The sequence below is a fragment of the Lutra lutra genome, unplaced genomic scaffold, assembly GCF_902655055.1.
Source record: "Lutra lutra unplaced genomic scaffold, mLutLut1.2, whole genome shotgun sequence".
Taxonomy (NCBI): Eukaryota; Metazoa; Chordata; class Mammalia; order Carnivora; family Mustelidae; genus Lutra; species Lutra lutra.
In genome coordinates, this window is record NW_025923843.1 from 279549 (window position 1) to 421815 (window position 142267).

General features: G+C 46.7%; 1 pseudogene; it reads right to left on the reverse strand.

The window, feature by feature from the left end:
* Positions 1-47621: 47621 nt before the first annotated feature.
* LOC125092689 (plexin-A4-like) lies at positions 47622-110588 on the reverse strand (annotated as a pseudogene).
* Between the last annotated feature and the right edge of the window lie 31679 nt (positions 110589-142267).

The window sequence follows — 142267 nt, forward strand, 5'->3', positions numbered from 1 at the left end:
GGTTGGGGGGATAGGGTGAGGGATGGAGTCATTAATCAGAAATAAGATGAGGGACAAGGGTTGGGGTAAGAGAAGAGGGGACAGAACTATGAATTCTGCTTTGGGTCTCTGGAGTCATGAATTCTGGGAAGAGGAGTCCAGTTGGCAGTTGAAACTGGGTTTAAAGTTTGGGAGAGACTTTTACTTATTCATGACACAAATATTACTGAGTGTATGTTATGTGTCCAGTAACCTTGTAGTGTCTGGAGATACAGCAGTGACTGTGATAGACAAGATCTCTACTTTCATGAAGCGCTCATTCCTGAGGAGGGAAAACAAATAACAAACTAGTGGACAGATGCAAAATAAAACAGGATAACATGACAGAGAATAGCTGGGGGACTCCATTAGATAGGGTTCAGGGCAGGCATTTCGTAAGAAGCTAGGATTCAAACCAAGATCTGAATAATGAAGAAGGGCCAGCCACGTGAAGAACTCAGGGAAAAGCAGTCTGGGCAGAGGAATCTGTATTGTGCAAAGGCTTTGAGGTGAGAACACATATGGCATGTCCAAGGAAGAGAAAGAAGGCCAGGGCGCTTGCAATGTAGCAGGTGAAGGAAGGGAAGGTAGGAGATGAAATTGGAGAAGTGATCAGGGGTTGGATCACACCATAGAATATGTCAGTTAGATGAGGCTCCTCTGAATGGTAACAAAGAACCCTCAAATCTCAATAGCATCTAGTAAAGATGTTATTTATCACTCATACTACATGTCTATAACGGATGGGCTGCAAATCTTCACTCCAGACTCCGGTAGATGGGACAGCTCCTACCTGGGACATTTCTTGTCTTTTCACAGAGGGAAGAGAGAAGGAATAGGATCACGTGATCCTTACAGCTTCTGCATGGAAGTGGATGTGCCCCTTCCACTAGCCAAAGCAAGTTATGTGGCCGAAAGTGATGCCATCAGGGGTGGGAATGCACAGTCCTTCCATGGAGAGGAGCAGCAGGAGTTGAGATCAGCAGTGCAACCTTCCACTGTAGACTATGGTGAGAAGATTCGATTATAGTATAGAAAACCATTAGGATTTTTATTTTATTTTAAAGCAGAGGATATTATTATTGGTTGCCAAAGTAGGGTAAAAATAGGTCAAGAGTGAAAATAGGAGATATGAGAAGCCGGGCAATCTGGGAAAGTCCATGTCAGATATGAGCACATGACAAGGGAGTTCTTTAGGGTAGATCCTTAAAAATACTACCAGGACCAGGCCCTCTGCAGGAGGCATATTGTGGGGGTGACTTGGCCTTGTTGGCTTTCCATATGTATCAGGCACTCGAGGATGGTCTTTGGACAGGGGACCCTGGAAAAGCCGTATTCTGCCCAAGATCACAGCATTCCTCCCTAGGAGTCTCCTAGAGAAAGATGCAGGTGATGAAACTTGTAAAGGGAAAATAACACCTAAATGCTAGTGAGGGTGGGCCCTGAGCCACAATAATGTGAGTTTTGTAAATTAGGCCGGAGGAAACAGAAGCAGCCATAGCTTTTGCTTTCTCCTCCTCTTCCTCACACTGAATACCATAGGAAAAGACAATCCCTAGTCAGGAATCTTCTTTCTTTTCCACTTGGAAAGGAGAGAGAAGAGGGTAGGATGGGTGGTGTGCTCAAGAACAGTGAGCCCTCAGGGCAGTATGCCACTTCTGCCACCAAGCTGAAGAGAAAAGAGAAAGAAAAAATAAGATGCCTAAAAGCTCCCGGTGCTGTGCAGACCAGGAGCAGACCCCCAGCCCACCTGTAGGGTGGAGCGCTGTAGCTGAGTCTGGGTCAGTCTTCCTCTTCTGCAGTGTGGGCTGAGGAGGGGATGAAAAGGAGAGCTTCCCTTCCCTCAAATGCTGTCTCCTGAGACCTAATGCCTCCAGACCAGGAGGGAGAATGGAGAAAGCCACACAGAGGAAGACAACTTTGACTTTTTAATTTCTCCTGCCAAAGCTCCCCCTGCTGGTGGCTCCATGGCGGTTCCTCATTGCACGCTTGAAATATACCAAGGGGTCCAGGAAGTGAGGGGGGACCCATGGCTGAAATAGCCAGGACGACTGATTTTGCCACCTGGGGTTTTCTCTGAACATCAAATCTTGGCCTCTCTTTTTATAAGAGAACGTCACAGTTCTTCAACTAAAATGATAAATGTCTCATGGGCAGGGCCCATAACTTAGACTTCTTTGGATCCCTTCCTTCCTCACAAAGTCCAGCACAGGCCAGTGAAAAACAAGTTAAGTACTTCTGTGAAGGAACGAATGAGTGACCAAGTGATTTCCCAGAAGGCTTAACCAGAAGCAACACCTGTGTTCCAGTTCTCCCACTGCCATGGTGTCCTGTGATGAACTACGAAGTTCCGTATGAGAATGCAGATGGAGAGAAGGAAATTTATTATGCTGTCAGAGAGGGAAAGCAACAGTGTAGGCCTTCTGATTCTCTTCCTGCTGGCTGGGCCCTGTGACCAACAGTTCTCCGTTTCCTCTAGGGCTCAAGGGACCACAATAGGCTCAGGCCATTACCCATGGAGCTGGCCAGGGAGAACCTACCTGTCAAATTGGCCAGAATGTAGCAAGGTAAACTCCTGATGAGTCCTTCTGTGACACCCTGGGGCTTTGGTGACAGAGTTAATTAATCAAGACACCAGCGTCAAAATTAAAGTGAGGAGGAAAGTCAATTAGTGATTGAATAGCTATGAGGAGACATATTTTAATGAGGTTCCCTCTAATTTGGGCTGTTCCTCACCCCTCCTCATTAGGTAGTGGTCACACTTCCTTTTTCTGAGCACTGTGAGGGTCAGGAAGAGGGAGGGACGAAGGGTGGCTCTCTAATTTACTCAGGGGTGGATTGGGAGAGACTTCTCTGTTGTCTGCAATATGCCAGGGCCCCATAAAGCTATTCATCACCTCTCTGAATTCTTTACAGCTGGATGTTCATTTCGATTTGTAATCACCTCCTCAGCAATCCTTCAGCAGGCTTGGCCAGGCTCCTGAGAGGAGATCTGAGCCAGAGGGGGAGACACAAGCCGGCCAGGAAGGCTGGATCTGGGCTCTCCAGGGATGCATCTGCCACCATTCCACCCTCCACAGCCTCCCTTAACTCCATTTGCTTCTGCAGGGAGACAGGGAAATTAGAATGTTTCTCGGGCTTTCCAAGCCCTTGTCACAGTTAATAAAGGTCTGGCATGAAACAGAGCTAGGATGGCTTATCAGGCTCTGGTGCTGGGGACTCGGGGAGGGAACGTAGGTGTAGCTATTGCTCTAGCCACCTAGGTGACACCAAGGAGTCCAGAAACCAAGAGAGGCCAGACTGAGGGTCCCTGCTTCCTGCTCTTACTTCCCGTGGGTGGTGCAGGGAGGTGTGTGGACAGTGTGACTCATGGGTGCAAGGTCAAGGGACAGGAAGTGAGCATGGATGGCTGGAAAACCACTGACGGGGAAGCTTCTGGCTGCATTTCCCCCTTGACTTGGAACAGGATTGTGTCCAGAGCTTCAGGGGGGCTTGAGCCTGAAATTGGATCTAAGTTTACCATTTCTTTTTTGTCACAAAACAATACAGATTCACTGTAGGAAAAGCAGACAGAGAAAAAGCAGTTTGACCTTATCTCGACTACCCAGAGGACTAACCACTTCTAGTCTTTTCAATGCTTTCCAATAAATAGATTTAATGTTTTATGTTAATCAGCATAGAGTTTAGCTCTATATCATGATTCCTTCTGGTAGGTGCAAGCATTTGGGTCCGTTGGGAGGCCCATCCCATTCGTTAATTTGTTATATTCACAAATGAAGTCTCTTCCATTTATTTTTCTAGAAGCTAAAAACTGTTGGGCAAAACTGAGGTCCTTTTATATACAGGAGAAATCATGAAAATGTAACTCATTGGGTTTCCCGTGCAATAAAAAAAGCAATTTAAACAAAGAAAATGATGGAATGATGTAAATGATAAGAGAATCACTGCAGAAAAAAACCCTTATTCCCGGATAAGAAAATGTATATTGTGAAGATAGGAAGGAAAAAAAAGGAAAGCTAAAAAAAATGAAAACATTTTAAAGGAAAGAAAATATCAAGATACAGTAACCAAGCTGCAAAGAAAAAAATATTTCCACAACGCCAACATAAGAATGACTTATCATTACAGTTTCTCTCTTTCCAGTACTTTTCTCATGTGTGTGTTTTTTGAAGGACATGAAGGCTTACAGCATAAAGCATGTCTTCAGCTTATTATATAGTCATGATAGTTTAATTTTAAAATAAAGATTATCTATTTATTTTAGGGAGAGAGAGGGTGAGCAGGGGGTGGGGTGCAGAGGGAGAGGGAGAGAGAAATTTAAGCAGACTCCACACTGAACATGGAGCCCAGTGCAGGGCTTGGGCTCGATTGCACCATCCTGAGATCGCGATCTGAGCAGAAATTAAAAGTCGGATGTTTAACTGACTGCGCCACCCAGGCAGGCCAATGATGATATAATTTCCATGGCTAAAATATATATTTATTGCACATTGTTAAATTATTATCCAGTGTTGGATTTCAAAGTGCTTCTGATTACCCTATTACAAAATACTATGCATTACATTATTGGTGTATGTTACTTTTGTTGAATTAGGTTCTTAAAAGTATATTTGCCTAAGTGAAATTGTTGAGTTAAAAGGTTTGGACTTTCAGTAATTCTTGATTAATATTGCCCAATGCTTCCCAAACCATTGTCCAGTTTATAGGAGTATTGGTTTCACTATGCCCTCAGCAGCCTAAGATAGTATTAATTTTTTTTTTATTGAGGTGTAAGTGGTATGACATGAAAGGCCCATATTGTAAGAAATCCAGTTTGATGAGGTTTGATAATTACATATACCTTTTAAACCCTTCCCCCATTATAGAATATTTTCATTACTCAAGAAATTCTTTTGCCTGTTCTGGACTTCATAAAAATGAAAACGTAACAATGAATTATATATGCTCTAAACTCTTAATTCATTGTTATAATTTTGTTTTAAACAGAATTAGGGGTCTTTTAAGGAATTAATAACATGCCCATTTGGTTCTTTTCTTATGGTTTCCATCTCTCTCCAAATTTCCCATTCGTTCATACATACCTTACTCTGTTTATTCTGCTGTCACTGTCTAGATAATTCTAACATCTGCGCCATCTCTGGGCTCGTATCTTTTGGTCTCTTACTTCTTATTTATGTTGGATGGTTGTGTGTAAAGATCACTAGAGATCTGATATAAAGAATATTTACCCATAGGAAAGGTATATGTCCCTTCTCCGAGACTGCTAATGTGAAGGATGGAGACCATCAAAGCTCTGTCTGAGCAGGGTATGGATACATTTAATCTTCAGATCCCTTCAGTTCATCACGGGTCAGGTGTTTTGAGAATGCTGTCAAGACTCTCTCCATTAGGGGCTTGGGCCCTGAGCCCAGTGAGACTCAAGAGATCTTTTTATGTTTCGCAGCTCTGTTGCCAGCTCTCTAGACCATGGGTGGTTTTCTGTCTTTCTGCTTGGTAGCCAGCTGCCAGCTTGAGTTTTAGGTCCTTCCCCCCAGGATCTGCAACTGAAGAGACCCCTCCTCATCTTCTGCCCCGTTCTGTGTCTTAGGAAGGCCACTGTGCTGTACTGGGTCCTTTGAAGGGGTTTCCCAGCTCTCTGTCTTACTCCAGTCTTTAGTGGGTCTTGTCTTGGGAAACAGCTGCCTGGCCTCAAGGGAATCCTCTGGGTTCGATCTTGCCTTTTGCCTTGGGTCTGTTACCTGTGTGCTTGAGGAAGACCTGTGTGAAAGTTTTGGCATGTGGGTGGGTGTGCACTTGCTCTGTGACTGGGGTTCTCAGAGTTCTGATCTGTCACAGGAGCTCACACAGACCTATTAGGTGTTGTTACGTGTTGGGCCAAAATTTCTTTACCTGGGTTTATGGCAGATCCCTCTTCTTCCTGACACTTCATAGATAAAGCAGCCAGGGATCTCTTCTATGTTAGGAAGACCTTGTCATTTCTGTAGTTTAGTTTATTTAGGTTTCTTTCCATCCTGAGCACTCTGATGGTTTTGAAAACTGTGATTTTGTGGCTTCCTCAGCTAGTTCTCCTGGCTAAGGTAGGTTATCAGTCACTTGTCCCTTTCTACATCCTCCCAGAAACAGAAGTCCCAGGGGTATTATTTTTCAATTTATGCTAACTTAACAGAGGGAAATGGTAACTTAGAGTTTTAATTTATATTTTTTATTCTTCTGGGAACTGAACGTTTCAAATCCTTGTTTCCTAGTTACATAACTTCCTTTGTGAGTGTCTTTTGCCCTATCTTTTAGAGTCTTAATTTGTTTCTGACCCATATATAAGAGGTCTTAAATACTAAATATAGTGCCTCTTTGTTACAATATTTTTGTTTGCCATTTGATTTAATAATTACTTTTTTGACAGTCAAACTTAGAGATCTTACTCTTTTTTTTCTTTTTATTCTTTATGTTGTTCTGAGCCTATAAAGTTCTCTTTCCTTTAGAGGTTTGGAAAATATTCAGTTCTATTTTTTCTGAGATTTTGATGTTTTAAAAACTCCATGTTTAACTCTTCCACTCAATTGGAATTTGTTTTAGTGCATAATATAAAGTGAGATTTGAAAATTACTGTTCTCCAAATTGCTAGTTAATTGTCCCAACACCATTTATTGGGTAATCCTTGCTTTCCCTCATTGAGCTGTAATGAATCTTATATCTTTGTACATAATGGGTCCATTTCAGTGCCATCTGTTCTGTTACACTGATCTTTCAGTCTGGTCCTGGGCAGATACAGATGAATTTTTGAAACTGCAAAGCTAAGGAACTAACAGTGTTCTTGATAGGTCCTCACTGGGGGGCAAGAGTCATTTGTCTCTGAAAGCATTTGATGACGTTCTGCAACTTTTGTTTATTAATTATTTGATCACTTAATTATTAAGTCCTCAAGAATTAAGGCTCTTAGAGGGTTGTATCGTCTTTGACAAGGTCAAATCCTACCTGATCCCATTCTCTTGGAAAACAGCAGTGGCAAGTAAATCCCCACTCCTTTGTGTTCCTGTAAATGCTGACTGCAAAGAACCAGACTATCCAGTATGAAGCTGGATAAGACTCTAGGGCAAGCCCCTGTTTACCTAGGACTTTATGGACATGGACCCACCAGATTCCCATTCTTTGTCTCCTAATGATTAGCTCCTCTCTTTGTTCCTGAGGAATGTGGACAAAATACTCACTTGTCATGGCCTAACTTTAGTTAGGCTTTTTCTCCACCCTACCCTCCACACCCCTGAACCTTGAATTTTGACCCATGCTCAGTCTGAGCCAGCAGTGGACTTTGGAGTCTCTCCTTTGCAGCCCTCTTGCCAATAGGCTGACCACAATGAAAACAGCCCCTCATCAATCATCTGATCACACCCCTTGCTCATTGTCTCCACTTCCCGCACCCCCCCAAACCCCTCTCCAGTTCTTTACTCTTCCTTATAAAAGTTCTGCTTGACTTCAGGCAGGAGCACTCTTGCCATTACTGTAGTCTCCCCTCCCCGCTTGCAATAATCCCTTCCACTTAACTATTATTTACTACTTGCGAAAGTAATGTCATCCATTCACCACTGTATCTCCAGTGTCTACACAATTCCGTAATAGAGTAGGTTTTATAATGTTTCAGTTAATGGCTCAAGCTTTGTTTTTTTTTTAATGACAAGAAAATCATTGAAGAAAAAATCAAACAGTTCAGAATGATATAAAATAAAGTATAAATCCTGTTCCCCTCAAGTTCTAACCTTTGGAATTTGCCCACTATGTATATTTCTTTGTGTCTTTCAAGACTTTTCTATCTTTATGTGAAAAAAATATATATGTACCTCACAGATGAGACTATTCTTAATTAATATTCTCCATTGTTCGTAGTCATTCAGCAGTCAGTATACCAATGTATCTTGGGCATCATTTTCATGTCAGTGTACGTTAGAGCTACCTCGTTCTATGGAACAGCGGTCGTAGTCCATTGGTGGCACATTCTGGAAGTACCATTCCTATTTGTTTATATTGGTCCAGGTTTTTGGTATTACAAACAGTAATTGTTTGTAAATTCCCTACTTGTTTTTATGTGCCTACAAGTATATATACCAGGATAACTTCCTACGGTGGAAATATTCCAGGATTAAGATGTTGGTAGATTATGAGACCATCCTCAGCTTTACAATTCCCACAAAAATGAATGAGGAACAATTTTAAAATGTGGTATATTGGGGGGGGGGGCGGGCTATGCCTATAATATAGATGAACAATGAATCTAGCTGCTAATACAGTTTACATTTCTTTGTGTGAGATTGAACAACTTTCCACATGGTTATTGGCCTTTTTAAAATTGGGTTGTTCTTTTACTTATGATTTTAAAGAGTTCTTTTATGTCAAATAAATTATATCATATATGCTGCAGATAATTTACCTGTTGTCTTTGACATTGTAAATTTTTTTTTTTTTGCCATAGACAATGTTCTATTTGTATATAGTCAAAAGTGTTCATCTTTTCTTGTATCGCTTCTGTGTACTTTCAAGTTGATGTACAGGCTTATCAGAGTTGACTTAAAGCCCACATTTATGAAGATTTAAGGAAGTTGTTTTCCAATTTTAATTATTTAAGGGGCGCCTGGGTGGCTCAGTGGGTTAAAGCCTCTGCCTTCGGCTCAGGTCATGATTCCAGGACCTGGGATCGATCCCTGCATTGGGCTCTCTGCTCTGCAGGGAGCCTGCTTCCCCCTCTTTCTCTGCCTGCCTCTGCCTACTTTGATCTGCAAATAAATGAATAAAATCTTAAAAAAATAAATTACTCAAAACAATATTTGCACATACAAAGGTATCTCATTGTTGACTATTTCCTGTGGGTCAGTTCCTAAAAATATTATTTTGGAGCCCAAATGTGTGAACATTCTAAACACATAGTAAGTGTTGCCAAATCAAGGCCACCAGTTTTCACCCCCTTTTGGGTCCACTGGTCTATCCTCTGGTCCACTGGTCTATCCTCTCAGATAGAACTCCAGCATCTAACTTTTTTTGCCCAAAAAAGTTAGATGCTGGAAATGAGAAGGGATGAAGATCAGAAGATGGAGCCAGGAGAGAGCATTTTAAAAGAAAATACGAGGGACTACACCAGGTACAAATTCCTGCTAGCATTGTTAAACCTGAGCTTCTACTCCTTCAGGCCACGGTTTGCTGGAGGGGTTTATTTGCCGGTCTGTACCTTTGAGGGGAGAACGAGGACTAATTAGAACCTTGACTTGTGGGGTTTGTACACAATCATAGTGACTTTTATTCTTGTTTTTAAAGATTTTATTCATTATTTGACAGAAGAGAGCACAAGCAGGGGGAGTAGCAACAGAGGGAGAGGAAGAAGCAGCCTTCCTACTGAGCAGGGAGCCCGATAATGGGGCTAAATCCTAGGGTCCTAGGATCAGGACTTGAGCCGTAGGCAGACGCTTAACCGACTGAGCCATCCAGGCATCCCTCGTGGTGTGACTTTTGTATCAGCAAGCAAGGAGAGACCCTTTTCTCTGCAGTTTTCCTGCTACATGTGAGCTCATGGTCAATAGTAGTTTACATATCTCCTCTATGATTTCCTGTGGCCTTTAAAGCTAGATTGGATCAAGGGGCAAATTCTATCTGTTGTGGATAATGAATTTGGAATAAATGGATTTCTCACTTTTAAATCTAAATAAAAGGAGAATTCACAAATCGTAACTATTTTCGCTAGTTCCACCAAAGGTAAATTGCACACTGCCTTGCACACTTCTAGAAAAGCATGAAGCCAGAACTTCTCTATTTTCAGACCAAAACTGGTTGAAGGCACTTTAGTTAAAATGACAGGGGGGCTGATTTGTCTGATGGTTTCTTTTTTATGGACTCAAAAGGATATTATATAAGCTCACACCTAGAAATGTGGTTGAAGGATCGATGTCCTACATGAATTTCAGGGTTCACACTTCTCTTATGCTTCTGCCATCATCCACACGGGACCGTAAGCTTCGTGAGAGCAGGCTTGCTTTGTGTTGAGGACAGGCAATGCCCAGAGAGGTGCCGAGGGAGAGCTTTGTGACATCACCAAGTGTAGCCACACGTGATTTTCCTCTGGAATCCTTACTGCTGCCAGTTACTCAAGGCAGGGAGTTCTGATCTGATGCAGAATTTTCTCCCCCAGATAAGAACCGACAAGTTTTCTGGAACTTTCTGCAGGGTGATATAGCTGAGGACATGGGCCTCGTGTACAAACCATTTGCTGTTTGTACAAAACCAGAGTCGGTGACTCCCCTGCCTCAGTTCCTGTGTGCCTTTGGCAGGAGTACCTTGAACAACTTATCATACCTTTTTTTTTCTTAATTTCCCTGAAGTTCCTGGCAGGTTTTCAGTCCCATGCCCTCCCTCCAGCCCTCCTTTAGGGTTTTGCAACAGACAGGTGCCAATTTTGCTTTTGGAGCTTGTGTTAGGTGGGAAAGGCTTCTTGCCAAGGGAGAAGGACGGGAGGTTGACCGAGACTAAGACTGGGGAGAAGGATGTATTAATGATGAAACAGGGTTGTCGGTCTGCCGGAAAGTGAAAGTACCCCTGTCAGGCACAGACACGCACAGACCATTAGGCGACCCCAGGTGGGGCTGGATGCGATTTTACCAGAAATGGGCCTCGGTGAGTGCCAGTTTCTGTGCCCATCCTGGCCTCCTCACTGTGCTCTGTGTCCTCATTGCTGACAGAGCTGCTAGCTGAAGAATTGGCCACCCTTCTGGGCAGTGAGGCACAGTCTGGGCTGTGGGGTTCAGGACTTCTCCCTTCTGGTCTCTGTTCTCAGAGTTGCTCCAGACTTCCTATGTGATATAGCTGAGCCCCTGAGCAGGGCTGGCCTCAGTTTCCCAGAGATGAGCAGGTGGGAAGATGGTGATTCACGGTGAATCAGCGTTTGAGAGGGGTCAGAGACAGCAGATTAAAAATAAGCACCGGGGCGGGGGGGGGGGGGGGGGGGGATCCAGAAAGCACAAAATTAGAGCTGGCGCATGAGGGGAAAAGATTAAACGGAGAAAGAAAAATCGCTGGCAGCTTTGGATTTACCCAGCCAGAGTTTCTCTGGTGGGCAAGGAAAGCTTAAATATCCAAATTAATTCTAGTTAAAGGCAGAGCTCAGAGAGCTTCAAACAGGTGACACAGCTGGCACCAATTTCACTGGGAGATAAACTACAAATGCTAAAAATCAGCCGCGTGTGACGAGAGAGACTGAAAACAGCCAACCCTGGGCTCAAGGTGGAGGCTAGTATGTTCCAGTCATTTGTTCAGTACTTGGTGCTTGGTGCTGGGCTTCCAGTGTGTGTCTGAAAACACGATCACTGCCTTAGAGTGGCTCATGGTCTAAGGTGAGAGGTGCCGAAGAAAGCATTGAAGGACCACAGGATAAGTAATGCATGACACTATGTGAAGGGGATAAAGAAGGAAGCCGGGAGAGTAAAGAGGGAGGGGGGAATAAAAAAGACTTTCTGCAGAATCGGACACCCTCATTGGAGCTCCAGGGACCAGCAGGGGATTATCATGCTGATGAGGAGGTGGGGAAGGGACCTACAGGCAGGTGGGACAGCAGGTTGTGGTGTCATGAATGCCAAGAGGGAGCCGGACCTCCCCATGCAGTCCTGTCAGGCTGCCACATGGGGTGCCTTCTGCGATGTGCCAGAGGTGAGGTCATGGTCAGAATCTGATTAGGCTTTGGAAGATTGCTCCGGCAGCATTGCAGGGTTAGATTCGGGGTGAGAAGAGAGGAAGAGGGGTGATCTGCACAGTGACAGCAGTCATCTAGGGAAAGGGATGGTGGCTTGAACTAAAGTTCTGGCCATGAGGACAGAGAAAAAGCAATGGATTTGGAATATAGCAAGGTGTGGAATTTGTATCTTGGTGATTGGGTGACTATTTCAGTGTGTCTTGTCAAGAGTCTTACTTGGTAGCTAGGTGTGGTGCCATCCTAGGGTATGGAAAGGAGAGGGGACAGGGAGGGCTTTGGATGCACAGAGGGGACAAGTCAGGACCACAGGGGCTTGGGCCACCTGTAGGACATCCAGAGATCAAGCAGTTTGGAGTCTTACCCCTTTCCCTCTGCTGTGAATTCCCACTTCCTAAAGTGGGCATCCTCTGGGTCCTGCCCAAAACTTCCATCTGGGGCTCTCCCCACCACCATTCCCAGCAGTAGTCCCCCAGCTAGTGTGTGTAGAGGATGGCTGGTGGTGGCTTTTGAGGATATCCAGTTTCATGGTGTGAGGGGGTCTCCATCCTGTTGTCTTGGCTTTGAGAGCTGATTTTGAGTGTTAATCCTTGGGGATGAATGGGACAATGACTTTCAAACTATGTTCCTTTGAGCCCTGGGTTTCTGGCTGGAGCTGCTCCCAGGCGGGTCAGGCTTTCCGGTCCTCACCCTTCTCTTGTCACCCAGCCCCCTTCTCTCCTCGTGCAACCCACCCAGGTGTTGTGAGCATTTCAACCTGTACCTTCTGGGTCACAGTCGCCTCCCATAAGCCAAGCAGGCCATTGCACAGAGGCTCACTCTTTTCATAACCCTGAAGACTTCTGTAGAACCAAAGGTCTGTTGTTTCTCTCCTTCTCTTCACAGAACTTTTGCTTAAACTGAGTCCCTACTATGGGAACTGTGTCCATTCTACCATCCTGATGGTTACCAGTGGCATGAATATCATTGGCCTTTGGACAGTAGCCATAAAAAGAATTGCAGTGGTGACAAATGGTAAGAAAGAGAAGTATGTTAGATTCAAGGCAAATGGGCTCTACCCAAGTTTGAAAGGAGAGGACAGGTCTGAGGTCTCTTGGATGAGGAGTTAACCACACGCAGATGGGAAGAACGGGTGTTGCAGGTGGAGTGGGAGTGAGACAGGGACATGCTAGGGATGGCGGACGTGGGCAGATGAGCTGGGGGGAACTGTGTTAGTTCCAGAGAAAGATGCTTGTTTGGATTAGAGTAATGGCAGGGGACAGATTTCAGAGGATTTCAGGAAGTAAATAGAAAGCACTGAGGGCTGGATGGGTGATAAGGAGTGAGGACAGGCCTGTGAAATGCACTGTCCTTGGTTTCTTTTTTTTTTTTTTAAAGATTTTATTTATTTATTTGACAGAGAGATCACAAGCAGGCAGAGAGGCAGGCAGAGAGAGAGGAGGAAGCAGGCTCCCTGCTGAGCAGAGAGCCCGATTCGGGGCTCGATCCCAGGACTCTGAGATCATGACCTGAGCCGAAGGCAGCGGCTTAACCCACTGAGCCACCCAGGCGCCCCTTGTCCTTGGTTTCTGCCAGATGGAAGAGACAGAGGGTGGTGGCATTCACTGAGATGCAGAGCTGTAAGGAAGCACATGCAAGAAAAAGGAGGACAGGTTCATCCCCTTGGAGTTTGAGGTGACTTCCAGACATCTCAGAGGAGATTTCAAAGAGACAGATGAATACACAGGTCCAGAGCTCTGAGATGTTGAAAAAGGGCTGTCTGTTGGAGCACCTGGGTAGCTCAGCCGGTTAAGCATCTCACTCTTGATTTTGGCTCCGGTCATGATCGCAGGGTTGTGAGATCGAGCTCTGCTTTGGGCTCTGCGCTGGGCGTGGAGCCTGCTTAAGATTCTCTCTCTTCCTTTCCTCCCGCCCTTCCTCCCCCACTCACTCTCTCTTTCTGTCTCTCTAAAACTAAAAATAATAATAAAAAAATAAAAATGGCTGTTTGCTACCCATCCACTGACAGTGGGCTGCATACTGGGCCTTTTGCATTCTCCCATCTGGACAGTTAGCATCATTCAGTCACTCAGTGAACATTCGTTAGACACTGCTCTGGTAGGCACGGGTGATACAGCGGTGAACAAACAGATGCTATTCCTCCTCTCAAGGAACTAAGCCATGGGTTTGCACAAAGTGTGGATGTGATCGGATTCCCTCCAAACTGTCTACTGCCTTATGATATTGGGGTTATAAAGGTTGGTTGGGTGTGTGCTCTATTCCCCCTATCTGGATTGTGGTTAACTGTTTAGAACAGATTACTTGTGTTTTCACACTTCATAGCTACCTTTAGATAAGAGTTTCAAAGCTGTCTACCCTTACTGCTTTGACAGTGGTCTACTTGGTATATTTGTCTCTAGACGTTGAGTCTGAAGCTCTGCATTCTTGGAGATAGGGAGCCAGACCTGATATCTTCCTCAAATATTAGAGCTGATCTCCTGGGCTCTGAATGAAGGATTTCGGACACTGTGAGATTTAACCTTTTCCAATATGCATAGCCAGAAGAAAGTAATCATGAATGTTGATTTGCTCATCCTGTTTGCTGATTTGTCTCCTTTTCTGAACTTTAAATATCTTGAGGCAGGGACTGTATTATTCAACTTTGTTTTCTCTGGTACAGTCCATGGCACATAATAGGCAATTAATGAATGTACACACTAGATGAATAAACCAGTGGGGAGCATCTTTTGATGATTGTCTTGTTCTTTTAGTTAATTCTTACTTTACTTGAACTTGTATGTTTTTTCTCATCTCCTCAAGCACAATTCAAGTTGCTGTGGCTAAGAACCGTGGTTGCTCGGTGTTGCTGGACTTACGGCAGATGCCCACCACTTCTCTGTGAGTTGATTGCTTAGAATGAGAACGAGTTTGCCCCTCTAATCACTGTCCTTCACCTGTAATGCTCTTAATCGGCGAGTTTTCTCAATTCCGCCTCGTTTGTGGGAGCAAAATCCAACAGGTGCTGAGCCTTACCTACCATATCGGGGCACCATATTCAGGTTGTGAATGGTGGGATGGAAGTTGGCAAACTTAGATGGACTCCTCAGCTTCACCAAGTAAGCACTTTCTCTCTGTCTGTTCCTGATGTCTTAAGAGTCAGGGACTGTTCTTATTTTACAATAGAAGAGAACTGAAGGCTGAGGAGGTTAGGCAACTTGCCCAAAGTTAGGGTTTGAATCCAGATGGTCCTGCTTCTGAAACAGGCACTCTAAGTCAAAGATTGTACAATTTCTGTAAATGTCAGAATCATCTGGAAGCCTGGGGATGTTCCTGGACTCCACTGCAGGCTGCATTATTGTTTAGAGGGTGGGCTGGGGCCCAAGAATGCATGTTTTAACAAGTAAGCACCCTAGAGGATTCTGGTAGTGGTGCATTGTGCCATCATGGACATGGGACATAGTCACTCAGAGGCTTAGACTGTGGCTCTGACATACCCATCACTGCCCTTTGGGGGACAAGGGATATGGCACTTCCCTGCTCTGTGTTTCCAGAAACCCATAAGCCTGGAACAAAGCTGTGCTGAGGGTGTGTCCAATAGAAGCTTTGACATGAGTTCCTCCTATAAATTGGGAGGCAGTTAAGCACCAACAAGCAGGAGCTCCAGCCACTCTGCATCCACTCAGTCAATGAGATTGTCTTTTTCTCTCAAAGGCACCACCTTGGAAGTAAAACTAATAAGAGCTAAAGAGGGGCAGGTAAAGAGAGCACACATCCAGCCCCTGGCAGGGTGGTGTGGAAGCTCAAATTCACGAGGGATCATTTGTGATGCTGGTGGTAGAGTGAAGCCCTTCTTGGAGCCCAGAGTAGAGGGAAGGAGGGGAGGCAACCAGACCTAGTAGAGATCCGGGATTCTGCCCAGGGGGAGGGCACCCAAAGGGAGAGTCCTCTTGGAGGAAGAAAGCTCGGATGCTCATCACAGCTGGGACATATCCCGGCTCCTCCACCTGCTGACCACATCACCTTAGGCCAGCTGCTTAGCTTCTCTGGCCTCGGTCTCCTGATCTGTACAGGGAGAATACTAATACCTACATGGTGGTATGACATACAGCTTAGACATACCAAGGACATCTTGCCTGGCACACTGACCTTCAACAGAATGTGCTCATTAGCATGGGTCTGAGGTTTTCAAGGGCATGGCAGGGGAAGAAGTTGGTATTCAGCTTTCCCCAACCCTGCACTAAAAACCCTCCAGGGGAGACCCTGGCAAGAGTCCTGGCTCCAAGGCGGACTCACCAGCTAGTCATAAATATTTATGGATGGTCAGACAACCTCCTCAAATGTCTTCCCTACCCTTTGGTCCTGCTCCCTTCTTTTAACAGTTGGCATCTCTGGTCTTTGGCAGGGAGGGGCTCCACATTTAGAAGGATGAGGTGGACGGATAGGGGGAACGTGGAAGAACTTGGACGTGAGGTGCAGGGCTGAAAATGCTTCAGAGCCTGAAATTGAGTAACTATTGAGATTTGCTTCAGAGCCTTTGATTTGCTGTTGGCATATTTATGCCAGGGGACATATCCATATCCAGGAGACCCTGGACTGTGAAAGGGTGTGTGGGCTGGGCTACCTGCCAAGGAGGCCCTGGCTTGGTTCCTTCTGGAGCTTGCTAAAGCTTTTGCTGCCCTAGGTGGTAGCCTTGAAGTCAGGGGACATTCAGAGGCCTCAAGCAGCCCTCGGAAAATTCTGTCGAAAGTGATAGCAACCTGTATTTAGAAAAGTACAGTGAGCAGTGCATTATTTTATCCCTGCAGGAGTCCTATGAGTCAGGTGGTGGTGCTGGGGTGGCGTCCTGTAATGACCCAGCTCCGGGAACTCTGGGGACAGGACTGTAGAACCCAGAGTCCTGGCTTTTACTCACTGGGGGAATGGGGCAAGTTCTTAGCCTTTCTACACTGGTTTCCTCACCTGAAGACTAGGAAGAGACGTATTTATCTCATATGGTTATTTTGAGATTTTTTTTTCCAGGTAAAGCATATAGCCAACATCTGGCATACAGTACACACGTTCGGTAGATATTAGGTATTGTTATGTCCATTCCGTGGATGGAGACAGAGGGAGCCGTGGGCTGGAAGTTGCATAAGGAGGGGTGGAGGAGTTGGGACTCAAGCTCAAGTAAGTGGGACCACAGTGCTTTCGTTTTTAGTCACTAGGTATTCTGCTTGAGCTGAAAGATTTTTCTCTGGAGGTCTTACTCAGCTGGAGTGATGGGCAGGGGTTTGTGTCCCAATCGGCCTGCCTTCTTCAAAAGGCGAGAACCTACAGGCTGGAAGGGAAGTGGCGAGGGGCACTGGGGCAGCCAGGCCTCACAACAGGAGGGGCTGCTGCTGAGGACGAGTGTTTTCAGGGCTGGTGCACTGCCTTGCTTTGGGCTATCTGGGTAGCCACCCAGAAGGGCCTTGTCTCCAGTGTATTGCCTTAATTTTGACTTGCCCTGTAGCCATAATTTCAGTGCCAGAAAGGACTGGATTTGCTGCACTACCTTAATGGCTGCCTGGGCTCAGGGGGAGCAGGCTACACTGGGAGGAAGACTTGCCCTGTAGGCCAGACTGCCTGTCTGTTTCCTCTCTCTTCTCTCTTTCTCCACTCTTGCGGTCTCTCAGCACTGCTATAAGACAGCAGGTAGGCAGGGGCCTGGAAGCTTCGAGGTTGTATGCTTGGAGCAGGGGCCTATATCTAGACCTATGCTTCTCAAACTCTCTGGGATGAAGGAACAGGGTTTTTCTTTGACAGTTTCTTGCAGAATGACATTTTTATAAAATCTCTATTTTTCTTTAAAAATGTATTCCTTAGAATACATTTCTGGGAAAATGAAATAAAAAGATATGAAAGTACGAGTCCCCCTTTTTCTACTAGAATAAACCTATTAAATTACTCTATTGCTATAAAAGTCTCAAAACACAGGCTTGGTTTCTGTCCTTACCTCACTGCAGAGCCACAGTAAAGAATTTGCAGCTTGACCCTAAGTCAAGTGACCCTAAGTCAAGTGGCCCTAAGTGACCTGGAGTGGAGGCATGGACTTCTCCTGGGGGCCTCCGGTGCCCCCACCTGCAGGGGCTGGTCTATCTTGCAGCCAGCGGTGGGCGTGGCTCTTCCAATGGCTGTCATTGTCAAGTTCTGGTGCCCAGCACCATACACAGGGTACGTGGGAGAGCAGCCTCCCGTCCCTGCTGAGGGCTGTCCCCACTGCCGGAGGAGTTTCCACATGGTGCTTCCACAGTACCACGTGCTGATGAGGCCCCAGGCTTGAGGCTGAGTGACTCTGCGGAGCTTCTGTAAATAATTGCCTCCGGTTTAGGCGCTGGGAGCAGGACTCAGAGTCAGCTTCTTATCTTCCTCTCTGATTGGCACACTGGAAGGTTATTTGGGGGAGGGGAGTGGAGGAAAGCCATGGGCCCACTCCACACAAGCCTGCCTGTCATGGACCTGAGAAGCATGATAACATATCAGATCTTCTCTCCCCTTAACCTTGTCAGCCCGCATTCCAGCTCAGGCAGTGCCAGCAGTTGACAAGAGGAAGGGAGGATGACGGGAAATCCCTCTCCTGGCAACAGAAAATCTGCTATGGGGTTCCCGAGGGAGGGGAGCTTGCTTGAGAATCGTATTTGCCAACACCTTGAATCCAACATGCCCAAAGAGGGTCCCCACCCATTCACCGGTCCCGCCCTCGCCCTGAGCTGCATCCGCTTGTCATCCCCGTGTTACCTCATCACGGTGTTTACAGCACTGCAGCCTGATTCCTGAAAAAAATCTCCCTGGAGCAGAGACAGGAACCCTTGTGGCGATGGTGAGTGTGTGTGTGTGTGTGTGTGTGTGTGTGTGTGTGTGTTTGGGTCCAGGGAGGTCTCCAGGCACCTGGTGCTCTGCCTGCAGCCTCTTTTCTGTGTTCCTGTCTGAGGAGTTTCTTCCCACTTTCTGCATATTTATAGCCTAACTGGTGATCGACAGGTCCTAACTCAGTTGGGCAAACACAGCTTCTGACCCGGGCCTGGGGTACGACGGGTAGGGCTGCTCAGGTCCCGCCGTTACCATTTGGCATTCCAAGATGCCTTAAGCTCTCAGAAACAGGAGATACAGCTCCCACCCAGAAGAGGGAGTTTCCCACGAGTCAAGGGTGGGATGCGGTAGTGTCTGCTGTGCTTTCCAGCCAATGCTGGAAGGGAGGTGGGGCCAGTGGGAAAGAGCGATGGGTTTCTCCCACGGTGGGAATGGCTGCCACTAGCCTCCAGCCACTCTGCTCTCAGTGCCTTTTTGCTTTTGCTCTTGTAACGCCAAATGGCATCACCTAACGCTTTTCCCCTGAAATAAAAAAAAAATGGTAAGGATCAGGCAGGTGGGCGTCAAAGGTCTCGAGTAGGGACGGTACAGAAGGGGACACTTTGGCCTTTGAACATACTGAAAGCTGGAAAATTTAGGGCTGGAGCTGTAACATTCCAATTAAGGAATGTTAATTCCAATTCATATCAGTTAGGAGCTCCTGGTTTGTAGCTGCCAGCTCGATCTGCAAGTCACGTTTGCTCCCAAGATGGTAGAACAGAGTAGCTAAGAACAGGGCTTTGCAGTCAGACAATACTGGGCCTCAAACCTCTCTCTGTGTTAAAATACCTCTTTTCCAGGGGGCTTTCCAGTCTTTCTGGGATGACTCTGTTCACTCCTCAGCAAGGATCCTGTGGGCTTGGCAAGTCAGCAGGTACTCCTGTCATTTTTGTTTTGTAGACAGGGGAGGAAAGCTAGTTCTTACCCTAACCAGTTGTTTGGGTGCAGCCTCTCAGGGGTTAACCAGCTCAGAAAGCCATCCCAGGGTGTGCAAATACCCAGGAGAGAGCTGAAGAGTAATTGCTTATAGCTGGAAAACCACTGTGGCTCCACGAATACCTTCTGAACAAAACCGGAGGAGCTCCGTGAGGGTAGCAGTGCAGCAGTGATGCTGCGGGTGATGGCCCCCTTGGCGATGAGCAGGACTCTCCACCTACCCACAGCTTGCAGCCGGAAGAAGCAAAATCCCGGATGCCACTTCTGCATGCCATCCGTAGCCACTGACCTCCATTTTCTGTGGTTTTGGAAAAGCACTGCTTACTTGGGGGGTTGGGGGTAGATTTGGGGGAGGAGTGAAAGCCAGCTGACTTGATCTCAGGCCTCAGACTCACCTTCTGCCTCCTTTGCTCAGAGGAAAGGATGTGCTCACCACTCCTTTCTTTCCCTTTGTCCTTTCTTCCTCCCCCTCCTTGCTCTGGCCTGACCTGGAAGGGACATGGCCAGGATATAGCTAGTCCTGCCCTGGGCCTGTGCACCGGGCCCAAGTTAGCTATGGGGGAATTCTGGGGTCTTTGCTTTGCCCTGGGGGATCCAATAGCCAAGGACAACACATGAAAACTTTACGCAGTGGTAAAATGGTGGCCCCTGGGCAGGTTGAATGAAAAACAGCAGCAAAGATGACAAGATCCAGGGGGAGGTTGGTGGGGAGGGTGTGCAGACTGAAGGAGGATACCCCACCTCCCCTCTGCTTCCCACCCCTTCCCCTCCTCCCACCTGTTTCCTGTGAGGGTCCTGGGGGTGGGACCTACACACTCAGTGAGGCCCCATGGGTCCCGCAGGCTGGGGAACTTGCCATCCTCTGGGTTAGGAGGTTTCTTTGGATGTTCCCTCCCCAAAATGGTATAGGGCATGGACATTTTGTTAGGAGTTTTGTAGTCATCATTCTCTGTGGTTTCCTAGAATGTCTTTAAGGCGTAAAATCAATTATTGTCCGTCTTTGCCATAAAAAATAAATAGCAAGCAGAGTCACATTACTGCTGATGCCCTCTTTCTACCCCCCTTTTGAGGAAAAGTTGGCAAATATAAGAAAGCCTAAATGAGAAAACAAAAATCTCTTGTCATCCCATCACTGAGAAATAACTATGGTTAGTGTTTTGAGGTAAATTATTTCACTATTTTCCTTCTGGAAAAATGTATTTTTAGCAAAACTAGATATCATACTGTAAATAACCTACTTCCTACACTTAACAATACCCATAAACATTTCCCAGCATCATTGGATAGTTTTCTACATCTTTTTTATGGGTGCAGTGAATTTCATCATATGGTTATAGTGTAATTTATTTAATAATAGCAAATATTTATAAAGTGCTTCCTATGGGCTATGCTTTGAACGCATCATCTAATTTATTCTTTACTAGAGCTCTCTGAGGTAAATCCTATTACTATCCACCTTTTATAAATAAGAAAGTAAATTTTTAGACAACATTTCCCAAGGTTGCACAGGGAGTGAGCAGAAGAGCTGGAGCTTGAACCCCCCTGCATTCTTTCTGGCTCCCAAGTCCGGGAGCTTCTGTGTCACACGGCCACCTTGGCCAAGTGCCCATTGCTGGCTCTTAGGTTGTTTCTAGCTTTTAAATTTTACTCACAAAGCTGTGAGGAACATCTTTCTAGCTATATGTTTTATACATGCCATTATTATTTGCAAGGGCTGATTTCTAGAAATGAAGCAGAGAGGTCAAAGCAAATACACATTTTCCTGGAGTTGGAGCATTTGTTTGGGGCAGAGGCAGACGGCACAGGGATGGATCCTATCCTTGCTCTACAGCTAGGCCACCCCCAACCCCTCTTTCTAACCGCTGGGAAGCCTACCTCATGTTGGATTCCTGGCACCACTCTTAAGAGCGACCATTTCCCAGCACCCTTATAAACCCAGAGATTTCACATTTTAAAACCATTGCCACACAGTTAGTGGGGAAAATGGTATGATTTTTGTTTCATTAGTCTTTAGTTGTTCATAAAACCAAATAAACATTTAGAGTTTGTTAATAGGCCATCTGAATTTCATCTTTGTTGACTTTCTTGTCCATATCCTTTGGGGTGGGGCATGGTTTTGCCATCCAGGAACCCATGGCATTTGAGTGTTCTTGCTCCCATTTCTTTACTGGGATGGATGGATGGATGGATGGGTGGATGGATGGATGGATGGATGATGGATGGATAAATGGATAAACTGCATTTCCTGGAATTTCCCCCTAAGAGTTCCTTATTCCTTAATGCAGGAACTGATAGTAACTTTCCCCTCTGCTTTATTGACCTGGCAGCTCTTCCATTAACTGAATCCTGTTTTTATTTACTCTGCAATGTCGTCCTTGCTAGGGTTGGTCTGAACTACAGCTCTGGCTTAGAAGTTATTCTTAGAAAGTAGACACAGGAGCTATCTTCCTGCTTCTGTGCTCCTAGGAATAACAGTACTAGCTACCATTTATTAAGTACCCGCCAAGTGCACATTGTTTTTGTTCTTACCATAGTCATGCATGGCATATGACCTTGTCCTCATTTTACAGATGAGCAGAGGGCTCAGGGAGGTTAGGTTACTTGAACCAGGTCACACAGCTAGTAAGTGGCAGGAGAAGAATGCCCTCAGTCTCATGCTGTCCATCAAGGGAAATTATGAAGGGGTTTAGGCATTCTCCTGTTTTCTCTCTTCATCACTGACAACCTTTATTTATTTCATGACTATCAAAAATTTAGACAATTGAAACTTAGGAAATTGTTATGGCAGATTTCATATCGAACTATTGGAATAATGATTTCTAATATGTCTTCCAGTTGCTTGCACCGATGATTGAAATGTACATCCTTCGAGTACCAAAAGAAGCTCCTATTGGACTCAGGATCCACCTCCAGCCAGCCCTCCATTGCTGAGCCAGCCCTCTAGGTTTGTACACACCCCTCTTGCCCTAGTGCAGGCATCTTCAGTGGTATCTTGATGTTCCCTCCCCCTCGTTCCTTGGATGTTTATTGACTGAAGGGTAGAGTCCAGAGCCTTGGGGTCGCTGGGGCAGAAGTCTTCCTAAGAAGCAGGAGAAAGTAGGAATGGGGGAGCTGTGGACTAGGTGCCACCCACCTGCAGTGTCTGCTGGGATGGGCTATGCCTGCCTGCCCGTTCTCCAGACAGGCCTTAGACAGAGGGATGGAACAGCACTCCCCTCTGTGAAGCCTTCCCAGCCCTCCCTTGGCAATGGTCACTGCCTTCTGTTGATGGTGCGTGGACCTCTGCTGGGGCCCTGCGCATCCTCTCCCAGAGTCATGTTCCTGTATTTCTCCCCAGGTGACTGGGGAGTGCTCGAGCATGGGAATGGGGCTCTTAACCTTGGGACACAGAGTGGATACTCAGGAAGTGTTTAAATGCCAGCTAATGCCCTGAGGCGAGGAAAGCTTCTGATATACATGTATTGCTTGGGTTGGGCAGGCTATTCAAAATGACTTCATGAGACTCCTGGTGAGCTCCCACAGCCCAAGGTGGCTTTGACTTTTCTTTCCAACGGGAAGGCAATAAAGTCTGTTCTCTGGGCAGAACTGGGTCTGCCCACCCCTGCCATGACCACTAGTCCCCCTCCCTCTTCCGCCTCCCTGGCCCAGAGCTTCCCGTTCCCCTGCTGCGGTGGTTTGGAAGGTAAGGATGTATGGTAAGGACTCACTTCTGCATCTGTTCTTCCCAAGAGGCCACAGGCTGCTTCCTCAACACTCAGAAAAGGTTGGGCTTGAAGAAGCCTGGGCAGAAACCCCCTGTGGTTGTTGGGATTGTGTGTGTGTGTGTGCCCAAGGTGGGGAGACAGCGTGGAACTGTTGGATGCGCTCCTCTCACTGGAAGGCTCGTGGCTAAGTGAGGGGGCCAGAATGCAAGCAGCACCTCTGGATTTTCAATCTTGAGAAGTCACTTTCTTTCCTGTCTTAACTGCTGAAATCCACTGTATCTGAGAAGTGGGACTGACAGGGCTAGTTGGTGGCAGGTGAGGCATGACTCTCCAGAGAAGAGAGCCAAGGAGGAAAAGAGAGAAGAGATGAGTCTTTAGAATTATTTACCATGAGCAAAAATAGGGATCCTCAGAAGGATCGCTTAGGGCAGGATCAAAGGTAATTAGAACGATCCTGAACAACTTGACAGCTCTTCAGCAAGGGTTGGGGGCATGGGAGTGGAGATTTCACAGCAGGGAGGAGTCAGAACTGCACTAAAGTGAAGCCATAGGAAGAACTTGGTAACTCAGGGTTGGGCAAGCCCTGCAGACCTCTGGACCACTCTGGGTCTTTGTGGTGTCAAAGTTACAAGGTGGAACCTCTGGTGACCTTTGCAACTATTTGAGGACAGTTTTTGACTTCCAGATAACTTAGAGTGTGCATCTTGCTTCTAAAGAGTGAAGGCCAGGCTTGCTAGCCTTCCTGTAATAGGTAGGACAGTCCTGAACCATCCAAGTTTTCCCAGCCCTGCAGGCCACAGTCCCATTGAGAACACTGGATCATATCTCAGATGCTTCCAGGTCTGATCATCTGATCATCTGATTCTGTCCTGGGTTAGGGTTAGTCGGTTTGTTTTCTTCAAAGATAAAATGAGGGGGGGGAAATTGATCATCCTTTTCTTTTTTTTTTTTTAAGATTTTATTTATTTTTTTGGTAGAGACACAGTGAGAGAGGGAACACGAGCAGGGGGAGTGGGAAAGGGAGAAGCAGGCTTCCCACAGAGTAGGGAGCCCAATGTGGGGCTCAATCCCAGAACTCTGGGATCATGACTTGAGCAGAAGGCAGACCCTTAATGACTGAGCCACCCAGGTACCCCAAAATCGATCATCTTGATAGATGTAGGAAAAAGATTTGATAAAACTCAGCACTCATTTGTGACTAAAACATGATCTCTTAGCAAGATGAAGAGTAGTCTCTTCATCTAATAATTGTATCTATTACTCATAGCAAATACCATAATTAATCACAAAAGTTTAGAAACACTCTGATTTAAAGAAAGAAGAAAGCAAGAATGTCCACTAACAATCATTGCAAGTGTGAACATTGTGTTAAGGTTGTGTTTAACAAAAGCAATTAAACACAAAAATCAAATGAGAGGATAAGAACTGAAACGTTAGAGATGTAGTTGTTATTTACACGTTATTTGATTGTTTCTACAAAATCCCAAATGACAGATGGAGAAATTATCAGTAGTTTTTTAAAGTCAGGTTTGCTGGGTAAAAGATCAGCATATCCAGGCTTATTACATTCTGCACATCAGTATTGACCAAATTACAAAGTTAAATTTGAAAAAGCTGCAATTCAGAATGGCAAGAAAACCTAGAAAGTACATGTGAATAATTATAATAAAATAAGTATTAAAAAATTTAAGTACTGTAGGAAGAATTGAATAAGCTGAGATAGAACATGTTGATGGATGGGAAGTCTTTATTATAAAGATATCAGTTCTCCCAAAGTTAGGCTGTAAATTCAATGCACATAAAATAAAAATTTCAACATGATTTATCTTCATAGTTGACATGTTGATTCTAAAGTTCATATGAATAAATGTACAAAAACAGTCAAAGTAATTCTGAACAAGAGGGGATTTGAGTCACTAAAAAAAGGGATATATTATAAAGACATGATGATTAAGTCAGTGTAGTATTGGTATAGGAACAGACAAGTGTATTAATAGGACATAAGAGACCAAACACAGATCCAACCATATATAGGTCCTTGATATTTGATAAAGGAAACATTCATTACAGAATGATGACAGAAGGACGTCTGGTTCTTCTGGGGTGGCTGAACTCAAATATTTGGATGTTCTAGACCAAAGAGTCATGGGCTCTAAGTAACAACTTTGGTGTTTCTCTTAGAACAGTTCTGTGGTATACTGAAGTATTTCTCCAGATAGGGACATCCTTGGCAATATTGTTCTAGCCTACTTTTCTGGTCTTGCAAAAATTCAAATAAGTCATTTAATCTTCAGTTAAGCCATTTTTGTTTACACCAACCAAAGTGAATTCTGTTGTATGCAACCTAGGAAAATTTGAAATAGATATACAGTTCCATGTCTAGGTATATATTCCAAAGAAAAATTCTGCAAGATGTGTACAAGCAGTCATACACCAGGATCCATAGAATTTTTTATCATAATGCTAGAAGACTGGAAACAAGTATGTCCAGTAGGGATGGATGAAGGGATAAATAAACTGTGCTATGGTCATATGATGAAATATTATTTAGGAGGCAAAATGAATTAACTAGATCTGTGTATGTCAACGTAGATAGGTATCAGATGCATAATGTTGAGTGGAAAATACAAGTTGCAGAATGCTGTGTTCAATGATACCATTTACATAAAACCAGTTACATAAAATGATACCATTTACGTGAAACTTACACATATTATGTATAAATATATTTACTTATATTTATATTTAAAAATCTAAAAACAAGACTGAACATATATACACTAAATTGAAGATAGCGATTGCACCTGGGGGGCAGGGAATAGGAAATGAATTGTGATTGAGAAGAGAAGCAGCTTCCATTGTTTTCCTCTAAAATTGTTACATTTATCTTCTTTTGGAAAATATAGCATAAATTACCTGTGGGTGTTGAGTGGGTACATATTATTCTATACTATTCTGTACTGTTCTGTATTTCATAAACCAAAGAAAGAAGAGAAAGAGGAGAAGGAAGAAAAGAAGAAAGGAAGGAAGGAAGAGAGAAATCAAAGGAAAGCAAGATAGCAAGAAAGAAGAGAGGGAGGGAAGAAATACTATACTATATGTCTCTTCCATATGAATAATCACAGGGAACATTTCAGTGACATCACATACACACACAGAGTTTTTAAAAACTGTTAATTATTTAAAAAATTATTATCTGTCAGAATGGCTAAAATTAACAACTCAGGAAACAATAGATGTTGGTGAGGATGCGGAGAAAGGGGAACACTCTTACACTCTTGGTGGGAATACAAGCTGGTGTAGCCACTCTGGAAGACAGTGTGGAGATTCCTCAAAAAGTTAAAAATAGAGCTACCCTATGATTCAGCAATTTCACTACCATGTATTTACCCAAAGGATACAAAAATTTTGATTTGAAGGGACATGTTTACCCCAATATTTATAGCAGCACTATCAACAATAGCCGAACAGTGGAGAGAGCCCAGATGTCCATTGACTGAAAACTAGATAAAGATGTGGTGCACACACACACACGCACACACACACAGGAAAATTACTCAGCTATAAAAAAGAACAAAATCTTGCCATTTGCAGCAACATGGATGGAGCTGGAGTGTATGACGCTAAGTGAAATTAAGTCAAAGAAAGACAAATACCATATGATCTCACTCATATGTGGAATTTAGAAAACAAAACAGATGAACATATAGGAGGGGGAAAAAAGAGAAGGATTAGGAAACAAACTGTAAGAGACTCTTAAAGACAGAGAACACACTGAGGGTTGCTGGAGGGGACGTGGGCAGGGGATGGACTAGCTCCATGATGGGTATTAAGGAGGGCACCTGTGATGAGCACTGGGTGTGGAAAGTAAGTGATAAAACACTAAATTCTACACCTGGAACTAATCTTACACTGCATGTTAACTAAGTGGAATTTAAATACAAACCCAGAACTACAAAATACATAAAAAATTATCTTCATTAGGACACAAGATGGGATCGGGAGGGAGACAAACCATAAGAGACTCTTAATCTCACAAAACAAACTGAGGGTTGCCAGGGGGAGGAGAATAGGGAGAAGGTGGTTGGGTTATGGACATTGGGGAGGGTATGTGCTATGGTGAATGCTGTGAAGTGTGTAAACCTGGCGAGTCACAGACCTGTACCTCTGGGGCTAATAATACATTATATGTTTATAAAAAAATTAAAAAATTATTTTAAAAAATCTTCATTAGGTAGTGAGAACCATGTTTTACTTGTTGGGAAATGCAGCTAAATTTTGGGCTCAACAGTGATAATTAACTCATCTGAGGTGCTTAATAGTCTCCATGTACCTGATCTTTTGAGTGCCTTTTTTTCCTAATCTTATTTCATATACTATTTCATTTTGAAAACAATCTAAAATGAACTTGGGAAATAATCAGGGTGCAAACCCTTCACTTTACTCACCACGCCTACCATTTCTGAGTTGAACAGCATTATAGAAGGGTGTCATTGGTATAATGTTCAAGTTTGGGTCCTTGCATGCACTTTTATATAACTGCTCTTTAAATGTCTTTGTTGTGTGCCTTGGAGCCCACCAGGCACTGGGAGAGGGTGGGGATGTGGTGGGAGGTGGGTGGAGGGCTTTCCCTCCACTCTCTGGCACTATGAGCATTTTCTGGGTGACACTGAATGGGCCTGTTTTGTTTATAGTGAGATTTATTTTTTTATTTTTTAAAAATATTTTATTTATTTATTTGACAGACAGAGATTACAAGTAGGCAGAGAGGCAGGCAAAGAGAGAGGGGAGAAGCAGACTCCCCGCTGAGCAGAGAACCTGAGGCAGGGCTTGATCCCAGGACCCTGAGATCATGACCCGAGCCAAAGGCAGAGGCTTAACCCACTGAGCCACCCAGGCACCCCTATAATGAGATGTTAACAGTTATGGCTTGTCACATGGAGCTCAGAACCAGGTGTTGGGTATTAGCAGAAACTGCCCCTGGGCCTGATTTCATTGTCTATTGCTCTGTGACGTTGGTCAACAAACACAATAAAGTCCATGGAAAGAGGATGAGCTTTGAGGTCACATGTACTTGTGACTTGTACTTGGAATCTGGGTAACACTGTTACTGCCTCGCTGACAGTGGGCAAGTGATTTTCTTGGAGACCTACTTTCTTCCTTTACAACTAGAGATAATATTCTTACAAAAACAAAGAGAACTTAAATGAGTTCATTTGTCCTATGCATGGTTATTGGTAATGTTGGAGGCCAGGTAAATATTAGTTCTTATTTTTGCTCCTCAGCTTACTGTATCTACCAGATAACGGTGGCTCTAAGGATAAGATACCATAAGGACAAGCAAAAAAATGTTTTAAAGGAAGAAAACTACTTTACAAAAGTGAAGCATTATTATATAATGAATAGTTTCTATTCCCAAGGTAAAACTTGTTAGCAGTTCTTGTATATCTGTCTTACGGATGCTGCTGCCTTCATTGACTTTGAATGATTGAGCAGAGGTATGACCCAACTATGACGATCTATCTGTCACCCACTTCCGGAATTCTGAACTTGCCCACCCATGGTTAGGCCCAAACTCTGGAAGATGTGTACTGCCTTCTGACCTCTCTATCCTGGCCCCATTGCCATGCCCACTGGGTCGTAGAGCTCAGGCTAGCCACAGTTTCCCTTCATTTACATTTTACCTCTTGGGCCTTGCATTCTTTTCTGTCTTTACTCTGAAGACCATTTGCTGCTGGTGTGACCACCAGGCTAATGATTTGCCGAATCAGATGGTGGCGGGGGGGAGCAATCAGGTGGTTGGGGGGGAGCAAGAATAGGATCCATGCACATTTGCCAGAATCTCAGCAAGATAATAAGAGCATTCCCACCGGGGGATACTGAAATTAAGTACATAAGAAATTCCAATGTTCCCTTTTGCCTTGTTACTGAAGATGGAGAGAAAACATGTTTTTATAGCTCTAGTAAGATTGTCCCCTGAAAAAGGCCATACAGTCTCCCTGCCGGAAAGGCGATTCTCTCCTATACAGACCATCTTCAGGTCTACCTGGTAGCATCGTATTCTGAGGAATGGTTTCTGAGTTGGTGCTGTACCTTTGCCCAAAAAATCCAAATTCTCTCTGACACGCACCCCCTCCCATCACCACTAGCATAACCACCACCAACAACAAGCTCCAACTGGGACTTAAAATCTGATTGGTCTCCTGGGCAATAGGCTTAATGACATGGCTGCCCGGGGACACTCTGCAGGTGATATTTATGTAGATTAAGAGAGAAATGTATTAGGGGGGGAAATGGGAAGATTTGGAGATGGGAAAGGCTTTAGGGTATCTGTTCTGCAGCCTCTATCAGTTTTTTGGCTGGGCCTTAGAGGTCCAAACAAAGCTAAAGGAACTTTGTGTCAGGTTTAAGCTAAATTGTGCTGAGGGCAAGATCTCAGTGGTTGAACACATAAGGGTTTATTTCTCACTAAGTCAGTGTTGGCGGCATGTCTCCAAGGCTGCTCCCCTCTAGAAACAACTTGGGAATACAGGTCACTTGCCTCTGCTGTGCTCTGGTACATGTGGCGTCCCTGGGGAAGGAACAAAGGGCATGGAGAACTCACAGCCCCTAGTTGGTGATTTGACCCAGAAGCTGCACACACATTTCCCCCTAGAGGGTGTTATGCTAAGCGAAATAAGTCCATCAGAGAAAGACAGTTATCATGATTTCACTTACATTTGGAATTTAAGAAACAAAACACAGGATCATAGGGGAAGAAGGGAGGGAAAAAGAAAACAAGACGAAATCAGAGAGGGAGACAAATCATAAGAGACTCTTAATCATAGGAAACAAACTAAGGGGTGCTGGAGGGGAGGGAGAGAGAGGATAACTGGAGGATGGGCATTAAGGAGGGAAAGCAATGTAAATGAGCATTGGTTTACATAAGACGGATGAATCACTGATCTCTATTTCTGAAACTAATTATATTCTATATGTTAATTAATTGAATTTAAAGAAAAAAAGTAAAAAAAAATGGCAGAACTGGTCACCTGCTTTCAACTTCATTGACAGAGAGGCTTGGAATTGCAGCCCTGTAAAATGAAAGGGGCATGTTCTCTGCAACGAGATATTTAGGGCACAAATGTGCCACAGTAGGACTCCGTGACAAGGGGAGTCGTGTGGAAGAGAGAGCCATTCTTGCTTTGCTGTGAGGAAATAATCTCTCTGGAGGGCTGAAGGGAGTGCAGCCCTTGTTTGGCACCTTCAGGGTTTCAAAGCAGCAGTATTGTGGGGAAGCAGCTCTTGGCCAGGAAAGCAACATCTTCCAGAATATGCCAGCAAGAATAGCTGTTACAAGAGACTACCACTGAGTGGTTTGGGGTGCATGAGAGGAGGAGCATCAACAAGGAGAGAACCTTGTAGAAGAACATGAGACCCATGTATAGACATGTGGAGAGTCCCCCAAATATTGGCTCCTGAATTTGTAGCCCAGGGCTATGAGACAGTAGACTTGGTTATCAGTGCTTATACTGTCCCAAAGGAATCCATAGGCTGGTGGAGCTTGGGGACATTTGGTTTACACTCCAGCTGCCTGTCAGATATGGACATGTATCATCTATATGGATGTATGTCAGCAGTGAGGAAACATTTCCCATCTGCATCGAGTCAAAACATTTTAGATTCATACCCTATTATGAACTTCTAAATACAGTAACTCAGGTGTCCTTGAAGTATGACCCTGGGACCAAAAGCATCAGTGTCACCTGGAAATGTGACTGAAATGCAACTTCTGGCCTCCACTCCAGGCCTGATAAGTCAAAGGTACTGGGAGGAAGGCCCAGCCGGGGGTTTAATAAGCCCCCCAACCCCATTGTGATTCTGTAGCAAGGTCAAGTTTGAGAATCACGCATCAACTCATTGAGTCTTGGCAACAATCCCTAGGAGTGTTCTTTTTCCTTTATTATGGTCTAGGAAATGGAGACTCCAAAGAGAATGTAAAGCTTTACAGTCTTGAATTAAGACTTAAACTCAGTCTCAAAGTCCTGTACTCAAATATGGGGTTACAGTTTTTTTCCTGGCAGAAATTTAAGTCCCAGCATTTTAGGTCCTAATTCTGGGCTAAAAGGGATGTAGAGAAAATGTCTTCTAAATTTCTCATTTTACAGATGAAGAAAACGAAGCCCAGAGAGATTAGAACAGATACTTAATGGCAGAGCCAGTAACTGGCACAGTTTCCTGAAGCCTGGGCAATGAACTTTCCACTAGGGTGCATGAAGAAACCATAATTTAATTTTGTCTGAGGCCATGTTTCTGCTTAACTGATCTGATTAAGTATCTGAATTGGGATAGGCCACCTGCAGTTTTCTGCATGTCTTCCCCCACTCCCCTCCCCTACTCTGGCTTGGAAGAAGTCTGTGAGGCAGCCATGGCTCTAGGTGGAGGGAGCCCTATGGTCTGGTGATAGGGAATCACCCAAGATGAGTTTCCAGTGTTGCACAGAGCCCACTAGGAATCAGTCTCTGAGTAACGAGGGACCCACTGGGGCTCTGGGAGCACTTGGACTCTTCCCTACTTGCAAATTCTCCTTGGGGTCATGAATTCCAGTTTCTAAGCCCAAAGAGGGTCTAAATCCTAGCTCTCTTCTTCTTGGGTTGTGGGGGTTATTACTTTGCTCCCTAGATAGTAAATACTTAGTGAGAACTTGAGCCTAAGGTTCAAGTCTGGAAAACGAAGATTTGAGGTGAAGATTGAGATTGTCGGCCACCTGAGTCTGTCCCATCCTTTCTCCGTGCCTCCACCACACTTCATTGGAGGGAGGAAGAAGGCCTAACCTACTTCACACATGGATGTTGGGAGAATCAAATGGCATAAACCTGTGGGAGTCCTCCGAACAGGACTGAGAAGGGCCAAGTTACCACCTTCCTCTTGGTTGGAATGTTTTATTGAAGTGTAATATATAAAGAAGAGTATATAAATAAAAAATGTAAAACTCAATGAATTTTCACAAACTGAGGACTTGGTTTAAGAAACAGAAATGGGGGTGCCTGAGTGGCTCAGTGGGTTAAAGCCTCTGCCTTCGGCTCAGGTCATAATCCCAGGGTCCTGGGATCGAGCCCCGCATCTCGTTCTCTGCTCGGCGGGGAGCCTGCTTCCTCCTCTCTCTCTGCCTGCCTCTCTGCCTACTTGTGATCTCTGAGTGTCAAATAAATAAATAAAATCTTTAAAAAGAAAATTAAAAAAAAAAAAAAGAAACAGATATGAATGGCAGCCCAGAAGCCGCCATGTGTCCCAGGCACTTGCCCCACCCATCCCCAGATAACCATTATCTTGATTTCTAACACCATAAATGTGTTTGTTTTAAATGTCACATAAATTGATTAATACAAAAACTTTTGTGTTTGGCTTTTTTCTACTCAACATTCTGTTTATAAGCCCCATAAACTTTTCTCTTTGTATTTTAATGCTGAATTATGTCCATCTTAGTAGTTTGTGGCACCTTGTACCTGCCCACATTCTGTCCTCATGTCTCATGCTCACTAAGTGTTTATCTTTACCCTGAGGGCTGGACAGCTGATGGCATATGGTACTTTATCCTCTACCAGTGCCTCTAATGAAATCAGAACTGTAGGTCTTCAGAAGACTATAGCCAGGAGTGCTTAGATGACTGGACACTTGAGGAGCCAATGTCCTCAGCTATGAGATGTCCTACTCAGGGATGCCAGCCCCAAGAGATGACACCCCTGCCCTTGTGTTCTGGGCTACTGCTTACTTTCCAGGGAAACCAGCCCAAAGAGGGCTGCTTCAAAGCTCTGCCTCTCAGCATGGCTGAGACACCTCCTCTCCCCAAGCCATGGGATAAATAATAGATGAAATCACTGTATTTGAATAGATAGCTCTTGGGACCTCAGAATATTTTCCCAAGGAATTAAAGGAGAGTTCTCTTCTTCACATCTCATGGAGGTGAAGAGGGGACAGAACATACCTTTGCTTAGTGCTTTGATGTCTGCAGAAGATGAAAATGAGATCCCAAGATTCTTGGGCCACTTTTTTCCTCATTTTTGGGGGAAGTACCCCTTTGTGCCCAAGACACCCTGTGTTACGCCTCCAACTGTAAACAAAAAAGAGGGCTTTGTGGGGACCTATTAAATTTCTCTATGTTTTATATCCTGCAGCCCGGCCCCAGCCCTGCACCCACCACCCCCTAGACAAAGAAGAAATGGACCAGAGCTTCTAAGGTTTTAGAAAACAGTGGTTCAGCCCTACTGCCTTAGGGATCCCTCACTGCTGGTTTCCTAGTTATTGAGGCTTGGTTTCCTTTAAGTTATGACAGTGGGATTTTTTTGTTTGTTTTGTTTTGTTTTTTTTTTTTAAATAAGATCATAGACACTAGGATTTTAAGAGTTTGAATGTCCTTCAAGTAGCCCAGACCCTTATTTGTTGTAAATGCTGCTTTTATTACATCCTTGAAAAATTAGTTAACTGTTCTTTAACTTTTTCGGTGAACAGGAGCCCTCCCCTCTGACCCCCCCCCCCTCCAAGACAGCCTGTTCTCCTGCTGAACAGCCCCATTGTCAGGAAAGACCATGTTGAGGCGAAGTTTCCTCTGTTAGTTTCCACCTATAGCCTTGGTTCCTTCCTCTAGAGTCATCCAGATCTATTCTAATCCTATATAGTGGATCTTCAACTATTTGGGAAATGACTATACCCTAACCCCCTTAGGTTACTTACTGAATTCCTGCTTTTCGACAGGCAGTGAATCCTCTCTTCTCAAAGTAAAACATTCCAAGTTTTTAAAATATTTATCACATGAAGTATTTTTCAAACTCCACATTTAAATGCTTTCTGGTTTGTCAATGTCATTCTTGGAATGTAACACCGCATGTTAAAATGCATTATTCAGCCAAAAAAATTAGAAGGATGGTAATAGTAAGTAACACTGATAGTTCAACAGATCACTGGATTTCAGTGAAAATGCAGAAACAGTCCCAAATGTATGTATAATACTTTCGTGTGTGTGATAAGATTTTTGTCTTGCATAATTTATCATAATAAATCCCAGATGGATTAAAGATTTCAATGTAAAGTAAATGGCCTAAGAGAAAACATTGATATGATTATATAATCTAAGGGTGCAGAGTGAGTTTGTAAGTGTAATTCTAAAGGCAGAAACCATGCAGAAGATGACTAATAAATTTGATGACATAAACATACTGTGTGTGTGAAAATGTCATCAACAAATAAAGATGCAAATAATAAACTGAAAAACATTTTTGTAACATTCATGTCAAACAAAGGATGCAGATACTATAGAAAGAGCTCTTCAAGTTAATTTTTAAATAAAAGATGCGTCATCTTAATTGAAAAAGCAAAGGAAATAAACAAGTACTTTAAAAAGACATTTACTATGGTAAATATATGAAAAATATTCAACTCCCTGGGTAAAGGAAGATACTCTCATTAAGCCTAAGTATTGTTATTCATCAATAAAAATTTTTTAAAGATGGAAAAAAAACACCAACTATGGTCAGTGTTAGCAGGCTGGGGGGGGGGTGGAAGTATACTGTCATATTCAGCTGCTTTAGGGTGAGTTGGTGTACTCCTTCTGGAGGATTACTGGTTGATATTGAAAAATGAGTCAAAAACTTTAAAAAAATATGTGCACACCATTTGATTCAGCAATTCCACTTCTGGGTAACTATCTTATGTAAATAATCAGTATTATGCTGTCCCAGATGGAGTAGTTGGGACAGCTGGAACTCAAGCAGAAAGCTGGGAACCCCTGAGTTAGGAGACAAAGTTTAGGGTAGCCAGAATAACTAAAAATTGAGGGTGGAAATCTTAGAAAGGGGCCAGAGGAAGAGGACTCTCAAGTGCATTTATAAGCTTTGGCTAAACCCTTAGATGACCCTCTGAGTTGGGCATCCAAAGAGCACAGCAAAAAGCAAAGCTGGAAGGTTGAAGAACTGAGCAGAGATTTCAGGTGTTGCCCGCCACAAGGAGAGACCGAATTTGGAGTCTGAGTCTCGTCAAATTTAACTGCCTGCTGAAATGAAAATCAGTACTCCTCTGAGGAAGAAAGAAGAATGCAGAGTCTCTGCAACTCATCATTTGAGAGGCCCAGAGTAGAATAAAAAAATTATTAGATGTAGAAGAAGCAGGAAAATATGACCCACAGTCAAGAGAAAAAACAGTCCAAAGAAAAATAACCAAAGATGACTCAGATATTGGAATTAGCCACAAGATTTTTAACACGGCTATTACAAATATGTATAAGACCCTGACATAAATAGGGTTAACATGAACAGATGGGGGATCTTAGAAGAGAAATGAAAAAGAAAAAAGAAGGAAAAGAATCCAATAGAAAGATTAGAACTAAAAAGTATAATAAGTGCTTTAGATTGGAGTTAGAGAAGAAAGTGTTATTGAACTTGAAAAGAAATCAACAGAAACCATCTAATCTGAAGAAAAGAGAGAGGAAAATGAATAAGCCTCACTGTGGGACCACATCAAGTGATCTAGTATATATATAAGCTTTGTGGTCAAGTGTAACCCTTGAAAGGTTTATCTGACCCATTCTTACTGACGTTCATACTTGTTGGGCACTGCCTGGTTATCAGACACCGATGGTAAACACTACACCTGTAGGTCGATGTTTGGCTTTATATTTGCATATCTGGATTACATTTTAGCTTCTCTGTGTTCTGTCAGCCCCCAGTACTATTTATTGACCTCACTGGTAGTGATTTTCCCTGAAACCAGGCACTGTGTAACTGTTATGAAGAGATAGTTCTTAACATGTCTCTTGTGTTTCTGTACATCTTGTGAGAAGCACTGACTGCTTTTGTTCTGGGCTGTTTAATGATTTTTGTATAGTAAACCTCTTTGGCAGGTAGAGATAGTTTTTCCTTCCAGGGCAGAAGGCAGTACTATTTACTCTCTAGTTAATACGAGAGTACGTCTCCCTCCAGGACAAAGGGCCAGCAAGCTTACACTTGTTATAATAGATTTGAGTTCCCTAAGCTTCTAGGTTCTTCTCCTGTAACTCGACCCCCTGAGTTGCAGGTATCAATCACATAAGTCTCCTCTTTATGTTGCCCTGTGGAAACTGGGGTGTGAGGACAGTGCTGACACTCTGGCTACTGTTACTGCTGCGAGCAACAGTCCTTTGTCTCTGACCGACGAGTCTCATGTCTCCTGACAGAATCCATGGAACTGGATTCCATGGAACCTGAATCCATGGCAGGCTGACTTGCTAGCTCTAAGTGGGGTAACACTGAGCTCACACCCTTCATGGTTCTTGACAACCATGTACTCAGGATCAGTACCCTAATGGATTGCAAAAACTCAGACTCCTACTGCCCAACAACTAGGCAGCCTCCTCACCCTGACCCATCCTCAGTGACGGGGTTCCTGTATTCCAGTATAATGTCATGTTACCCCACCAAGGTATTGCGCTCAAAGGTCTGTCCTGTCCTGCGGGCAGCTGCCCACTCCCACTCTTATTCTATAGCTGCTCCTCATTTGGCAGCTGGGAACTTGAGTCCTGGGCTTGACTCTAAGAAGCCAGGGAGGAGAGGGCTGCTGTGGCTTAGGTGCAGGGCTCCGTTGGAGGGGAAATGAGCTGTGCACTGCACCCAGTATGTAAACAGATATGGGACTGAGCCAGAGTCGTTGCATATTGTTTCTTATCCCCACGATTATTGGCCTGGGGCTGGTGCTGGGGAAAGGGACAAAGTAGAAACAGAGTCATCGGCTCTTATATAAGAGAGAGAAATACTGCTTCTGAGATTGGCCACATGAACTTGATCTTCCTGGCACTAGGAAATTAAGATCTGGTGAACATCAGAGTGGCAAGTGGTGGATTTTCAGAAAGGCCCAGGACAACCCAGCGTGGGGGCTAAGGGACTGGGGTGGGGGTTGGGGGGAGAACAGACAGAGCAAACTGCCCCACTGCAGACCCATGCTGCCCTGTCTCTATGGTCTGTGCAGGGGCTCAGGGTAGGAATGCCTTATCCAGGATCCCCGGCCAGAGGTGGCAGAAATGACTTAGCTTGGGGCAGACCTTTGCTGGCTCTGTGCTGGGTGCCTGTTATTTTAGCGGATGGAGGCTTCTGAGGGTCAGTTTGCCAGTCACCACTATGTAGCTTTAGGCAAACTACTTAACTTCCCCAGTCTGTTTCCTCATCTGTACAAAGGGTACAGTCAATATCACTGGATGCTTGTGGTGGTCAATTCAAATAACAGGCTTAAAGATCAACCCTAGATTCTGCCACATGGTAGGTTCTGGAAATACCAGTAGTCCACAGGTGTTCCACTTTTCACTAATCAGTGTTGCTTTTTGTCTGTGTTTTTAAAATAGCTTTTAAAAGTTGGAAAACAACACATGCACATCATAAAAGCATGAAAGGTATGGAAGAGTATGAAGAAGGAGGGAAAAATCACCCATCTTCCCATTACCTAGAAGCAAATGCTATTAACACTGTGGTATATTTCCTTCTGAGCTATTTTTAACCCCCCCCCCCCCCCCAACAAACAGCTCCATTCCCTGTATATTGATTCTGTGTTTAAGTTCAGTCCTTGCACCTCCTGAAGCTCAGAAATCATTTGAATGTGAGTGTGAGGAACTTTTTCCTCTGGGGGAGGGTGGTAGGGATGGTGGTGAAGGCATGTGTTGATAGTTTTCTTTTGTTTTCAGCTTTGCAAGTGGGGAAAAGCAAAAGCTTCCTACAGAGAATAGTGTTTTATTTTTACAAGAAAATAAACAGAGATCTCACTGTGCAGAGATGGGTGACCGAGTCCCTCAGCTTCCCTTCCCATGCTCCCCCACTGGCTGCCTTCCCTTATTTCTTATCGCTGGAAAGTTCCTGGCTGAAATTATCAACCCTGTTGCTTAGCAGTTCATCTGCTCCTGCCTGTTCCCCTCCTGTCCCCAGGAACCTCGGGCCATGTGTTTCCCTTGGCCCGTATGCTGACAAGCATCTTCCGGCCCAACCTGCCACCAATGAAGCACCAGCCAGAGCCACCTGCTTAGTGTCTGCCCCTCCCTGACTTCCGAGGCAGGAGGAGAGTGGGAGGAGAGCAAATGGAGAGAGGTACGGGGAAAATGAGTCCTCAGAACAAAGGGACTCCAGGGCTTCCCATAGATCTCTTTTCTCAGTCCTTCCTGTGGTCCTTACCCCTACTACTAATTGATTTCTGCCTGAAGATGCTTCAGAGAACAAAAACAGCCAAAAATGGGAGGCCAGGAAAAGAAGGACCTTGCTACAGGGAGAATCTAAACTACTAATTTCGACATAACTCATTAGCCTCCCCTAGATTAGGGCTGGTGGGAGGTCCCAGGGTGGAGCCTCAACACCACTGGGCTTCTCTCCTGGGTCATGGGTTGTGCATTCTACAATCCCAGCCTCATCCACAGGACTCTTGTACAAATTCTTTTGTTTTGTTTTGTTATGTTTTGTTCTTTTCAGTGTTCCAGAATTCATTGTTGATGCGCTACACCCAGTGCTCCATGCGATACGTGCCCTCCATAATACCCACCACAAGGCTCACCCAACTCCCCACCCCCTCCCCTCCAAAACCCTGTTTGTTTCTCAGAGTCCACAGTCTCTCATGGTTTGTCCCCCTCTCCAATTTCCCCCAACTTACTTCTCTTTCCATCTCCCCATGTCCTCCATGTTACTCCTTATGCTCCATAAGTAAGTGAAACCATATCTCTCTGCCTGACTCATTTCACTCAGCATAATCTCCAGTCCTGTCCATGTTGATACAAAAGTTGGGGTATTCATCCGTTCTGATGGAGCATAATACTCCATTGTCTATATGGACCATATCTTCTTATCCATTCATCTGTTGAAGGGCATCTTGGTTCTTTCCACAGTTTGGCGACCTGGCCATTGCTGCTATGAACATTGGGGTACAGATGGCCCTTCTTTTCACTACATCAGTATCTCTCGGGTAAATACCCAGTAGTGCAATTGCAGGGTCATAAGGAAGCTCTATTTTAATTTCTTAAGGAGTCTCACTTGTTTCCAAAGTGGCTGCACCAACTTGCATTCCCACCAACAGTGGAAGAGGGTTCCCCTTTCTCCACTTCCTCTCCTACACTTGTTGTTTACTGTCTTGTTGATTTTGGCCATTCTAACGGGTGTAAGGGTGACATCTCAATGTAGTTTTCATTTGAATCTCCCTGATGGCTAATGATGATGAACATTTTTTCATGTGTCCTGTTAGCCATTTGTATGTCTTCTTTGGAGAAGTGTCTGTTCATGTCCTCTGCTGACTTTTTTGATGTGATTATCTGTTTTGTGTTGTGTTGAGTTTGAGGAGTTCTTTATAGATCTTGGATAACAGCCCTTTGTCTGTAGTGTCATTTGCGAATATCTTCTGCCATTCTGTGTGTTGCCTCTTGTTTTGTTGACTGTTTCCTTTGCTCTGCAGAAGCTTTTGATCTTGATGAAGTCCCAAGTTCACTTTGGCTTTTGTTTCCTTTGCTTTTGGAGACATATCTTGAAAGAAGTTGCTGTGGCTGATGTCAAAGAGGTTACTCCTATGTTCTCCTCTAGGATTTTGATAGATTGCTGCCTCACATTGAGGTCTTTTATCCATTTTGATTTTATCTTTGTGTATGGTGTAAGAGAATGGTTGAGTTTTATTCTTCTACACCATAGCTGTCCAATTTTCCCAGCACCAGTTGTTGAAGAGACTGTCATTTTTCCACTATATATTTTTTCCTGCTTTGTCAAAGATTATTTGACCATAGAGTTGAGGGTCCATATCTGGACTCTCTACTCTGTTCCACTGGTCTATGTGTCTGTTTTTGTGCCAGTACCAACCATGCTGTCCTGGTGATCACAGCTTTGTAATAAGCTTGAAATCAGGCAATGTGATGCTCCAAGTTTGTTTGTTTGTTGTTTGTTTGTTTTCAACATTTCCTTAGCAATTCGGGGTCTCTTCTGGTTCCATACAAATTCTTATGCTGGTTAGTTAAGTTAGAGTCCTTTATTATGTTAATGACTTTATAAAGTTATAGATATATAAATAATTCATATATATGTGTATATATATACATATATATGAAATGCTGTCATTTATCTATCATAGGGCTACCTGATTGCCTTCTTATTGGGTGGTTGTATGGAGGCTAGGAAGCCAACTTTCTGCAGGCAGGGTATAAAAACACTTCTGTGACCCAAGCAAGGATACTGTGACTGGAATTGGAAAAGCTGATCACTGGAGAAGTTGACTTAATTTTCTAAAGGAGCACAGAGGGCCTTCTGGGGAGGGATGACAGATACTTCAGTCCCTGCTTCCTAAAGTTCAAAGCCATGGAGATCTGTTAAGGATAGAATATAGAGCTTCCCATCAAGGTCTGATGGGAGACAGGGTAGGAGGTCCAGAACAAAACTGGAAGAAGGAAAGAACATGGGTTAATGAGGAAGAGCCCAGGGGGTTGGAGGAGGCAGGTTTGTGTAAGGGCCTGTGGTGCTGTCAGAAGCCCTGCCAGACCCAGCTACCTAGCACGGCACTTGTACCCCAGGGAGCATGTGGGGGTGTGGTATAATTAGGGTGGGAGTAGAAACTGAAGAGAGAGAGTAGTTGTGGAGTGCCCTTGGGTCATTCTCCCTCAAGGGCTACCGTGGGAACATGGGCCAAAGAGGCATCATGGCAGAGACCAGTGGGCAGCTGCTAGTCTGGGGAAGGCCAGTGCTCAATGCTCAAGAACCCTCTCCAGTGACAGGCGAAGTCAGAGCACTTGTGAATTGCTCAGAAAGCAGCCACCTCCCCACCAGCATGTGGATGTCCTATGGACACTCCTCTGAGACGATGTAAGCCCATAAAGGGTCTAGGGAGGGAGGAACCCAAGGGTGCATCTCAGATTGCCTATTTATTTGGCATTTGGAGTTTTACCAGCTTTTAACTTAATTCATGTGCATCACACTTATTATATAAGAAATCAGTGTCAACTACAGGAAATATAAATCAAAACAAGAAAATAAAAATGGCCCATACTCTCACTGTCTAGGGACAAAACTGGTGGTAACATTTTGGTGTTATTTTCTTCTAGTCTGTTTTCTAGACGATAGAACAGTGCATACTAGTCTCTAAATCTGTCTCTTGCACTTAAAATGTTATTGACAGTATTTTTCCATATCACACATTTTTCTTTTAAAATGGCTGCACCATATTCCATTGTATGGTTTGTACTGTGATCCAGTTAACAAAGCCTCCATTGTCAGCCCCTGAGACTGTTAGAAGCCCTTTTTGAGCTCTAACTCTGTGTGTATTCTGGGCCTGCTCTACAGTGGAGGCGTGCACAGAAAGATGAAACATGCTTCCTGCTGTTCGTTGGGGAGAAGGTAATGGAGGACTTCCAACCAATATGGCAGACCGAGAGGATATGGAAAGGTGTTTCTTCCATCCATGCATATATAAATCTGCATATAACAAAAATAAATTCAATTGCAGAAACTCCCAGTGGCACTTATGAGGCAGGAACTCAAAGCCCAAGTGTTGCTTGTGAGCTGAGACCATGATAGTCCAAAGGAGGTTAAGGCTCAGACATAGGCCTTAGGGTTCAGATTGGGAGAACGTGATAGAGGACTTCTGGCATAAATTGAGAGCTTCTGAAGGCAGTAAAAAAAACTCAGCAGATCTGTTTGGGCAAGTTTCAATAAAGTTTGCCATCTACCAGTGCCTTAGATGGAAGACAGTCATATGCCAGAAATTGGAAACCCAAGCCTTCACTATGTGTACAAATTTACACCACAGAAGTAACACTTAGAAAGTAATATGCATATGAGTTCAGAACTGCTAAAACCAGTGGGGTGCTTGTAAAGGCAAACTAACAGTAATTATGTAGACAGATGATGCTACCATTTATATACCAAGGACATAAAATTACCTAAGGAAACAAATGCCACCAAAGAACTCACAGTAAAAAAGTAGAATCCATGAAAAGCTACAGGCTATGAAGAGGGACACTTAGAAGAAGCAGCAACCTGGATAATTAGCATTCCAAGATCGAGGGGAAATAATCTTAAATAAACTATGATGAGTATATTTAAATTATTTAAAAACATAGAAGGAGGGACAAAAATTATAGAACAGGGCAGAGCGAGAGAAACAGATCTGAAAAGGAGACAGAGAGGGTTTCTAGAAATAAAAATTGTATCATTACTATAAAAATCTATTAGATGTATAAAGTAGAATATTAGACATTAGTAGTATAATAGTAGTAGTTGTATGTATGTATGCATGTATGTATACTGTGGTAGTATATTTGGCCAAAGAGAGAATTAGTGATCTGGAAGATACATCAAGATTATCACCTAGAATTGAAATGGAAAATATGGAGAGAGAGTTAATAGATATATAGTCAAAATACATCTAGTCAAGTGCCAGAGGAGAGAATGGAGAATACATGAAGGAGATCATAGTTGGAAATATATTGGAAGAGAATTTTTCAGAATGAAAGGAACATTTAAATTCTTAAATTGAAGAATATTAGGTCCCAGAATAATAAATACAGACAGATGTACATCTGGACATTGCAGATACACTACAGAATAAAAAATAGAAAAATTAAAAAACTTACAGCTAAAAGTCAGATTACACAAAGGAATGACAATTGAAGTAAAAGCTGACTTATCACTGGCAAAAATAGAGAAACGAGAGATGTATCTTCACATTGCTGTAGGACAACTAGAACCTTAAAATTCAGATCCTGAGCAAACCACCATTTAAAAATGAAGGGAGGGCGCCTGGGTGGCTCAGTGGGTTAAGCCGCTGCCTTCGGCTCAGGTCATGATCTCAGGGTCCTGGGATCGAGTCCCGCGTCGGGCTCTCTGCTCGGCAGGGAGCCTGCTTCCCTTCCTCTCTCTCTGCCTGCCTCTCTGCCAACTTGTGATCTCTGTCTGTCAAATAAATAAATAAAATCTTTAAAAAAAATAATAAAAAAAAAAAAAAATAAAAAAAAATAAAATGAAGGGAAAGGAGTTTTTAACACAAACAAAGCCCAAGAGAATTTATTATCCACAGATCCCAGTGGTAAGAACAACGAAATATAACTCAGTGAGATGGCAATGGAACCAGCTGGAAGGAGTAGAAAGCCAGAAGCAGTGGTGAGAAAAAGCCACAAAAAGATAAACTTTTGGTAACTATAAATAAGTACTGACTACAAAAGTGACAGTAACGAAAAGTGGACTACAAACAAAGTGACCATGAACTATTGGATGACAGTAAGGAGTGTGGGACGGGAGTGGAGGTGTGGTGAGAAAGTGTCTTACTGTCCTAAAGGGGGACAGAGGCAGTGACTGACTTTAAGCATTTTTACACTGAACTTTTAAAAAAGTGGTTATTTAGGAATAACCACTAAAAGAAATATAATGCACAACTTCCAAAGCATAGAGGCTAAAAAGGAATAAAGAAAGCAGAATCACTCCCATAGGAGGCGTGATAGGAAAATAAGGAGGAAATAACCATGGTAGTTATTACCAGGTCTGTGAAGGGGCTGGGATTTATCCTACCTACACGCAAATAAGTTAGCCTGTTGCTATTTCGTGGATGCTGTTGGAAGACATGAGAATCTCAGATCAGAGACGAAGGACTTTAAGATTTGCACACAGTGGGGCATTTGGGTGGCTCAGTTGGTTAGGTGGCCGACTCCTGATTTCGGCTCAGGTCGTGATCTCGGGGTCCTGGGATTGAGCCCTGAATTGGGCCCCACAGTCAGTGGGGAGTCGGCTTGAGAATTCTCTCTCCCTGCTCCTTGCCCCCTACTAAAATCAATCAATAAATCTTAAAAAAACAATTCACACACAGCAACCATCATGAGAATCATGTGTGCTTCAGCTCATCGTTGCCCCGTGGCCCACAGAAGGTGAAGCAGAGAGGTCCCAGTGGGGCTGTTGCATGTGCCGAGAGTGTGTGTTGCAGCTGGGGAGCACCTCGCTTGGGGACTCCTCTCTGAGCAGGCAGTGAGCATGAGCTGTGTCCCAAAGGGAGACATCACCTGTTCTCCCAGATTTCTTTATGTGAACACAACCCTGAGAAGTGAGCCAGGTCACGAGCTCAGAGCCTTACCTTCTTGGCCTATTCAGTAAGACATGGGGAAGCCTGGGTGACTCACTGAACAGTGTCTCTTCAGTGATCAAACACAAACCAAGATGATAGAAGTGAATTAAAATAGCAATCACATAAATAGAAATAATGATAAATAGCAATTAACCTTGCCTTTTAAAAAATTATTTTTTACTTATTTTTAAATATTATTTATTTATTTATTTTTTATTCATTTATTTTTTGAGAGAGAGAGAGAGAGAATGAGAGAGAGCAAGCATGACAGGGGAGATGTCAGAGGGAGAAGCACATTCCCCGCTGAGCAGGGAGCCTGATGTGGGACTTGATTCCGGGACTCCAGGATCATGACCTGAGCTGAAGGCAGCTGCCCAACCAACCGAGCCACCCAGGTGCCCCAACCTTGCCTTTTTAAAGACAGAATTTCTAACTTTGGGTCTAAAATTGTGCAATGTATAAGACATACCCAACACATAATTTTTTTTATTTAACCTTAGTGGTTTGACCATATTCTATTTCGGCAGGTGTCTTGCTGCCTATGTATGATTTTGTGTGTGTGCATGTGTGTGTGTGTGTGTGTGTGTTGGTGGTGAGGGTGATGTGCTAGTGGGAGGAGTGGAGTTAGTTTCTTTCCTTCCTCTCCTTCCTCATCCTTCGTTAAATCCATTCACAACTCTATCAGACAGATACAGAAAGTTTGAAAGTAGCAGGAATCAAGAAGGGCGTACTATGAAAACTAACCTAAACAAAATGGAGGCATTATAATAAATAGTGGATAAAAAATATTTAAGGTAAAAAACAAAAAACAACCAAACCCTCCACATTAATTCAGAATGACACATTACCTTGCAACAAACAGAACAATCTAGCTGAGGGGAAACAGAGTCAAATCCAGTATGAGGCAGCATAAGATGAGTGTCAGCTGAGAAGTCCAAACAGCAAGCACTTTGAGTCCGGACGAGGCAGAGATGGATCTGGGTGAAGTGATCCAGAAATGGGTTCTGGATACGGAATATATGGCTTTAGATAGGTCCCGCATGAGGGAGGCCCCAGGAAGTAAGTAACAAGTCAATTTCAGCTTGTTTGAGACACAGAAATATGTATTTGGGGACTTTATAAACAAAGGGACAAAGTACTTGCAGCATGGACCCCAGGGTTTGGGCAACTGGAAGTGTTAGTGCCGGGGGCTAAGGTCAGCGGTCTCATCCCTACAAAGGCCTGTGTGCTTTTCTCTGCTCCTCAGATCTGTATCACGTGCCCACGCTGTTGGGCCTTCTGTGAATTGATGGTTCCGGAGTGGGCCTGGGGATTAGGTGACAGGTGGCATGGTACAATCCTGGTGCTCTTCTAGAAAAGCTCAGACACCGCTAATGGTGGGGAGAAGGACACTGAAATCCGGAGAGAAGAAGTGATTGGCCTCAGGTCAGCTAGCCCACCACAGAGCTGGGACCTCAGTCTGAATCTCCTTACCCTCTGTGTCCACTGCACCCCATCATGGGGAAGCTTGGCCCAGTTGCCCTTGGGGACTTAGTGCTTTGGCCCTAGCCTACTTTGGCAGATGTCTGACTGCTCTTGGAAGTGTGTGTGTGTGTGTGTGTGTGTGTGTGTGTGTGTGTGTGGTGATGATGGTGATATGCTAGTTGGGAGTGCAGTTGATTTCTCTCCTTTTTCCCTCCTTCCTCATCCTTTGTCAAACCCATTCACACCTTTGCAAGCCAGATGGGAAAAGAAACTTTAGTGGGGGATGGGCTTTCAGATCTGGCTCCCTGGACATGGGGCCTTGGGTGTCCTGGTGTCCAAGTGCCAGTGGCTTGCTGGAGAGGCTCTAGGACATCTATTTGGGGACAGTGCAGACAAATGGCCTGCAGACTCCCACATGGGTTGGGCCAGGGCATCCTACCATCTAAAGCCTTCTCAATCTGCAGAGCCATGTGCTAACAAGCTGTTGGCAGAGCACTAGAGAAAGACATATTCAAAACAACAGCAACAAAAATTGCAAGCCACTCCATCGGGCTTGCAGACCCCTCCCTGCATCTCATTAGCGCCCGGGGGTGGGAGGAGGCAGGGCTGGCAGCACTGCCCGCACCTACTCCGGTAAACCAGTGCGGGCCAGTAGAGGTGGGTGGAACAGGAGGCACCCCAGCTCCCCGCTTATGGCAGGCCTTCCAAATGCTGGGCTTGTTTATCTGTTCCCTAGCATTACATCTTCTTCCAAAGTATCAGATACCTAAACCCTATTGTGTAGGGCTTATTTTGGTCTCATGTTCCTCAAACCAGCCAGTGCTTAAAAATCTTTTTTCATCTACGAACCTTGGGGTTTTCATACGATTTCCATGGAGCAAGGTGAGTCACAGCAGGTCATGTGTTCCGTCGATCTCATGGCTCAGACTTGTCACAGTTGGTCATGCTGGGTGGAAGTCATGGTGCTCTCCCCAGATGCCTCCACTTACTGCCGTGGTTAGGACCCTCTCATTTCTAGAAGGTGAGCTCCATTTTCCACGGTGGAAACTATAGACCAAAAAACCAATTCAGCAATTTGTTCAGCAAAAACTCAGCAATGTCTCCCTCTTCTCCCCGACCCCCTCATTCCCTTATCCATCTGTGTTTGTGTTCCCAAGTTCCCAGGCTCCTGAAAAAGCTCAGCTTGGGCTAGAAGTTGGGGTGACCCAACCCACAGCCATGGCTATGGTCCCCAAGACCTCTTACTCGGGAGGCCAGGGAAGAAGGAGCCCCCTCCAGACCCCAGGACTGGGGATACCACCCTCCCACATTCCCCACATCCTCCCTCCCAGGTAGTTCTGCACTACTAGTAACTATGCATGTGGTCCTACTAGGTTTGAGTCAAATTACTACCCACGCATTGCTTGGTCATAAAATGGGGATGGGAAGGGAGGACTTCCACAGAGGGACTGCTGGCCCCTAGGGAGAGCTGGAGGTGGCTTCTCTTGATGGTTTTCATAGCAAAGACACGTACTGAGGCCAGCATGTGGGGCTGGATTCGCAAGCCACCTCATGTGGAACGCAGGGTGAGCTGCCCCGCAACCTTGGTATGGCAGATAGCTCACTTTTATAATGACCTTTTGGATCTGGGCTCCTGGAGGTACCTCTGACCCCACACGTGATTGTTGTCAAACCGTCAAGTGCTTTGTTTCCACTGCTTGCCACAGGTGGGGAAATTGTAGCTCCTAATCTTAATGAAAGTGGAGTGGGGAGGGGACCCGTGGAAAGCTTGCAGCCTGGAGCTCAAGACCCTCTCCAGAAGCCCAGGTCGGCTAGAGACAGTCCTCCTGAGCTCTCAACGTCTGTGAAATGCGTCAGAAGTCGGGCTTCCAGAACCAGAGTCCTCAGGGCACCTTCCCCTGCATCAGAGCTGTAGGGCTCCAGCTGCCTGGTCCTGGGGGAAAGAAGGAAGGCTGACTGCCCCCTGAGCCGCCGCATTGGGAGGAAGCTAAGGGATGGCACCTCACCCTCCTTCCCCCTGCCGTGCTTGCTCCTGGTCCAGTGAGACAAGATTCTAATCACTACACCTACTTAGAGTACATTGCAGAGAAAAAAATTAAGCAGCGTAAATATAATAAAAGGCAGTAATTAATAGTCCCACAGGCCATGCCATGTTGACAGCTAAGGATGTAGTGAGGGGATGGGACGGGCCCACATCCCCATCACAGGGAGCCGAGGCTTCCCTGGTGGGGAGGACAGAGCCCCAGGTACAGGCCGCATTGACTCCGGGAGTAAATCTACAGCAAAGAAGGCACGCAGACCCTCCCAGGGTGACTCACGAAATGGTACCCGGGGGGCGACAGGAGTCTGACTCCTAAATTTCCTTCCTGGATTTAGTGCTGCTGATTTCATATCATGGTAGTGTTGGCAATTATTTAAAAATACAAGCTGTGGAATCTTCTTCTAAATCTCAAATCAGCGCTATGGCCGTACTGTCCTCCCAAAGGAATGGAGCTCAAGGTTGCTGGACACGTCAGGCCAAGACACCCGGAGCTCTCCCCAAGCCCCCAGGGGCCAGGATTTGGGGGTGCCAACTGCCCTTGGGTGGTGTGAAAGTGGGGGTAAAGAGGCAAGAGGGGGCACCTCACTGGAGGGGAAGGGAAAGGGTGGGTCTGTTGGGATGAGGGCTGGGTCTGGACACAGCTGGGAAATGAGGCTCAGAGGTTAGATGCCCAGCCCGCACTTTGCCAGCCAGCGCCCAGCCCGCGGGCCACTGTGAGACGTGCATGCACATGCGCATGGTTCCCTCCCACCCCTCCCGCGCCGCCACCAGGTACCTTCTTTGCACTCGAGCGCCACGCGCGACTCCAGGTTATCCATCTGCATCTGCAGCCGCTTCAGTGTGAGGTCACTCTTGCGGGACTTGCATTTGTAGGCGATGACGACGGCGACGATGAAAATGACCAGGAGGCCGCCAGCCACGGAGATGCTGACGATGGCGGGCAGGCTGAGCGGGCTGTCTGGGGTGACGGACACCATCCCCGGGGAGTACTCCATGCCCCCGATGCGGGCCTGCGGGCACAGCAGGCGAGAGGAAGCTGTGAGAGCGCAGAGCAGCGGGGGTGCCCGCGGCCGTGTCGATGAACTGGCCACCGGGCCGGACAGGGAAGGGCTCCGGGAAGGAGAGCTGTCACCGGCTGCAAGGACAGCTGAGGGGGTGTGTGGGGGCTGAGTGGGGGTCCGGATGGCTCAGAGATGGGAAGCCCCGCGGCACCCAGGACTAGCGCTGTCATCATCTTAAGCAAACAGACAGAGCCAGGACCTGAAGTCTGACACGACTTCAGTGAGTGGCTCCCTGAGATTCATCCCAGGGTAAGGACTGGTGACAGGGGCACAGAGCATGATACGATGGACTTCCTCCAGCCAGCAACGGTCCCCTCCTGCAAGGGCCTCTCGCCTGTAGCAGGCAATGCACACTTCATTCATGCTGCTTTGCCTTGCTCTCACTGTAGCACCGGCCAGGATCCCCTCCTGGTCTACTCATGCTCCGGCATCCCTAGCGCCTGTCCCATCCAGAACGGGGCCCCGCCAGGCTCACCATCACTTTGTGCCTGCCGATGAGGTTGGGGGACTCGCAGAGCAGCTGCACGTCAGACACCGTCACAGCACATGGCTTCTCCCCGCCAGCATGGTGTAGTTCAGCTTCACGTTGCCCCCAGCCATGGGGTGGGGTGGGGGATCAGGTTCTTGCCCTGGAGGGACAGGGAAGCCCTGCTTTGTATCCCAGAGTGAGGACAGTAGCTACCAGCTGGCCGCTATGTCCCCCCACCCAGAGGTCCCGCCCTGCTGCTGAGCTGGGGGAGAGCCCACCTTCCATAGCAAGTCCGAAAACCTTGTGATGCCTACACTGCCATTCCCCCTTCCTCAGCGGGGAGTCAGTAATCAAGGCACTCTTTAGCTTATCCAAATGCAGCCTCAGGACCCTTCTCAACACAGAGCTATGGTCAATCACGACCAATTGATTCAAACTGTCATAGGAGTTACAAATTATTTGCTACCCACGCTCCAAAGAAACCCTCCACTGTGGTTTGCAAAGGGCTCCATGGGAGGAAGCAGGATGAGCCTCTGACCTCCCAGGTTCTGGACTTTGGGGACAAAGGAAGCTTGGGGGTCAGAAGGCCAGGATGGCTCCAACTCCTGATTGCGTCTCTAAAGGGTTTGCCTCTCAATACAAACTCAGAGACAGTGTTTTCTGTACTCTGGACTGTAAGACAACCACTGCGAGGGACTCCAGGGATGAAATTGGGCTTGAGCCCATGACTTCTGGCCCTCTCTGTGACTTGAAAACCCACCCCCTACAGCAGCCTCCTTGCTTCCCACCACCTGCCAATGACCTCCATCTACCTTCAGGATGATGGGCGTGCCGGGCTTGAGCTCCAGGATTCCTGAGGGCCCAAAGGCCTCAAACACAGGGTTGGGGTAGTAAGTGAAGTTGGACTTGTTGAGGATTAGCAGGGACTGGACATTGTCCAGGATGAAGCCGAACTCCTCAGGCCTCTCGGTCAGGTCGGACTGGTGATCGGGCTCCAGAGCAAGAGCCGGAGCCTGGCAGGTCATCTCAGTAGCATTCAGAACCTCACAGAGCTGGAGGGGCCAGAGAGGAAAGACCATGCGGTATCTGGACTTACACAGCCCTCAACACATGCAGCAGGACTCCCTCCAGGCTGGGATACAGCATGGGGTTGACGTGGGACAGTTACGGATTGGTCACCCCTCTGCAGCCAGGACCACGGAACCTGGCCACTCAGGAGTCAGCTCTGCAGCTGGGACCCGCCTCTGTGCCCTGTGTGTGCCCACAGGGTGCGGAGGTGATGAGGGTATCTCTGAGCTAAGGAACAGTCCTAGGGTCTAAAAGATGGAGGACTAAGGGTATGAAATCCCAGAAACCCCCAAAGTGATTGCTCCTCCATGCCTGCACCCCAAGGTACGAAAATGCCCTCTCATCTTCTCCCTCATCTCACCATCCCAGTGCTGGGGGCTGTCATGTGCAATGGGTCCTCTGGGTCTGGGTGGCCTGCCCGACTTGGATACCCCATGCCCTTTGGGAAAGTGACACGTTGAGCCACCTCTGCACTTACATTGATGTGTTCCTTCCCTCCAGGCTTGGCCCGGATCTGGGGGTTCTGTATGAGGTCCAGGTGAGTCCCCCACACGGCGATGGGTGTGTTTCCACTGACCGGGGGAAAGAACAAGGAGGCATGTCAGCACAGGGATGGGAACAGCAATGGCGCTTGACGACCACGATGACGATGATGAGGCTGGGCTCCAGCATTAAAGGCAATGACAACCAGGAGGCGTGATAATGTTCACAGGGACAACGGTGGCAAACTGACTGAATAAGGATGAGCTTCAGCAGCCAAGGGACAACAGTGATGACTGGAGGTCTGTGGCGGTCCCACTCTGAGGTATCCGGAGTGTGGACACCAGCGGAGGCCCTGGAGCCTCCTGACCTGAGTCAGATGCTTCTCTGTAGCCCCCTGAGGTCTCCCCCAGCCCTCACCAGTCCCAGGGAGATTTCCACACTGGCCTCAGTCTAATGAAAGCCTTGCTCCAGAATGTCCCCCACCAGACCCTCCAGGATCCGAGCACAGTCTCCTCCTCAAGGCCATCACTACAGTTTCACCCTGGAAGCTTCTGTCTGCTGAGATCTGGGAAAGGGAGAGGCCCAGACACCCAGGAGCCTCGTGTAGGAATGTAAACAGCCAATGTCCCGGGCCCCAGGTCTCCTGGATCCTGGGTGTCAACCAGCTACGGAGAGGAGACAGCAGGAGATTCCCCTTTGTGTAGCTTTTCAAAGAAAACCTGGGTGCCATTGCCGTATGCGGGGGTCTGAGAAGCTGATCCGAGGCAAGGGCTATCTTCCTTGGGGGCTACTCAAAGGAAGGGGACAAGTCACTTTCTCCACAATCCTGAGAGTATCTTCAAGAAGAATCCTACCATCTGAAACAGTTAGTTACAAGCTTGGTGAGTGAAGAATCCATGACACCCATAGCCATGTCTCCCTCTCTGTGCCTCTGCCTGTCTCTATACTCCCTGGTATTCCCTGCGCTCCACCTGCACTACTACTCCCACACACATGTGCGTGCACACACACACACACACACACTCATGCATGCAGGAAGAGTCCTATAAAACCCAGACAGACTCTTCTGCCCATGGCCGTGTTTCAGAGTGAGATTCTGCTATCTGGCCATCTCCCAATCTTCTTAATCATGAATTCAATCCACATTTAAGAACTGCCCCCCATGGAGAGCAGCCCAGGCTATTGGGAGCAGTGCACAGCACACTCGGCAGGGCCCCTGCCCCATCAGAGAACCTGTTCACTGCAGCAGAAACTCTAGAGCCTGGTGGGAGGCCCAGATCGTGCTTGCAACCTCCCTCTTGTTGTGAACGTGACTCGGGGTCAGCTACGATGCCTCAGTTTCTATGCTGGCGACTTGAGGACGAGCTCATTGAAGCCAGGCTGTGAATTCCTCAGGAAGCTGCACAGTTTGTCTAGATCAAGGGCTACACCAACTTCCTGGATTCACCAAGCCCTGGGGGAAAATCCCAGAAGAGCTTTCTACAGACTCTGCCCCTCTCTGGGCCTTGTAGCATCTACTTTAAAATCACAGCTAAAGCTTATAAAGTTTGGGTCTTAGGGAGCAAGGACAACCCAATCTCATGTCCACAAAGGCTGCCTTTCGTGGACATAAGGCCGGGGGTGGCAGACTTTCCTGGAAAGGGCCAGAGAGTAAATATTTTCGGCTTCCCTGGCCATATGGTCTGTTGCAGTAACTCATCTCTGCTGCTGTGGTGAGAAAGCAGCTATAGACAAAACATAAAGAGATGAGCATGGCTGTGTTCCAATAAAATTTATTCATAAAAGGAGGCAGATGGCCAGATCTGGCCCCCAGGTTGGAGTCTGCTGAGCCCTCATTTAAAAAAGCAAAGACTGTTCTCTGAACTGGACTTGTCCCTGATCCCTGCTTCAGCCATGGAGACCACATCTTCATGTTTCCCCCTTCCCCTGATGTCAGACGCCCTCTAGAACTGAAGCCAACCATGGGGAGGGCTGAGGATTGGGCCAGGGGCAGTAGGAGAGAGCTGAGCCAGGCACTGCCCTGTGCCTGTGCCCCTGGCTTAGCCCTGCCAGCGTCCTGGGAGGGAGTTGACGGATGAGAAACCATGGGCCCAGAGAAGTAAAGTCACCTTTAAGGTCATCGGCTGGGCTGAGCCAGCTCCTTCTGACCCCAAGCCCTGTTGCATTCCCCCTCGGCTCCTGATACAGTAGGTTCCCAATGGGCAGCAGGGGCCGTGCTGTCAGGGTGCTCTCTGCTGCACCTTCCCATTATGCTGCACTTCCTGCAATTCTCCCTGAAGTGAGATGCCACGCCAGAGCCCCACCAAGTGGGGGACTGGGAGGGTCCTCAGGGCTCCTGGAATTTCCAAAGCCCCCCCCGTGAAGTTCTCAAGATGGGAGGCCAGAAAGGTATACAGCTGGTGCAAGACAGCTCGTGACTGGCTGAGCGAGCGGTGGCCCTGGAGGGTCCTTCCATAAGAGCACACACCCAGCTCCTTCCCAGACACGCACTCTCTGTACTTGTGCTGGCCAGCGTGGCGGAAAGAACGGGAACAAGACCCAGTCCCTGTGCCGGAGGAGTCTGCAGTAGAGGGAAGGATGAAGAAGCAGACCCTCAGGGTCATGTCAGAGCAGGATAGAGGGACAGCAGGAGGTTACAGAAGCCCAGAGAAGGGGCCTCTGCATTGGACCCTGGTGGTCAGGACACACTTTTGCTCAAGGGCAGGCCACAGACAAGTTGAATCTGACTTACACTTTCTCCTCCATCCCTTGGCAGGACTGGAATTATTGCCCGCATCTGGAACGGGACTGGCAACCCCCAGCCCTCACCATGATGCGATCATGGCCTCCGGGGAGGGGGGTGCTGGGGGGTACCAAATCCTCAGATGACAGGCTATGGGCTCTTGCTGACTGGAGCTCAGGCTCTGGGACCAGGGCCCACTGACAGGTACTGTCTGTGGAAGGAGGGCACCCTGGCAGGAAGCTCTGATTCATCAGTCCTCCAAGCAGAACTGGGCTCTGAGACTGTCCTTGACTCTCTGAGAGTTGAGGAAGGACAGCCAAGGGCAGGGCCATGCCTACCTGACGATGCTCCACTCTGGCTCGATGTGCACGATGGTGGGGTCCTCCACGTACTGGAAGAACAGGTCCTGGTGGATACTGGCCTTGTCCACTTGCACCATCACCTTCATTTCTAGCACCTCGTCTGAGGACGTGGTGTTGCAGACGATGTAGGACGGAGAGCGTCTGCAGGGAGGGCGGACATGCAGCTGGGCTCCCGGGGGCTGGAGGGGACAGCAGTCAGGGCGGCCGCCCCCCCAACCCCTCCCTGCTCCCAGGCTCCTCAGAGGCCATGGTGAGCACTGCCCCGGGTGGAAAGCTCCAGGCACTACTGACAAACACCCTCCACCAAATCCACCAAACGGGTTCCCCTGAGACCTCTTTTCAACGAGGCCTCATCCTTGGGCCCCATCTTGCCCCTGCCAAGCCCCATTTTAGTAAGAATCCTGCAAAGTGGGGTCAGCCAGGCCCCCCCCCATCACCACCCTAGGTACCTGATCACCCTGGGCTGCCTGCAGCAAGAATCCTGTTCAGTCAGTTTAGCAAGAATCTTCCATTCTGCTGCTGCTGCTTCTTACTCATTTCACACCAGTGGCCAAACATCAGGCGACAGCAGGAATGGCCGGCTGGGGAAGGGCTGCCTGGCAGGTCTCTAGACTTAGCCAGAAATATCCACAGTCAGGTGTAATCATCCCTCAGAGAGAACGGCCACTTTCTCAGGAAGGAGAAAGCACTTCCAAGAGGTGAGCTCTGGAAGTTTGCAGCCCTGGGGCAGCCCTGGGCCCCACCCTCCAGGCTGTGAATGCCTGGAGGTGAGTTACCTGTGGAAAAAGCAGGGCTGCTTCCCAAACATCACCACCACATTGCTGCCCGTGTTCAGGTTGGTACCATGATGGTCACTTGGGTGCCCCCAGACATGGGTCCCCGCCTGGGCTTCAGGTCCGAGAGAGTCAGCGTCTGTGCAGGAAAGGATCTGGCCTGAGACACCAGGGACAGGGTCTGAAGAGGCAGCACCCCGCTCCCAGAGCCGCTCAGTAACGGAGACCTCCCAACGGAGCCCACGAAGTCGTACTGGGCTTGTGTGGATAAGCAACGCTCTGGACCCTGAGAGTTTACACTTCTCTATTAATAACAGTAATGGTAAAAAAAATAATAATAACAGTAATGGTAAAGCTGCCTTGTGCTGGTGTTTTAACTGGCAGGTCCATCTCTATATGATGCATGTGCCCAGTCAATTCTACAAAGTAGGATTATTAACCATTTTACAGAAGAGATTCAGAAACATGAAATAAGGTTCCCAGGATCACACAGCTAAAAAGTGGCATGTCTGAGACCTGACTGCAGAGCTCTGGCTCTCTACCCCCTATCCAGCTGCTTTGGGAAGGTGATGAGCTCCTTGTGCAGGCCTCTTCCAGAGAGCTGCCCAAACACCCAGAAGCCAGAGCCAGGGGTCCTGAAGGCCCCAGGAAAACCCGGGAGGAGAAGGGAAGGAGGGTCAGGGGATGGAGGGAGGACAGCGGGGGGGGCATCTGTGAGCTGAGAATTTGGAGTTGCAGGTTGGCTCTTTCATTAGCATTTTAATGGAAACAACTTTCCTCAGTCCCAGGTGAGAAGCTTGTATCTGCATTGAAATGAAGATTTCTCTCTCCCCTGCCCCTTAAAGAATTTCCCACCAAAAGTTGAACCTCCTTGGCTCCCAGCCTTCAGGCCACCTCCTCATGGAGAGGCCCCAATCCCTAACAGCTCAGGGAGAGAGGAGGAGCCCCAGTGACCTAGTCTGCTCGCTGACCCTGGCCCCCCAATGTCTGCCCCGCACACTCCAGGGCCCACCCGTCCCGCCGCCCACCTGTTCCCTGCAGACCCTGAGCCTGGCATTCCCCTAGTACCCATAAAGGGAAGGAATGCTTCATTCCAGAGCCGCTCCTGGCCCAAATGAGACCCGGAAGGGTGGGGTGAGGCCTTGGGAAGAGCCTTGGTTTCTTAGCTGGGCAGAGATTTTGCTGTGTGTCCCAAACAAGTCTTGTAACCGCTCTGATTGTAAAATCAGAGAGCAAGGTCAAAACAGTTATCTCAAAGGCGCCTGCTGGTTTCTGGTTCTGTAATTCAGGGTCACATCCCACAAATGGTGCCTCCGTCCCACTGTCTGGAAAGGAAAGAGAGTGCAGTCTGTGCAACAAGGGTGGTCCCAGAGATAGAATAAAAACCCAAGCAAGTTCAGATAGATGGTGGTAGCCACATGGAAAGAAGAACCTGTGGCAGTCTCCAGCAGCCTGTGGGTGGGGTTCTAGAAGGGATGGAAATGAGTAATCCTTGCTGGCTCTGCACTGGGGGGTTGGGTGGGGGAATTATTTTGGGGTGAGGAGAAGATGACATGGAGGCATGTTTTCAAGTCGTGAGAAATGATTAATTATTTAAGTCATGCTTCATAAATATTTCATGATGGGTTTGCATGGGAAATCAAATTCTGTATTATTTGCCACCTCTTCTCTTGGCTCCTAGCTGGAGGTAGGGAAGGGAAAGGTTCCCTCCACGCAGATCTCTAGGGCAAAACTGGGGACAAGACCAAGAGTGCTGATCCCTTGGCCTTGGCCTTTGGGTTTTGGGTGTCGAAACCCAAACCTCAGAGCCTGGCCTCATTTATGGAGGGAAACTGAGTTATTAGACCCAGACCTTATGCCCAACCTCAGCACTGGGAAGGGGCTCCTCAGTATGTCCCAGATCCCGAGAGGCAACCCTGAAAGGGGCTCTCCAATGTGCCCCAGGTCCCCAGAGGACCTCTGGGAAGGGATTCTCTAGCGTCTCAGGACTCCGGAGGAGTCAGGGGCTTCTGTGTACCCCCTGCAAGCTGCCTAGCAGGGCAGGAAGGCAACCACGGCTCTGAGATGCTGGGGAGCACGAGACAGGGTCCTTCTGTTCACTCCTCACCTCCCAGGTGACCCTCTTCCCTAGCCCCTAGGAGCTCTGGGGGCAGCCTCAGTGACTGGGCCCTTAAAAGCACACTGGGGACTGGGGAGGAAATGGAGGTTTCCTCTCTGAAAGTCTTCCCCAGGACCATTCCTCAGAGGTAGCCCTCAAACAAAAAGGCACACAAATCTTGGAGTCCCACAGCCCCACTGGACCAATGCAGTTTGCCTTGTGGCAGCCTCACCTTTTCCTGACCTGTCTTTGCGCTCCCACTTCTTTTCTTCCTGCGAACTTTTCCCTCTCCACCCTTTTGTTCCCATCTTTGGTTTCTCTCCCATACTTCATGCCAGGGTCAGCTTCCCACCACTCCAGACTCCTACCGAGCATCACATTCTGCCTCTTACAGATCCTGCCTCCCCACCCAGCTTCTTCCCTGAAGCCTCGCCTTGATGCTGTGCCTCTCACCACATCCTGTTTCCAGAGTGGAAACAGTCACGCAGGCCAAACTGGCCTTACCTGCGAGCAGAAGCAGCTTCTGAATACGACATAGGCTCATTATAAGAATTAAACCTGAAACCACATATCGTACAGATAGGTACATGGGATCTGTTCTCTAAGTTCTGTTTGTCCTAGGCCAGTTCTGTTTGTCCTCAATCTGGGCTGAGTTAGAATCTCAGGGGGACTTAACTCAGGGTCAGTGGCGGGGTGGGGGGTGCTCTAGAACCTTCGCTTTAAAGCCCCTCAGGAGATTCCAACACGCGGGGAGGTTTAGAACTGCCTAAGCACCATGGGGGCTAAAAAGGTAAGCAGCCAGGGCTTCATCTCCAAAGACTTACTGGTCTGAACAGAGGAGCCGGGGGTCCCAGACGAAACACCCAGGGCCACGTGGGCAGGCAGACGGCATGGCATCCCCAGTGAACCACGGAACCGTGGGGGCTGTGGGCTGTGTGTGCAGAGAAGGCGTGGAGGGGCTCGTGAGCAGGGCTTGGACTAACGAGGAGGGTTCGGCTTGGGGAAATGTGGGGAAGGAGATGGAGAAGGGAGAGGAGTCCGGCCATGCAAAGCCTGGGAAACAGGACTGGATTGACAGGGCGGACCAGACCAAGGAGCCTGGACGGCAGCTGGGCAGCGGCGCCCTGGGTTCTCCTTGCCGTGGGGGCTAACCAGATGGAAACCATATTCTGCAGGGCCAGATGGACTAGAATGGGTTCAGACCTCTACATTCAGGGATTTAAGGAGGTCACTGCAGCAGCCAGGAGAATGGGCAAAGTGAGACTCCAGGCCGTTGTGGTGATGGGGTGGCTGAAATCTGGAACTAAGGGAAACTGAGCCACAGTCCATCAGAACTGTGGCCCAGACAAGCCCCTGACAGAAGTAGGCAAGTGAGGGGGACTCTGTTTGTGGGAGCAGACAGCCGGGGCGGGTGAGGGAGGTGACGGCCAGATAGCCAGGGATCAGTGGCCTTGGAGTGAGTCACGGAGGGGAGACATGGCAGAAACGGCTAATTCCCAAAGGAAGCTTCAGCCATCCCTGGTACTGTCCATTTGTCACTGCCCAGTGAGTGACAGCCAGGATGCAAACTGCTGGGGGGGCAGGGGTTGACTGGCAGAGGAAGCCCAGTGCTCGCTTCGGCCATGCAGGGACCTCCTCCCTGCTCCTAGGGTGGCCAGGTAGCTCCAGAGCTGGATGTCATGCCCAAGTTTGGCATGCCCCCACACCTCCCACACTTGGGGAGCCCCGTCTCTGCCTTTGTCTCCGTCTCCTTCCCCCTCAGGATCTCGACTCGGCTGGATCGACGATCTCTGTATAGACCAGCTACATCCTACTCAGTATACACAGCCTCTCTCTCTCTCTATTGCTGTATCGCTCACTGTGTGCAGGTGTGCTGGGTTTCATGGGGAAACTTTCTCAGATCCTTTGAGAAGAAGGTGGGGTGCGAATCCTGAAGAGATGGGGAGCCCCACATGCCCATCACACACACGTGTCCTTCTATAGGGGCTGCTGCGCGCAGCGTGCCCAACTGTGTGTAGAATGAGGGGAGCTTTTCAAGAGTAGGGGAGTGAGCAGAGAGAGCAGGGTGTTGGTGGGAGGAGGCCTCTGATGCACATTCCGCACATTCAGAGTCACCCTGGACACCCACAAGCTAGGGCCACCGAATTATATTATAAGATTCAACCAATGAAGCAAATGTTTATGGAATAATCTACTGGGGGGGGTGCAAGGTGATAAATAGTTATCAGGTGAAGCGAGAAAGGAGGAGTAGGGGGAGGACAGCAGAGGAGGGGGTGGGCAGGAGAGGATGGCGGGTAGCGGAAGGGAGCTTCACCTCATGGCTCCCTGTGATGCGCTCTGGAGCATTTGATGCCCAGGCATAAAGTCCATCACTTCAGGCTCCCAGCTTCCAAAAACAGCAGGGGACCCTGAGGAAACGATCCCATCACAGCTGTCATTAGCCCCCGAAGTGAACTGGATGGACAGTTTGGAAAACGAGGCAGTGTGGGAGGCACGCAGTGTGAGATGCACATGCCTCCCGCATGCCCAACATCACGAGATCGAGCGGTCCCCAGTGTCCCTGCCCCCCACAACCCCTCACCAGGGGCTGCCTCATGAGGGTCCCAGCTGGAGGGAATGTGGGGATCAGGGTGAGGTCTGCAGACAGGCCACAGGAAGGGAAGGGAAGGGTGTGCAGTGAGAGGTAGCAGTGTGGTCAGAGGAAGGTGGAGTGGGGGTGCAGTGGAGGTGTGGGATGGGGGTGGGGTTAAGGAGGTCATGGGATGTGGGGCATGGGGAAGGTGGGCTGAACGTGGATGATGGGATAGAAATGATGGGGTGCCAGTGTACCCCGAAAGGGCAAGGTACAGTAGCCACGTGGGCATAGAAACCGTGCGGGAGAGAAGGGCTGCTTTATGTAATTGTCACCACAGTACTGTGGGGTAGATACACGTCTCAGCACCCCCGTTTTAGAAATGAAGACACTGGGAGGTTACGCAATGTCCCCACGTTCGTCCAGTGAGTAAGTGGCAGAGTCAGGGCTCCCCTCCTGGCCCAGACACACTGCCACTCAGCCTGAGGGGGACGCTGGGCCCGACAGCGACAGCCAGGGCGGCTTCCCTGGATTGGGGCCTGGCACAGCACGGTTTGGATTTGAATCCAACTTTAGGATTTCCAGGGCTGTGCTCTCATGCTGCAGAACGGACTCCCACGAGTTGCTCGGGGTCTGCCCACAGAGGTCTAGCAGGGCCCGTAACCATGGTCATGTGGTCTCTGGCCCACGCCAGGGCAGGTCTGGACGGTCGGGACTCACCATGAAGTAATAGAGTTGTGAAGACCGGGCCATGAACTCGGGGTGACACACGGCCACACAGATCTCCACAAAGCCTGCGTGCTGGCAGGGCTTGGCCTCCCCCATCTCACAGACGATCCTGCAGGGAAGAGAGGACAGGTGTCCATGCTCACAGCAGGGTCACAGGACTCCCAGGGGTGACCCCAGGGCCCCACACCTCCCCTGGCCCTTCTCTGCAGTAGGGTCTCAGGGATGGGTGGGGAGGCAGAGGGGAAAGACACCCCAATTCTTTCCTGCAAGGCTCCTCTTTGGTCCTGGGGAAATGAGGAAATGCAACGTACAGGGGTCTCCATGGGGAGACGGCCTCCACTGTCAAGTGCGGAGCCTAGGGGAGGGTCCCTGTGTTCTGACCCCAGACACTCAGTCCCTCATTCAGGAATTGTCCCCTCAGTTGTGAATCAGAAGGCAGGGAACGTTTCAGCCAAACAGCTTAGGGAACCCGGCTGTAAAGGCCCAAAGAGGCAGTGACCTTCCCAAAGGTCCACAGCATGTCGGACAAGGACCCTGGAGCAGACTTGAGGTTTGCAGACCCTCCTCCAGGGGCACTTGGTTTCTACTGCATGGGACTGCCTCATTCGAGTGTTTTTGTCCCCAGCCCTGGCCAGGTGCTTGGTTGGGAGGAGACACTCCTGCTTGAGGGGCGGGGGGGGTGGACGAGAGCTATTCCTTTTCAAAGCATTCATGGTTTTAATTATTAAATTTGTTCATACCCCTTTAAAACAAGACAGTACAGAAGTGTGACAGTAAAAATAATTGTCCCTTTCCTCACTCTTACTCTCTCTTCAAACTTTGATACACACACACACACACACACATATATATATATGCCTGTAGACCATTCTCTAGATCTACACAAACAGATGTAATATATATAATATATATATAATCTCCATTACAAATGAAGAAGCTGAGGCACAGAATATATATACTTATATAAACATATATATGACTTAACATAAAAGTGAAACTTAACTCCCCACTGTCCCAAACCTGGTCATTTACTGCACAGCCTAGCGCAGACTCGCCCCATGTGGCCACAGCTCCTGGGTCCTTTCTGACAGCGTCATAGCGCTCAATGCCTCGGCTACACAATTGTGTATTTATTCAGCCTCCCACTGATGGATATCTAACTTCCCCTGATTTTTCTCCTACTTCAAATAACCCTCCAAAATGAACCAACTTATACACATATCCTCAAGCATTGCACATTTATTAGAATACGGCTCTGACAACTATCATATGATCTCCCTGATATGAGGGAGAGGAGATGCAACATGGGGGGTTAAGGGGGTAGGAGAAGAGTAAATGAAACAAGATGGGATTGGGAGGGAGACAAACCATAAGTGACTCTTAATCTCACAAAACAAACTGAGGGTTGATGGGGGGAGGGGGGTTGGGAGAGGTGGGTGAGATTATGGACATTGGGGAGGGTATGTGCTATGGTGAGTGCTGTGAAGTGTGTAAACCTGGTGATTCACAGACCTGTACCCCTGGGGATAAAATATATATAGTTTATAAAAAATAAAATTAAAAAAAAAGAATATGGCTCTGAGTGGGGAGCTAGTGGGGTCATTGTTTATGTAAGTGACGTTTGATAGGTGGTGGAAGATAATGGTCCCACAGGGTCGTTACTGATTTGTACTTCTGTCAAAAGCAATCGAGCGAGATTATTTCACTCTTTTGCCAACACTAGATATTATCAATCCCTTGAAAGTTTTTCCAATATAAAAGGGAAAGAAGATTTTTTTTCCTGTCGTTTTTATTACCCTGATTGCTAGTGACTTTGCAGATATTTGCAAGTATGTGTGTGGTTGTAAAAAAAAAAAAATCTTAGATAGCCTTTCCTTTGACTGGTTTGAAGCTGTCTCTTTATATTGCTAATGAATTGTCTTTTTGTAGGAGCTGCTGAATGAGGAGTGTTAACTTTTGTTTCTAGTAAGCATCCCAATTATTTTTCCCCCTCTTGTCATCTGTATTTCAACTTTGTTTATAATGCCTTTTGCCGCACTGAAGTTTAAAAGTCTGTGGCTCAGCGGCTCCTTCTTTTACTGATGGCTTCTAGGTTCTGTGTCTCTCTTAGAGAATTTCTGGGTGAGAGTCCAGTAAAAATATATGCCTTTCTGTCCATAGCATAATTAGTGCATGTTAGTATAAAGAAAAAAGAGAAAGTGCATAAAAATACTTGCTATGCAGACCCTCCTCCCACCCCATTTGAACACCCAGAAATATCCACTGTCAACATTTTGGTGTTCATGTTTTCAGTTTTGTTTTTTCTTTTACAGAATTCACTAGAAACTGTCTTCTGTTTGGTGAATGATGTTCTCACTAATACACTTTGAGCATGTACCTGGCCATGATTCTTCTGCAATCAGATTTAACGGCTACATAATTTACTCCCGTGCATGCACAATAATTAAGAATTGATTAATTCCCTATTTTAAAATACACCAATTGCTTCTGCATTTCCATGATTACAAATAAGGCCAAAATAACTATTCTTGCAAAAAAAATTTGTGCATTCTGGTTAGTTAAACAAAGTTCTAGAAATATAACGACTAGGCTAAAGATTTTCAGTCCACATTTCCAAATGCCTTCCACAAAGCGTGTCCCGACCCTCTGAGTCTGAGTATAATGTGATTTCTCACGCTTCTCCTCTGCACTGGGCATTAACTTTTTAAAATTGTTCCCCATTGTTCTGATTTTCATTTCATTGATTACTAATGCTATTTAACTTTTTATATGACTTTTGGTTCTTTGTCTTGTGAGTTGCACACTCACGCTCATTCATGCTCTTTGCTCATTCCGTGATATTTGCTTTTTATCTATGGAACCTCTGTATGTTAAGAAAAGCATGTATTAACTGTCATAGGGTATAAGAGTTCATCACTCATATTTTCCTTTGCTTACAATGATTTTGATGTACAAATGTTAAGTTTTAGATACTCAGATCCCCTAATCTTCTTCTTTATCACTTTTTTCTTTTGCTGTTATACTTAGAACAGATACACTTCCCTTACTTGAAATCAGATAAATTCTCACCTGCGTTTTCTTTAATCATTCCACACATTTATTCTTTTCACTTAACTCCTTAATCGGTCTGCAATTTATTTTGGTGTATAATGTGAAATGAGGGTCTGATACTGGTTTTGTTGTTGCTTTTGTTTTTTTTCCAGAGAGCGAACCCCCACTGCTTATTGACCAATCTTTCCTTTCCATGCTGATTTGAAACGTCACCCTTATCACACACTAAATTTTATGTATCAGGATTCTTTCTGGGTGTTCTATCTCTTCCACTGATCTAACTAGTACTGCGATAGTTCAATCATGTGACTTTATAATCATATATTTTCTATTTGGCTATGCAGGCCCAGAGTAGGGCATTTTAAAGTTCCCCAAATCACAACGGCCTAATAGCAGCTGGCTTGGGTTTTGTTCTAGGAAGGACTCCGAAAGTCGAAGGATCCACAGAAAAATGTTTGGGCAAAAAGCCACGAGGGACCAGGGAGGTGAATTCCTTTTTTTTCTTTTTTTTAACAATTTTATTTATTTATTTGACAGAGAGATCCCAAGTAGGCAGAGATGCAGGCAGAGGGGGACAGGGAAACAGGCTCCCTGCTGAGAAGAGAGCCGGATAGGGGCTCGATCCCAGGACCCTGGGATCATGACCTGAGCTAAAGGCAGAGGCTTAACTCACTGAGCCACCCAGGTGCCCCTAGAGATGAATTCTATCAAGAATAGATCCTTCAGGGACACCTGGGTGGCTCAGTGGGTTAGACGTCTGCCTTCAGCTCAGGTCATGATCTCAGGGTCCTGGATCAAGTCCCACATCAGGCTCCTTGCTCAGCAGGGAGCCTGCTTCTCCCTCTCCCTTGCCTCTGCCCCCAGTTTGCGGCTTGTGCTTGTGTGTTCCGTGTTCTCTTTCTCTCTTTCAAATAAATAAATTCTTAAAAAAAAAAAAAGTAGATCCTTCAGTCACAGGCTCTACTAGAGTGCTTTAGGAAGCTGTGGATGGAAATCAGATAGTGGTATCGGTGGTTCCAGAATCATTAAATCAGGGCAAGACCCAGGACAGGTAAGCTGCACTAACATACTTAAGGGAGACCTAAAAGTGCCAGTAACTTACTTGCACAGGGACAAGTGGCAAGGTGTCATGCTGGAGGGGCAGCAGAGATGGTATGGAATATAGATTCTGTTGTGCTGGTAAACATTTCATGGTGTGTTTGCTGGGCTGGAAAATTGTGTTTACTTATTTACAAGGCAATGATACGTGACTCCACACCTCCTCTAACAGGTGGGCCGGGAGGTGAAGATCGCTCAAGGGATGACCCACTCTATGCTCCGGCAGCCTTTGAATTGGAGAAAAACCACCCAAATGCTTCCAGGCCAGAGTGGGCGTGGGGTTTCCTTTTCAATCTCTGCAGAAAGTAGCAGAGTCTTAGCTTCTTCTTTAATTGGAGGACAGGAGTGGGGACTTAGAGACAGCAGGGGATAGGGAACTGAACTCACACTTCCCTTGCAGATTTTAATTTTGCTTTGTGTCCTCACTCCCCATGGCCACATCCCAAGGAGGTAGCAGCACTTTTCTCTGCCCTTCAGGCCTCCTCTCCCCTTTCCTTTCTGTAGTTGTCGATACAGCAGCTAGCTAGTTCAAGAGACTGGGGCGGACACAGAATGTTAAGGGCATTCTACTCCTGCACTATGCCAACAGTCTCTAACACGGTTTGCCATTGGCTGTCAGTGGTTGGCCAGGGAAGGCGAGTCAACACCAGACGGCAGCACCTCCCTGTGCCTCATGGGGCCTCCACTTACTGTTCTGCAGGGATGTAGCCATCCACCAAGGGGTGCAGTCCACACCAGCCACCTTGACATGGGAAGTGATGTCCTGGAATTCGAGGCCAGGTTCTCCCCTCGGATGGTGACCCTTGGTGCCCCCTTCCAGGGGACCTGTCACTGGGATTATCTGGAAGGAGGAAGCAGTGACTTGGACAGGTACCAAGAGAGAGCCATTCCCCACTTGCTGATGGAGCAAGGAGAGGCTTCTGGCTTTTCCCCACCTCCGCGCCATTCCCCGAGTTGGGCCCACATCCGCAAGGGCACCAGGTCTGGGACGTCAGTGGCAAGAGTTTCGGGCAGAGCAGTCCGTGTCTGCGTGTGGTATTAGGAACAGTGTTCAAATCCTCTCATTCACCTTCCTATTTTGTGGACGACATGAGGGGGATGGAAAGTGAGCCACACCGTTACCAGGTGATTCATAGAAAATCAAGGAATAAAGCCTTTTGGCATTTGCTTGTCTTGTTCCATTCTGGAGGAAAATGAAAAAAGTCCTCTTAGTACCCACAGCCCTCCACACTATGGCAATCCACCCAGGTTGCAAACTCCTTCTCAAATGTCTCTTCTCCATAACCAAGTTCTCTCTCTCCACCGAAATTTCACTCTTCTTTCCCTGGTAACAATGATTTGTGTCTGATTCCTCATCCCGCAGATCCAGAGTCTCTGAGAGCAGGAATGGTGTCTTACTTCCCGTGGACTTTTCAGTGACAGCACCATATTGATTTCTCGAGTTGTCGTTGGGTTGAAAATCACAACTACATTGCCCTCTTCCCGGATGTAGAAGAGCATTTGCTGCAGCCCCTTTGCCGGCGCTACCTGGCTTGGTTTCTACCAGAGAAGGGTTTAATTTAGACTTTACCTTCATATACTGGCCCAGATGACTGGCTTTTCTTCCTCAGATGTCACTGTTGGTGTTAAAAACCCATGATGGTGATGCTGGGAATCAACAACTGGGGGGCCTGCTTGGAGCCAGGTGCTACATCCATTTCCCATGATCTAATTAGGACATCCCGCGGCAGTGACTTTAGTGGCAGACAACATTCTACGCCAGCCTCTCCTGGCATTCAGACGACCAGAGAAGGGCACGTTTCCCATTTCTGGTGTCTCTCAACCCCAGTGCCTGGATCTTGGCCAACGTCCATGGGATCCCAACTGAAGGAGCCTGGACAGCCGACCTCCTAATATTTCCTGCCTGCTTCACCCCCAAAGGTCACAGTTGGGGGGGTGCACCCCAGAGAAGGGTGGGAGGGGGGAGTAAAAGAAGCCAGGCTGGAGGCACAACTTTGCTGGGGGAAGGCTGTTCACCTACAAGTTAAGACACTTCCTTCTTCTCACCCATGCATGTTTGTGGGCGAGTGTGCACATGAGTGTGAGGGTTTTCACGTGTGTGTTCCCGTGGCAGTGGAGAGACAGGTCCCTTGGACACATGGGCCCATTTCTATGTGAGGGAGTTGGGCAGATGGAGGGAGGCCTGAGAGGAAGAGGGCATGTCCTTCCCAAATGCCTGCCCAGCCAGTCCCCAAAGCCCCACTGGCCCCGGCAACAGCGAGTATGTGATATTCTAGCCCTGGATTGTTGTCCTGAAAAAGAAGTTTTATCTCAGGCTCAGTCCTTGGTTCCCCAGGCTCCCCAGAGGGCCAATGCCAGTGTGCCAGTAAATAGCCTCTGTCGCAGGAGATTTGTTTAATTTGCCATCTCCTCCCTGTGATTTTCTCAGTATCAGGCTGAAGCAGCAAGTCCCACTGTTTTCGGCAGACACACCATTACCAGTCATGCGTGGCAGCCCCTGGGGATGGTTCATGTTAAGGGCTCTGAGGGTGGGAGTGCTGGGAAGGAAGGGGACTGGGGCACACCCAAGGCCCTCCTTTCCCAGATACTTCTGGAGGTTCAATGCATGTCTTTTGCCCCAATTTGAGATTCCTCCCCAGGCAGGAGGCTGAGGGAAACTCCCCGTGTCTGGAAAACCAGGGGTGTGGAGGGTGAAGGGGCCAGAGCAGGGGAATTTCTGTCACTGAAACCACTTGGTCTGTGGTATGGCATGGTGACAGCCCTAGGAACCATATGGCAGGGCTGCCCCGTGAGGACAGATGAAGTAAGGGATGGGAAAATATTCTGCAGACTGAAGCCCCACACCCATATTTGCCTCTTCTTGTAGCTGCCCTGTTAGAGGACAGGATAGGTGTGTGTTTGTGAAACTTTGCTCAAAGCCACACACCCATCTCTCCTTACTATGTATGGAGAAGAGACTGAGCTCCCTTCCCTCTTTTTATCTCTGTCCCTCTCTGCTTTGTTATTAAAATCAGCATTGCGGACACAGAGGGTCCCTCTGTTGAGACTGCACACCTCTTGTTTTACCAGGGGAGCGTGGTTGGGGGTGCCTGAGGGGGTCGCTCTGCTGAAAGTGGGGAGTGGGGAGGTGAAGAGACCAGGTGACCTAAATAAACCCGAGAAGCAGCAATCCCCTTGGCCTAGACGTGGACGCAAATGGCTTTAACAGTGTCGAAGATGGACGAGGAGGTTGTGAGATCCCCAGGAGCTGGGCATGGAGCCAGCATTCTGCATGATTCTCTTATCCGGTCCTTGTAATTCCCCTGTGAAATGGAACTTTAGACCCACTGCACAGAGAACAAAGCCGAGGCATGACGTTAGTGATGAATTAGCCCTGGGAAACCCAGCAATTAGCTAGCAGAACCAGGATCCCAGCCCTGTTCTCTGCATGTTTAGCTCTGCGCTGCTCCTCCCTGGTCTTTCCTCCATGGCTTGTGTCCCCTGGGCACAAGAGGAGAGCTAGGTGGGGCTTACAGTTGTGGAGGGAAATCCCGTGGACGCCCTGGGTGCCAAACCTGAGAATGTGCGTTGAGACTCCAAAGGCACTGGCTGGCTGGAAGAGGCCAGGCCCTAGCTCTGTGGCTGCCCGTGGGGGAGCTGCCTCTACGCCTGCACAGAGTCCGAGCTGGGCCCTGCTTCCTTGCCCTGCTCTCCTCAGAGTCAGTGCCCCACCTGGCTGGGTCTCTGCCTTGGGACTGAGTGGGGGGGGGGGGGGAGGTGGGCAGAAGGGAGAGAGGGTGGAGGGGGAGGTGCCAGCCCACCAATGTCTGCCCTCTGATAGCAGACACTTCTCAACCTCCAGAGAAGGAGGGTAGGTGGCAGGAACTCTCAACATGCCCATGGCAGCATTTCCAATTCCTACCTGATGATTTTCTCATTATTCCACCAGATTCTGCCCTCCACAGCAGGTGGATGGAAGAATGGGAAGGAGACAGGTTTTCCAACAAGGAGGGGCTGAGGGCTCACAATTTGCTAGAGGGGTTCAGTCCAGGAGACCTGGTTTGAAGTGGTGTTTGCAGAGCCAAAGACTCTTAACTTAGTTGAACTCTGGAGGGGCTGGGCATTGGGGGGTGTGAGGGATATTATGGAGGCAGCAGACGTCTCCTCCTCAGGGCTGGCCCACTGCTAGTGCCTCACTAAGATGAAGGGCAGCTACAGCGCCCCAGGAGTGCACAGCCTGGGGGAGGTTCTCGGGGCCTGTCCCACTGCCTCCCCCCTGGATCCTATTCATAGAGGTTTCTAGAGGGGAATGCTTGGAATCCCCAGGGAAATTGCCCTAATTCCTGAGTTACAGCACGTGCTTCAATGGGACTATGCCATGAGGCTGTCCTTACACACAACATCACTGTGATCGCATCCAGCCTTCTTCATCTACACGAACACTACCAGATCTTTCCTTAACTCCCTGGAGACACGTGCCTAGGCCAGGGAGCCATGTTCAGGGTTTCCCCCACTGTGATGGTGGTTCGCACTGTACCATGCACCCTCTCATAGACTCTCTCTTGTGACCCATGACACCTGGGCCAGGACCAAGGTCTGGGCTCAAGCCATAGCATAAAGCAAAGCTCCCAGCCCTACAGAAACAGCAGTGGGGCCTTGGATGAACGCTTAACTCAGCTGGTGATTCATAAACCCTTAGCCACGTAGAGCAGTAATCAGCTCCCCAGAGATTTTGTTCTTGCTTCTGGCTCAGACTAGGTTGCTCTAAGGCGTCCTGAGCTTTCTCACAAAACCTCGTCCTCTCTGGACTGGTGGTCATCAGAGAGGTGTGTGGGCCCCATCCATGAGAATCATTTAGGGGGCCTCCATGCAGATCTCAGGGCCTCCCCCTAGACCTGTTGGACTGGGAGATGGGGATGCATTTCAAGCAAACCACTCTAGTGACTCTGGTGTTGCACAGAGCTAGAGAATCCCTACTCTCTGCAGAAAGGGTATGCATGAGGGGTGTGTAGGAGTAAGAGATGGGTGGGGGAGAGGAGGTAGGGAAGGGGAGAGGGAGAGAACACCTTTCCAGATTTCCCTCCCATCCCTTCTTCTAGCTAAGTTCCACTTCCTCTCCTTCCCATCTCCCTTCCCATCTCCCTCCTTCAAAGCCCTTCAAAGGGCAGGTGCAAGAAAGGCTGGCTGCAGGCTCTTCTGGCCTCTACTCTAGGAGGGATGCTGGAGTGAGTTGTGGGTAGGGGGGTAAGTCAGGACACAAGACTGGCTCCTGCTTCTCAGGCTGGGGTGTGGTCAGGTCTGTGGAAGCAGCAGGTGGTGACCAGCGGCCCATCAGCCAAAAACCAATACATCCTACAGGCCTCTCTCAGGAAGGCCCTGAAATCCCCCAGAGAGCAAGGCAAGAAATTGTGCATATGTGTGCATGCGTGTGTCTGGGTACACAAATGAGTTCACACGCAGCTGGCCTGAGAAGAGCTAAGAGCACAAATCTGTATGATCTGTGTGTTCAGACGTGTGTGCACATGCCTGTGCACACACGCACGGCCACAAAGGGATTCTGCAGGGACCCCCTATGGGCATGTGAGCTGATGATGTAAGTCTCAGTTTTCCCATATGTCAGGTGGGATTAGAAACAGTGCATATGTAACGGGACTCTTCGGAGGGTGGGAGGTAACCGTCATTGCTCCGAGCACAGCCCCTGTCACATAGCCTGAGTGCTCCAATATTACTGTGTTTTATGTCTATGCGTATACATTTGGGGATGCTGTTCAAAAATATGTTTGTGTTTCCTGTGTTTATGTTTATGTGAAGTAATAACAGCAGACACTTATGGAGTGTTTACACACCAGACCCTTGTACATATGGAGCCGTGTGGATACGAGAATGCTTATGTGTTCTGGAGTGCATGTGTGTGTTTACATGCCTTCACTTTTTGAGGAAAATGGAAAATCAAAGACATCAAGGCTCAGAATATCCCAGGCCTGGCTTTATCATTTTATCGCCCATTCCAGGGATCCTGACTAGGAAATATTATAGAAGTAATTAACCCTGGGTTCTCCCCACCACCCCCACCGTCTCTAGGGAGGTCACTCTCATTCCTGGAGGCTCTCTCCCCAGGACATGCGCTCTGCAGGGGGAGGGGGCCGACAGCTGGGGAGCCTGTACCACTGGCTCCCATCCCCCAGGACTCCCACCTCTGCTGCACTTAGCATTGACAGAGCTCTCTGTAATCAGCGGGCAGTTAATCTGCACAAAAGCTAGAGCTGAGGAGAGAGTGTCTCAGGCTCTCCGGGGCCAGGAGGTTAAGTGTCTCAATCAAGGTCTGGCACGCCACAGCCCAGCTCGGGGGTGACGTTGCTCATTATCTTGGGAAAGCGTAAACCTCTACCTTGGAAAGCAAAGACAAGACCTGTATAATTCGGATGTTCTTTCCTCGAACTGTTCCCTATTCTGAGCTCTGAGATATCGTGTTGAAAAATGCTACCATTCGGGAGGACAGATCTGAACAATGGAAAAAAGAAACATGTGTATGCTTCGTGCCCTTCTCCAGGACCCTGGAGGGCTTAGCAGACCCACTGCCAGCCGTGTTCCAGGAAAGCAGGGGGGTGGAGGTGGGGTCAAGTAACCTCCCCACTGGTCTCTTCATCCTTGTTTTGCAGGAGGTAAATTGGGACACCAGGAGAAGATGGGAGGCTACTGTGGGCTGGTGGGAGCCGGGCCTAGAGCTGGCTGCCCCCTGCGGCCAACGTGCTCTCCTGATTGCCAGTGACTGGGGGGGCGGGTCCCGGGCACTATTATTAGTAGCACTTGTCATTTCCCTGGAGCCTTGGTCTAAAGGAGGCCAAGAAGCCCCACAGTTGCTCCTCCCTCTGACTGCCACCTGTGAGCTGCCCTGTTTTCCTCCCACGGCCCCTCCCCCAGGGCTAGGGCGATGGCCCTGAGCCTGTCCCCAAAATGTGGTCTGGACTGTCCACCCAGCCCAGGGTCACACCCACGAGGAGTTTTCTGGGGTTTCTTTTCCTTCTCTGCTCTCCTCTGAGACCTCTTTGTCACCCACCTTCTTCTACCATCACGAACCCAGGGTTTCTGTTGGATTCCCCCACCCCACTGACCAATTCCAGAAAGCTCAGGGACGGAGGAAATGAAACAACAGGACTCCTCCCACAGTCCTCTCTGAGGTGCATCAGGCCTGTTCCCAGGGATGGCACTCAGGCTGGGTATAAAGAGCTCAGTTGCTATTTCTTACCCAACCTTTGATGGGTGTGTGTGTGTGTGTGTGTGTGTGTTATGAAGCTGGATTCAAGTTCTGAGTTGGCTGCTTCCTTACTGTGTGACCTGGGGCTGGTCACATTGCCCTTTCTGGGCTGCAGAGATCCCCTCTGTCACAGAATCAAGTACAGACACTCTCTCAGGTCTCTTCCTGCCCTGATACTATGTTGTCCTCAGTAACTATGGGAAAGGAGGCTTGGCCCTGCCTATGACCTTGAAGTGTTTTAAGGAAGTCCCTGGGTGGCGAGTGGCATCCTGGCCCAGACCAGCATTTCCACTGGGATCCCTGCAAAGAGAGGCTTCTGGGAAAAGTCAGACCTGAGCCCTTCTGGACTGCATGATTCCAGGGGGTCCTGGGAGCTAGAGGCGACCTTTCTGGGAATCTACCCTTTGTGGGGTACACCCCCTGTTGCCTCCATTTCTAAGACCTTAAAATGGTACAGAAAAAACTTGCCCATCACCTTCCTCACAAGGGTATTAAAATTAAAAAGGCCAAGCTGCTTTGGGAGCAGCGACCTTAGGTCCTGAGAACAAGCCCTGGTGGGTGAGGGGCCTCAGATGCTGGCAGAGGCACCCCCACAGGGTACCCTGGACAAGGGGACCCATCTACCTGTCAGGGCTCCATTTTGTGCCTTTGTCTGCAGGAGGCTCCAACGCTGCCCACACAGTCAGGACAATGTGACCCCGAGTGGGTTCATTCATGGAGTCGGGCTTCACTCGGAGTGCTGTGGACAATGGGTCCCAAAGCATTGAGTTCTGACAAGTTTATAGTATGAACTCAGGTGGCAATATGGGGAGAACCTCATCTATTCAGCTGAGCCCGATGAAGCCCAGGGCCCGCGAGGCCCAGTCTTGTATAATCTTGGGAAACAGCACCTCAATCATCAGAGGCCACAATTCTATCCTCCCTCCTGACTGACACCTTGGGACCAGATTCCCTGGGGCAGCATCTCTGACAAAACAGACTTTCCTCTGTGGCCTAAACCCCTATCTGCCCTCCACTGACTCACATGTGGGGATCCGGCTTTTCCTTCCCACACAAACTAACTTATTTGGGAAAGAAGCACTTGAGCCAAACCCTTGGGGCTGGTCTGGTTGGCCTCAGGATTTATGAGGAAACAGGAGATGTTTAATATCCCATTTGCTTGCAGGTTTAATCTGGAATGCTGCAGAAATCTGCCAAACAGCCTGGCTGCCAGGACAGGGGAAAGTTGTGCATGTGGGAGCTATGGGGACACATCTGGGGTTCCTGAGGCTGGGCCATCAGTTGTTAGTTCGGTCCCTGCAATGCTGAGTGAACTTGGGCAAGCATGTGTGCCTCTCTGAGCTCCATTTACTCCTAGACTTTTTCCTGCAGGGAGAGTGAGGTGCGCCCATGAACTGCTTTATCCAGTACTCTCCTGGGCGTACATCACATCCCCAAATATAGTCACCATATACGAGTCCCCAGCAGCAACAGGAAGGGTGAATGGGAGGCAGAGGGACATAGGAGGAGATCCTGAATCCAGCCCGGCCCCTCAGCTAGCTGGGAGACCTTAGTGGGGCACGCTGCATGATACCCAGGAGTCAGGTGACAGCCGGGGGCTGCTAGCCCATTGTTGGGGGGGCACAGACATGTTGTGGGTTCTCTAAACAATGGGCAGGTCTATGCTGATTTGAGCAGCACCCTTCTGGCTAGTTCCCTCCTATTCCTCTGCTTCCTTTGCAGGTGTCTAGTCTGTCTCCGAAGCCTCTGTGCTGGGAGATGGCCTCTGTGTAGGTCTAAAGGCAGCAGTGGGCCTTTGCAGTGTCAAAGGAGGCACACTGATCAGCCCTGGTGGGAGGACAGGGGCCCAGGGACTCCAGAGCATGTCTCATGAAGGAGGATGGACACGAGCCTAGGATGCCCTATAAATACCTCTGCCCACAAACAGTGCTCAGCAGCCCCAGGGCTTGTCACCAAGCCACTGCCGACATTTGGTGACCTCAGAGCCCAGAGCACTCTTCTGGGGCTAGCGTCTGAGGCTGCTCGGGGCAAGCAGGGTTGGAGGGAGCAGTTGTACAGGGGGCTGGACTGTTCTGTGGGTGTTTGAAGAAACCCTGCCCAGCTGAGCAGACCTGGCTCTGGAGAGGAACAAGGAAGGGGTGGAGGTGGGCGGGGCCACTCACAGAGGTAGGGGCTCAGCAAGCCTGGAGGGGGCGGGGCGGGGCACTCACAGAGATGTTCTGGCACTGCACGCTGGAGCTATTGAAGCGCAGGGCGGGCACCCTCTGCTCCGTGCCCTGGATGTTGAGAATGCATTCGTACCGGCTGCCCGGACTGTGGCTGCAGGAGGTACTTGGCCTTCAGAGTGATGGGCTTGAGCACCTCCACCAGCACCAGGAGCTTATCCATTTGCAGCAGCTGGGGGCAGTCCGGGAGAGACAGCACAGCTCTGGCTGGGGAGCGGGAAGAGGAAGGCGCAGGAGCTTCTCCACACACAGCCCAGATGTCTGCCCTGCTCCGCCTTCCCTCGGAAACACCCACAGAAGGTTCTAGACACTGCTGCCCATCCCTGGCCTCTATATGAGAGGGAACGGGTCCGAGAAATCCCAGATCCCACTGTCACCGTCTGGGGGGCCACTTCTCACTGAGGTTGTCCCCTGCCCTCTTTGGGTTCCATTTTAATGCCCTCAGGACTCTGATACTCTTGGTTGTCTCCTCCCAGCCCCCCTGCCACGCAAGCAGAGACAGACTCTGCCGCTGGGTGTCCCATGCCCCACTTTGAAGCACCCTGTGCTTCAGTCCTAGGCTGCCAAGAGTTGGGACTGAGACATGCACCAGAGCAGCTCTGCAGTGAGCCCTGAGCCCCAGCTCTGGAAGGTGGGTCTTGACCACAGCAGGAGGGCCCGGGATGGTCTTCCATGCATGGCTGAGTTTGGCAGTTGGGAATATTTGGGAATGAGCTCCAGAGAACTTTTAAAATCCAGAAGCTTCTGACTGCACTCTGTAGCCCCTGACCCTGAGGAAATGCCCCTCAGAGCAGAGGCACATGGACCACCTCTTGGATGCTAGCAAATGAGCACACATCCTTCAGGCTGGAGTGGGGCCCAGAGAACCTTGGGGGATGGAGAAAATGACTGGGCCCTTTTCCCCTGAGGTCATCAGCTATGTCCAGGGAGGACTGTGGGGAAAAATGAGGTCAAATACAGAGTGTGGGTGCTCTGCCCTCTGTCCAGAGGTGGGGGCTGACATGTAGCTGGATTCTGAGGACCTGGGTGGAGAAGAGTCAGTAATGCCAGGCCTGATGGGCACGGGCAGGAGTGACACCTTCTGCAGACACAAGCAGGGCCTGAACCCCCCACCCCCCGCCATGTCAGGCAAGTCCCAGCATCCCGCTGATGACTCCCGTTATGGCACTGTTAGGGTCATGCTGAACCAGATGGCTTCTGGGCAGGCTGGCCATCAAAAGCAGGGTACACACAGCCTTCTAAGGATGCAGCTCTGGGCAGGGGCTGCTGTCCTGTAACCCCAGCCCTCCTGCCCAGCAGAGCAAGGCAGAAGGAGCTGTGGGGGAATGCTGGACCGAGGAGGGTCTCAGGCACTCATGTAGCTGGCAGCTGTCCCTCCTGGGTCTGCAGGCAAACAGGAGCCCCTTCTGTTGTTAAAAGTGGGGAGAGAGACGACCCGCATTCTAGTGCCCGCCACGCTTCTGACAATTTATGGAACCCTGAGCACATCACACCCCTACTTGGAGACTCAACTTCCTTATCCATCAATCAGATGGGATCCAAGGACTCAATTCAGCTCTTCCCAGTCCTTGTTCCGAGATTTGGGGTGGTCTCCCCTCTGCCCTTCCTGATTACCCTGGGGCCTTACTACAGGGGAGCAGATGTCCCAGGCCCACTCAACGAACCCTTTTCCTCCTTCCAGGTGCCCGTACATTTATTCTGCAAAGCAGCTAGCAGAGGCCTGGCAGACCCAGCTGTCTCTCACTTCTGGATATGTCACCCAAAGAACTGAAAGCAGAGACTAGAACAGATCCTTGTTCACCCCTGTTCATAGCAACATTACTCACCATAGCCAAAAGGTGGGAGCCACCCAAGCGTCCATCAACGGACATATGGATAAGCAACACGTGATATATACTGACAACAGAATATGATTCTGTCTTAAAGGGAGGGAAATCTTCACACATGTTACAGTGTGTCTGAATCTTGAAAACATTATACTAAGTGAAATAAGCCAGTCACAATAGGACAACAGATCACAAGATTCCACTCATATGAAGCACCTAGAATAATCAAATTTATAGAGACAGAATAGTGGTTTCTGGGGAGTCAGTGTTTAATGGGGACAGGGTTTTGGTTGGGGACGATGACAACGTTCTGGAGATGGATAGTGGCGATGGTTGCGCAACAGTGTGAATGTGCTTAATGCCACCGAACGGTGCTTAAAACTGGTGAAGATGGTAGGTTTCATGTGTGTGTTCTTCCACAATTAAAAATCAATGAAAACACAGAGGAGCAGCAGGAGGGAAGAAGGAAGGGAGAAGGAGGGGAGCAATGAACTGGGCATGTGGCCTCGGGGTCCCACATGGAGAGGGTCTTAACAGCTCCATCCTGTGCCCCCACCTCAGCAACCTCCCACCCCCCTCACCCCCCAGCACCTGCCCCAGCAAGATGAGAATGCAGGACCCAGAAGAGACAAGAACGATTTAGTGAATAAGACGACGGGCAGGACGTGTGATGTTGGAGAATCAAGAGAGAAGTTCTACGAAAAGCAGGGAGTTTCAAGCCAGAGGGTCCTGACTGCACTTTCTTCTTTTCCTGAGGCCCTGGGGCAGCTCTCCTCTGCCTCAAGCCTTCCCAAGCCTGCCCTCCCCTCCTGCTCCATCCACATCGGCACTGTCAGGGAGCTGGGTCTACGGTTGTATTTGAAGGAAGAGAAGTCGTGCATGGCTGGCTCCCACCGCCTACAGCTAAATGTTATTCCCATCCATGAACAATGCTCAGGAGATGGCTGGAATCTGGGAGTCCTCTGGACCAACCTAACGGATCCACCCCACTTTGCAAAGGAGAAATTGAGGCAGGGAGTGGAAACATGGCTCAGCGTCAGCAGATGTGTTGGCAGCTGAAGAAGGTAACTGCCAACCCACTCTCTCTCCTCCCCTTAATGAAAGAGGCAAGTTCCTACTGGTAGGCCAGGACCCCCTCACAAGGAAGTGGTGGGTCTGGAAGGATCTCCCGGAAGTCCCGCTACATCCTCCTGTGGGACTGGCACGTTGCCTGGGGCTGGGCTGCTCCTAGTCCAGGACGTGGGCAGACCCGAAAGCCTCTCTTCCCCGGTAAGATTCTCACTGAGGCTTGGCGCGTGTTCTTTAATGAGTCCTGATTGCCAGTGGCCCCATAAAGGCCTAGTTTGCATATAAAAAGGTTGGCAGGTCTGAGAGTAAGTTCATTAATAATTGGAGAGGCCCACGGCGGGGCCCGGCCCCTTTTCCTCTGGTGGCACTGATGGTTGACCCCAGTGTCCCTCCTAATTGAAATTTAAAATGGCAATTTTTCTCTAGGCAGCAAGACATGAAGGGACAGTCACCACCACACTGTCCCTTCCTTCCACCCCGCTTTTCAGATCCTGACCTGCCTCGCCCCAAGATTCCAGGTGTAAAACCACCTCTAGGGCCGAGGCTCGTGGGAAGTGGCAGAGAAGCCACCGTTCTCTCTGAGTTGGGTCCCAAGACCTCACTTCCAAGCACCTCCACCAAGGCCTGGGGCTCAGACAATCACCTTTGAGAGTCCTTCGCTAAACTAGCTGGGGAGTCTCGAAACGGAACGCAAGCCTGTCTTCCTCCTGCTCATTTCAGAGCCTTAAAGCGCTCTAATCATTGCTTGGCTTAATTCTAAGTCGGGATTAAAAACTCCTCTTCCAAAGAGCTTTTGGTGTGTGTGGTGGAGGGGTGCAGGGGTAGTTCCCATGAACTACCACCTATAAAGCTTCTGATACAGAGGGAACAAGCATTCAACAAATGTTTGCTTCTCCTTGTCTCCCGCTGCCCACTCAGGCTGCACCTGTTCCCCCATCTACTCCTTGTTCCTACATCACTGCCAAAGGACCCATCTCCCCCACTCCCGCCTCTGTGTGCTTTTCCACCAATACCCCATCAGCTCCCACAGTCCAGCTTTTCCCCCTTCTAGGCTTCAGAGCCTGATATCTTCAACAGCTCCAAATGTCCCAGACAGAAGGGAACAGGGACAGAGGCCCTGTGTCTGTCCACTGCTCTTCTAACAATAGTCCCCTCTTCTGGAAGGTGACAGCCTACAGCAGCATGTGCTCTGTGCTCTGAGATGGGACCTCTGCCAGCCAACCATGTGGCTTCGGGCAAGTCCCCCAGACATTCTGGGTCTCCTCGGCCACAGAATGAAGAGGCTGGTTTGGATTCAGTGAGTTCTATGGTCCTAGTTCTATTATTAACCCAATATATGGCCTGGGACACACCATTTACAGCCTTTCTGTAAAGACTTTCTAAAGCTCAGTTTCCCATCTCTAGAGCTGATCTAGCTCTGGGTGTGACATTCAAACATGGATCAGCTGCACGAAAACTGGAGGGGGCTGGTTGGTGAAGGGACCTTCTGGAAGGGGCCATTTATCTCCCAGTAGGGAAGTATTTTAATATTTTAGTAACTGGCCCATGGCTACCTGGTACAGTCTTAGGCAGTGAGTGATGCTCTCATGATTCTAGCACAAGGGGTTCGTGGATTCCATCCACTGAGCAATCTACCCCCTCCATCACCTTCCACGTGCCTTCCTGTTTGCTATTTTGTTTCACAGCCCAATACATCTAACTGCCCCCACGTTCATGACAAAGGAACCAAGGACGCCAATTACCTCATTCAGTTCCCACAATGATGAACAAAATATTTTCACCTGATCATCTTCCTGACTTTTGTCCCCAGATGATGCTCGAGGCCCCCATACAGAATTCCTCAAAGACACAACACTCTTCTCTTTTTCAAGGAAGAGAGTTCTCTGAGCTATCACGTGACAGGGCCAGCTCTCGGAGGTGGAAAGCACCTGCATTTAACAAGATTACGTGGACACAAATGCATACATTCGGAGCCAGATTCCCTTGGAGCCTGTTCTGCCTGTGGCGACACTCTGCAGTCGTAAGAAGTGCAGGTTGAGAGTGGCAGTGGTTTGCGGTGCAAGGAAATCTTGAACGTCCTGGCTTTCAGGCGCTGGCTGCAGGGGGCCCAGGTCAACTGCCCAGCCCCACGCATGTTTTTGGTTTTCCCTGAAATGCACGCAGAAGTAAAGAGAGCACTGCTAATTCCAGGGAGCGGGAACATCATGCCAAAGTAGGAAAGCAAAAAGAGGCCTTTCCATCCGCCGTGTCCAGCATGCCAGTGGCGGCTTTATACAGAGGTTTTAATGCGTATTTAAATAACTGAACAAGGACACAAAGCGTGCTGCTGAGCTGAGAGAGAAAACACTGCCCTTGGGCTGGTGTTGCCTGGGGAAGGGGGCGGGAGGTCTGTGGATTTACAGCCCCTGGTGTGTGTACATGATAAGGGCCCTAACTCTCCTGTTGTTACAGCAAGACTAGGGAACTGTGAAGCTCTAGGGGAGCGCGGGGCAGGGGCGGCATCTAGGGGCAGCGAAGGAATAAATGATTTGCGGGGCACAGCTCTAGCCACGAATGTCACCTCAGCCCCCATCAATTCCAAAGAAGCCAGCCCTAGCCCTAACCAAATCTCCCTCCTAAATTTACACTCACCTTCTCAGACCTGTGGCGCCCAATACAAAAATCTAACGCGCCATATATTTTCTTGCTGTTCCCCAAGTTTATAATGCCATTAGTGTGATCTATGATGGGCTGGTTTATGGAGAGAGCAACGTAATAATACAGAAAGGAAATACCCATAACCTCAAAGTGGGGGGGTGGTGGGGCAGACGAGATTGATGGAAAGTGCAATTGTCTGGAGACACAGCAGTCCGGAAATGGAGACCTGGAGTGGGGGGTGGCTCGCGGGTTGGAAGCAAGTTCTTTGGCTACGTTTGGCTTTGTTTTCTCAAAGGAGGGTGAAAGGCATGGCGAAGGTGGTTTTGTTCCCTTGGGTCAGGCCCCAGGAAGGGCTCTTCTTGCCAGAATCACTGACAAGGTAGTTGTCCCGATTTCCCTCCAGAGTCCCGTGGGGGGTGGTAAATGCCTTTGGGTTGCCCTGTCTCAGTCCAGGCGCTTGGACCCTGCCCACCCTGCTGGCTCTTTGTTCTTGGAGAAGACTGACCATGGGTGCTGGCAGACATTATGATTCCCATGTTGTCTACAATGCATGTCTGGGTCAGGGGGGTGGGAGGGAATATGGGAAGAACCTTTTCCAGCACTGTTTTGGAAATCAGGTAGAATTCATTTTGCCTCTTCTGATCTTATGCCTGCTCCCTGGAGGAGATGCTGTTTGAACTTCTAGCAGAGCGGGCCTGTAGGAGCTTTCTCTCCAAGCCCGTGCACCGTGGGCCTTCCTGGCAAAAGCCCATCTGGTCTGATGCCCAGGGAACAGCTTCAGCAGCTGACTTTGCTTTTCAGTTTAGATGAGAGATAACAGTAAAATCATCTATGGAGGATAAATTCTTGTCAGTGGATTTTTCTTTTCCACGCAAGTTCACCTTTCTTCCTTGTGGATCACCGTTATTAGTGTGCGGGCCTGAAGGGGGCTCCTGCCATGGAGCCTGCGGATTCCAAAGCCATTCAGGGACCAGAGTCCCTTCCCGCCTGGTAGAGGTGGGGATATGGCCCTGTTAACAGCTGTCCCCAGGAAAGGCTATTCCACTGGAAAGAAGGAGTCTCTCCTGACTGGGAGAACTGGGCCGAGAGCAGAAGACTCACCCCACATCGGCCTTCTTCACCTTCCTCTCTCGTTTCTCTTTGGTACTCAGGATCTGGCAGCTGATCTAAAGACCCAGCCTTGTGATTGCGATGCCATCATTAGTGGAAACAAAATCATTCCTTGTAACTGGAATATAGTTACTACAAACACTGTATGCTTATTGGGCATTCTATTTCTAAGAATTGTAATTATGTTAGAATACTTGTCATTAATATAATTACAACAGTGATCGACCAGGGCTCTGTTCCAGACCAATAACTTCACCTGAATGCACTCTTTGTTCGGGGGGGGGGGGGAGATAATTCAACATCGCTGGCGACAGTCAACAAAGCCATTGTTGAAACAGGAAGACACAAGGATGAAAGCCTTCCTGGGGATACAAGATGGCGCTGGGGCGAGGCAGAGCCCCCTGGCAGTCTCCCTCTTGACTGACAAAAGGACACTCTCTGCGTCCCCACATTCAGATGTTGAAAGGCAAGGAAAGCCTGGGGACTTCCAGAAGAATCTCTGGGCCTGACTCCCCCCTTTTCCCTATGGGGATGGGTCAGGGCCCGGATGTCCAGGGGAGCCTCCCACCCTGAGGCCAAGCAGCAGTCCCCCTGGTAGATGGGACAGGGAGACCACAGCCTGGACCTGAGGACTCATCCTCCAGGACCACTTCTTGGGCATGGACCGCTCCTTGGTGCTTTCCAGCTCCTTCCACTTACAATTAGAGAACTTTAGAGATCATGGAGACCAATGGTTCCATTTCACCCCACTCTAAATGCAGACTACAGATGTCTTATGCACCTTGGAAGCTCTCGCAATGCCCTGCATATGGGAAAAGCTCAGGAACTGGGTAATGCAGGATGAAATGTGACCCATAGGGGAAGATTTGACTACTAAACTCTTCCCCGGCAGGAGGAGGGAACCCTTGTGTCTGGGGGCTTCTATAAAATCACCTTTCAAATGTCTGCTTTTCTTTGTTTATGCCTTATTCCTGCTACTCTCTCTTCCCAGAAACAAAAATATAGAGAACAAAATAATAACATAAAAAAAATAGTCACCTTCATTCCATTAGCAGCCAGGGGCTTTCTTCTCAAGCTCTGAGCACAATGGCCTCCTTCCATGACTCCAAATGACTGGACCAGTCAAGAGCCCACAACTATTTATTACTTCTTTCCCCTTTGGTGCATTCCCCAGGAAGATGCCACAACCATGACCATTGTGAAGTGGTCAGCTCTGGATTCTTCTCTGTATTATACTCAAAATGGTCCCAGTATTGAGGTGGGAAGAAAGCAGCCTCCAGACATGGACCAGAAACACAGCCTCAGAGCTTCCCTTTCTTAGACTAAATAAACATCCAGGAAAAAGAAGAGCAAAAGTGACTTCCATTCAGTGATGATGAGGGAGGCATGGCATTCCAAGTTCCCTGGGAGTCTCTCGCTCTAATGGCCTGCCCGGCTCACCATAACACAGCTCGGGTGAAATGGACAGTGACTAAGAGTGGCCATGGTAGGTCAGCTCATCACCGCCTCCCATGGGCCATGTTCCTCCAGGCCTCCTTCCTGGGAGCCCAGACATCAGACCCTTGGAGGGGTCCGGCAACCTTTGTAGGTGGGGCGCTGTGCCTGGCTGGCAACATGCGCCCTTCAAGACATCGTCCTCCTACAGGGATCCCTGAAGTGCCCTGGGAAACATGGTAGGCTTTTGTTTTATTCTTTCCTGGCTCTTTTTCTCTCTTTCTGAGTGGCAGATGCAAGCTTCTTTTATGTATTTAAAAGAAAGAAACTTGGGACAAGAGGAGCAAACAAGAAAGAAAAAGCAGAAATTTGAAAACCTCCTTCAAGGTAATTAAATGATTAGGGGCCTTTGAAATCCATCAGATGGCTCAATTGTTTCTGCTTTCATCTGGTTCATCCTTGGCCCTCTCCACACATGAAACCTGTGCCAGACACAGCAGTCTGGAAAGCTGGAGAGAGGCTGAAAACCTCTTTGTTTCTGCCTCCAGCAAGTAACTTGCAGCTTCCTGAATGAGGTAAGATGTTTCTTCCTGGGCCCTCGGCCCCTGGTCCAGTGCGGGAGGTAAAGCAGACCTTCCTCTCCTGACCACATGCCTCAAGATAAAGGCTCAGGGTTAAGGGGACTGGACAGCATTTTTTCAGGGTCTTCATGCCAGTGGTGTGCCTTTTGCTGTCAAACCCACGTCTGTCCTACTAGCTTGAGATCCATTTCATCTTAAAGAGGAACAGGATCAGCACACAATTAGCTTCACATTCCTTTTTAAAGCCAACATGTAATCTCTTTCCTCCTTCTCCCCATAAAGGGACCATCTAGGTCTGAATCTCTTTTGTCGCTTGTGATCAAGAACAGCCATTTCTAGCCATTAACAGACCTTATCCTAGAGGGAGAGGGCTTTACGTCTGGAGACTTCCACAGCCTCTTCTTCCTTCTCTTTGTTCCTCTCTTGTTTCTTTCTGTTTTCCTCCTCATGTGCTGCCCTCAGTAGGACCATCTTCTCCTTGTGAGCATCTCACCACTCCTTGCCTTTACCTCAAAAATCAATTGCCCTGTCCATCTTCTCCCTGTAGACTTCCTGCTCATCCATCAGAGCCCAGGAAGGTGGGATATAGAGGTTGGGTTTTCTCATTGCCAGGCACAGCTCAGTCACTGTCCCTGTGGGCTGACAGAGCCCCACACAACAGGTGTTGGTAGTGGGAAATACAACCCGCTTCCCTTTCAGCCTCAGACACAAGACAGCTTCTCTCCTGCCATTAAAGGTTTGGCCAAAGCCAGGGTTCCCACGGGAGTAGAAGTCAGGGAGAAGGGGACAAGGGCACTGTGATGGGCCTCTCTGTTCTCACCATTCCCCTCCTGTCCCCCAAACAGCTTTCATGCTTCCTGCACCAGGACCACGCTCAACTCTCATAGCTATGGGGTTTGCCACATAGTCATGGCACCTGGCTGGGCATGGGAAAGGGCTAGAAGGTATACCCAAGGCTGGGGAAGGGGGTGAAGATGCTGGAAACTGTCTTGGTCCAGTGTTGATGGAGAGAGTGTGGGCCAGGTTGGCAGCTCTGCTCCCACAGTCAGTGGGGTCTAACCAACACTGTGTGTGTGTGTGTGTGTGTGTGTGTGTGTGTATCTTTCTATTTTAAATATCTTTCTATTTCTAGAGCAACCACTCTGTTCAGTCCTACTGGACTAATGGATGGAGTCACACAAGCACCATAATGAATGAACAACAGCAGACTTTTCCAAAGTATTTTTAAACCCATTATCTTTGAGGTCCTGCCCCAGAAATTCACATCCTAAGAAAGGTAGCAATAGAGGCATAGAGTATTTCTATGATGATGATGAATAGTGTTTAAGGATAAGAATAGGTGCGCCGGGGACGCGGGGGAGGATGCTCAGTCCGTTAAACATCTGACTCTTGGTTTCAGCTCAGGTCATGACCTCAGGGTCATGAGATCCAGCCCCTTGTTGGGCTCTGCACTCAGCGGGGAGTCTGCTTGCAGACTCTCTCTCCCTCCCCCTATCTCTCCTCCCATGCACCCACTCCTTCTTTCTCTCTCTCTCTCAAAACAAATCAAAACAAAACAGAACAAAACAAAACAAAACAACAACAACCAAAGAAAGGATAAGAGTTAAGATTAGGCGAGAATAACAACATAGCTTCTTAGCCATTAGCCAACTCTAGTGATTCCCAAATGGGACCATGCTATAGAACCACCAACTACCAAGCCCAGCCTCAGAATTTCTCATCCAGTTGGTCTGGGGTGGGGTGGTTAACTTTGAGTTTCCAACAAGTTCACCGGTGATGCTGATGCCACTGATCTGGGAACCACATGCGGAGAACCACCACTCTGGTTGATAAGTTGACTTTTCTTTCTTTCTTTCTTTCTTTCTTTCCTTCTTTCTTTCTTTCTTTCTTTCTTTCTTTCTTTCTTTCTTTCTTTCTTTCCTTCTTTCCTTCCTTCCTTCCTTCCTTCCTTCCTTCCTTCCTTCTTTCTTTCTTTCTTTCTTTCTTTCTTTCTTTCTTTCTCTCGCCCTGTTACTCCACTTGTCCAGTTTGATCTCAGATATGCTCTGAGAGACAGCCAAGGAGTCTATACATAGTCTTGCTGTGTACTTGTAATTATTTCTATCACACACACACACACACACACACACACACACACACACACACACCCCGGCCCATCTCTCTGGAATTGTTCCAGAACTCACTTGGCATGTGGAGGGTCTTCATGGATAGAGTGACCTAGAATGTACCTTTGCCTATAGCTGACCCTCCAGAACTGACCCAGAGCCCACTGGCCCCAGCGCAGGGCTTTGCACCTTTACTACTTCCATGTGGCAGTCCCTTAAGAGTCAGGGTTGGGGCGGAAGCAAGTCCTGTAGGATTTATCTTTGGTTTCTCTTCTTAAGGGCAGGCCTGCCTCTTGTGCCCCAGCTCACGGCAAGAAGCACTCACCATGCTCGGTGCCCGGACCTACCTCAGGCAGCTTGACTCAGCCTTCCTGGAAGGAGCAAGTCTTGGGGTCATGGGTACAGACGTGCCGGTATTTGCACCAGTGGCATCGGTATGGGCTCTCAACGCAGGACAGGCACCTATGCACAGAGGAGGAACAGGCACAAATTACAGAGCCTTGGTGAACCCAAAGCAGAGGGACTAAGACACCTGGGTCTAGCTAAATATTTTTTAAACCACCTTCCAACACTCAGGAAGAGCAGATCTGATACAATTCTGTCCCTTTCAGCTTCAAGTTCTCAGGATGCCCAGATTCTGTGGCCTTCTCCCCCTCACTCAGGTAGGTAAAAACGTTGATCCCCAGTGGCCTAATCTACCACACTCCATCTCCACAGGATGGTGCCTTCTTGTGTTGAACTAGGGGACAATGAGGTCTAGAGTAGAGGGGCCCACACATTTAGTGCTGAGAAAGAAATCAAGGTTGAATTCCAATTGACTCATGGATCTCACTGTCAAGGACCCACATGGACCCGCCCCAGCAGAGGAAGGTTCCAGGCTGCTCTCCCAGTGCAGTGGGTCCCCGCATAGCCAGTATTCCTGCTTCTACACTCCACCCTCAAGAAACAAAGGTAACATTATAAGAGCTTCTTCCTGCTTAAAACCCAGCATGGTTCCCATCTTCCAGAGGGTAAAACCCAAATGCCTTGCCCTGCAGGCTGAGCCCTTCATGATGTCCAGGCCCACTGTCTCCCCACATATGTTTGCTGCTTCAGCCGGGAACAGGCTGTGCTCTCCCCATGCTGTCTTTCTCCCTGGGGTACCACCTCCCCTTCCCTCATGTGCCCATCTCTTCTTCCTTCTTTGACCAATGGAGAGTTGGTCACCCCGGGCCATTATCCTGTTAACCACTCTGTTTATGTCTCTGGAACCATGCTGGTCTTGCTGTATCATATTTTACTTACTCACTGCCCAGTTCATCCACTAGTCCACACGGCCATGACTTCTGGAAGCATAGTTGGGGTCTCTGAGTCCTACTCACTGTTGACCCTTCTTGTCTAATGACACTTCTTATATCTAGCAGATGCTTAAAATTATTTTCTGGACTGCCTGGAAACTTCACACATGATTTTATCTGTCTACTCTGCTTTTCTAGAGGGACAAAAGGGGAGCAAGGGAAAAGGCCACCAAGTGGTAAAGCCACGGGCAGCTCCGTGGCAAGAATCAGGAAGAGAATTCTGGCATCGATGCAACTTGTTTTTGGCCGGAAGGCCTGACTACCTCTTCCTTGGAGCTCCAGAGATAGCCAAGAGCTGGACTCACACCTGCCATAACCAGATAGGTAGACTAACGTTCCACCAGCCCAGAGCCCAGAAGTGTCTTTGGTTATGTTATTAACTAGCTTGTTCTATAGGGACAGGAAAACAGAATAGCGTTTAAAACAAGCAGGGCTTTATGAGATCAGGTCCTCTGGTTTTCCAGTGATGTTCCGTGGAACCCTGGGGGTTCCATGAATTTTGTTGGAGACAAAGAGATAGATGCATAGGGTTTCAGGACAGCGTGGACCCAGGCCTTCCCAACCCTCAACCAGAGTAGTTCTTCCTTCCATCTGTTTTGTATATCGGGCTTCCACACCTAGTTTTGGTTGGAGAAAGGTTTCTCTGGCTCGTACCTTCTCAGTCTGGTCCAACTCCATCATTTTAGAGAGGAGATCATCATATAATAACAGCAAAAACATGAGCCATGCCCAGTCAGTGGCTCTAAATGCTGTGCTTGTGGTGGCTCTTCTAGTCCTCACAGCTGTCTTATGTGCCAAGCTGGGCTGATGAGCACTGGCAGCGACCAGGGTCAGTGACTGGCCAACTGGGGCTATGCCCAGAAGGGCCCCAGCCATGTCAGTGGTGAAATATTTGGGTGACATTCTTGGAAGAAGGACTACAATTTCCCCCATGGACAGAGGACACTGGGACATGAATGGTTAAGTTTCCAGCTGGTCTGACTCCAGAGTCCAAGACTCTGGTCCCCATGCCTTCCCTTGGGTAGTGGACGCTTCAGACAGGGCCCAGGCTGCAGCTGGAGTCCGCCAGCATGTGCCTTTGGGCCCCACTCTGATCCTCTGTAGTCCGAGTACTAAGCTAGCCCACAGGGGACTGGGGAGGGCTGACCCTTTGGTGCTTGGCCCGGACACCCGTGGGGGCTCCTCTCCCTCCTTAGACCCCTCTTGTCACCTAGGGTGCTGGCTCCTCTGTTCTTCAGGTGAGGGGCACCGTCTTCCTCTGCAGATGGTGGGAACCACATCGGGTTAGACAGATTGATGCCAGTGAAGATGTGTGGGCTACGGATTTGGAGGTCCTACACCAGTGGTTCCTACTCTGCTCATTCCTGCCGCTTCCCCTTGACCCTGTGGGTACCAGAGGAGGGGCCTTTCTTGCCTCCTTCTCCCTACAGGGACTCTAGATGGCCACTCCTTTCCAAAAGTGCTGGCACCTTCCATCTCTGGATGAACTTTGACCCCCGGGAACAGGGAGCTAGCTGAGTGAGGTTGGGGGCCACTTACGAATTGTGGACGCTGCAATTGTAGAAGACAAAGCTGGTGCTGGCAAAGGTCATGCCTGTCTCCTTCGACTTGAGCTGAAGCTGAATGACATGGTGCTCCCCAGTGGGGTGGAGTCAACCACAATTTCAACGGGCACCCAAGTCTCCGTGTGAAGGTCCTCCTGAGAGTGATGCATCCTGGGAAGGGGAGCCTGCCCCCAGGGGTGCTCTCAGCCCTGGCAGAACTCTGATTCAGCTGGCCCCAGTCCCAGGACAGCCCTGAGAGCATCTGCAGAGGGCGCTTCTGGTCCATTCCTCTGTGCACACTGTGTTGCTGGCACCCACCCCTCCCATGGTCAGCAGCTTCTCTCCTGTCTGCCCACTGTGACAGGCTCTCATGCAGGGTGTCCAGGCCAGACTCCCAGAATTACACACACACACACACTGATTAGGTACCAGGAAGAATGCGTAGGCTCTTTGTAACACTGCTACATGCCATGCACAAGGTCTTGTGTAAATGTGCGTGTGGCACACGCCTAAGGTCATTCCTCATCTCGGTAAGGAGACACTCTGGGTTGACATCCCCACCTCTAGGCAGGGGCTCAGGGCCCCATCCCAGTGGCTATCCCACAGTCCTCAGCTGGCACCAGGGAGGAGCTGGAGCCCATGTTTAATTCACAGTCCTGACCCCAGGCCCCCACTTCCAGGCTTGTTCTGTGCCTTCCCGGAGAGTCTTATTAATCAATCAGCTCGGAGCAAATGTGACAAGCCCAAACAGGAGCGCCAACATGGAATCAATCTGCCCAGGCTGGGTCTGTCCCTCACCAGTGTTGGGCCTCTTTCCAGCCCCATTCCTCCCAGTGCAGGTGGCCGTGAACTTGCAGCTCTGGGAAGGCACGGCAGGGTGGGGATGGCAGGCAGTGGCCCAAGATCAGAGACCTAGCTGTGCAGGCAGGGTAAAGAGCCAGATGGGCCCTGGCATCCCCACCCCCACCCATGCTCCTGACCAGCTTCTTCTCCCCCACGGCCCCTCCATGCCCGCCCCCTCAGGCTCCAGGACTGTCTCTGAACCCAGCTGGCACATTCTGATGCTCTCCTGGCCTGGCCCTCTCTGCACTCTCTTTGCAGCTTCTCCTCACCTAGGATGACACTGCCTCCAGGAAGCGCACCTGGTTTCAACAGCCATTTGTAAGAGCAGTGAAAAGACACTCCATCCCCTTCTTCTATATCATACCCACCAATGTACCCCTCTCCTGGCTCTCCCCTGCCTGTGGGCTCCCTCAATGCCTCCATGCCTGTCCTGAGTTCTCATCAGGGTGGGGGGAAGGACATGCCACCCAGCTTTGCCCCCGGGGACAACTTACCGTTCTCAGTGATTATCCGGGGTACCTCTTTGGCTGCTGGGGAGTAGCACTGGATCTGATTGCCCACCACCAGCCCGTCCATCTCTGAAAGGTCCTCAAAGGTGCAGTTGACACCAGCCAACAGCTCCGGGACATTGTATGTCTCTAGGACCAGCTGTGAACAGCAGGGCAAGGGGAGAGAGAGGAAGAGAGTGAAGTGGGGAAAGGGAGGATGTGGAGAAAAGGAAGAAAGAGCGAGAGCAAGAGAGATCAGAAAGAAAGAGGGAAAACAGGAGGCGATATTAACATAGAGAAGAAGAGAGCCAGTTGTTCACAAGACATAGAGACAAGGTGGTGGGGTGCAAAGGGACAGACACAGAGGAACCTTTATTACATATGAATGGATTTGGCCCCAGGAAACAGGAGTGCTTAGGGGATAAGTCTGTAGAAAGAAAGGCTGGCAGGACTGAGGTCTTGTGATTAAGCTCCTCTTGATTGTCCCCAGTTTTGGAAAAATGGCAAACCAACCACCAAGTGCCCAATGCATGGACACGGGAGCCATCCTGCCCCTTTCCCCCCTCTGCATACTATCTTTCCATCTTATAGACAAAGATGTCCTTCCCAACACCCTCCCTCTCTTGGTCACCCTTTCGATCCTGCTTGGTATCACACTTTTCCCTGTCTTTCTACCCATGGTACAGAAAGCCTTTGCCCCATATCCCTGTGCCTATTCCCCTCTTCCATCTGCAGGGACGCATCCTCTAATGCTGCTCTTGAGCAGCAAGGCTGGTCAGGTGGGGTCCAGGTCTCCTGAGGGGCCTTGGTGGGCTTCAGAGGGGAGAGGGTTCTGCAGCGTCCCTGGACCCAGATCCCCCTGCCCTTACCAGGACATTGTACTGGGAAACAGAGATGTTGCTGGGATGGACGGTCAGCCGGACGCACTGCTTCATCTCAGAGGCAAACCTGCGGGGCTCTCTGGACCGCTCACAGCCCTCCTTCTGGGTGCACCTGGGAGGGACAAAGTGACACGTGACTCAGGAGATGGCCACTTCCTTCAGCAAGGGGCCGAGACAGAGATCAGGCCCTGCCAGCAGCTCCCAGGACATGTCCAAATTCAATGTGTCCAGGACTGACCTTTCTGCCTCCTTCCTCCAGTCTGGTCCTCCCCGACCATGGCCGAATTTAGCAAGTCTAATCCCTTGTTGCCAAATGCAGAGACTCGAGGGTCATCCCAAAGACCCCTCCAGTACTCCTCTTTCCCATAAAGAGTAGCGGAGTCACTGTTCTACCTCCCCACTCATCCTCAGCCCTCCTCCCCACTTAGGCAAACTAAGAACTGCTCTCGCAATATATATATATCGTTCTTGCAATATATATACAATATACTCTTGCAGATTTCCTCACCTTGTGCCACTCTCCAGACCAACCCTCCCTGCCCATTTCCTCTGACCAACTTCCACCTACCTTTCCAGACATGGGTCAGCCATTATGCACCTGCAATCTCTCCCCTCCACCAGCCAAGGCAAAGTGAAGGACATCTGGGGGTTTCTTATCGTCTAGAACTTCTCTGACTATACGATAATTATGGGTACCCCCTACCAGGTGTGAGCTCCAAAGAAGAGACCCTGCCTGACTTATTTTGAGATCCCCTGTATACCTCCTGTCCAGAAGACAGAAGACAAATGTGGGTGGATGGGGAGGAAGGGAAAGAAGGATCAAAGGAGCAGAGTGGACACTTAGCAGCTGTGTCGTTCAAAGTACACTGTGTCACATGTGGATGCCATCCAGGGCGACCTGGGAACTCACAGGCCTAAGTGATGAGGCTTACATGCACCTGAGAATCACAGCCCTTCACCCAAATGTGCACAGCATGCATGGGGAAGGTGCTTAAGCTCTCTGCCCCAGGGTCGGGCCATCCCTGCCTTCCAGTGGGAGTTCCCTGCACACACCTATCTTAGCTTTAGGGAGTAGCGTTTAATCCAAGTCAGATAAACCATGGGCATGCGGACCTTCACTGAGCTGCTGTGATTTGGAAACTGCGGACCCCTGATTCTGCTGTGGGGGCAAGGGAAGCAGGGTCTTCAGAGAGATAGGCTGGGTAAGCTGGGGCAGCAGGGAGATTATTCCTGAGTGACTGATCTGCTTTGGTTAAAGAGAACAGAGTTCAGAGGAAGGAAGGTGTTGGGGACTGGAAGGGACAGGAATGAGCATTGGCAAAGAGTTAAGTATGAACCAGAAAGGCCAGAATGTCATGTGGAGCCCGCATGGGGAGTGGATACTGGGGAGGGAGCATCCGCCTTGAGAAGCAGACAGGTGAAGCATGGGGCTAGAGATGAGGGAAGAGAGGCTCCAGGACATTCCGAGCCTCTGTTGCATTGACTGGGCACAGTGGAACACCACAGGGGAAGAAGATACCTTTGGCTTCAGTGGGAGGGACAGCCTAACGGTGGAGAGTCAGGGGAGAATTCAGCAAATGAAGGAGAAGTCACTGAAAGTGTGGACTAAATGCAGAAGAGGAGACCCAGGGACAGAAAGGATGGCCATAGAGTAAACTGAATGTGCAACGAGAAACTAGAAAACAATTCTGAGTAATACACTCACAGCCGCTGGCCACGGAGCGCTTTGTAGGCACCACGGTTTAAGAGGTTTATGGTTCATGTCAACGTCTCTCAACAATGTCGCGAGGCAAGTACCATTGAAAAACCCAATTTATAGACCAGGAAACTGAAGAAAGGGTGGGTAAGTCAAGGTCACTTGGCAATTAGCTAATTGCCCAAGGTCACCAGCTAACCAGAGAAAACCAGTATTTGAACACAGATGAACCCTGGAGCTTCCGCCCATGACCACGCGCTGTACCTCCCCAAAGCTTCGAGACTGAGAACCAAGGGTCAGACCACCTTACTACAGACTAAACCCATTTCTCTACCATCTTGATGTTCTCTTCATGTAGCTTGAGGCGATGTCAAAATTTCCCTTCAAGCTTTGGCTCCAGGCTAATCACTATTTTTGCCTGCCACGAGGACGCACTCGAATATCATTGCAACTTGTGACTTCTCTAGGATCCTTCTAGGAATCCTGAGAGTGAAGGGTCAGACACAAATGTGGTCACCTCCTGGGCACTCCCTGACTGCTCTAGCAGACCATGGCAACAAGGACATCTGCCTAAAAGTCCTGGAAGTTAATTTACCAGGCTAGCTTCTCTGTGAGGACTTCATTACCTCCAGCCATTAAGCTAATGTTATGGACTTTTCCAGAGTGTCTGCACTGACATCGCTATTAATAGTGTTATTACTCCCATTAACGGTAGACCCAGAGAGCTGGTACGGGCTTAAATGATTCACTGACTCCCCAACTTTGAAGTTCTGATTTCCAAGAGCAATCAGAAGGTCTGAAAAATGTCTTTGATTAAATTACAAAGAGAGAAAAATGAACCTGCATCTAGGCCAAACTTAACCTGCCAAATAGAAATCTAGATGAGGAAGAAAGGACCCCACCTCTCTTGCAGGGGTCCAAAGGCACTTGGCTGGGGGGATCTCAAGATGAGGTCTACCTGCATGGTTTGCTGCTTCCAAGGTTCATGTGGTTGCATCTTTCCATGGTTCCCCAAATTTGAGAGCCCCTGAACCAAATACTCGTCATCCCCCTCCCCCAGGTTTAGGTCTTACCAAGAAAGCCACCTGTAGCTTACAATCTGAAACATCCCATCTAACCGTGTAATTTTTGGCAAATTACTTAACCTCTTGATGCCTCAACTTTCTCTTCTACAAAATGGGGACAAAATAGCATCTACCACATAGGATTATTATGGAGAATTAAATGAGGTTATATAAGTAAAGTATTTAGAACAGGGCATAGCTTGCAGGCAATGAGACTTCAATAAATGTCCACCAGTATTATGATCCCATCCCTGCTCTGCCTTCCTCATGCATGCCTTCCCGAACTACAGCTGACACAGAAGCAAGCGTTTTCAGACTGGCCTATGGGGCAAACTAGAAACAGAAAGACAGAGATGGTTCCAGCAGTTTTCCTCCTAATGAGGGATGGGGCACCCCAGAGGCCAGGAGGGAGGAAAAAGGGAAAGAGTGGTCTGATTTGCTTGGAGCTCTGCTTTCTTACCAGCTGTCAAAGGGTATTGACTACTCAGCTCTCTTAGTGGAAAGTCAAGTTTAAGGTCAGTGTCAGGGATGTTTTGACATTTCTACTTTCCCTGAGGGCGCATGAGGGTGGAGGCTGCAAAGGTCCTAATGCACAGACCACTGACCTTAGATGTGATAGGATAATGGAGGGGGAAGGACAGATCCCTTCTGAGTCCTTACCGGGTCTGTCAGGGTAATGGCCTCCTACTCTTCCAGGATTGTGATTTCTCATTAGCCCAGGCAAGAGCTGGCAAGTGTGCAAAGGATTCATGCATGACTTTTGGGAGGTGTGCGGGGGTGATGGCTTAGATGTTTCCTTCATTGGGTCTCCAGATGCTTCTTATAGCATTTCCTTTTATTCGGCTTCGGGAGGACCCTGGAGCTGAAGGAAGGTCCTGTTTCATCCATCTGCCAAGCAGGTTTGACAATACACTCTAGGTGACCTGGGATCTTCAGACAGTCACCCATGCCACCACCCTCGCCACCCCTCCCCCAACACAGACCTGCAGGGGGCAGCAGGAAGCAGACCCCCGCCTATAGCTCAGGCAGGCCCCCAGAACTGGAGGGTGGCCCTGCTCCCCTCCTCCTACAGCCCTTCCTCATCCTGCTTTCTCTGCAGTTGGAACCTCCAGCCCCAGTCCAGAGGTGCTGAAAGGCTGTGGGGACAGAGTCCTGGCCCCTGGAGGGGTTATTATTCAAGCCAGTGGTTCCAATGAGATTATCCTCTCTAATGAAGCAGCCACCTCCGCCCTCCCCTAAGCCTGAACTTTTGCTGCTGGAGAATTCCCAGCCAAGTGGAAAATTGGAAAAGAGAGGAATGGAGGAAGGAAGGGGGTGAGGGAGAGGGAAGAAGTGGTGATTAAGCTCTTTAGAAATTAATCCCTAGGAACAGTGATAGAAATATGAACGTCCAGGGCCACCGGCTGGGCGAGCAAATCTCAGTTTGGAATTGGGGCTTCGAATGTGGCCTGGGTGAGCCTCCAGGCCAGGGGTTGGTGGGTGAGGGCTGGCCTGTGCCCTGGCCCTCCAGCAGGGGCCACCAGCCTTGGATATAAGAGTGTCTCCCGACTTCTGCCCATAGCTGACCCCCAGCCATCCTTAACGTCTCACGTTAGTCATGGTCTGGGCTGAAGGGCGCCGTTGTGGGGAGCTGTGTTTGAAATTTGAGGAGACTGAAAAAATGGGGTGGGGATAGGGTTTCCCAAATGATCTTTACAGAAGGGCTAAGAGGAATGCTCACTCTAACACCTCTTTGGTCACTCTATCCGCATCTGGGAACCCTGGTGAGGGGAGAAACTGGGTTTGCCAGTACCGTTGGCCTTGTCCTCATCAGGAAAGCCTGTGGAAATGGGCAGACACATCTGTGCAGCTCGGAGGAAGGTGAGCTAGATGGGGAACGGAACCCTTCCAGGCAGGCGAGTGTGCAAGAGGTTTCTGCAGGAAGGGTGTGGACTAGGCCAGCCCTGCTGTGTCAAAATTCTAGGGTCCATGGCCTTGACCTAAGTATTTAGGCTGTTTCTGGATAAACCACGACTACACTACAATTTCCCTTGTCACCAGTCCCTGAACCGGCAACTGGACTCACAACCTTTTGCCATCTCCAAAGCTCCAAAGCCAACCTAAGCAGAGGCTGTGTGGTTCCCTGCCTCCCGGACCCACCCCGTGGTGCAGGAGGAGGGCACAGGACTTCACGGAACCAGCAGGTGTAGGAGTCTAGACGATGCCTAAGGACCTTCGTGGGCTTACATGGCAACCATGTGGTCCTGGCCCACCAGCATGTCTGCAGGGAGAGCCAAGCTCCACCCTGGGTGCCAGGTCCGAGGCTCACCTTGCCTTCCTTTCACCCCTGCAAGACTTGAACAAATTATATATTGAACACAAACCTCAGGTGGTCATAAAAGGGACCGAGGGAGGTTCCCTGCTTCTGAGAAGAAAATTGCACCTAGCAGGTGCCCAACAGGAAGGGGAAGCGAGGACCGTCTCTTGCTTCTCTTCGTCAGTAGGGAGCATTGTTTGGACCCATTTATTTCTTTTAAGGATGAGGATAGGTTAGGAAAGAGGAGGTAGAGAGAAGAGCAAGATTTCAGGGAGGGGGAGGGACAGAGGGCAGGAGATGGAGGGAGAGAGAGAGAGAGGAGGAGGAGGAAGCAGAGGCAAGTGGTAGGAGGCTAGTCTATTTTCCCCGTGATCCAGTCAGTAACAAGGAGGATGCTGGCTGTTACTCGAAACACACTTACGGGTTACTTGGGTTGATCCGAGCCAGCCAGCAGGCTACACATTATCCCATAGCCTGGACCTTTCATGTCTGTTAATGTCTCCAGGCCAGCAGGCTTGGTGCAGGGCGGCGCAGCCAGGAGGAGTGTGGTGCGTGCTGGTGTATAGTGTGTCCGTCTGCACTTGAACCTCAGAGGCAGCTCAGCCCCTCAGGCTGTCCGCAGAGGGCCAAGTCAGGAGACTGGGAGGGATGCTCAGACCTCATATGGACCACAGGGCTTTCCTAATTCCAACAAGCTGATAGCATCGTTGACTTCACATCCTTTGGTCATGAACGCATGTGTTATACACATGGATGTGGGGAGGAGGGGGAGGCAGGAGTGAGGAGAGGGAAAGGGAGCTTCCTTAACCCCTGCTGTGCATCTGCTGAGCCACAGATGGAAAAACTCACCTGTACTCAGTAACCCGTCTGGGATTCTTCCCTCTGGACCAGGGACTGGTAACTTGCTGGCAGAGAGTCAGGGAAGACCAGAGCGTAGACAGCAGAGTCTGCTGGGCAGACGGGATTCTAACGGTTCCTCGGGAGTGTGTGGGCCTTCTGCAAACAGCCCTCGGAGAGATCATTGCCTTTGCAGGTTGGTATTAAGTAATCCTTTGACACAGCTTCAAAATAAAATAAAACCAGGCTCTGGGATATGCTGAGAAGCAGCAAGGAAGCACTTGCATTTTTAGGGTTAGCTTGTACTGCATTCAGGGGACACTCAGCCATGGCTACGGGATAGACTTTGAGGCTTCCCAGGGGTCAGTGCCAACCCAGCCTGCTGAACACCGCCTCCACGGTGTGGCTGGTTGGAGCTGTCCAAGGCAGGGAGACTTTGTTCCAGCTGCCTAGCCACAGCCCCCCAGTCCTGGGTCGGGTGGGGACAGGAAGGGACAGGGGCCATGGTGGAGACCCTGGGGTCAGACCCACAGCCTCTGCTCCCACAGTCACTGCAATCAGGGTGACCTCCAGGTCACCACGAGGGCATTTCACGCCATGTCCTTTGTTTTCATCTCCAGGGTGGCTGCAAGGTGATTCTGCCATTGTCGCTCTCAGTGGAGGAAACTGAGCCCAGGCTGGCTCTGTCCATAGGCAGGTTCTGAGCTGTAACCCCTCCCTTTGGCTCAGGATAGTATTTTTCCTCACCCTCCCTTTCCCTCTCTCCTTCTTGACAGAAGCCACACAAAAAAGAAAAGGAGTGGATACTGCACAGTAACCCGGGCCAAGTACCCCACGGTGGGCATTCTTCCAACAGAAGAAATCTGCAAGGAGGAGGGGTCACCACGGGACAAGGGAGAGACTTCATAAAAGCTGGTCTTATCTTCCCCCTGTTGATATCTTGGGTTACATGAGCCTCCCAGGAGTGACGCTGATGAACGTTCTTCAGAAAGGTAACGTCTGGGCCAATCGATGTGGCTGGGTCCACCATGGGATCCCATTACCTGCTGAGACTGAGACTGGCTTCTTGGCCTGGGCCTGTGGGGGGAGGGGTGGGAGGGGGAGATAGAGAAGGGCCTGGGGATGTGCCAAGTCTGGTGGTTGGGGGGTAATGTTCCAGGCCCAGGATAGGCAAAGGTGGGCTGGGCCAGAGGCTTTCCTTAACCTTTCTTCAAGTCAGAACAGGTAGGCTCAGGCCCAAGGTGAGTGCCCTGGAAAGATGGGCTCAGGATTCAGGGACAAATAAAAACCCAGCTTGTTGAAACCACTATTGCCATCAGAAACCAGCAAGCCTCGGGCTGGGTCAGGGACCGCATGAGAGGACAATGGGGCGATGCTCTGTGCTACTGGGTTGGCAGGCCCATCCTCTGAGACAACAAAAGGGAGGTTTCAATTACACAAGCATTTCTTAAGCTTGTTCAGTCTGCATCCCACTTGTGCCCTCGATGGTAGAAAGGGCCCTTTCAGCCACTGAGCCACCTGTTAGCACGGGCCCTGCCCTTGAACTATGCACTTGCTCTCTCATTCTCTCTCCTTCTCTGTCTCCTCCTGTTTCTCTCCCTCTCTCTCTCTCCCTCTCTCTCTCTCTCTCTCCCTCTCTCTCTCTCTCTCTCTCTCTCACACACACACACAGCTTCTTCTGTCCTCTTCCCACAAAGTTTCCACCCTCCTACTCCCTACAACCATAGGGAAAACTGGCAAAAGTGGCAGGAAAAGGACACTTGACACTTTAAGGAACCCTCTTCCTGAGGTTCTTTGTCCTGGTTTTCCTGAGTCAGGCTCGCTGGGCCTCGCAGCTCTTGGCACTGGGGCTCGCCCATGATGGGCACCTGCCAAATGAGCAGATTCTGGTCCAGTCTGCAACCCCTGACCCCTCCCTGGATTAGGGTCCTTATTCCTAAGAAGCTTCAGGGCAAAGGCCATCTCATGCAGTCCCTTGTTTCCCCTGAGCCTGGCCCTGTGCCTGGCACTGACGGAGGATGTACAGAGAAGCAGTACGGGGGCACAGCACTCCCACAGGCAATAAGTCCCCCAGCAGTTTTCACCAGGCTGCCTTCTCAGCAAACAGAGGTGCCCCAGGGGAGTGTCTGCAGGCTCCTTCCAGCCCCCCCTCCCTTTCTGCACTGACTCTGCCTGCCCCAGCCTTTTCCAGCCATGTCCTCGTGAGTCCCTCCCAACCGTGACTGTCCGGGGCATCTATTTAAAATGCAAGGAAGAAAACAAAAGAAATGAAAAGAAAATTAAAGAAAAGAAAAGGAAAGAAAGTAAAGTGAAATAAAAGAAAAGAAAAGAGGAGGGAGGAGTCAAGATGGCGGAGAAGTAGCAGGCTGAGACTACTTCGGGTAGCGGGATATCAGCTAAATAGCTTATCTAAAGATTGCAAACACCTATAAATCCAACGGGAGATTGAAGAGAAGAAGGACAGCAATTCTAGAAACAGAAAATCAACCACTTTCTGCAAGGTAGGACTGGCGGAGAAGTGAATCCAAAGCGACGGGAAGATAGACCGCGGGGGGAGGGGCCGGCTCCCGGCGAGCGGCGGAGCAACGGAGCAAAATCAGGACTTTTAAAAGTCTGTTCCGCTGAGGGACATCACTCCAGAGGCTTAACTGGGGTGAAGACAACGCGGGGTCAGCACGGCCTCAGGTCCCGCAGGGTCGCAGAAGGATCGGGGGTGTCTGAGTGTCGCAGAGCTTACCGGTGTTAGAACAGGGAAGCCGGCTGCAGAGACAGAGCCGAGGAGTGACTCTCAGCTCGGGGTTGCCTTGAACCGGTCGCAGGCTCGGTCAGCTCGGAGAGCGGCCGGAGGCCAGGGTGACGGGAGTCATTGGGCGCTGTTCTCTGAGGGCGCACTGAGGAGTGGGGCCCCGGGCTCTCGGCTCCTCCGGGCAGAGACCGGGAGGCCGCCATCTTCATTCCCGTCCTCCGGAACTCTACGGAAAGCGCTCAGGGAACAAAAGCTCCCGAAAGCAAACCCAAGCAGATTACTCAGTGCAGCCCCGGGTAAGTGCGGTGCAACTCCGCCTGGGGCAAAGATGCTTGAGAATCACTACAACAGGCCCCTCCCCCAGAAGATCAACGGGAAACCCAGCCAGGACCAAGTTTACCTACCCAGGAGTACAGTTTCAATACCAAGGAGAGCGGCGGAATTCCAGAGGAGAAGAAAGCAAAGCACGGAACTCATGGCTTTCTCCTCATGATTTTTTAGCCTTGCAGTTAATTTAATTTTTTTTTCTTTTTCAATTTTTTTTTCTTTTTCTCTTCTTCTGCTAATTTTTTTTAACTTTTACCGTTTTCTTTTTTAACGTTTTTTAAATAGTTTATCTAATATATATATATTTTTTCCTCTCTTTATATTTTTTCTTTATCGGCTTTCTTTTTTTAAATAGTTTCTTTTTTTTTTCTTTTTGAACCCCTTTTTATCCCCTTTCTCCCCCCTCACAATTGGGGATCTCTTCTGATTTGGCTAAAGCATATTTTCCTGGGGTTGTTGCCATCCTTTTAGTATTTTACTTGCTCCTTCATAAACTCTTATCTGGACAAAATGACAAGGCGGAAAAATTCACAACAAAAAAATGAACAAGAGGCAGTACCAAAGGCTAGGGACCTAATCAATACAGACATTGGTAATATGTCAGATATAGAGTTCAGAATGACGATTCTCAAGGTTCTAGCCGGGCTTGAAAAAGGCATGGAAGATATTAAAGCAACCCTCTCGGGAGATATAAAAGCCCTTTCTGGAGAAATAAAAGAACTAAAATCGAACCAAGTTGAAATCAAAAAAGCTATTAATGAGGTGCAATCAAAAATGGAGGCTCTCACTGCTAGGATAAATGAGGCAGAAGAAAGAATTAGCGATATAGAAGACCAAATGACAGAGAATAAAGAAGCTGAGCAAAAGAGGGACAAACAGCTACTGGACCATGAGGGGAGAATTCGAGAGATAAGTGACAGCATAAGACAAAACAACATTAGAATAATTGGGATTCCAGAAGAAGAGGAAACAGAGAGGGGAGCAGAAGGTATATTGGAGAGAATTATTGGAGAGAATTTCCCCAATATGGCAAAGGGAACAAGCATCAAAATTCAGGAGGTTCAGAGAACCCCCCTCAAAATCAATAAGAATAGGTCCACACCCCGTCACCTAATAGTAAAATTGACAAGTCTTAGTGACAAAGAAAAGATCCTGAAAGCAGCCCGGGAAAAGAAGTCTGTAACGTACAATGGTAAAAATATTAGATTGGCAGCAGACTTATCCACAGAGACCTGGCAGGCCAGAAAGAGCTGGCATGATATATTCAGAGTACTAAAGAGAAAAACATGCAGCCAAGAATACTATATCCAGCTAGGCTATCATTGAAAATAGAAGGAGAGATTAAAAGCTTCCAGGACAAACAAAAACTGAAAGAATTTGCAAATACCAAACCAGCTCTACAGGAAATATTGAAAGGGGTCCTCTAAGCAAAGAGAGACCCTAAAAGTAGTAGATCAGAAAGAAACAGAGACAATATACAATAACAGTCACCTTACAGGCAATACAATGGCACTAAATTCATATCTCTCAATACTTACCCTGAATGTTAATGGGCTAAATGCCCCAATCAAAAGACACAGGGTATCAGAATGGATAAAAAAACAAAACCCATCTATATGTTGCCTACAAGAAACTCATCTTAAACCCGAAGACACCTCCAGGTTTAAAGTGAGGGGGTGGAAAAGAATTTACCATGCTAATGGACATCAGAAGAAAGCAGGAGTGGCAATCCTTATATCAGATCAATTAGATTTTAAGCCAAAGACTATAATAAGAGATGAGGAAGGACACTATATCATACTCAAAGGAACTGTCCAACAAGAAGATCTAACAATTTTAAATATCTATGCCCCTAACGTGGGAGCAGCCAACTATATAAACCAATTAATAACAAAATCAAAGAAACACATTGACAAGAATACAATAATAGTAGGGGATTTTAACACTCCCCTCACTGAAATGGACAGATCATCCAAGCAAAAGATCAACAAGGAAATCAAGGCCTTAAATGACACACTGGACCAGATGGACATCACAGATATATTCAGAACATTTCATCCCAAAGCAACAGAATACACATTCTTCTCTAGTGCACATGGAACATTCTCCAGAATAGATCACATTCTTGGTCCTAAATCAAGTCTCAAACTGTACCAAAAGATTGGGATCATTCCCTGCATATTTTCAGACCATAATGCTCTAAAGCTAGAACTCAATAACAAGAGGAAATTTGGAAAGAACCCAAATACATGGAGACTAAACAGCATCCTTCTAAAGAATGAATGGGTCAACCAGGAAATTAAAGAAGAATTGAAAAAATTCATGGAAACAAATGATAATGAAAACACAACGGTTCAGAATCTGTGGGACACAACAAAGGCAGTCCTGAGAGGAAAATATATAGCGGTACAAGCCTTTCTCAAGAAACAAGAAAGGTCTCAGGTACACAACCTAACCCTACACCTAAAGGAGCTGGAGAAAGAACAAGAAAGAAACCCTAAACCCAGCAGGAGAAGAGAAATCATAAAGATCAGAGCAGAAATCAATGAAATAGAAACAAAAAAAAACAATAGAACAAATCAACGAAACTAGGAGCTGGTTCTTTGAAAGAATTAATAAGATTGATAAACCCCTGGCCAGACTTATCAAAAAGAAAAGAGAAAGGACCCAAATAAATAAAATCATGAATGAAAGAGGAGAGATCACAACGAACACCAAAGAAATACAGACAATTATAAGAACATACTATGAGCAACTCTACGCCAACAAATTTGACAATCTGGAAGAAATGGATGCATTCCTAGAGACATATAAACTACCACAACTGAACCAGGAAGAAATAGAAAGCCTGAACAGACCCATAACCAGTAAGGAGATTGAAACTGTCATCAAAAATCTCCAAACAAACAAAAGCCCAGGGCCAGACGGCTTCCCGGGGGAATTCTACCAAACATTTAAAGAAGAACTAATTCCTATTCTCCTGAAACTGTTCCAAAAAATAGAAATAGAAGGAAAACTTCCAAACTCATTTTATGAGGCCAGCATCACCTTGATCCCCAAACCAGACAAGGATCCCAACAAAAAACAGAACTACAGACCAATATCCTTGATGAACACAGATGCAAAAATTCTCGCCAAAATACTAGCCAATAGGATTCAACAGTACATTAAAAGGATTATTCACCACGACCAAGTGGGATTTATTCCAGGGCTGCAAGGCTGGTTCAACATCCGCAAATCAATCAATGTGATACAACACATTAATAAAAGAAAGAACAAGAACCATATGATACTCTCCATAGATGCTGAAAAAGCATTTGACAAAGTACAGCATCCCTTCCTGATCAAAACTCTTCAAAGTGTAGGGATAGACGGCACATACCTCAATATTATCAAAGCCATCTATGAAAAACCCACCGCAAATATCATTCTCAATGGAGAAAAACTGAAAGCTTTTCCGCTAAGGTCAGGAACACGGCAGGGATGTCCGTTATCACCACTGCTATTCAACATAATACTAGAAGTCCTAGCCTCAGCAATCAGACAACAAAAGGAAATTAAAGGCATCCAAATCGGCAAAGAAGAAGTCACACTATCACTCTTCGCAGATGATATGATACTGTATGTGGAAAACCCAAAAGACTCCACTCCAAAACTGCTAGAACTTGTACAGGAATTCAGTAAAGTGTCAGGATATAAAATCAATGCGCAGAAATCAGTTGCATTTCTCTACACCTACAACAAGACAGAAGAAAGAGAAATTAAGGAGTCCATCCCATTTACAATTGCACCCAAAACTATAAGATACCTAGGAATAAACCTAACCAAAGATTCTAAGAATCTATACTCAGAAAACTGTAAAGTACTCATGAAAGAAATTGAGGAAGACACAAAGAAATGGAAAAATGTTCCATGCTCCTGGATTGGAAGAATAAATATTGTGAAAATGTCTATACTACCTAAAGCAATCTACACATTTAATGCAATTCCTATCAAAGTACCATCCATTTTTTTCAAAGAAATGGAACAAATAATCCTAAAATTTATATGGAACCAGAAAAGACCTCGAATAGCCAAAGGAATATTGAAAAAGAAAGCCAAAGTTGGTGGCATCACAATTCCGGACTTCAAGCTCTATTACAAAGCTGTCATCATCAAGACAGCATGGTACTGGCACAAAAACAGACACATAGATCAATGGAACAGAATAGAGAGCCCAGAAATGGACCCTCAACTCTATGGTCAACTCATCTTCAACAAAGCAGGAAAGAGTGTCCAATGGAAAAAAGACAGCCTCTTCAATAAATGGTGTTGGGAAAATTGGACAGCCACATGCAGAAAAATGAAATTGGATCATTTCCTTACACCACACACGAAAATAGACTCAAAATGGATGAAGGATCTCAATGTGAGAAAGGAATCCATCCAAATCCTCGAGGAGAACAGAGGCAGCAACCTCTTCGACCTCAGCCGCAGCAACATCTTCCTAGGAACATCACCAAAGGCAAGGGAAGCAAGGGCAAAAATGAACTTTTGGGATTTTATCAAGATCAAAAGCTTTTGCACAGCAAAGGAAACAGTGAACAAAACCAAAAGACAACTGACAGAATGGGAGAAGATATTTGCAAATGACATATCAGATAAAGGGCTAGTGTCCAAAATCTATAAAGAACTTAGCAAACTCAACACCCAAAGAACAAATAATCCAATCAAGAAATGGGCAGAGGACATGAACAGACATTTCTGCAAAGAAGACATCCAGATGGCCAACAGACACATGAAAAAGTGCTCCATATCACTCGGCATCAGGGAAATACAAATCAAAACCACCATGAGATATCACCTCACACCAGTCAGAATGGCTAAAATTAACAAGTCAGGAAATGACAGATGCTGGCGAGGATGCAGAGAAAGGGGAACCCTCCTACACTGTTGGTGGGAATGCAAGCTGGTGCAACCACTCTGGAAAACAGCATGGAGGTTCCTCAAAATGTTGAAAATAGAACTACCCTATGACCCTGCAATTGCACCGCTGGGTATTTACCCTAAAGATACAAACTTAGTGATCCGAAGGGGCACATGCACCCGAATGTTTATAGCAGCCATGTCTACAATAGCCAAACTATGGAAAGAACCTAGATGTCCATCTACAGACGAATGGATAAAGAAGATGTGGTATATATACACAATGGAATACTATGCAGCCATCAAAAGAAATGATATCTTGCCATTTGCGACGACGTGGATGGAACTAGAGGGTATCATGCTTAGCGAAATAAGTCAATCGGAGAAAGACAACTATCATATGATCTCCCTGATATGAGGGAGAGGAGATGCAACATGGGGGGTTTAGGGGGTAGGAGAAGAGTAAATGAAACAAGATGGGATTGGGAGGGAGAAAAACCATAAGTGACTCTTAATCTCACAAAACAAACTGAGGGTTGATGGGGGGAGGGGGTTGGGAGAGGGGTGTGGGGTTATGGATATTGGGGAGGGTATGTACTATGGTTTGTGCTGTGAAGTGTGTAAACCTGGTGATTCGCAGACCTGTACCCCTGGGGATAAAAATATATGTTTATAAAGCTGTAAAAAAAAAAAAAGAAAGGATGAATACCCAAGTTTTGTAGCAACATGGACGGGACTGGAAGAGATTATGCTGAGTGAAATAAGTGAAGCAGAATGAGTCAATTATCATATGGTTTCACTTATTTGTGGAGCATAACAAATAGCATGGAGGACAAGGGGAGATGGAGAGGAGAAGGGAGTTGAGGGAAGTTGGAAGGGGAGGTGAACCATGAGAGACTATGGACCCTGAAAAACGATCTGAGAATTTTGAAGGTGTGGGGGGTGGGAGGTTGTGGGCACCAGGTGGTGGGTATTGTAGCGGGCACGGATTGCATGGAGCACTGGGTGTGGTGCAAAAATAATGAATACTGTTAGGCTGAAAAAATAAAAAATTAAAAAAATAAAAAGAAAAGAAAAGAAAGTAAAATAAAATGGAAAGTGTATCAGAAAAAGCAGTGTCTGGCTTTGACCTGATCGTAAATGATTAAGGAAGAATGTCCCACTGGAAAGAATGGGAAGGAGCATGAGAGAACTTTCTGGATGAAGGATATTTGTGTGTGTGTGTGTGTGTGTGTGTATGTATATATGTATATATATATATATATATATATATATTTGTTGTTGTTGTTGTTAAGATTTTATTTATTTATTTTGGAGAGAGAATACATGTGAGCTGGGGGAGGGACAGAGGCATAGGGAGAGAGAGAACCAGACCTCCTGCTGAGCGTAGCGCTTGATCTCATGACCCTGAGATCATGACCTGAGCCGAAATCAAGAGTCAGATGCTTAGCCAACTGAGCCCCCCGGGCACCCACGACGTTTTGTCTATTTTAGTGGGAGTGTAGATTACCTGGGTCTTTGCATTTGTCAAAACTGTTCAAAGTGTACACTTAAGCTCTGCTTATCTCACTCTATGTTAAACATCCTATTCCCACATACAGCGTCTTAGAAGACCCCAGGCCCTTCTGATTTTCATTCAGCCATGTGGGCCAACGCTCCTGCTCAGTGACTAGCCGACTAGTGCTGGGAGGAGGTGTCGGGGTGAGCAGGCCATCCTGACGCAGGGGTGCTCGGGAACTCTGTCCTCCCAGAGGAGTTGAGATTTACCAGACACGCCTGCGCAGATCCCAGCACCAGGAGGCTCAAGCTTTCAGAGGACACCCCCTTGACCTGGTGCTGGGCCTTGAACGTTTACAACATCCTTTATCACTTGATTTTATCTGCTTGCCACCAGCACGAGAAGGATCTCATTTCCTCCTTATAAACGAGGATTCTAAGTTTCTGATGTACAGAGCTCCGATCCTCTTAAGTTGTGGATTCCACATTGGTGAAGTCACCTTTCTTGTTACCCTTTATTGAAAATCCCCACATGGATACTTATGGCACTTTTGGGTCATTCCTGGATATGAGCAGCCGGATGGAGAAAACTATGCCTTGCTACATCCGCCCATTCCTATCAGAGGCTGAATGAGGCGATGATACTCAGCTTTCTTGTTTCAGTTCACATATAAACAAATGTCCTTTTCATGGTCTGTTTAGTGCCATGGTATTTTTTTGTTTGTTTTTGGTTTTTGGTTTTGTTTTTTTTTTTGCATTTTCATGTATTTTGTCAGTGACTTTGTTCTTTGAAATGGCCCCCAAGCATTGTGTTGAAGTGCTGTCTACTGCCTTTAAGCCTGAGAAGAACATGATGTGCCTCATGGAGAAAATACATGTGCAAGAGGGACTTTGTTCAGGTGTGAGTCCTGTTGCCGTGGCCGCAGCGTTTTGGGCAAGGGAGAGCCTCCGACAGCAGCAGCGGCTCTGTGCTGAGCAGCCAAGACCAAGCCCTCGTGCAGCCCTTGCTTTCTGAGGACGTATGCCCACTGAGCACTGTACCAACACGACACGTGCGGATACGATACGCAAACTTCAATATCAGATGGGATGCCAGGTCAACGGAGATGAGGGCAATCCAGCTGGAGCAGCCGTGGCTCAAAGGCAGGCAGTTTGAGGCTGGGATGCCCACAGCAAGGGAAGGATGGAACTGAAGTCGAGCCATCTGGACAATCCATGGGGGTCGACTGAAGTCATTAGAGGCAGGGCACCCTCACCCGGGAGCTCTCGATCCTTCCCTGACCATTCCTGCCCCACCTCTGCTTTCCATCTCATGACACTCCACAGTTCAGGACATGCTTCCACCAATGCCATCTCATTTCATTCTCCAACGACTCGGTGAGGGGCACAAGACAGGCATTGCCATCTCCCATCCACAGATGAGCCCGGCTGCCCCAGCTTGCTGCCCAGCTGGGGATTGTGGAGTTGGGACTTGGTGGCAGATGCCCAAAGTTCATGTCCATGGCTGTTTTCCTTAGGCCATGCTGATTGTGGTACTGCTGGCTTCCCAGTGCAGGCTGATGGGTTCCTTCATGAATTTCCCAGACTTCTCTTGGGCCCCAGACCACCCCTGTTTTCTGCCATTGGATGGGAGGCAGGCATTATGTTGCCAAAGGAGAAATTGACACCACACAGGAAGTAATTTCTGGTCCTTCCTCTTCTTCCTCTTTAACTTGCCTCTAGGGATGGGATGTGAGGGTACCCACAACCCCTCTGCTTCCTTCTCAGAGCCTAGGGGTCCCTCCTCCTCCCAGGGTTTAGTGCTATGTGGGTCAGCATCACCAGGCAGGACCAAAGATGACACGGAGACCTGTCTTTGGGTCCCACAGACAGTGTCTGAGGGTCCAGCTTTACCGATTGCCCTTGGAGGATGCTAAGGTGTGAGTGTCCCACACCTGGAACTGCGGAGCTGCCCTCAGCTAAGAAATCCAGGTGGCCTAGGTCCCCAAGGAAGCAGTGGGTCTGGAGCATGGTCCCTTCCTGAGAGACCTCACTGTGGGGGGAAAAGGAAATGACTTCTCTTCTGCCTTGCAAAGTACCACATAGGCAACTCTTCTGTACTGATCGGGGCCAATCTGATCTCTGAATGCAGTCTCTCCCATTCTGTCCTGCTGGCCACTCATGGGCTCTACTGCTTCCTGGTTCCATACACGCCCTTGTGCCCACCTCCCACCCCATTTCCCAGTCATCTCTCAGTTATCCCGGTCAATGGGTCTCAAGTTTTCCCACCATAACATGCCTAAGGGAGTTCAAGGAGCTCAAGGACTCATTATGTGTGAACTTGTCCCAAGGGACGGGTGGGTGACTGTGCCCATGGGGAGAATGTGCTAGAATTTAAGAGGACATTTCTCACTTTCAGAAGCATTCCCTGCACAGGGGCAAGATCCCACTCCCTCCTTCTTAGAGCTGAAAATGCCTGGAAAATGTCCTTGGTCACATACAGTCAGGCTCTCAGCAGGGAGACTAAAGTCCTTCTCCTTAGTGTGCAACACTGTGTCCAACTGGTCAGTTTCAGGTGCTGACTAGAAGCCTGGGGTTCCAGCAACAACAGTTTAACTGGATACAAATTCCCTCCGAGTGGGGGGCCCAACTATTGTTGGCTTCTCTAGTCAGCAACACCAAGGGTCTTCCGATCCCCAAGCCCCCAAAGGAGGGCTTTCAGCTCTCCCCACATGTCTGGGTTGCTTGTCTGTACCCTGCACCCCAGCCCTCAATCACATCTCAGGCTACATCTACCTCCACTGTATACTGTTGCCTTCTTCCCTCTTCTGGAGAATACGGGCACCAAGAAGCACACAGGGAGAGTTCCCAGCACTTGGGACAGGGGTTCATTGGTCTAGTGAGCCCAGGCCCATTGTCCTCTGACAGCCAGATGGGTGTACTGACAAAGAGGGACGGTCCTTGGGCGCTACACACTTGAAATGTCCACCTCAAATGCCAGAAGGTTCTGGGTAGATATGGAAGAGTATCTTCTGTTGTTGTCAAATCACTAAGTGGAGAATCCATATCTCGCACATGATTTTGCGGCCCACGTGAGCCTTGAGAAAAACATTTAGGGATTTTCCCCTTGGTATTTAGTCCTGGAACATCAGTCTGCAGTCAAGTCATCATCAGAAATGTCCAGGAATTCTCCCTCCGGCCCGCCAGTGTGCAATTACCCGCATGATTCCATATCCTGACTCATCATCATTCCCAGGCTGACATATCCGTATATTTCTTATGGGAATCTGATAATTTAAAGTGAAGTTGGAACAAAGAAGGGGGTATGATTTGCAAAGGGTACAGAAAAAGGAAGAGTAAGAAAAGGCAGGGAGAGAACAGAGATCAAAGGGAAGGAGAGTGGTGACAGAAAAGGAGAGGAGGAGGAGGAGAATGACGGGGAAAGTGGGAGGCAGGAGGAAGCTGTCCAGCAGTACTCACATGTTGTGGAGCACACACCAGCCGCAGTGGGGGTCGCCAGCGCCCAGACACTCGCTACAACTCCGATACTGACCGCAGGACTCCACAGGGACTCTGGTGAGCTAGAATAGGAGGACAAGAGAAGGGTGATTGGGGTTTTGCAGAATACCCAGTAGTTCACTGAGGAGAGATGCTATTCTATCGGATAAATCACCCAAATCAATGTAGGAACGTGGAGAGGCCTAGGGCCCCAGAACAGAAAGGGGCCTTGAGTGATCATATTTGAGCAGGTGGCCACGAAAGCATCCAGGGGAGATGAACACTTGTTACTTTCTTAGAAGTCTCTGCCAATAACCTCCATAGAGTTCATATTAAATTGTTATAGAAGATATGTATATTGTGTACATTTAAACTTTCCCACCGTCAGAACCCCAAAATACTCTACACTTACTTATCAAGGTAATAAACCCAAATGTAAATTCTTTTTGTTTCTCTTCCTTCCTTCCTCCTTCCCTCCCTCCCTCCCTCCCCTCTCTTTCTTCCTCCCTCCCTTCCCTTTCCCTTCCCCTCTTTCTTTCTCCTCCCTCCCTCCCTCCCTCTCTCCCTCCCTTCCTTCCTTTCTCCCTCCCTCCCTCCCCCATCCTTCCTTCCTTCCTTTTTTGCTATAAGGTGTTCTGTCTTCCTCCCAGTTCCCCTCCTTTATGTTTGTTTGTTTGTTTGTTAACATCTGTGTGGTCCCAGAGACCATGTAAGAAAGTGGAGTCCACTGAAAAACGATCTGAGAATTTTGAAGGGGTGGGGGGTGGGAGGTTGGGGGCACCAGGTGGTGGGTATTGTAGAGGGCACGGATTGCATGGAGCACTGGGTGTGGTGCAAAAATAATGAATACTGTTATGCTGAAAAAATAAAAAAACTAAAAATAAAAAAAAAAAAGAAAGTGGAGTCCAAGACCCTTCTCTTTCTTATTCCCCATGCCTTTGAACTCACTTTGTAGCTGTTAAGCTGTCCACAATCTTCCTCCTGCTGTTGGCCAACTGCCTTTAAAAGTTTTTCACTCTGGGGTTTTCATAGAAGAGCTGTTACTACTTCTCCCCCTACCCACACCCTTTTCATGACTAGAGGCTTCCTCTCCAACCCCAAAGCCTTATACTCGCCCTTGCCAGCCGCTTGTTAATGTAAAATGTTCCACGTGACACTTCTGCTCAGCCCAAATGCTTCCGTCTCCTGCAGGCTCCAAAAAAATCTTGTGTGTGTCTTTGTTCTCCAACATAGCTTTCCTGGATGATGTCTTTTCACAGGACTTTTCAGGGCCCAATACATAAAAGGTACTTGATCACAATACCAGCATCACACAGAATTTTAATTTTCTTTCAATAGCCTTGGTCTTTATTCTCTATGTTGCCAGTTTCTTCTTTACAAAAAGTTTTTTTGTTTTGTTTTGTTCTTTAATCATCTTCCTCTGTTTGGGGCACCATTGTATCTCTGCAGAAGGCTTCTTACCCAATCTTTCAGCTTGCACTAAGAGAATCTGATGTGGCCGTCCTTTTCAGTTTTTCGCCATCAGACAACAGGCACGGAGATGTGCAAACCACTCGGACCGGATTGTGCTTCTGTGCCTCGTGAGCCAAGGCGCAGTCTGTGTCCCCCTGCTGCTGCGTGGGGCGTCTGCCTCAGTAGAATTCTGTACACTTGGCAGGGGCTACTTGTAACTCATGCACAGGTGAACTGGCACCAGGGTCTGCTCAATTAGTCTCGAAACAGTCTTTTGGAATTAATTAATAATTAATTCCCAGGCTCATATGATCTCGCTTCCCTTTCTCCTTCCCTTTAAGTATCTTTTTTGTCTTGTTTTGTTTCCTTGAGCCTTCCTAATGACCACCTTGCAATCCCACTTCTTCCCAGTTACCTACTGGCCTCCGGCTCCCCTTCTTGTTGTTTTGCCCTTGGCCTTTGTGACCCTCTCTCCACATTCTTGGATGTCTTTTTGCATATGTGGGATTTCATCTTTCCTGTTCTTACTGCTCGTGTAATCTGCACGGACCAGGCTTCAGCTCTGCCCATATGCGACTTTCCCATTTTTGCAATTAATTCTGACAATCAGTTTTGCACAAATTACCCTGCTGGCTCTACACACAGCCAGGAACTTACCCTATTCCTAAGGCCTCTTTCATTTCTGTCCCTACCCTATACATGGGCATAGACATGTTACTCCTGTAAGCATATAAATAGTGACTCCCAGCCCCAAGTGCCTGGACTCCTAGGAATTCAGAAGCAGTAATAAGGTACACAAGCTATTTTCAATAGCTTCAAAAGCCTCATGGAAATTGGATTGTTGCTGTTTTCTTTTTTGTATGCATACTCAGTGATGTATGTCACATATTAAAAATAGGAAATATATCATTACTTAATAAATGCAGTTTGTTTAGCGGGCAAAAATCTTTGAAAACATGATGCCTAGAGGGGAAAGAGTAATAAAGGGGACCCTCGATGGTGGAAGTTGGTAACATGAGTACATAATAATGTTTTCATATGTTACAGCTGCTTGTCTAGCACTCCATATTTTGCATGGGCTTAAGGAGAAAATCATGGCTTGTTCAATTAAAAGCATTTTCTTGGTCTAAACTTAATTAATATCCTCCCCAGTTTCTCCCATTGACATGTTCTATAATCTGTCTTGGACTCATGTGCCATGGGGCTCCGGGGTGTGCCAGCTGCTTGGCGAACTTGATGTTCTCAAAAGGCTTTGCATTCAGATTTCTAAAAATATCTCACAACTGGTATTAAGTAGCGCCAATACCTAGAATTGTAAAACCCTCCCTCTCCCACTCTTAAATGAGCATGATTTTAGTTCTGTTGGAAAGAGGGTGGGAGCCCACAGAGCTGGGTTCCAATCCTAGCTCTTCCCGTTTACCAGGAACGAGGTCCCAAGTCTCAATTTCCCCGGGACTCTAAACAGGGACACAGAATCCCGCCACCCCTCCCTGTTCACAGGGTTTCCCAGAGCACAGATGACCCGGCAGGCGCGAAGTTCCTCTGTAAACGCAGGAGCACATGGCGGGCAACGGTTATTATTGTCATCTTTGTCATTAATCCCCCATTCTTCATCGCGCGGCCCCATTCCCTCTCTGCCACATCACAGGAACCTGCTCCGATGGGCTTCCCTGGCCCCAGGAGCTCCGCCGGGAGTATCACAGGCCGGAAGAATTTTTCTTCTTTAGCACCTTGATCATGCTGTTTCCTCCTTGAACTGCGATGTCTGCCCCTAAACCAGTCATTGCTTCATCTCTGGGATGAAACTCTGGGGTAGCCCTGCTTCCTGGACATGCTGCTTTCTCTAGATCAGTTATCTTTTCATCCCACATGGCTTTTTAGTGTCCAGAAGAATTCAAACTCAATGATACATAGTTGTAAAAGGAAAGGAAATAATAGGACAGAGACTGAAAGAAAAGAGGAACTCTGGGGAACCTGGGTGGCTCAGTCGGTTAAGTGTCTGCCTTCAGCTCAGGTCATGATCCCAGGGTCCTGGGATTGAGTCCTGCATCAGGCTCTCTACTAAGTGGGGAGTCTGCTTCTCTCTCTCCCTCTGCCACTCCCCCTGCTTGTGCACTCACTAGCTCTCTCTCAAATAAATGAATAAAATCTTAAGAAAGAAAAGGAAGGAAGGAAGGGGAATTTTTGGACAGGTTAGAATGAAACGACTGAGAAAATCTGTGGCATATTTTAGAAATAAGACAAGGGATATTTATTATCAATCCCAGAATATGAATTGATTGTAACTACTGGTTATCAATACTGGATTTACACTGCCATTGGGACAGTCATCAAGGCTGGCTGTGTGGGACTAAGAGTGGAACACAACCACATGTGTGGATACTTGGTATGACAAATGTGTAATCACAATGGACTAAGGGAGGACTAATAAATTCGTAGTGATTGGAAGAGAAGATATCCATACAATTCCTTACTTTATACGATATAAACATTAAAAATATCCCAGAAAGATTTTAAAAAATTCCAGAATATGCAAAACTTTAACATTTTGAAGGAAATAAATGAGAGGAACCTGGCTGGCTCAGCTGATGGAATGTGTGACCCTGATCTCTGTGTTGTGGGTTCAAGCCCCAGCCTGGGTGTGAAGATAACTTAAAAATAAAATCTTAGGAGCACCTGGGTGGCTCAGTTGGTTAAGTGTCTGCCTTCAGCTCAGGTCATGATCCCAGAGTCCCGGGATAGAGTAGAGCATAGGCTCCTTGCTCAGCAGGAGCCTGTTTCTCCTTCTGCCTGCTGATTCCCCTGTTTGCACTCTCCTTTCCTCTCCCTCTCTCTCTCTCTCAAATAAATAAAATTGTTAAAAGAAACAAAATAAAATATATTAAAAAAGGAAAGAACAGAGACTAAATGATGTTCAAGTATGGAAGGAGTTCTTAAATAAAACACAGAAGAGCACAAATGGCACAATGAAAAATTAACGAATTTACTATATTAAAACAGGTTTTTTTTTTTACAATAAATGAACACAAATAGTGAAAAAAACAAGCCCCAGACTGAGAAAATATTTGCAACATATATAACTAACAAAAGAATTAGTATCAAGAACATATAAAGAAGAAATAAAAATCAATAACCCAACAGAAAAATGGGCAATTCACAAAACAGGAAACCCAGTGGCCATTTAATATATGAAAATATTTTTAATCTTACTACTAATAAGGAAAACAAATTAAAGCAATGAGATATAACTTCACATTTATCAAATTGACTAATTTTTTTAAAGATTTTATTTATTTATTTTAGAGAGAGAGAGAGAATGCAAGTGAGGGAGGGAGAAAAAACCTCAAGCAGACTCCACATTGAATGGGCAGCCCAATGCAGGCTCTATCTTACAATCCTGAGATCATGACCTGAGCTGAAATCAAGAGTCAGATGCTCAACCAACTGAGCCACCCAGGCACCCTTAAATTAACTAATCTTTAAAGTCTGAAAATACCTATTGTTGGTCAGATGTGATACAACAGGAATTTCCACTTAATGTTGAGGGAACTGTAACAACCACTTTGGAACACAATTTAGTACTGTCTAGTAAAGTCAAAGATGTACATTGTCCAACACCTAGCATTTCTGCCTCTGTGTATGTATCTTAGAGAAACTCTCTAACATGCATACATCCAAGTGAGACATAAAAAAATGTTAATTTCAGCATTCTTTCAAAGACAAAATAAGAGGAGCTCAGATATATTTACGTTTTAATAGGATATATTTTGATATATTCATAAAATGTGACACTGTGCAGCAGCTAAAAACCAGACTAAATCTACCTACTTGTAGAAACATAGATAAATCTCAAAAACACAATGTTGACAAAGAAAGAAAGGTACAAATCCCTAGAACAGCATGATATATATAAAGTCCAAAAAATATGCAAAATATGACATATTCATTATAGACACAATTTATGGTAATATATGCTTTAATGAATGGTGAAACATTCAGTTTGTATTTATATAAAAATATAAAAAATGCACAAAATAAAAGTAACAAAACAAAATAGTGGCTTTCTATGAAAAAAGGACAGACAAAAATGAAATCAGAGTTTTGTTAGGAAAAACCCTTAAATTTTTTCTTAAAAAAATCTAAAATGAATATCGTGTTAGTGGGTGGTGGAAAGAAAGAGAGAAAAGATGAAGGAGATAGAAGGGACAGAAAGCAGGAAGGAAAGTAAGAGGAGAAAACAGAGAGAAATAGGAAAGCAGGAATAGAGGAGGGAAGAAAAAAGAATTCTCTAAAGAGTCTGAAACTCAAGACCAAATAACTGAGAGTCTGTCTTTCAAGGTCGAGTCTATAAATTAAAATCCAGATTAAAGGAGAAATTTCCAGACTTTTTGAAACACTTATATAATGAAGAAATGGGGTTAGGTTTGATATAATTTAATAAAACTCATGAATTAGTTTTAATTAGAGGAAGGTCAATTTGAATTAAACAAATCCAGAAATTTTGAGTATATAAAGGCACACCGTTCTAAAACATTCTGTGCTTACAGCTACGCAAATTGACCATAATGAACACTTTACCTTTATGTGTGTGGCAGATATAGATCTTGAAATAGGAAGCAGTTTGGTCCCTCTCCTTTCTTAATTGTACCCGAGGGCAATTTTCCTTCCTTCCATCCAGAAACAAAAATTCGAAGGAGTCTATGAGCTAAATTCTGGATTTTTAAAAATCTGCATGTGTATTCTTCGTGTGTGTGTGTGTGTGTGTGTGTATACTTCTTTTTAATATGCTGATCTGTAAAACATATTATTTTTTTAAAGATTTTATTTGTTTATTTGACAGAGATCACAAGTAGGCAGAGAGGCAGGTAAAGAGAGAGAGAGGGAAGCAGGCTCCCTCCTGAGCAGAGAGCCTGACTTGGGACTCGATCCCAGAACCCTGAGATCATGACCTGAGCCGAAGGTAGAGGCTTAACCCACTGAGCCACCCAGGTGCCCTAAAACATTTTATTTTACCAAAATGAGCTCATAATCTACATATCTCCTTGAAAGCTAATTTTTCCAGTTCATATTCATCATCTTTATTTCAGAAACTGTTCCTCTCACCTAATACTAGAATTTAGATTCTCAAGGATCTAAATATACCTTTTAAGATTGTTTTGCACAAATCACAGCTAATCCAAGCCTACACATTGCACCTATTTTATTCTTTATGTCTCTTTTCATTTAGAACAGATCCTTTATTGTAACAATCCTGAACTGTTATTTTATAGGATGTACCACATTCTAAATTTGTCCAGCTTCTTCATGATGAATTTTAACTTGTTCCTTTACTTCATAAACTAAGAGCTACATCTAAAGGCTCTATGGATTCAAGTTAAGCATATCTGGCTAGATAATGTATAAGTAATGCTACCAACTTCATTTTGCAACACCTAAGGAAACACAGAACATCTGATTGACCCACCATTAATGATACTAAGCTTCACCACTGAATTAGAGGGGTGACAGTTTGATTTCTCTATTTAGTAGTTAACGTTTTCCCTTTGCAACCTGAAACTAGTTTGTGTAGTGTTGTTTTGGCATTGTACAAGAGTTTCATTCACCATCAAACATTCACTTGATGGTTTTGACATCACTGGATAATCCTGAATTCACAATTTCATTATATCACTGGTCTATAAAGCAAGGAATATAACAAGCACAGAAAGCAAAAATCCCTGCTTTCATGGACCTTACTATCTGGTAGGAGAGAGAGACAATAAACATAAAAAATTAGAAAAATGCTGTATGAAGCATGTCATGTGGTGCAAAGTGCTATGGAAATAAGGCTGGAAAGGGACGGGGAAATGAGGATGTAAGAGAGGACTGTGGGGTTGTTATATTCAATAGGGTGGTCAGGGAAGTCATCACAAGGTATCTGTGACTTTTGTTCAGGGACAGTGGACACCTAGGAGAAAGAATCATTCCAGGCCAGTGCAAAGGCCCCGGGCTGGGAGTTTGCTGGTATGTTTAAGGGACAGCTAGGAGACCAAGGTGGTTGGAGGAGAGATAGAAAGAGGAAAATAAGAGAAGTGGCCAATGGGTACACAAGAGAGTGTGCAGATCATGGAAGCCTTGTGGGCCAATGAAAGCGCTTTGGCTTTTACTCCAACATAGGCTGGAAGCAGAGGAACAACTTGACTATCTTATACATTATGGGAATTTCATGGGCTCCTGTGTTCAAAATAAGCTATGGATAGCCTTCTGGTCCCAGGATTAACATGTAAACAGAAGTTATCACTCCTATCCTTAACATAAGAAAGAAGTGAAGCAAACTGAAAATCAATAATTGTCCTGGACTTGTCAGAGAACTGAGGTTACAAGGCAAAGGGCCACCCTGAAATGTGGAGACACAGGAGAATATAGAGACCACAGCCAAGGTCTACTTGCCTGGAGCAGAGCTGCTAAAGCCAAAAGCTGGTAAGAACACCTGAATCGTAATTTTGACAAATTGACTGAAACAGAATATAGACTAGCATAGCAGTGAATAACTCTGGTGACTTAGGGAGACTCTTAGAGTTTCTTGACTTTACCCTCCAAGATCCCCCAGATTCTCACAAGAAAGAACCAAGAAAGATCCCCTCATGGCTCTGGGGATTTGAAATACACCCAGGAGATTCTCTATAACAAAGACCCACACTCCAGTGAAAAAGACTTCACCAGAGCCTTGCCTCACCAAGGTCAGAAATTCATAGCTGCACAGAAGACAGTATGGGAGAGGCAGGAGAGGAAATTAGGAAGTTACTGTAATACCTGTGGGAGGCAAAGATGCAGAGTTGGCTTCTTCCCATGAAGAGTCTAGAAAAGACTGTGCCTGGAAGAAAGGGAGAAAGAAAGTCAAATAGTGAGTTTATTAAAAGGAGGACAGTTTGTAGTCACAGACAGGGAAAGGAGAAGGTAAACCATTCCTCTCAAATTACAGAGTGAAAGGGTCCCTCTCCGAGCCAGCCATACTGTCCAGCCATACTGTCCACCATTCTCACAGCCAATTTATTAGTCACCTATAGGCAAACTAGGTAGAATAGGAAGAGAACCTGTGGAGAACTTATCCTTGTGCCAAACTTTCGCCACAGTTTTTGCAAGCATCCCTTGTCCAGTGGGCTGTATGATTCTGGAAACGGGCACTATCAGCACTCTTCAAGATAGCTACATGGTCTCAAGGTCACAGGATCACCTGGAAATCACCCTTCTCTTTCCTTCAAGTCCCCATTAGACCATGACAAATCTCTTGGCATATTTTTTTTCCATGGCTACACCTCATGTAGTTGCGGTCAATGTTTCAGAACACAAATATGCCAATCAGGTTCATCCAAACAGTAATGGGTTCTACCAGGCCCTGAGGTCTACTGATCTTTACCCTGTAGTTCCTCAAGAATTTCCATAAAAGTACCTTAAAGTACTATAAAATTTATGTTTTAACCTTTTAACCTTCAGGTGGTCTTCTTGGTTTTTGTTTTTGTTTTTGTATTCCAGCAAATCCAGCATCAGCGCTTGTTTCTTCTCAAAATATTCAACACTATTTGTCAGAGCACAGCCTAAATGACAGCAGTCACATCACAGTATGTAGAATATTCTCTTTTATGAAAAGATCCTCCCAGACTAGGTATCTCTGGTTTCACTGCCATTTCTATGGGAGCAGCTGGAGATTGATGTGGCGCCAAGTTCAAGGTTGTCTCCAAAGCACAGCAGATGAGACACACGAGGACTCCCACTTTTAGTAACTCCTGTGATGGCCCATTTCTATGTCTGCATTCTGAACTTCACAGATAACATGACTGAGATTTGGGAGGTCACTATGAATAGATGGGTGGACAGATGGATGAATATCAGAAGGCAATGTTAAACACAGTTCTCAGGATGCTTCCTTCCAGGCAAAAGACAGCCTATTTTCCACTTCTTATATTTTTAGTAGTGAAATTTTGGAGGTATATGGGGCTAAGAGAAACATAAGGAAGCTGACCTCATAAGTGATTGTTGATCCTCTTTTCTGATGGTCTCTGTGACCTAACATACTCAGTTTAGAAAGAATCATGGGTAAGCTGATGATCTGCCCTGATGCTGAATTTTCTCATCAATAAATATCTATAGAAGTTATGATATCACTTCTCTAGCTTTAGAAGTAGATATCTGGCCACCCAGCTGATTCTAATATCTTCTAAATAAAAGAGAGAAATCAACTTCAACAGTTAAAAAAATAGAGAACAATTACTGAAATGCTTACCACATGTTCTGTATAAAATACTGAAAATGATACAGGTAGGGGATTATTTTTTTATATTCAAAAACTCCTTATACTTGATATCATAATCTACTGAACTTTGTGTTTTGACTGTGACATCTTATTTCTAAAATAGATTAGGTAAATAATATGTAAAGTTAGAAATAAAAAGGAAATCGATAAACCCCAAGGCCCTATGGAAAGGAATCAGAACTTTCTCCACAAATGCGATAAGTTAACATCTATACATGTGTAGAAAACAACTACCCAAATATGACAAAGCTAAAAGTTAATTGTCCCATGTTGAGTGTGGCCAAAAGCCATACTATTTTATTTTAACACAATAAAGACTATACCAAACATCCCTGGAGTCTGGACTAGAGTACATAAGAACTGAACTATTCTGACAAAATACAAGCTGAGCAGTCATATTCTTTTCTGCAATTTCTCACATCACTCACCCCAGTATAATGCAAAGTTCCTTTAGAATAATACAGATATCTCAGCTCCTAGTTGTATGGAAAGGATGTCCTAGTCGCATGACCTAGAACAAAAAGTCTCCTGAACAATGCGGCCTGCAACTTCCTCAACTGAAAAATTGAATCATAGTGCATTTCGTGCAAGGTTGTGAAAGTTATAAATAATATGGGCAAAATGTCTGATTTTGAATACCTACTGCTAGTCTTGGGCTGTGATCTTTCATTAGGTAAATCTGACCAACCATACTTACATCTGTTTGGCTACATGTAACTCTGTGTCCCTCCCACCCACCACAACACACAAAGTGAAAATTTCAGTAGTAATTTGCAGACTGCATTTACACATAGAAAGCTGTCTACTTCATATTTATTTAATTGCAATCCAAGAGAAGTGTGCTCTTCATGATGGGGCAGAAACAGAGATGGGCCCTTCTGATCCTCTTTCCAAAAATGGCTCGCTGCTCAGCTGTGAGGAGCATGGTTCACACAAGGTCCCCAGCTGTTAGTCCTTCAGCATCTGCATCAGCTTTCCAGTGAAGGTCACACCATTTGTGGGGTGGCCCCAGGCCAATGAGCGAGCCAGACAGTGGTAGTCAAAAACATGTTCCCGTCACAGCAGCCTCCAGTCAATGCCTGAACAAAAGCATAAATACAAGGGTTTGGCCACCCAACATGGCATCCCTCCAATGGGCAAGCTGTGCTCCTGAGCTCCCACTGCACAGGCAGATGCTTGGCCAGGTGGGCACACCAGACTGACAGCTCCCCCTGCCTGGTCCTGCTCCCTTCCATTCCCATTCACAGGCTTACTCCCCAGTAAATATCTTGCACTTTTAACTGCCTTGCCATCTGCTCCCAAAGAAACCAAACTGTGACACACAGCAAATGCCTAAGAGACCCATGTTACTAGATAATGGTAACAACCACCACCACAACATATCCCTATAGAAGAATCAGTGACAATAGAGAAGTTCTTTGTTACTTTGTCTAAAACCAAACACCCCAGATAGGGGTCTACTCTGCACCTTTTTGTCCCCCCAGCTTTACAGAGATATAATGGACATGTAACATGTGGAAGTTTAAGGTGCACAACCTACTGATTTGACATACTGACATAGGGCAAAATGACTACCCCCAACTACCCCCAATGCTTCCTAACATCTCCATCCCGTGATATAATTACCACTTCTCTTTTGTGGTGAGAACATTCAGGATCTACTCTTAGCAACTTTGAAGGATATAACACAGTATTGCCGACTGTAATCACTATGTGGCACACTCCATCTTCAGATCTTATTCATGGTATAGCTGGAAGTTTGTATGCTTTGACTGACATCTCCCCAGTTCCCCCTTCCCCAGCCCCTGGAAACCAAAACTCTATTATAAATTAACAGTCCATACCCTCAGTCTTACCTCTGAGTGTTAAGCCAATGCTAACATATGTGCATATTTTTCTTTCTTTGGTCCAATATGAATTTCCTTGCTGCAACCTAGGCCGTCTTCTCCATGTATTTACTGTGAAGATGAAGAAAAAAGCACCTACAGTGTGATTTCAAAACATGTAAGCTGTGCTTTCACTATTGATCAAGATTCTCAACCTCTTTAGATGTCCCTCTGAGATCTTGCTTTCCAAGCTATTCATCATTTTTATGGCTTTTCTCTGGACGTTACCCAAACTTTCCACCCCGCTGCTGTCTTCTGATGAAGAGTTTCAAACTCAAAGCAGGTCTCTATTAAGCAGCTGGCTGTATTACAGTGAGATAGAGAAGTTCAACAGCCAGAAAACAAAGGAAGGGGATTAACTATGAAAACCAGCCACACAAACTTTCTAGCTATGCTACCTTTATTACTCAGTAACCACACAATTGAAATATTTTATTCATTTATATCCCATCTCAGTCTACAGAGCATTTTGGATGGTCTTACTTAAAATGCACCAAGGGTCAGCAATATACAAGGAATGACCCCAGCAGAAACACAAAACTTCATGTTTGCAATCAGTTCCATAATAAACTTTTAAGATTCTATTTATTTGAGAGAGAAAGAGAGAGAGAGAGCACGAGCAGGGGGAGGGGAAAGCAGAGGGAGGGGGAGAAGCAGAAGCAGACTCCTCACTGAACAGGGAACCCGATGCAGAACTCGATCCCAGGACCTTGAGATCATGACCTGAGCCAAAGGCAGATGCTTAACCAACTGAACCCCCCAGGCACCACCCATAATAAACATTTTTAAAATTAACAAGAATGGTGCTTATACCTACACACATAACTAAAAGTGATGGTGAAGAGCACAATGAAGGGCAACATTCTGTTAGGTTCCTCTTAATCTTTTAAAATAGGAGCTACCAACTCTGCTTGCAGTCTGTGTTTTCTGTAAGCTGGCATTTTTGGCCTGCAGAATCTGACGTGAACTGCTTTCCCAGCATATTCTCCAAAAATCCTTTTATCCACTCTAAGTTCCAGTTAGACTGAACTATACACCATTTCCCTCCAAACGTTGCTGCTTTCCTTAGTCCTCTGCTGTATGTTCATTTCCTATGAGCTCAAGTGTATCCCCTCCCTATTCAAAATAGGTTAAGCCACCCAAAGCCCAGTTTGAAAATCTCCTTTGCCTGGAAGCTCTTCCTAATGCCATGGTCACACCTTCTCCCTTCTCTGAATTCCCAGAGCACTTTGTTGCACCTCCCTTTCTACACTATACTATCTGACATGTGTACATGTCCTACATCAAGTTTCTGTGGCCAGGAAAAGTGTCTTGTTTTTCTTTGTGCTTGTGACAGCTTTGCACCAAATATCCACCCACAAAGTCACTGAATTGGCCACAAATATATGTGAGGCACTGAAGTAGGTACTGGAAACCTAATCCAATAAAATTGACTTAGTACCTATCCTTAAGGAAGGAACTCCATCTAAACAGAAGAACTACCGAACATGCAATGACCAAATTTCCACAGCAGGCAGAGGGTTCCTGTGCTGGTGTAGAAAACATGGGAAGGGCTCCTAACCTAGACCTCAGAATCAGGGAACTCTGATGAAGACTAATATGCAAGCATTCAACCAAGAGAAGAGGCTGGGTGGTGGTGATGGCCACAGGTAGAGAAATAGGTCATGAAAACACCAGAAGATAGACAGCTTCGAAGCATCATGAGAGAGGTATGAGGATAGGTGGGGTAGCATCCAAACTCAGAGGTGAGGATGACAGGTAAGCAGAAGCCAGGTCATGGCAGGTCTTTTACATGTGAAGAGTCCAGACTTAGCATAAGAACAATGGCAAGCCCCTGAAAGGTAACCATAATCTGTATTTTCAAACAATCCCTCTGGCTTTAGTGCACAGACTAGGTTGCAAGAAGGCAGGACAGGCAACTGGGAGGCCAATTAGTCTGTTTGCAGTAATCCAAGCAAGTCTCAGTAAGTGCTATGATAGGAGGCTTATACCCATATCTTTAAATAACCATCATTTGCCAAATTCCAATTCCAATGTGTATGTACCAGCTCTCAGCCTCTCTGTGAAGAAAATTTAAGTGAAACTGGCAGAAAATATGAAACTCCCCATATGATCAAGGGGCCTCTGACTGTCCTGTACCAGATTACCTTGTCCAACATCTGGATTTTTAATACACCTCTTAATACTTAAGCATTTTCACCATATTTATCATGGAGAAATTCACTGAGTTTCCACGCACTGCTGTAATTCACAATTCATATGCTCAATCAATATTGCAAGCATTTTTATTATTGTAACACAAACAATTACAATACTTAGTTGATAAGCAGTGAGGACAGACAGAGATATGAACAAGAAAACCTACTTCTGAGGAATGATGCCACATTTTCATTACATTTCTTTGATCATGCACAAAATCAGCAGGCAAGTGTGCTTGCCTTTGTTTAAAGCTGAGTTGGAGATGAGAAACGGTCTAAACCCCACTATACTGGGAGTGTATCTTTTTGGTCAGGATATAGCATGGAAGTCCCTGTATAATATAAATCTGTTTCTGAATGGCAGAAAAGGGGAGATGGGGAAATATACCATGTGATATTTCCCTCATGGTCATAATATATATATATCTCCTCTACCATCACTACCAGGTCATTGAGAGGTTAAGTGCTCTCTTCACTGTAGATAACTCAAGGTTATAGTAAGGAACTGGGAGTTATCTTAACGGCTGCCATGACAACTAACTAATACCAAAAAAAAAAGAACCATAAAAAAAGCATTTTGAAACAGGTAATCCTTTTTGATAAATGTCCTCTGTTATCTGGTGGACTCAAACTTAAATGATTTAACTCATTCAGTTCATCCTGAACTATGTGCCAAGAAACTGCATTACTCATGTCAATGTCCTTCTTTTTTTTTTTTTTTTTGCAAGAACTGAGTTTTTTTTTTTTTTATTTTTTCAGCATAACAGTATTCATTATTTTTGCACCACACCCAGTGCTCCATGCAATCTGTGCCCTCTACAATACCCACCACCTGGTGCCCCCAACCTCCCACCTCCCACCCCTTCAAAATTCTCAGATCGTTTTTCAGAGTCCATAGTCTCTCATGGTTCACCTCCCCTTCCAATTTCCCTCAACTCCCTTCTCCTCTCCATCTCCCCTTGTGCTCCATGCTATTTGTTATGCTCCACAAATAAGTGAAACCATATGATAATTGACTCTCTCTGCTTGACTTATTTCACTCAGCATAATCTCTTCCAGTCCCGTCCATGTTGCTACAAAACTTGGGTATTCATCCTTTCTTTCTTTCTTTCTTTTTTTTTTTTACAGCTTTATAAATATATATTTTTATCCCCAGGGGTACAGGTCTGTGAATCGCCAGGTTTACACACTTCACAGCACTCACCATAGCACATACCCTCCCCAATATCCATAACCCGACCCCCCCTCTCCCAACCCCCCTCCCCCCATCAACCCTCAGTTTGTTTTGTCAGATTAAGAGTCACTTATGGTTTGTCTCCCTCCCAATACAATCTTGTTACATTTATTCTTCTCCTACCCCCTTAACCCCCCATGTTGCATCTCCTCTCCCTCATATCAGGGAGATCATATGATAGTTGTCTTTCTCCGACTGACTTATTTCGCTAAGCATGATACCCTCTAGTTCCATCCACGTCGTCGCAAATGGCAAGATTTCATTTCTTTTGATAGCTGCATAGTATTCCATTGTGTATATATACCACATCTTCTTTCTCCATTCATCTGTTGATGGACATCTAGGTTCTTTCCATAGTTTGGCTATTGTAGACATTGCTGCTATAAACATTCGGGTGCACGTGCCCCTTCGGATCACTACGTTTGTATCTTTAGGGTAAATACCCAGCAGTGCAATTGCTGGATCATAGGGTAGTTCTATTTTCAACATTTTGAGGAACCTCCATGCTGTTTTCCAGAGTGGTTGCACCAGCTTGCATTCCCACCAACAGTGTAGGAGGGTTCCCCTTTCTCCGCATCCTCGCCAGCATCTGTCATTTCCTGACTTGTTAATTTTAGCCATTCTGACTGGTGTGAGGTGATATCTCATGGTGGTTTTGATTTGTATTTCCCTGATGCCGAGTGATATGGAGCACTTTTTCATGTGTCTGTTGGCCATCAGGATGTCTTCTTTGCAGAAATGTCTGTTCATGTCCTCTGCCCATTTCTTGATTGGATTATTTGTTCTTTGGGTGTTGAGTTTGATAAGTTCTTTATAGATTTTGGACACTAGCCCTTTATCTGATATGTCATTTGCAAATATCTTCTCCCATTCTGTCAGTTGTCTTTTGGTTTTGTTCACTGTGTTTCCTTTGCTGTGCAAAAGCTTTTGATCTTGATAAAATCCCAAGAGTTCATTTTTGCCCTTGCTTCCCTTGCCTTTGGTGATGTTCCTAGGAAGATGTTGCTGCGGCTGAGGTCGAAGAGGTTGCTGCCTGTGTTCTCCTCAAGGATTTTGATGGATTCCTTACTCACATTGAGATCCTTCATCCATTTTGAGTCTATTTTCGTGTGTGGTGTAAGGAAATGATCCAATTTCATTTTTCTGCATGTGGCTGTCCAATTTTCCCAACACCATTTATTGAAGAGGCTGTCTTTTTTCCAGTGGACATTCTTTCCTGCTTTGTCGAAGATGAGTTGACCATAGAGTTGAGGGTCTATTTCTGGGCTCTCTATTCTGTTCCATTGATCTATGTGTCTGTTTTTGTGCCAGTACCATGCTGTCTTGATGATGACAGCTTTGTAATAGAGCTTGAAGTCCGGAATTGTGATGCCACCAACTTTGGCTTTCTTTTTCAATATTCCTTTGGCTATTCGAGGTCTTTTCTGGTTCCATATGAATTTTAGGATTATTTGTTCCATTTCTTTGAAAAAAATGGATGGGAATTTGATAGGGATTGCATTAAATGTGTAGATTGCTATAGGTAGCACAGACATTTTCACAATATTTGTTCTTCCAATCCAGGAGCATGGAACATTTTTCCATTTCTTTGTGTCTTCCTCAGTTTCTTTCATGAGTCCTTTATAGTTTACTGAGTATAGATACTTTGCCTCTGTGGTTAGGTTTATTCCGAGGTATGTTATGGTTTTGGGTGCAACTGTAAATGGGATTGACTCCTTAATTTCTCTTTCTTCTGTCCTGTTGTTGCTGTATAGAGATGCAACTGATTTCTGTGCATTGATTTTATATCCTGACACTTTACTGAATTCCTGTTCAAGTTCTAGCAGCTCTGGAGTGGAGCCTTTTGGGTTTTCCACATATAGTATCATATCATCTGCAAAGAGTGATAGTTTGACTTCTTCTTTGCCGATTTGGATGCCTTTAATTTCCTTTTGTTGTCTGATTGCTGAGGCTAAGACTTTAGTACTATGTTGAACAGCAGTGGTGATAACGGACATCCCTGCCGTGTTCCTGACCTTAGCGAAAAAGCTTTCAGTTTTTCTCCATTGAGAATGATATTTGCGGTGGGTTTTTCATAGATGGCTTTGATAATATTGAGGTATGTGCCGTCTATCCCTACACTTTGAAGAGTTTTGATCAGGAAGGGATGCTGTACTTTGTCAAATGCTTTTTCACCATCTATGGAGAGTATCATATGGTTCTTGTTCTTTCTTTTATTAATGTGTTGTATCACATTGATTGATTTGCGGATGTTGAACCAAACTTGCAGCCCTGGAATAAATCCCACTTGGTAGTGGTGAATAATCCTTTTAATGTACTGTTGAATCCTATTGGCTAGTATTTTGGTGAGAATTTTCGCATCTGTGTTCATCAAGGATATTGGTCTGTAGTTCTCTTTTTTGTTGGGATCCTTGTCTGGTTTGGGGATCAAGGTGATGCTGGCCTCATAAAATGAGTTTGGAAGTGTTCCTTCTATTTCTATTTTTTGGAACAGTTTCAGGAGAATAGGAATTAGTTCTTCTTTAAATGTTTGGTAGAATTCCCCCAGGAAGCCATCTGGCCCTGGGCTTTTGTTTGTTTGGAGATTTTTGATGACAGTTTCAATCTCCTTACTGGTTATGGGTCTGTTCAGGCTTTCTATTTCTTCCTGGTTCAGTTGTGGTAGTTTATATGTCTCTAGGAATGCATCCATTTCTTCCAGATTGTCAAATTTGTTGGCGTAGAGTTGCTCATAGTATGTTCTTATAATTGTCTGTATTTCTTTGGTGTTCGTTGTGATCTCTCCTCTTTCATTCATGATTTTATTTATTTGGGTCCTTTCTCTTTTCTTTTTGATAAGTCTGGCCAGGGGTTTATCAATCTTATTAATTCTCTCAAAGAACCAGCTCCTAGTTTCGTTGATTTGTTCTATTGTTTTTTTTTTTTTTTGTTTCTATTTCATTGATTTCTGCTCTGATCTTTATGATTTCTCTTCTCCTGCTGGGTTTAGGGTTTCTTTCTTGTTCTTTCTCCAGCTCCTTTAGGTGTAGGGTTAGGTTGTGTACCTGAGACCTTTCTTGTTTCTTGAGAAAGGCTTGTACCGCTATATATTTTCCTCTCAGGACTGCCTTTGTTGTGTCCCACAGATTCTGAACCGTTGTGTTTTCATTATCATTTGTTTCCATGAATTTTTTCAATTCTTCTTTAATTTCCTGGTTGACCCATTCATTCTTTAGAAAGATGCTGTTTAGTCTCCATGTATTTGGGTTCTTTCCAAATTTCCTCTTGTGATTGAGTTCTAGCTTTAGAGCACTGTGGTCTGAAAATATGCAGGGAATGATCCCAATCTTTTGATACAGTTTGAGACTTGATTTAGGACCAAGAATGTGATCTATTCTGGAGAATGTTCCATGTGCACTAGAGAAGAATGTGTATTCTGTTGCTTTGGGATTAAATGTTCTGAATATATCTGTGATGTCCACTGGTCCAGTGTGTTATTTAAGGCCTTGATTTCCTTGTTGATCTTTTGCTTGGATGATCTGTCCATTTAAGTGAGGGGAGTGTTAAAATCCCCTACTATTATTGTATTCTTGTCGATGTGTTTCTTTAATTTTGTTATTAATTGGTTTATATAGTTGGCTGCTCCCACGTTAGGGGCATAGATATTTAAAATTGTTAGATCTTCTTGTTGGATAGTTCCTTTGAGTATGATATAGTGTCCTTCCTCATCTCTTATTATAGTCTTTGACTTAAAATCTAATTGATCTGATATAAGGATTGCCACTCCTGCTTTCTTCTGATGTCCATTAGCATGGTAAATTCTTTTCCACCCCCTCACTTTAAACCTGGAGGTGTCTTCGGGTTTAAGATGAGTTTCTTGTAGGCAACATATAGATGGGTTTTGTTTTTTTATCCATTCTGATACCCTGTGTCTTTTGATTGGGGCATTTAGCCCATTAACATTCAGGGTAAGTGTTGAGAGATATGAATTTAGTGCCATTGTATTGCCTGTAAGGTGACTGTTATTGTATATTGTCTCTGTTTCTTTCTGATCTACTACTTTTAGGGTCTCTCTTTGCTTAGAGGACCCCTTTCAATATTTCCTGTAGAGCTGGTTTGGTATTTGCAAATTCTTTCAGTTTTTGTTTGTCCTGGAAGCTTTTAATCTCTCCTTCTATTTTCAATGATAGCCTAGCTGGATATAGTATTCTTGGCTGCATGTTTTTCTCATTTAGTACTCTGAATATATCATGCCAGCTCTTTCTGGCCTGCCAGGTCTCTGTGGATAAGTCTGCTGCCAATCTAATATTTTTACCATTGTACGTTACAGACTTCTTTTCCCGGGCTGCTTTCAGGATCTTTTCTTTGTCACTAAGACTTGTCAATTTCACTATTAGGTGACGGGGTGTGGACCTATTCTTATTGATTTTGAGGGGGGTTCTCTGAACCTCCTGAATTTTGATGCTTGTTCCCTTTGCCATATTGGGGAAATTCTCTCCAATAATTCTCTCCAATATACCTTCTGCTCCCCTCTCTGTTTCCTCTTCTTCTGGAATCCCAATTATTCTCATGTTGTTTTGTCTTATGCTGTCACTTATCTCTCAAATTCTCCCCTCATGGTCCAGTAGCTGTTTGTCCCTCTTTTGCTCAGCTTCTTTATTCTCTGTCATTTGGTCTTCTATATCGCTAATTCTTTCTTCTGCCTCATTTATCCTAGCAGTGAGAGCCTCCATTTTTGATTGCACCTCATTAATAGCTTTTTTGATTTCAACTTGGTTTGATTTTAGTTCTTTTATTTCTCCAGAAAGGGCTTTTATATCTCCCGAGAGGGTTGCTTTAATATCTTCCATGCCTTTTTCAAGCCCGGCTAGAACCTTGAGAATCGTCATTCTGAACTCTAGATCTGACATATTACCAATGTCTGTATTGATTAGGTCCCTAGCCTTTGGTACCTCCTCTTGTTCTTTTTTTTGTTGTGAATTTTTCCGCCTTGTCATTTTGTCCAGATAAGAGTTTATGAAGGAGCAAGTAAAATACTAAAAGGGTGGCAACAACCCCAGGAAAATATTCTTTAGCCAAATCAGAAGAGATCCCAAATCGTGAGGGGGGAGAAAGGGGATAAAAAGGGGTTCAAAAAGAAAAAAAAAAAAAGAAACTATTTAAAAAAAGAAAGCCAATAAAGAAAAAATATAAAAAGAGGAAAAAATATATATATATTAGATAAACTATTTAAAAAACGTTAAAAAAGAAAACGGTAAAAGTTAAAAAAAAATTTAGCAGAAGAAGAGAAAAAGAAAAAAAAATTGAAAAAGAAAAAAAAATTAAATTAACTGCAAGGCTAAAAAATCATGGGGAGAAAGTCATGAGTTCTGTGCTTTGCTTTCTTCTCCTCTGGAATTCTGCCGCTCTCCTTGGTATTGAAACAGCACTCCTCGGTATGTGAACTTGGTCCTGGCTGGGTTTCCCGTTGATCTTCTGGGGGAGGGGCCTGTTGTAGTGATTCTCAAGCGTCTTTGCCCCAGGCGGAGTTGTACCGCACTTACCCGGGGCTGCACTGAGTAATCTGCTCGGGTTTGCTTTCGGGAGCTTTTGTTCCCTGAGCACTTTCCTGTAGAGTTCCGGAGGACGGGAATGAAGATGGCGGCCTCCCGGTCTCCGGCCCAGAGGAGCCGAGAGCCTGGGGCCCCACTCCTCAGTGCGCCCTCAGAGAACAGCGCCCAATGACTCCCGTCACCCTAGCATCTGGCCGTGCTCCGAGCTGACCAAGCCTGCGACCGGTTCAAGGCAACCCCGAGCTGAGAGTCACTCCTCCGCTCTGTCTCTGCAGCCGGCTTCCCCGTTCTAATACCAGTAAGCTCTGCGACACTCAGACACACCCGATCCTTCTGCGACCCTGCAGGACCTGAGGCCGAGCTGACCCCACCTGGGCTTCCAGTTAAGCCTCTGGAGCGATGTCCCTCAACAGAACAGACTTTTAAAAGACCCGATTTTGCTCCATTGCTACGCCAACGCCGGGAGCTGGCCCCTCCCCCCGCGGTCTATCTTCCCGTCGCTTTGGATTCACTTCTCCGCCAGTCCTACCTTTCAGATAGTGGTTGATTTTCTGTTTCTGGAATTGCTGTTCTTCTTCTCTTCAATCTCCCGTTGGATTTGTAGGTGTTTGCAATCTTTAGATAAGCTAATTAGCTGATCTCCCGCTACCCGAAGTAGTCTCAGCCTGCTACTTCTCCGCCATCTTGACCATCCACTCTAAATGTTTTTCTTTTAAACGCTAATCAATGGTGTCTGCCCCCAAGTCTCTGGTCACTTCAAGTGCATACATCATGAGAAAAAGAAATGTAGACTTACAAAGAAGAACCAGTTTGCTTTTCTGGGTCCTTCTTTTAAAAGACTAGAGAATTTACTTTCCTAAAAAGAAACAAATTCAGAAGGAAAGAGGAGGAGGAAAGTCACCTTCATAAGCCTATAAACAGATACTCCATACCAAAAACACTGTAAACTCCAAAACGATGCTAACTGCTGTCAAAAATATGGCAGGCGACTTTACGTAACACTAACATTGATGGAAAGTGAGGAGGTAGAGGTGGTCGAATTGCTCAGGAGGCACCAAAAGCATTCGACTAACATTCTAATGAGAGGAGGGAAGACTGAGATTCGGAACAAAAATGTTTTAATAGGCAAAAATAAAAATACAAATAGAATATACATATATGTATATACATATATACACACACAAAAATATGTGCGTGCGTGTGTGTGTGTGTGTGTGTGTGTGTGTGTGTGTGTGTGTATGCATATAAACTATCCCAGTCCTAAACCCCAGCACTTGGGAGCGTGAACTTATTTGGAAATAGGGTCCCTTGGGATGTCACTAGCTAGGATAAGGTCATATTTGAATAGACTGGGCCCCTAATTCAGGAGGACTTGTGTCCTTCTAGGAAGGGAAACTGGGGATACACAGATATGCACTTAGGGAGAAGGCCATGTGAAGAAGTCCAAAGCCAGGGCAATCCTTCAAGCTGGGAGAGAGGCCTGGAACAGATCCTTCCTTACTACCTACATAAGGGGCATGGCCTACCAACATTGTAGCCTCTAGAACTGAGACACTATCCACTTCTATTGTTTCAGCAACTAGACTTGTGGTATCTTCCAATAGCACCCCTAGAAAACTAATACAAACCTTGTTAGGGGAAAAGAAACCAACCAGAATCACGTGGGCAATTGTAAATGAAAAAAAAAATCTATCCGTATCTATATCTATATCTATATCTATATCTATATTTATCTCACTCTTTAAAACATGGAAAAGGAACGCACATTTGTGAACCCTGTGAAAAGGAAAACAAGCAAGCAAGCAAACAAACAAACAAAAAAACCGGAGCCCCAGGATTCACTCGGCTTTTCACCTGGAGCAGTTCTGGATGGTGGGGGTAGGGAGGAGATTCCAAGGAAAAGATGGGAGTCTCCCTGGTGTGAGGAAAGAGAGATTGGAATTCAGGAAGGCTGGAGTGATGAAAAGGCCATGGGTTCCCGAAAGAAGGAAGTCAAGTAGAAAACAAGCTCTTGGAAATACACACTGGAGTCTTCTTGAGTCCTTACTCAATAGGAAGCAGTGCGTGTCTAAGAAAATGCCCCAGGTTCTGGGGCGCCTGGGTGGCTCAGTGGGTTAAGCCGCTGCCTTCAGCTCAGGTCATGATCCCAGGTCCTGGGTTCGAGCCCCACATTGGGCTTTCTGCTCAGCAGGGAGCCTGCTTCCTCCTCTCTCTCTGCCTGCCTCTCTGCTTACTTGTGATTTCTCTCTGTCAAATAAATAAATAAAATCTTTAAAAAATAATAATAAAAAAAAAAAAAGAAAATGCCCCAGGTTCTAACAAAGAGTCAAGGCGACTGAACCAGATGGTTGCCAAGGCTCATACGAGGCTAGAGGTCATTGGTATCCCAACCAGCCAGAGGGAAGTGTTCTTTTGGCTAAGTCAGAATATTCAGTAGAGACCCGGTAAGGATCATGAGTTAGGAGCAGGATGAAATGATCCCTCAAAGAAAGCTTACTCTGGAGATTCCCTCAACGAGTGGGAGAACAACTCTAGAAAGAGTCAGAATTGCCTACTAATATCTCACTGCCCGCCTGACAGCCAACCATAGAAGGCAGAGAGCAGCCTCCCAATGACTCAGGTCATCGACAGGAAGGCAGTTCAAAAGGGAAGGAGGAATAGACGGGAAAAAGGAAACCCGACTAACGAGGTAGTGGACTTCAACTTCCACATTTCCACAATGACCTTCAGAACGAACGACTGAAATTCTATTTCAAGAAAAGACCGAAATATGTCCATGAAAAATCAACTATCCATAGAAGGGTGCAGAGGATAGTCTCGATTTTGTGACGAGAAAAACGATGCAAAGGTCTAGACCGTACCCAAACGCATCCTAAAAGGCTGCTTTTCCTAGGTCTTGACAAGAGACGATAGGAAGACACCCGATCCGTGACCAGAGAACGAAGACATTTCCGAACAACAAAGGCTCCATTTAGAAAGGCATGGCCATCCTCAAGGTGTCTGCGTTCCGATGAGAAAAGTCACTGAGATCACCCACAATCAAGCCCATAAAACAAGGCTCAAGAAATTTTTTGGAAAGATTTTCTTCCTTGATTTGAGAGAGAATGAGTGAGAGAGAGCATGAGAGAGGAGAAGATCAGAGGGAGAAGCAGACTGCCCAAGATGCTGGGAGCCTGAGGTGGGACGAGATCCTGCAAGTCTAGTCCGGGGTCAGGACCTGACCCCAAGGCAGTCGCTCAACCCAGGGAGCCACCCAGGCACTCGTCTCCAGAAATGGGTCAACAAGAGCTTAGTGGCACGTGGGTGGCACCCTCAGTGAAGTGCCCAACTCTTGAATCTGGCTCAGGTGGGGATCTCAGGCTCTTGAGATTGAGCCCTGAGGAAAGCTCTGGGCTCAGGGCAGAGTCCACTAGGACTCTCTCTTGGTCCTGCCCTTCCCACCTCCCCCACTCCCATGCACTCTTTCCCTTAAGCAAACAAGGGAAACCCTTCAGAGAGCGGAACAATGGTTGAGAATGGTTGGGGTGGGGAGAGAAGCGACCAGGCCCCAGGGCGAGCGGGAGAAGCCCGAGATTCTGCCCGCCCTCCCAGTGCCCAGCTCCTCAGCGGCCACAGGAGCCACAGCCCTAGCAGCAAGTAATGCCTGCAGAGCGGTCTGAGCCGGCTCGCTTGGAGGGCCATGGTCCAGGCCGCAGATTGGTCCAGGGAGGAGGCCAAGGCGGCGCTCAGGCAGCCGCCCCGAGGAGGGAGGGCCAGGCAGAATGTTCAGGGAGATCCACACGGGAACTATTGGAGCTGCTGCAGCCTTTCACGGTGGACGTGGTGAGGCACCAGCCTGCGGATCCAGCCCTGCATCTGGCTCTTTGCTTAGCAGGGAGCCTCTTTTCCCCTCTCTCTCTTTCCAAGACTCTCTACCTACTTCTCATCACTGTCTGTCAAAGGAAGCCATAAAATCTATAAAAAATGATATAAAACAGCCCTCAATATTCTTGTCGTTCATTAGGACCCCATAGGTCAACATTTTGTTTTTCCTTATTGAATTGAAGGAATTGGTTGATTGATTGACGGATTTGACAGAAAGAGAGTGCCAGTGAGAGCGGGGGCCCACGTTGAGAGGGAGTGCCAGGAGGGCAAGTGGGAGAGGGAGAAGCAGGCTTCCTGCTGAGCATAGAGCCCCAGGCAGGGCTAAGGGCTTGATCCCAAGACCCTGGCATCAGGTCCCCAGCAGAAAGCAGATGCTTCTCAAGGAAGCCACCCAGGAGCCCCACTCCATGATTCAACCAGTTTTTCTTCTTCAATCCGTTGGCTTCAGCAACACTTTTTGGGGGTCTGCCTTCTCTGTGTTCACACTAACAAATTGTGTTTTCCTTTGCTCTTTTGTGATCACTGAGGACTTCTGGAATCTTTTCATGTGTTTATTGGCTGATGGTTTTCTCCTTGGGATATTTCTGTTCCAGGATTTTCATGGGTTTTAAGTTACCTACCTTTCTTTCTTGATGCCTAGTTATCCTATCTAGATTTCGATACAGTTCCTTAGCTGGTATCTCCATAGAGCCTTTCGTTGTTTTAGTCTTGTCATTTGGTGGGCAAGACTTTTTGTTTTTAATCTTTGAATGAGTAGAGTCCAACTCCCTAACCTCTCTTGTGCTTCCCGTTTTTGGTGTCCTGTTCCACTCCTCTCTGCCACCTCCCCCAGATCCTAAAAATGTTTTCTTATTGTATCTCCCAGAAAACTTCTGATGTCCTCTTTCGGATTTCACTGATGTAAGTCTGCAATAGCGTTTTAGGCTCTCATGCTCCGTGGGCATATTCACGTCATTGAGCACCGCTTTGTCAACGTCTGCCCTTTTCTCTTTGTCTGTTTCCTCTGGTCATTTCAGGAGTCCTTTTGTAAGAAACCCGATCCCATCAGATTATCCTCTCACTCTCTTTCTCCCTCACTCTTGCTCTCACTTCTTTCTTCACATTTGCCGGGGAATGCCTAGTCCTATTCGCTTCCATGGAAATAGAAGAATGGGCTTATCCACATACACAGGCACTTGCTAGATAGGGAACTGGGGTTGCATTGGATCTCTCCATCATGGTGGGGTCCATTGACCCCTTACAATACCGATCAGCCAATCGATGAACCTGTTCTGTTAACACAGGTAACATCTACACATATTGGACATCCCATTGATTTAGATCCTAAATTCCACTTAGTCTACTTGGATGGTTTTCTGGGTGGAGACTGGCTGGGTAGAGACTGTATAAAGTCTTTGGAGAGATGAAGTCCTCGTTTTGGTGCTCTCATCCATAGGATTTTCAACCTTTGTTCGTATGTCACAGAAGTCCAGTGAATTTTCCTCAATTGTTATCTTCTTTCCGATGACGCTGAGTAATTCACTTCCTGATTCGAATACTTTGGACATTCCCGTGGAATATCTTTGTATACAAATTTCACTCTTTTTTTTCCAGTTGTTATACCTTCAGTGTTTCCTCCATCACTTCTTATACTCACTAGGATGTCCCCTTGTGGGTTCGTAGAAGAGTTGTTCAATTTTAGGTGTTCGATACTACCGAATTTTGTTTTGCCTTGGTGAGCTGACTCTGTATCTCGTAGAAGCGGCACATCATTTTGTGTGGATGTCGGTGTTGATGCAGTCTAACCAATTTAACCATTGACATTACATGAAATGACTGATCCCCTCAATTGTTGTCCGTTGTCTTGCATTTTGTCTGCTTCATCCCTTATTTGATCCCTTTTTAAAAATACATATTTTTTAAATGTACTTCACTTAAATTTTTGATTTTAAATTTTAATTTAAATTTTAATTCTTAAAATAAATTAAATGTATTTAATTTAAATTCATTTCAATTTAATATACATGTTTTTCTTTTAAACGCTGATAAATGTAGTCTGCCCCCAAATCTCTGGTCACTTCAAATGCATACAACATGAGAAAAAGGAATGTAGACTTACAAAGAAGAACCAGATTGCTTTTCTGGGTCCTTCCTTTAAAAGACTAGAGAATTTACTTTCCCAAAAAGAAACATATTCAGAAGGAAAGAGGAGGATGAAAGTCACCTTCATAAGCCTATAAGCAGATACTCCATACAAAAAACACTGTAAACTCCAAAAAGATGCCAACTGCTGTCAAAAAAATGGCAGGCGACTTTAGGTAACAATAACACGCATGGAATTTGAGGAGGCAGATGTGGTCCGATTGTTCAGGAGGCACCAAAAGAATTTGACTAACATTCTAATGAGAGGAAGGAAGACTGAGATTCGGAACAAAAATGTTTAATAGGCAAAAATAAAAAAACAAATAGAATATACATATATGTATATACATATATATATACACACACAAATATGTGCATGCGTGTGTGTGAGTGTGTTTGTGTGTGTATGTGTGTGTGCATATAAACTATCCCAGTCCTAAACCCCAGCACCTGGGAGCGTGTCCTTATTTGGAAATAGGGTCCCTTGGGATGTCACTAGCTAGGATAAGGTCATATTTGAATAGTCTGGGCCCCTAATTCAGGAGGACTTGTGTCCTCCTAGGAAGGGAAACTGGGGATACACAGATATGCACTTAGGGAGAAGGCCATGTGAAGAAGTCCAAAGCCAGGGCAATCCTTCAAGCTGGGAGAGAGGCCTGGAACAGATCCTTCCTTACTACCTACAAAAGGGTAATGGCCTACCAACATTGTAGCCTCTAGAACTGGGACACTATCCACTTCTGTTGTTTCGGCCACTAGACTTGTGGTATCCTCTAATATCACCCCTAGAAAACTAATACAAACCTTGTTAGAGGTAAAGAAACCAACCAGAATCACGTGGGAATTGGAAATGAAAAAAAAAATCTATCCGTATCTATAGATATATCTATATCTTTATCTATATCTATATCTATATTTATCTAACTCTTTAAAACATGGAAAAGGAACGCACATTTGTGAACCCTGTGAAAAGGAAAACAAGCAAGCAAGCAAGCAAACAAACAAACAAAAAAACCGGAGCCCCAGGATTCACTCGGCTTTTCACCTGGAGTAGTTCTGGATGGTGGGGGAAGGGAGGAGATTCCAAGGAAAAGATGGGAGTCTCCCTGGTGTGAGGAAAGAGAGATTGGAATTCAGGAAGGCTAAAGTGATGAAAAGGCCATGGGTTCCCAAAAGAAGGAAGTAAGAAGAAAACAAGCTCTTGGAAATACACACTGGTGTCCTCGTGAGTCCTTGCTCAAAGGGAAGCAGTGCGTGTCTAAGAAAATGCCCCAGTTCTAACACAGAGTCAAGGCGACTGAACCAGATGGTTGCCAAGGCTCATACGAGGCTACAGGTCATGGGTGTCCCAACCAGCCGGGGGAAGTGTTCTTTTGGCTAAGTGAGAATATTCAGTAGACACCCGGTAAGGATCATGAGTTAGGAGCAGGATGAAATGATCCCTCAAAGAAAGCTTACTCTATAGATTCCCTCAACGAGTGGGAGAACAACTGTAGAAAGAGTCAGAATTGCCTACTAATATCTCACTGCCCGCCTGACAGGAAATCATAGAAGGCAGAGAGCAGCCTCCCAATGACTCAGGTCAACAGGAAGGCAGTTCAAAAGGGAAGGAGGAATAGACCAGAAAAAGGAAACCCGATGAGCGAGGTAGTAGATTTCAACTTCCACATTTCCACAATGACCTTCAGAATGAACGACTAAAATTCTATTTCAAGAAAAAACCGAAATATGTCCGTGAAAAATCAACTATCCATAGAAGGGTGCAGAGGATAGTCTCGATTTTGTGAAGAGAAAAACGATGCAAAGGTCTAGACCGTTCCCAAACGCATCCTAAAAGCCTGCTTTTCCTAGGTCTTGACAAGAGACAATAGGAAGACACCCGATCCGTGTCCAGAGAACGAAGACATTTCCGACCAACAAAGGCTCCATTTAGAAAGGCATGGCCATCCTCAAGGTGTCTGCGTTCTGATGAGAAAACTCACTGAGATCACCGACATTCAAGCCCATAAAACAGGGCTCAAGAATCTTTTTGGAAAGATTTCCTTCCTTGATTTGAGAGAGAATGAGTGAGAGAGAGCATGAGAGGGGAGAAGATCAGAGGGAGAAGCAGACTGCCCAAGATGCTGGGAGCCCGAGGCGGGACGATATCCTGCAAGTCCAGTCCGGGGTCATGACCTGAGCCCAAGGCAGTCGCTCAACCAAGGGAGCCACCCAGGCGCCGGTCTCCAGAAATGGGTCAACAAGAGCTGAGGGGCACGTGGGCGGCACCCTCAGTGAAGTGCCCAACTCTTGGATCTGGCTCATGTGGGGATCTCAGGCTCTTGAGATTGAGCCATGAGGCAAGCTCTGGGCTCAGGGCAGAGTCCACTAGGACTCTCTCTTGGTCATGCCCTTCCACCTCCCCCACTCCCTGTGGGCTCCTTCCCTAAAACAAACCAGGGAAACCCTTCAGAGAGCAGAACAATGGTTGAGAGTGGGAGGGGTGGGGAGAGAAGCAACCAGGCACCAGGGCCAGCGGGAGGAGCCCAAGATGCTGCCCACCCTCCCAGGGCCAGGCTCCCTCAGCCGCCACAGGGAGCAGCTGAGCCCCAGGAGCCACAGCCCTAGCAGCAAGTAGCGCCTCCAGCGTTGTCTGAGCCGGCTCCCTTGGGGGGCAATGGCCCTGGCCGCAGATTGGTCTAGGGAGGAGGCCAGGGCGACACCCAGGTGGCCACCCCGAGGAGGGAGGTCCAGGCAGGCTGTGAAGTGAGATCCCCACGGGATTCTTAGACCTGCTGCAGCCTTTCACGGTGGACATGGCGAGGGACCAGCCTGCGGATCCAGCCCTTCATCTGGCTCTTTGCTTAGCAGGGAGCCTGTTTACCCCTCTCTCTCTTTCCAAGCCTCTCTACCTACTTCTCATCTCTGTGTGTCAAAGGAAGCCATAAAATCTTAAAAAAAAAATGATAATAAAACAGCCCTCAATATTCTTGTCGTTCATTAGGACCCCATACGTCAACATTTTGTTTTTCCTTATTGAATTGAAGAAATTGGTTGATTGATTGACAGATATGACAGAAAGAGAGTGCCAGTGAGAGCGGGAGCCCAAGTTGAGACAGATTGCCAGCAGGGCAAGTGGGAGAGGGAGAAGCAGGCTTCCTGCTGAGCAGAGAGCCCCAGGCAGGGCTTAGTGCTTGATCCAAAGACCCTGGCATCAGGTGCCCAGCAGAAAGCAGATGCTTCCCAAGGAAGCCACCCAGGTGCCCCACTCCATGATTCAACCAGTTTTTCCCTCTTCAATCCGTTGGCTTAGCAACACTTTTTGGGGTCTGCCTTCTCTGTGTTCACACTAAACCATTGTGTTTTCCTTTGCTCTTTTGTGATCACTGAGGACTTCTGGAATCTTTTCATGTGTTTATTGGTTGATGTTTTTCTCCTTGGGATATTTCTGTTCCAGGATTTTCATGGGTTTTAAGTTACATACCTTTCTTTCTTGATGCCTAGTTATCCTACCTACATTTCGAAACAGTTCCTTAGCTGGTATCTCCATAGAGCCTTTCGTCGTTTTAGTCTTGTCATTTGGTGGGCAAGACTTTTTGTTTTTAATCTTTGAATGAGTAGAGTCCAACTCCCCAACATTTCTTGTGCTTCCCGTTTTTGGTGTCCTATTCTACTCATCTCTGCCACTCCCCGCAGATCCTAAAAATGTTTTCCTATTGTATCTTCCAGAAAACTTCTGATGTCCTCTTTCGGATTTCACCTACATCAGTCTGCAATAGCGTTTTTGGCTCTCATGGTCCGTGGGCATATTCACGTCGTTGAGCACCGCTTTGTCAACGTCTGCCCTTTTCTGTTTGTCTGTTTCCTCTGGTCATTTCAGGAGTCCTTTTGTAAGAAACCCGATCCCATCAGATTCTCCTCTCACTCTCTTTCTCCCTCACTCTTGCTCTCGCTTCTTTCTTCACATTTGCCGGGGATTGCTTAGTCCTATTCGTTTCCATGGAAAGAGAAGAATGGGCTTATCCACGTACACAGGCCCCTGCTAGATAGGGAACTGGGGTTCCATTGGATCTCTCCATCAAGGTGGGGTCCATTGACACATTACAATACCGATCAGCCAATCGATGAACCTGTTCTATTAACACAGGTAACATCTTCACATATTGGATGTACCACTGATTTAGATCCTAAATTCCCCTTAGTCTACTTGGATGGTTTTCTGGGTGGAGACTGGCTGGGTAGAGACTGTATAGTCTTTGGAGAGAAGAAGTCCTCGTTTTCGTGCTCTCATCCATAGGTTTTTCAACCTTTGTTCGTATGTCACAGAAGTACAGTGAGTTTTCCTGATTTGTTAACTTCTATCCGAAAACGCTGTGTAATTCACTTCCTGATTCGAATACTTTGGACATTCCCGTGGAATATCTTTGTATACAAATTTCACTCCTTTTTTTCCAGTTGTTATACCTTCAGTGTTTCCTCCATCATTTCTTATACTCGCTAGGACGTCCCCTTGTGGGTTGGTAGAAGAGTTGTTCAATTTTAAGTGTTCAATACTACCGAATTTTGTTTCTGCCTTGGTGAGCTGACTCTGTATCTTGTAGAAGCAGCCCATCATTTCTGTGGTTGTGGGTGTTGATGCAGTCTAAACAATTTAACCATTGACATTACATGAAATGACTGATCCCCTCAATTGTTGTCCGTTGTCTTGCATTTTGTCTGCTTCATCCCTTTTTTGATCCCTTTTTACAAATACATATTTTTTAAATGTACGTCACTTAAATTTTTGATTTTAAATTTTAATTTAAATTTTAATTCTTAAAATAAATTAAATGTATTTAATTTAAATTCATTTCAATTTAATATACATGTTTTTCTTTTAAACGCTGATAAATATTGTCTGCCCCCAAATCTCTGGTCACCTCAAGTGCATACAATATGAGAAAAAGGAATGTAGACTTACAAAGAAGAACCAGTTTGCTTTTCTGGGTCCTTCTTTTAAAAGACAAGAGAATTTACTTTCCCAAAACGAAACAAATTCAGAAGGAAAGAGGAGGATGAAAGTCACCTTCATAAGCCTATAAACAGATACTCCATACCAAAAACACTGTAAACTCCAAAAAGATGCCAACTGCTGTCAAAAAAATAGCAGGCGACTTTAGGTAACAATAACACTCATGGAAATTGAGAGGTACAGGTGTTCGAATTGTTCAGGAAGCACCAAAAGCATTCGACTAACATCGTAATGAGAGAAAGGAAGACTGAGATTCGGAACAAAAATGTCTTAATAGGCAAAAATAAAAAAACAAATAAAATATACATATATGGATATACATATATATATACACACACAAATATGTGCGTGTGTGTGAGTGTGTGTGTGTGTGTGAGTGTGTGTTTGTGTATGCATATAAACTATCCCAGTCCTAAATCCCAGCACCTGGGAGCGTGTCCTTATTTGGAAATAGGGTCCCTTGGGATGTCACTAGCTTGGATAAGGTCATATTTGAAGAGACTGGGCCCCTAATTCAGGAGGACTTGTGTCCTTCTAGGAAGGGAAACTGGGGATACACAGATATGCACTTAGGGAGAAGGCCATGTGAAGAAGTCCAAAGCCAGGGCAATTCTTCAAGCTGGGAGAGAGGCCTGGAACAGATCCTTCCCTGCTACCTAAAAAAGGGTCATGGCCTAACAACATTGTAGCCTCTAGAACTGAGACACTATCCACTTCTGTTGTTTCGGCCACTAGACTTGTGGTATCTTCAAATATCACCCCTAGAAAACTAATACAAACCTTGTTAGAGGTAAAGAAACCAACCAGAATCACGTGGGGAATTGGAAATGAAAAAAAAAATCTATCCGTATAAATATATATATATCTCTATCTATATCTATATCTACATCTATATATATCTAAATCTTTAATACATGGAATAGGAATGCACATTTGTGAACCCTGTGAAAAGGAAAACAAGCAAGCAAGCACAGAAACAAACAAACAAAAAACCGAGCCCCAGGATTCACTCGGCTTTCACCTGGAGTAGTTCTTGATGGTGCGGGTAGGGAGGAGATTCCAATGAAAAGAAGGGAGTCTCCCTGGTGTGAGGAAAGAGAGATTGGAATTCAGGAAGGCTGGAGTGATGAAAAAAGGCCATGGGTTCCCGAAAGAAGGGAGTCAAGTAGAAAACAAGCTCTTGGAAATACACACTGGAGTCCTCTTGAGTCCTTGCTCAATAGGAAGCAGTGCGTGTCTAAGAAAATGCCCCAGGTTCTAACAAAGAGTCAAGGCGACTGAACCAGATGGTTGTCAAGGCTCATACGAGGCTAGAGGTCGTTGGTGTCCCAACCAGCCAGAGGGAAGTGTTCTTTTGGCTAAGTCAGAATATTCAGTAGAGACCGGAAAGGATCATGAGTTAGGATCAGGATGAAATGATCCCTCAAAGAAAGCTTACTCTATAGATTCCCTCAACGAGTGGGAGAACAACTCTAGAAAGAGTCAGAATTGCCTACTAATATCTCACTGCCCGCCTGACAGCCAATCATAGAAGGCAGAGAGCAGCCTCCCAATGACTCAGGTCGACAGGAAGGCAGTTCAAAAGGGAAGGAGGAATAGACAGGAAAAAGGAAACCCGATGAGCGAGGTAGTAGACTTCTACTTCCACATTTCCACAATGACCTTGAGAACGAACGACTAAAATTCTATTTCAAGAAAAGACCGAAATATGTCCGTGACAAATCAACTATCCATAGGAGTGTGCAGAGGATAGTCTCGATTTTGTGAAGAGAAAAACGATGCAAAGGGCTAGACCGTACCCAAACGCATCCTAAAAGGCTGCTTTTCCTAGATCTTGACAAGAGACTTTAGGAAGACACCCGATCCGTGACCAGAGAACGAAGACATTCCGACCAACAAAGGCTCCATTTAGAAAGGCATGGCCATCCTCAAGGTGTCTGCGTTCCGATGAGAAAAGTCACTGAGATCACCGACATTCAAGCCCATAAAACAAGGCTCAAGAAATTTTTTGGAAAGATTTTCTCCCTTGATTTGAGAGAGAATGAGTGAGAGAGAGCATGAGAGAGGAGAGATCAGAGGGAGAAGCAGACTGCCCAAGATGCTGGGAGCCCGAGGCGGGACGATATCCTGCAAGTCCAGTCCGGGGTCAGGAACTGAGCCCAAGGCAGTCGCTCAACCAAGGGAGCCACCCAGGCGCCCGTCTCCAGAAATGGGTCAACAAGAGCTGAGGGGCACGTGGGCGGCACCCTCAGTGAAGTGCCCAACTCTTGGATCTGGT